This window comes from Eleutherodactylus coqui, chromosome 4 (genome assembly GCF_035609145.1).
Source record: "Eleutherodactylus coqui strain aEleCoq1 chromosome 4, aEleCoq1.hap1, whole genome shotgun sequence".
NCBI classification, from domain to species: Eukaryota; Metazoa; Chordata; class Amphibia; order Anura; family Eleutherodactylidae; genus Eleutherodactylus; species Eleutherodactylus coqui.
This window is the reverse complement of record NC_089840.1, coordinates 227,449,338-227,593,516: the sequence shown is the minus strand read 5'-3', so window position 1 is coordinate 227,593,516 and position 144,179 is coordinate 227,449,338. Positions and strand designations below refer to the sequence as shown.

The window sequence follows — 144,179 nt, the reverse complement described above, 5'->3', positions numbered from 1 at the left end:
CAGCAGGCTTGCGCCAAATTATTTCCTGGCTCTGTCTGGGCTCTGAAATCACCGCTGTGTTGCAGTTGACAGTGTAACACTCTGCAGTTCTGTGACATACTCCAGGGACAGAAGTGTGGAGGCAGGGACAGAAGACATATTAATATTATTGATTGAATATAGGCAGTGGGCCTTTGCTAAAAAAATTTGGGCAAAAAATCTATTTGGCCTGCCTGTCACTGTGCTCAGTGTTCTAGGTCCGTGTGTGCTGGGTGTAGTAGTTCTACAAAATCATACGCAGCCAGCTAAGTGTTACAGCAGGCTTGCGCCAAATTATTTCCTGGCGTTCCGTAAACGAAGTCAGCCTCCAACCACAGGCCAATAAGCGGCACATTTAATTACAGCGTTCTGTTTCTGCACTACTGGTAATACACCATGCTGAGGGGTAGGGGTAGGCCTATAGGACGTGGACGTGGGCGAGGACGCGGAGGCCCAAGTCAGGGTGTGGGCACAGGCCGAGCCAGTGCGGTGGCCAGGGGTAGAGGCAGGGCCAGACCGAATAATCCACCAACTGTTTCCCAAAGCGCCCCCTCGCGCCATGCCACCCTGCAGAGGTCAAGGTGCTCTACGCTGTGGCAGTTTTTCACAGAGACGCCTGACGACCGACAAACAGTGGTGTGCAACCTTTGTCGCGCCAAGATCAGCTGTGGAGGCACCACCATCAGCATGCGCAGGCATATGATGGCCAAGCACCCCACAAGGTGTGACGATACCCGTTCACCGCCTCCGGTTTGCACCACTGCCTCTCCCCCTGTGCCCCAACCTGCCACTGAGATCCAACCCCCCTCTGAGGACACAGGCACTACCGTCTCCTGGCCTGCACCCACACCCTCACCTCCGCTGTCCTCGGCCCCATCCAGCAATGTCTCTCAGCGCAGCGTCCAGACGTCGCTAGCGCCACTGTTTGAGCGCAAGCGCAAGTACGCCGCCACGCACCTGCACGCTCAAGCGTTAAACGTGCACATTGCCAAATTGATCAGCCTGGAGATGCTGCCGTATAGGCTTGTGGAAACGGAGGCTTTCAAAAGCATGATGGCGGCGGCGGCCCCGCGCTACTCGGTTCCCAGTCGCCACTACTTTTCCCGATGTGCCGTCCCAGGCCTGCACGACCACGTCTCCCGCAACATTGTACGCGCCCTCACCAACGCGGTTACTGCTAAGGTCCACTTAACAACAAACACGTGGACAAGCACAGGCGGGCAGCGGCACTATATCTCCCTGACGGCACATTGGGTGAATTTAGTGGAGGCTGGGACAGAGTCAGAGCCTGGGACCGCTCACGTCCTACCCACCCCCCGAATTGCGTGCCCCAGGTCGGTGGTGGTATCTGCGGCGGTGTATGCTTCCTCCACTAAACCACCCTCCTCCTCCTACGCAACCTCTGTCTCGCAATCAAGATGTGTCAGCAGCAGCAGCACGTCGCCAGCAGTCGGTGTCACGCGGCGTGGCAGCACAGCGGTGGGCAAGCGTCAGCAGGCCGTGCTGAAACTACTCAGCTTAGGAGAGAAGAGGCACATGGCCCACGAACTGCTGCAGGGTCTGACAGAGCAGACCGACCGCTGGCTTGCGCCGCTGAGCCTCCAACCGGGCATGGTCGTGTGTGACAACGGCCGTAACCTGGTGGCGGCTCTGCAGCTCGGCAGCCTCACACACGTGCCATGCCTGGCCCATGTCTTTAATTTGGTGGTTCAGCGCTTTCTGAAAAGCTACCCACACTTGTCATACCTGCTCGGAAAGGTGCGCCAGCTCTGCGCACATTTCCGCAAGTCCCACACACACGCTGCCACCCTGCGGACACTGCAACATCGGTTTCATCTGCCAGTGCACCGATTGCTGTGCGACGTGCCCACACAGTGGAACTCTACGCTCCACATGTTGGCCAGGCTCTATGAGCAGTGAGAGCTATTGTGGAATACCAACTCCAACATGGGCGGCGTAGTGGGAGTCAGCCTCCTCAATTATTTACAGAAGAGTGGGCCTGGCAGACATCTGCCAGGTCCTTGGAAACTTTGGGGAGTCTACCCAGATGCTGAGCGGGGATGCTGCAATCATTAGCGTCACCATTCCTCTGCTATGCCTCTTGAGAAGTTCCCTGCAAAGCATAAAGGCAGACGCTTTGGAATCAGAAACGGAGGCGGGGGAAGACAGTATGTCGCTGGATAGTCAGAGCAACCTCATGTCTATATCTCAGCGCGTTGAGGAGGAGGGGGAGGAGCATGAGGAGGAGGGGGAAGAGACAGCTTGGCCCACTGCTGAGGGGACAGAAGCTGCTTGCCTGTCATCCTTTCAGCGTGTATGGCCAGAGAAGGAGGAGGAGGAGGAGGAGGAGGAGGGGGAGGAGCATGAGGAGGAGGGGGAAGAGACAGCTTGGCCCACTGCTGAGGGTACAGATGCAGCTTGCCTGTCATCCTTTCAGTGTGTATGGCCAGAGGAGGAGGAGGAGGAGGAGGATCCTGAAAAGGATCTTCCTAGTGAGGACAGCCATGTGTTGCGTACAGGTACCCTGGCACACATGGCTGACTTCATGTTAGGATGCCTTTCTCGTGACCCTCGCGTTACACGCATTCTGGCCACTACGGATTACTGGGTGTACACACTGCTCGACCCACGGTATAAGGAGAGCCTTTCCACTCTCATTCCCGAAGAGGAAAGGGGTTCGAGAATGATGCTATACCACAGGGCGCTGGTGGACAAACTGATGGTAAACTTCCCATCTGACAGCGCTAGTGGCCGAAGGTGCATTTCCGCGGCCCAGGTAGCAGGGGAGGCGCAGAGATCAGGCAGCATGTACAGCGCAGGCAGGGGAACATTCTCTAAGGCCTTTGCCAGCTTTATGGCTCCCCAGCAAGACTGTGTCACCGGTCCCCAGTCAAGGCTGAGTTGGCGGGAGCACTGTAAAAGGATGGTGAGGGAGTACGTAGCCGATCGCACGACCATCCTCCGTGACGCCTCTGCCCCCTACAACTACTGGGTGTCGAAGCTGGACACGTGGCCTGAACTCGCGCTGTATGCCCTGGAGGTGCTTGCTTGTCCTGCGGCTAGCGTCTTGTCAGAGAGTGTGTTTAGTGTGGCTGGGGAAATCATCACGGATAAGCGTACCCACCTGTCAACCGACAGTGCTGACAGGCTTACACTCATCAAGATGAACAAAGCCTGGATTTCCCCAGACTTCTCTTCTCCACCAGCGGACAGCAGCGATACCTAAGCAATACGTAGGCTGCACCCGCGGATGGAAGCATCGTTCTCTATCACCATCCAAAACGGGGACCTTTTTGCTTCATCTATCTGTGTATAATATTCCTCCTCCTCCGCCTGCTCCTCCTCCTGAAACCTCACATAATCACGCCGAACGGGCAATTTTTCTTAGGCCCACAAGGCTCAGTCATATAATTTTTGTAAACAATTTTTATACGTTTCAATGCTCATTAAAGCGTTGAAACTTTCACCTCAACCAATTTTTTTTTTACTGGGCTGCCTCCAGGCCTAGTTACCAATTAAGCCACAGGTTTCACCTGCCCTCTTGGTTGGGCATGGGCAATTTTTCTCAGGTACATTAGTACTGTTAGTACACCAATTTTTGGGGGCCCTCGCCTACAGTGTAATCCAATTAATTTTTTGCCCACCTGCATTACAGCTGACGTAACATCAGCTATGTTGGGCACTGCAATGGGATATATTTATGTACCGCCGGTGGGTTCCAGGGAGCCACCCATGCTGTGGGTCCACAGGGAGTTGTAACTGCATGTGTCCACTTCTAAAGAACCCCGGTCTGACTGGGGCATGCAGTGTGGGCCGAAGCCCACCTGCATTAAACATGAATTTATTACCTCAGCTGTGATGGGCAATGCAATGGGATATATTTATCTATCGCCGGTGGCTTCCTGGCACCCACCCATGCTGTCGGTCCACACGCAGTTGTAACTACATGTGTCCACTTCTAAAGAACCCCAGTCTGACTGGGGCATGCAGTGTGGGCCGAAGCCCACCTGCATTAAACATGACATTATTACCTCAGCTGTGATGGGCAATGCAATGGGATATATTTATGTACAGCCGGTGGGTTCCAGGGAGCCACCCATGCTGTCGGTCCACAGGAAGTTGTAACTGCATGTGTCCACTTCTAAAGAACCCCAGTCTGACTGGGGCATGCAGTGTGGGCCGAAGCCCACCTGCATTAAACATGACATTATTACCTCAGCTGTGATGGGCAATGCAATGGGATATATTTATGTACAGCCGGTGGGTTCCAGGGAGCCACCCATGCTGTGGGTGCACACGGAATTCCCATTGCGGAGTTGTACCTGCCTGTGACTATTTATAAAAAACCGCGGTCTGACTGGGGCATGCAGACACCTTGACAGAATGAATAGTGTGTGGCACATAGGTTCCCCATTGCTATGCCCACGTGTGCAGCTCCAGATGGAGGTGGCACAAGATTGCATTTCTCATTGCTTCTGTACAGCATTGTGGACTATCGCCCCGCCCCTTTTAAAGAGGGTCGCTGCCTAGCCGTGCCAACCCTCTGCAGTGTGTGCCTGCTTTTCCTCTGGCAGACGCACTTATAAATAGACATGAGGGTGGCGTGGCATGAGGGCAGCTGAAGGCTGGGCAGGGACACTTTGGTGTGTGCTGTGGACACTGGGTCGTGGGGGGGGGGTGTTGGGCAGCATGTAACCCAGGAGAAGTGGCAGCGGAGTGTCATGCAGGCAGTGATTGTGCTTTGTTGGAGGTAGTGTGGTGCTTAGCTAAGGTATGCATTGCTAATGAGGGCTTTTCAGAAGTAAAAGTTGTTGGGGGGGGCACTCTTGCCGGTATTGTGGCTTAATAGTGGGACCTGGGAACTTGAGATGCAGCCCAACATGTAGCCCCTCGCCTGCCCTATCCGTTGCTGTGTCGTTTCCATCACTTTCTTGGGTTTTGCAGATTTTCACAAATGAAAACCTTAGCGGAGCATAGGTCCCATACAAAAATGCTCGGGTCGCCCATTGACTTCAATGGGGTTCGTTATTCGAAACGAACCCTCGAGCATCGTGAAAAGTTCGTCTCGAGTAACGAGCACCCGAGCATTTTGGTGCTCGCTCATCTCTACTCAAGATCTACAAAATAAAAGTGTATGTCAAAAAGGCTGCTTAATTTTTAAAATGTATTTGCATACAAAAATATTTACATTTGAGGCATATTAAAAGTGTGAGCGCATTTATCCCTGAAGGAATTTCACAATGAGATGTCATATCAGATGATAAGCACAGATGCATTTTTAGGAAGTTCCTTTTCCTGTGCCAACCACTGATTAACTGACATTTAGTGCCCCATCTCTGTTTAACCCCTTCCTGCGCCCTGATATAATAGTACTGTATGTTAAGGGACTCGGGTAGTTGTGGCACCTTGTGTAGTAACAGTACAGAGCCCATATGATTTCCAACAGGAGGATAGCTGTGGCACACAGAATCAGAGAAAACTCTGCTCCCAGTAGTTAACCCTTTCAGTTCCACAGTACGTATATCAACACCATGATTCGTGTCACTATGAAGACAGCCTGGGACCAGGCAAAAGTCCCAAGGGATGCCTGTGCGGTACGCCCAACAGGTGCCTTTGCATATTTATAATAATAATAATAATAATAAACTTTATTTATATAGCGCCAACATATTCCGCAGCGCTTACAAAACATGGGTGGGGGGGGGGGAACAGATACAAAAATACAAAAACCACAGTTACATGTAGTAATCAATTCATGGATACAGTAGGGGTGAGGGGCCTGCTCCAAATAACGGGGTGATACAGAAGGTAAAGGGGCTAGAGATGTGCAAGGTATGGCGAGGTGGACTGTGTGTGATGCTATACACATAGACAATGGTCAGACATAAGCCGTATAGTGGCAGAATCGGTATGACTGCAGGGGGCGGTTCATGGCAGCTAGCAGGGATTGCAGCCAGTAGGTAAGGGAGCAATGTTATCAGGCGGAGTACAGAGGGGTTTGGTTCGCCTCCCTGAAGAGGTGCATTTTTAGAGCATGCCTGAAGTTTTGTGTGTCAGGGATTCCCCGAATAGTTTGGGGTAGCGTGTTCCAGAGGACTGGTGGTGTTCTAGATAAGTCTTGGGGGCGGGAATGAGAGGTTCGAATTATAGGAGCACTTAATCTGATTTCATTAGCGGAGCAGAGGGCGCGGGCTGGGTGGTGGATTCAGATGAGGGAGGCAATGTAGGGTGGTGCAGTGCTATGGAGAGCTTTGTGGATGAAGGTAGTGGGTTTGAATTGATTTCTATTCATCAGTGTATTATTACAAATCTGCAATATGGACATGTTACAGATGATATTGCAACCTTATGTCATCAGTATTTATCTGTATTTGCCTCAATATTTGTTGACATTGGTTTTAGTTTCTATTGGGTAAATAAGGGTCAGTTTTTCCAATAGAATATTTTCCAATAGAAAACAATACCATTGAATGCAAATACGGAGGCAAAAATGGACAAAAGTAGTGCACATTGCATTTTTAAAACACAGTAATAAATTAAAATAGATTAAAATTTGAATGAAAAAAAATACCATCGGCCAGCAATGCAAAAAGTTGGATGATGAAAAACATGCTGGAACAGTGGTTACATACCCTAAGACCCCATATTGCAGAACTGATGCAAAGCTTTAAAAAAAGCTTTTAGTTTTGGACTGGCTAGATGAAAAAAAATATATTTTGAGTGGTTAATAATAGGTTGTAGTGCTTATTATATAGACCTGTGACCCTGCTGTTGCAAAACAACATAATGCATGCCTCAGACCAGGGGCATACCTAAAGGCTCAGGGGCCCGGATGCAAAAGTTGAGCTGCAATTTTTATCCTGGGACAAAGCAGCAAAGTGGACAAGATATGCAAAAATCTTGTTAACATGCTACGGCTAGTTTGTCGCGGACGAGCCAAGCTGAAATCAAAGCCGTGGCATGTCAATTGTATCGCCTCTCTCCTCTCTATGCGAAGAGATGGCTGCAGCAGAATACAGGCGGCGAAGCCGCTTCAAAACCCGTGCCGAATGGTGTAAGAAATGAAGCTGCATTTCTGCTGCAGAAATCTTGCAGTATTCCCATGTGGTCATTCCGCGAGAGTTCCGTGGGATTTCGGTCCCGTGTGACCGTGGCCTTAGGGTGTGTTCATGTTTTTGTTGTAATTTCGAACCAAAATTAAGAAAAACACATAAAAAGCCTGCATGCAGTATTTAAAGACCACAAACGTTATTAAGAAGCTGCAGACACTATTAATAACCACGCGTGTTTCTAATGCATTTTTTAATTGTGTGTAAAGAGTGAAAATATATACAGTAAATCCAGGGAGATGTATAACTTATACCAGCGTTAGATAGATAGATAGATAGATATGAGAAAGATATATATATACACGTCTAAACTTTATATACACGCACTATATATACACACACACACACTATATATACAGTATATACACACACTCTATATACACAGTATATACACACACTATATACACATACACACAATATACACAGTATATACACACACTATATGCACAGTATATACACACACTATATACACAGTATATATACACACTATATACACAGTATATATACACAGTATACACACACACACTATATACACAGTATATACACATACATTATATACACAGTATATACACATACACACTATATATACACACGTATACACATACCCTGGGGCCTGGACCAGTTCTTCCTTGATAGCAGCAGCACAAGCAGATGCAGTGGACTCCGTTCAGCAGGAGGCAGGGGCAGCACATTATGACATCATCACTGTGCCCTGCCGGCCCATGTGACTGCCTCCTTCCTCCCACTCCCGGCTCTTCTCTAGCTCTTCTCAGGTTGGCCGCACTGCCTGCCCCATGATAGCTGCGGTGCTGCAGGCAGAGCGGCCAACTGGTAATGCACTGAATGTGCATATCTGTATGGCGGAGGGCGGCCTCGGGGACCCCTGAGCACAGGGGCCGGGTTGCCACCACAACCCCGGCGACCCCTGACGGTACACCTATGTCTCAGACCCTGCAGTCCTTCTTTTTGAAAAGATGGCGGTTTCATTTTAATCCATCAACTAATCAATCAATCAATGTGGGACAGGGAAAAGGTATCCTTTATATAAATTATTAAACATATAAAGGCATTATGTCCTCCCCTGCTGATGATTCAGCTAATGTGTCCGAATGCCCAACTTATGAATCCAGAATTCTTTTGCACCATGTTGATGGGAGGGTAATAAATTAGTGCAAAGAATGTCAATGCCTTCATCCAATTTGCTTCAGCTCAACCTATCCTGTCCATATGGGCCAATATTCCCGTAGAACAATTTCAACACTTAGAGGAATCTATAACACCATGAATTGCTGCAGTTCCGAAATCCAAAGGAGGTCCACTATATTATTAGATGGGAGTTCCTAATAAGGTGGCCATTAGGTGTATATAGGTAATTATAAGCTTAGAAAGTATACATTTGAGTATGGCAGTATTATCAGATCTTTAGCTATGGTGATTCATCAAGTGCGAGATGAGGTCACATATTACTCTCCGGTATTTTGGAATTTTGTTTCCCAATGAATATTTTTCCAGTTTCATTAAGCAAATATTTCTTGAATGTTATACTACCTTGAACTGAGGACAATAGATCCAGTTACATCAGTTATGAGCATATATCTCTTGGGACGCTGCATGACTCAGGAATCCTTGGTGAGTGAGAAAAGAATCTACAAGTTATTATGTAAGATTCAACAATAAGCAAATTCCCAGGACTGCCTTTACGTTTAGGTTCGAGTTGCTAGTTTGATTCTTCAGAAAAATGTTGAGAACATCTTGTTTTGAGAGTTTTTTGCAGCATATCTGGAGAATGAAAGGCTTTAGTTGTTATGATTTTAATAGGAGTGAACTGAATGCTACTTGCAAAATAAGGCACAAATAAAAGTATAACACTATTGTGGAAAACGAACCTGCTAAACAAATAGAGTAATATATGGAATATTGTACCCACTGCTATAAACTTTTTTGAAAAGCCTCCAATTATATTAGAAATCACCAAGACATTCTGTGATCATATAAAAGTACGAGATCACTGATTAAGTGCGCTTAGACCGGTGGCGCCAAAATCTATGAGGCTTGGAATTTGGGTCAGAAGAGGAGTACTAGTTTCACGTGGCCCAAACTTATATGGCAGGCGTTAAGGTGATTTTGCAAGTGATGTCCATGTGCTTCTTTATGGGGCTCTAGATATGTTGTAAGTCTGGTTTTGCTTGACCCTGACGTTGTCTTAGGCTATGTTCACAGGGGGTGGATTTGCCACAGAATTTTTGTGTCGACCCTCCATATGGAAAATCCACAAGATTGGGGGCGTGGCTTGGAGAGGCACCGGAACGGCAGCAAATCTGTAGGCTCCGTTCGGATACAGGCACTTCTAGCCACAAAAAGCACTGTTGGAGGTGGAAAACCACTAAAACAGATAAGTCAACCTACCAGGACAGCATGTCAGCAAGAAGGAGAGGCTCGAAACCAGTGCCGACAAAGCTGGAGTCCTTCTTTGTGGCGCGCGGGTCTCCCTCTGCAATGGCCGCACAGGAGATCGTGCCGGCAGCTCGCACGGACTGGGAGCAAGTGACTGACGGCCGCTCTGCACAGGAAACAACAGCGGAGGAGATCGCATCTGACAGCTCTGCCGGAGCGTCCGGAGGCTCCCAGCACACCTCAGCCATACCGAAAGGCACAAGAGAAAGGTCAGTGAATGGGGGGAAAAACATTGCCAAGGGACCCCCTGCACCTAAAATGGCGCTGACCACGTTGCCACACATAATGAGAACCCCCACAAGCAGCCCAGAAAAGCAGAAGCTGAGAATGTCTCAGACTGCTGGGAGTGATCCGGAGGCTGAACATTTTCATGTGACAGCGGAGGAGAGAGAAATAGATAGTCCTGTCGGAGCGGCCGGAGGCTCTCAGTATAACACAGCCACAGCGAGGGGCTCAAAAGATAGAGCAGTGATTGGGGGGAAAAGCAATGCTAAGGGGACCCTTACATCTAAAATGGCGCTGACCGTGTCGCCACATACAATGAGATCCCCCACAAGCAGCCCAGAAAAGCAGAGGCAGAAGATATCTCAAACTGCTGAAAGCGATTCAGGAGCTGAACATCTCCATGAAAAAGGAGGCGACAAAGAATTAGATAATCTCACTGCATCAAACAAACCGGTGACTGAGCTGTATATAAAGGAAATAGTGTTGGCGCTGAGAAACACCATACAAGCAGACATTTCAATATTAACCTCGACAGTAAACTCCTCCATTCGGGACATTAACAACAAAATAGAAAAACATGATAAAAAACTGGAGGAAGTAGTGGGCTCGCACAACTCATTAATCGACTCCCACTACGATCTAGAAGAAAAAGTTAACAAACTGCAACTCAAACTATCCGATTTAGAGGATAGAAACCGACGCAACAACGTCAAAATAAGAGGGATACCCGAAAATGTCTCCAACGCAGAAATCGTAAACTATATTACACGATTTATGCAGACCATGCTTCCCAACATGCCAACGCAAGAATTCAAGATAGATAGAGCCCACAGACTACCGCGCCCAAAATTCCTTAAAGAGGAATACCCCAGAGACGTTATAGCTCGAATTCATTATTTCGGCGCAAAGGAAGCATTAATGAATGCAACAAGAAAGCTTCAACCCCTGCCAAATCCATACTCTGAACTGCGAATATTTGCTGACCTATCGCAATCCACCTTGGAAGCGAGGAGAAGCTTCGCAGCAATCACTGCCTCCTTAAGAAAAGTCAACATCCAGTACAAATGGGGATTTCCCACAAAAATTATAGTTATAAAAGAAGGAAAGACCCATATCCTCCAAGACCCTAAATCTGCAACAGACACCCTAAACTCTTGGGGAATTACACTGCAAAATTTATCCTATACAGACGCCAACACAGAAAAAAACAGACACCAGCAACACGCCAGCCGGGGCTCCCCACCCCCGGAGAGAACCAGAAGAACTCACCTCCAATAGATACAAAACAACGTCTCATGAAGTGCCTGCTCAAGATAGCTGGACTTTTCTCCCCCCACCGAAAAATGCAAGTTTTAACTTGCCCTGTATTTGTCAGTTTTATCCTCAGCATTCTGACTCTCACGCCAAATGCACTCGTGTGTTCTGGCTTTATACAAAATGAGGATACTGTTTGGTTCTCTTTTTTTTGTTATTTTGTTTCCTCAGGCATTCACGCATCACAGGAACTCCCAAGTCTCCAACCTTACCGCCACCCACCATCTACATGGCGGTGAAAATCCTATCGCTTAACGCCAACGGCTTGAACTCGCCATTCAAGAGAAGATCTGCATGGAAAGAGGCAATTATGCAAAATGTTGACATTATGTGTATTCAGGAGACCCATTTGTTAGAAGTAGATAAAAGCAGAATGTTCCATAGATTGTTTCCGCAGGTCATATTTGCTTGTGCCCCAAAAAAACAAGCGGGTGTGATGGTGGCATTCCGAGACAGAGCTCCGTTCACCATCGATAAACAGATTGGTGACCCGAAGGGTCGCTATTTAATCTTAGTAGGTTCCCTTAGGAATACAAAAATAACCTTAGTAAACACATATGTAACGAACTCAAAGCAAATTAATTTTCTTAACAAACTTAAAAAAAAAATTAACCAAGTAGCGGAGGGTCCAATAATGATAAATGGTGACTTCAACCTAGTTCCTGATAGAGAACTCGACACTACAAACCCAAAACTAAAAAGAAACGCCACCCTGGGGGATTGGCTACACAAACATGCGTTGTATGACGCATTTCGGTGCTCCAATGCCTCTGCAAAAGAATACTCACACTATTCAAATAGGCACAGATCTTTCTCACGCATAGACTTATGTCTAGTTGAGAGGAAACTTTTGGCATCAATACAAAAAGCGGAGATTGGGACGGTTACTTGGTCTGACCACGCACCAATCATAACAACATTGAATGTAAGGGGCCTTGGAGCACCGACTAAATCTTGGAGGAACAACACTTACTTAATGAGCATTCCCAAATACAGGGAAAAAATACAAGAAGCATTAACAGAATACTTTAAATTTAACGCCATCCCACAAACAGATCCAGCGATGGTGTGGACCGCCCATAAGGCATTTATGAGAGGAATTTTAATAAAATTAGGCTCCAAATACAAAAAAGACAAGACAAAAAAAACAGATGAAATCCTAGCCCAAATACAACTAAAGGAATCCCTTTTAAAAGTTTCCTCAGACCAAAACACACATACTGAATTACATAAATTGAGATTGGCCCTACGAAAAACATTACTAGGGGATTTTGACAGAGAAATTACTGCTCAACGAGCGGACAGCTATTCAGCAATTAATAGGCCATCCAAATGGATGGCAAATTTGATTAAAAGAAAAACAATAAAAGCAAATATTCCCTACATTTGGAATTTCCAAGACAAAAAACAAAAACTATCGAACCCCAAACATATCGCAGACAATTTTTGCTCATTCTACAGCAAACTATATAACTTAAAAAACGATCCCCAAACAAATCAACCAGACAAGGAATCAATCAATTCATTCCTGCAAAAGGTTAATCTACCGAAGCTATCATCCTTACAAACGGACCTCTTGGACGCCCCGTTCTCTGTCTCGGAAATAACCGACACCATAGCATCCCTAAAAAACCAGAAAGCCCCTGGGCCGGACGGATATTCAGCAGAATACTATAAAAAATTCTTACCTCAACTTTCAACACATATCACTAACACATTTAACAAGATCAAAGAAAGAGGCATTTTTCCACAAGAGATGCTGCAGGCCACAATCGTAGTCCTACCGAAACCTGGAAAGGATCCAAACACACCAACTAACTTCCGACCTATATCATTACTTAACACTGATACTAAGATCTACGCTAAAACGCTGGCCCGTAGAATGGTAGATATACTCCCAGACATAATACACTCCAATCAAATGGGGTTTGTAAAGGGGAGACAGGCCTCGGACGGCACATGGAAAATCCTAAATCTAATACATTCAATAGAAACATCTAAGGTACCGTCAATAATGCTGGCCCTGGACGCCGAAAAGGTATTTGATCGAGTCCATTGGGAGTACATCTTTGAGACTATGAAAAAATTTGGTTTTGGAGAAAATACGATAAGTGCCGTCCGGGCCCTGTATTCAGCCCCCACAGCCACTGTCTTGGTGGATGGTACCCTGTCGGTCCCCCTGTCAATTTCAAATGGAACAAGGCAGGGCTGCCCATTGTCTCCTATTTTGTACGTGCTGGCTATAGAGCCACTAGCAGAACTAATCCGCACCTCTTCTGAAATAAAGGGAATCCCAATAAATCACAGACAATACAAAATAGGATTATTTGCAGACGATGTCATCTTGACACTGACCCGTCCCCTAGAATCTTTAAGAATGGCATGTAAAATAATTAACCAATTTAGCAATGTATCTCTATACAAGTTGAATATAGACAAGTCCCTTGTTCTAGGTCTGGGGGTATCTACAAATCTAGAAAATGCAATACGGGCGGAATTTCCCTTTGAGTGGAAAAAAAAAGGCATACCCTATTTAGGAATAATATTGACACCATCCATTAAAAATATAGAACAAGAAAACTTCCCAAAACTACTTAACTCCACCCAGAAAGAAATTGACCATTTATCAGGCCTAAAATTGTCATGGATGGGCAAGATCACATCCTACAAAATGAAAATCCTCCCACTAATTCGGTACCATTTTAGAACCTAACCGCTTCTTATCTCCAAGATTACAATTACTAAATTCCAAAAACAACTAAACAACTTTTTATGGAGTGGAAAGAAACCACGTTTAGCTCTGTCAATATTGGCACTTCACCGGAAAAAGGGAGGAGCGGGAGTACCAAATCTAATGGCATACTACGAGGCCAACATACTAAACCAAACTAGACAATTAATCAGGACCAACAACGCAGTAGGCTGGCCCAATGTAGAAAAAAGCTATATAAATGATCTACCTGGTCAGGTACTAATGCTTGCTACTTCAATAGATGGTTTGATATTCCCAAAAAGCACAGACACCCAACTTAAAAACATTCCCCCTACATTACAAGCCGCGATCCAAACATGGAAAGAACTCACCAAAAAAACAAGCATATCCGATAAAGCGGAATTTCCTTGCATACCTATCGAGACACTCAATCTATTTTTACCAAACTGTGATATGAAACCGTGGAGCGTTAGAGGAGTCAGATACGTAGAGGACTTAACATCTAAGAGAGAAATTAAAAGCTTTGCAGAGATAAGTACTAACCATGGCCTCCCGCAGAGCGAAAAATTTACATATTTTAGAATCTGTTCTCTCTTAAAGGGGTTGTCCCGCGGCAGCAAGTGGGTCTATACACTTCTGTATGGCCATATTAATGCACTTTGTAATATACATTGTGCATTAATTATGAGCCATACAGAAGTTATAAAAAGTTTTTTACTTACCTGCTCCGTTGCTGGCGTCCTCGTCTCCATGGTGCCGACTAATTTTCGCCCTCCGATGGCCAAATTAGCCGCGCTTGCGCAGTCCTGGTCTTCTGCTCTCTTCAATGGAGCCCCTCGTGCAGAATGCAGGCTCCGTGTAGCTCCGCCCCGTCACGTGCCGATTCCAGCCAATCAGGAGGCTGGAATCGGCAATGGACCGCACAGAAGAGCTGCGGTCCACGGAGGAAGAGGATTCCGGCGGCCATCTTCACAGGTAAGTATAGAAGTCACCGGAGCGCGGGGATTAAGGTAAGCGCTCCGGTAAGCTTTCTGTACGTCCCTGCATCGGGGTTGTCTCGCGCCGAACGGGGGGGGGGGGGGTTGAAAAAAAAAAAACCGTTTCGGCGCGGGACAACCCCTTTAAGAGAGAAACCCATACATAAAGTAAAACTCCCGACCACAATCAAGAAAATTCTCACAAACCCTCCCGAGGGTAAATCGGAGACAAGAGACTACTATGACATACTAACCAACAATAAAACAATGACGAAAAAAACATACATGTCAAACTGGGAAATCGAACTCAAAGAAAAGATACCTCTGGATCAATGGTCCAGCTCGAACACATTAATGACAAAATCTACCATGGGACTTAACATACTAGAAGTCCAAACCAAAATCAACCTAAGATGGTACTACAACCCATCACTTTTATACAACAGATCGAACCTGGGAGACGGTTTGTGCTGGAGGGGATGTGGCCAAAAAGGCACATTATCACATATTTGTTGGTCCTGCCCAACTCTAAAAGTATACTGGGAAAACATAACCATGTTCTTACAAAGCACACTGAAGTGCTACATACCTAAAGATGCCAAAATGTATATGTTGCTGATGGGTTTGGAAACGTTTCCTAAACAGATAAGATATGTACTAGCTCATTCCCTAATGACCGCCAAATCCATAATAGCAAGACACTGCAAAAATCCATTACCCCCAGACATAGAAGAATTTAAGAGACGTATGGACGACCAATATATTTTTGAAAAATGGTTGGCGTTCCGGAATAAGAACACCAAAAAATTTAATGAGACTTGGGAGACTTGGAGAATATCCTTAAAAAAATAACAGTTGAATCATATAGATGCGTGTAGCCTTGTTATTGAGTTTGTTCATATGTTGTATGTTTCTTGCAAAATATGTGTGGAATACAGGTTGTCAAAGGAGCACAACAGTTACGCTAAGTGAAAGTTATAGAAAATAGTACATGACTATATCATAACTACAACATAATATTGTGCAATAAAATCTCAATAGATTAATATCCTATATAACACAGAGCGGTTACTATACCAGTTACATGTTTTGAGTGTATAGTTGTGGTATGTTACCAATTGTCGATGTAAAGTAACTTAATCAAAACACTAACACAAACAGCACAGTCTGAACTTGATACTAAATATTCGTTGATTATGTGCAAACCTCTTAAGCCAGTGTTTCTCAACTCCAGTCCTCAGGACCCCCAACAGGTCATGTTTTCAAGATGGCCTATAGTAAGATCACTGGTAGCAATGTCTGAGGCACTGACAATAATTACATCATCTGTGCAATACTAAGGAAATCCTGAAGACATGGCCTGTTTTGGGGTCCTGAGGACTGGAGTTGAGAAACACTGCGTCTTAAGCTGTTATGTACCAATGACTTGTATGCTTGATAAAATCAATAAAAAAATGTAATGTTTAAAAAAAAAAAAGAAAATCCACAAGATTTACAGTAGCAGCAAAGTAGAGGAGAATTTAAAAATCACATCCATGCACTGCAGAAAAAACCTTCTGTGGAAGTTGGCCTGTGAAGAGGATTTTGGATTTGCAGAATGTCAAATGAGGGGGGTTAATTCCGCACCAAATGGAGCAGTTTTTGATGTGGATTTTCTGCTGTGAATTTGCTGCGGAATGGCCACTATGGAAGTTCCACAGCAAGTCCATCCCATGTGGACAAAGCCTTGTCAAAATTGTTGGAGAGGCCCAGACAATTCTTTGCATAGGGAGCCTCTGCATGTTGTATTCACCCCTTATCACCAGCATTGAAGTCGGCTGCAGTTTGCTTGACTAGCTACCTCCTGTTCATCAGAACGATTCTTGGCATTCTCCTCTGGTTCCTTTTTTCAACCAGTCGCTTATGTCCACAAGATCCCTTTTCGATGGATGTTTTCCTCGATCACACCATTCTTGGTATACTCTTAACACTATTGTATGAGAAATTCCCACAATATGGCTGTTTTTGAATCCTGGCCTCAGCTAGCACTAATGATCAAGCCTCATCCAAAGTCACTCCAATTGCTTGATTTTCTGACTCCAATGTGGATTCACCCCAAAACTCGTTCATAGAAAACCTGCTCACTTTATACTGCACTCCATCACGTGTCTAATTTCCATGCAAAGAAGCTCCAATTGTGAAATGGCCTCTAATAAGGTGGCCATTCAGTGTAGGTACTATATATACTTACTAGAGATGAGCGAGAATACTCGCTAAGGGTAATTACTCGATCGAGCATTGTCTTTAGCGAGTACCTGCACGCTTGGAAGAAAAGGTTCGGCTGCCGGCGGTGGGCGGGGAGCGGCGGGGGAGCGTCGGGGAGGAACGGAGGGGAATTCTCTCTCTTCCTCTCCCCCCCCCCGCCGCTCCCTCCTGCTCACTGCCGCAACTCACCTCTCACCCCGCCGGCAGCCGAACCTTTTCTTCCGAGCGGGCAGGTACTCGCTGAGGACAATGCTCAATTGAGTAATTGTCCTTAGCGAGAATGCTCGCTCATCTCTAATACTTACCTTTATTGTCCAATGTGTCCTCTCCAGCACTGGAAATACATATCAGATGTTCTTTGCCACTTCATCAAACTCACTGAATCTGACCAAAGCCAACCAGTATATTCAGTGCCATGCATAAAAGAAAGTAGACCCCATCCAAAATGGATCCATATTACTGCCATCCAGTACAAAAGAGGTCATTATAAACTCCAATCTGTTACGTATGCCCATGGCTATATTTCTCTTCGAAAATTATTCTGCCCTCGACTTGCTCTCTGCTAACTTGGTTTTTGTCAGGATTTTTGGTGATTTTTGTTAGCAGTAATTTTTGGACCATTGATTATGGAGTTAAACCCCTTTTACTGTACATATTTAGAAAATGTGAGATTTATATTATATTGATTATCAAGGCAGCTGTATTTTCTTCTTTGGAAACACGTCAGGGTGTGGACTGATTTAGTGTAGTCTCTGGAGAAATCATTTATTACAGGGCAATCCAGAACTGAAATTTTTACAAGATGTTCTGATAGAAAACATACTATTTATGATGACCTTGCTTTTTTTTCAGATTTTCAAATGTTATGTTTCAAAGTTACTAGAGCGTTGACCTATACACATTGTTGATGTGCAGTATTTCTATCTCGCGTTATTGTTTTATAAGGTAGAGCTCATATACAGTACATAAAAAGTGAATCAGTACAGAGCACCGAGAAGTTGTAAAAGTTCCCTTATTATGGTGAATGTCAAACATCTGTGGCTGCACAACATTTCAACTGTCAGAAAAGTTAGAAATGTACTTTGTAGCTTATGTTGCATTACAAGGGAAACCGCTTACAACAAATCTGATTAAAACAAATTTAGTTTCCCATTGTTAGAGTTTCCCATTGTAATGATTAATCCTTTAAATTACCGGACAAATATTTTCTTAACTAGATATATCGCTAGGATATGTTATACCGTTATGATTGGTGGGGTTCCAACTTCTAGGACCACTGCCAATTCTGAGAATGAAGGGTCAGAAGTCATATCTCTTACCGCTACATGACTTTATTCAAGTCAAGTAGCTCCCTGCACAACATGAGGCCAGAAGCAATTTTATGAAGAGGAACCAGTGAAGGTGCCACATTGCTTCAAAGGGTATTTCCATCTCAACAATCATGGTTCAGAAGTTTGATAATGTAAATACTGTATATGAATTCCTTTTTGTATATGAATGCCTTTTTTATGGAGATCTCGAACCATGCGCATCTGTGTCCCCACTCATTGTATATCCAGCATCTCCCAAGCTCCAGTAGTGATGGCCGCATTTGCGCTGTTCTGTCTATGCCGTTTACTATGTGTATGGCCGGGATTTCTAAAGTGCACAATGATAGAACACAGCATGCATAGTACCACCCAGCCTCGCCAGCCCTCTCCATTTTTATAGAACTGAATAGCACAGGCATGCACGGAAGCCCGAAAGTCATCCTTACATAGGAATGAATAGGATAGCTCCCTGGCATGTGATGTAGCCTTGAAGCAGTCCTCTTCTCCTTTTCGGAAGGTGTAGGTGTCAATTGCAAGATCAATCTCAAAAGCCCTCAGGAAAAAAGATGAGCAATAGGAGGCAGGATCAATGGCAGCCCCCTCTTGCTTCCTCATTCTTCTTCCCCAGTTAACTGCAGTGCAGTGATCCTTTTTAAGAGCATATTAAGTCCCATAATGATGCTCACGCATGCTCATGGTAAAGCAATGCGGCTGTTACCACCATCTGACAACCTCTTAGCCCAGGTTTTATGTTCTATCTATAATGTGTGATCTCCAGTTGACACTCTCTAGACAGGCAGCAACTACTTCACACCCATCCCCCTCATTATTCTCCCCATCAGTCCTTCTTACTGCAAGGAAATGTCCAATGTTTGCAACTCTTGACGCTACTAGTAATAATGTATGGTAGCATCAGAAAAGTGCATGCATTGCCATGTGAGGAAAGGGCTTAAGGCCATTCACCTAGCTGGAAGAACCAGGAAATGAAGAGCAGAGCTAAAAGACATCAAATTTGTCAATGGCACAAAGCTAGGAGGTATGGCTAACACTAGAGAAAAGAAGGGGAGAGGTTTCAAAAAGATATAGACAAGCTTGAACAGTGGGCGGGTACTAACAGAATGGAATTTAACAGGGAGAAATACAACATCCTACATCTTGGCAAGAAAAATGAAGAAAGCACATACAGAATGGGAGGAATTGAGCTAAACAGCAGCATATGTGGTAAAGACTTGGGTATACTAATAGATCATAGACTGAACATGAGTCAACAGTGTGATGCAGCAGCAAAAAACGCAAACACAATTCTGGGATGTATTAAGAGAAGCATAGAATCTAAATCATGTGAGGCAATTATCCCCCTCTACTCTTCCTTAGTTATACCTATTCTAAAGTACTGTATCCAGTTCTGGGCACCCCAATTTAAAAAAGACATTGGAAAACAGGAGCAAGTTCAGAGAAGAGCTACCAGTGGTCCACAAATCATGTCCTATGAGGAACAGTTAAAGAATTTGTGAATGTTTAGCTTGCAAAAAAGAAGCTTAAAAGAAGACTTAATAGCGGTCTACAAATATCTGAAGGGCTGTCACACTGCAGAGGGATCAGCCCTATTCTCATTTGCACATGGAAAGATTTGAAGGAATCGGATGAAACTGAAAGGGAGTAGACTAGAGATGAGCGAACGTGTTCTTAACGAGCACTTACGCACCCGGACACCGGCTTTTCTGAGGACTTCAGTGTTCGCGCGTAAAGATTCGGGGGGCGCCGGCAGGCGGGGAGAGCTCCCCCCCCGCGCTGCCACGGCGACCCCCGAACTTTTTTCGCCCGAGCACGGAATTCCTCGCAAAGTTCGGTGTTCGGGCGAAAAGGGGCGGGGCCGAACACGTTCGCTCATCTCTAGAGTAGACACAAATTAGATATATGACAGTGAGGGTGACGAATGAGTGGAACAGGTTGCCACGGGAGGTGATGAGTTCTCCTTCAATGGAAGTCTTCAAACTGATGTAGGACAGACATCTGTCTAGGATGATTTAGTGATCCTGCATTGAGCAGGCGGTTGGACCTGATGACCCTGGAGGTCCCTTCCAAATCTACTAGTCTATAAAATGAAAATTTAGAGATATGAAAAAAAGCTTTGATTCTGCAGCAGGTTTTATTCTATATAAATAAGTGATCTATGGAAAAAAATGAAATTGAGGAGACTGAAATAACTAACTTTTCACAGATGCAAATTCCTTTTATGTCACATCTTTCTGTTATGAATGTTTTGCCCAGTCTCTGATCACACATTGTCATTCATCATGACCTCAACTCCTGTCTCTACAAACGTGTGATCAGCATTACCTGTTTTCCATCACTGCCATTCAGTATAGTGTGCTTTATTGAATAACTGTTCTGGGAATATTCAATGCTGATAACTATATGAAGGCTCTCGCCTTTTTGGAGCCTGTGAATAAATATATTATGTCATAACTGCCTGGAATCATCCAAACTAACTAGGTAACTTTGCATTGATTATTCCCTTGTATGAAGTCACTCATGGAAGAGCTTATCGAATCAACATTTATAACTACCAAATTTCTATATTTCTTGCTATATATTTTCAAAAACCATTGTCGAATCTCTATTTTTTTCTGAGTGAAGCTTGTGGGGCTTCTACACCAACTGATGATCGTAGTAATGTTCATCTATTCGATGATTAGGCCTCCCTCACACAGGGCGTTTTATACAGCGTTTAGCGCTGCCTTTTCAGCCCAGCGCTAAACGCTGTACAACACTCCCATTCATTTCAATGGGGCTACTCACACAGGGCTGAAAACGCAGCGCCTTCCAACGCTGCGCTTTGACAGCGATGCATGTTCTATTTTGGGGCATTTTCAGCTCTGCGTCGCCCATTGAAATGAATGGGCAGCGGTTTTGGCACTGCTGAAAACGCGTCAACACTTGGTGCCGCGTTTTTGGCAGCGTTAACTGCTCGCCGATTTTCGGGGTGAGGGCTTGCAATAGAACCCTACCCCGAAAATCAGTCCCAGCTAGGTAGAGAAAAAAAGGAAAGTAATACTCACCTAGCCGCTGCAGTCCGGGTCGCGGCCGCTGGTCTCTGCCGCTGATCAGGGCTTCCTCTGCACTAACAAGTCTATTGCCGGACAGGTTTGAGAGCCCCGCCTCCGGCAATAGAGTACTGTGATTGGTTGTCGGCATGCTCGATGACCAATCACAGCCCTTCATTGACTGTCTCAGCCAATCAGCGCCGCAAGCTCTGATTGGCTGAGACAGTCAATGAAGGGCTGTGATTGGTCATCGAGCAAGCACCGACAACCAATCACAGCACTCTATTGCCGGAGGTGGGGTTCTCAAACCTGGCCTCCGGCAATAGACTTGGGAGTGCCGAGGAAGCCCGGATCAGCGGCAGAGACCAGCGGCCGCGACCCGGATGGCAGGGGCTAGGTGAGTATTACTTTTTTTTTCTTTGCAGCATTCTTGGCTGCGTTTTCAGCCGAGCTGAAAACGCAGCCAAAACGCTGGCATAAAGTATGCCAGCGCTGCTGAAACGGGGCGGAATCTGCAGTAATGCAGCATTTCTGCAAACGCCCTGTGTGAGGGAGGCCTTAGACTGTACCAGCAAACAACCCTATCTTGTGTGCAGCCAGCAAAATCATCTTTGTTGGTGGTACATCTGCTCATGCAAATGAAGTATGTGCTACCAATGGTGATGAAACTGCATGGGGCAGAGGCGTAACTTGAAGCTCCTGGGACCTAGTGCAAACTCTACAACAGGGCTACCAACCATAATGCTTTATTCATAGTACTGGACTCCCTATATGGAGAAGAGAGGCCTTATGGGTCCCCTAAGGCTCCTGGGCCTGGGTGTAATCACATCCCCTGCATATCCTATAGTTACGTCCCTGGGGGATGAATGACTTTATGTACAGTCATTCCTCTTCTATACATTCTGAATGTGCTTGTGTAAAGGCCAGGCAAATTAATGTTGATCTCATTGATTGGTGATGGTCATGGAGATGACATGAGTTAGTGTAAAAGGACCCTTAGTCATAGATGCCTGTACTGGAAAGTCCCATTGGACTCCCAGAAGAATAGATGCAAAAATCACATTGCACTCATATGCCATGGGATTTGTATGCAAGTGCGATTGATTTTTTTCCCCTATTTTTGCTATTGGAATAACATGCGATTTTTTTTTTTTTCAGATGCACGATTTCACACTCGTCTGTGTAAATACCGTCTACTAATAACACATTTTCTAGACTATAGTCGGGTAAATAAATATAAATATATTCTTTGGCCAGCATGGTGACTCAATGGTTAGTATTGATGCCTTGCATTCTAGGCCTCAAGTAATCAGGGCAACATCAGGATGGATGTAATATAGTCTTTGCTTGTCTAGGATTCCTTTGGGTGCTCCAATTTCCTCCCACACCCTAAATAAATACTGATAGGTCAATTTATTTCTTCCAAAATTGTCCCGCTAGTGTATATATATATTTATACGTTATGTGTTTGTCCGAGATATGGAAATAAGACGATGAGCCCCGGTGGAGATATGAAATCACAGAGCTGAGGGGGAACACAAAAACATATTTCACTAGAAAAGAGCCAAAAATGCAATACCTGATGAGGTGAAGAGCAGGCACAATCGCTGCTAAGCAGGCACAATTGCCATAAGACTGGCACAATGGCCGTAGGGTCAGCACAATGGCTGTAGGGTCGGCACAATGCCCGTAGGGTCAGCACAATGGCCGTAAAACCTAACAATAGCCAGACTATAAACCAAAGGAGCTAAAATGTCCACTGCCGACTTATATGCAGCCACCCGCTCAACCAGCTCAGATTGGGGAGGAGCGACTGCATGCAACCAAATCTGCAATGTGAACGATACCACAGAAGCCAGCCAATAGATGGGTGCGTCCCACAATACAGGATTACAACTCACACTGACATGGCAGTTAGTTGCCCTGTATCTCAACATTGGGCCACACTGGCTGACATCTTGGTCTCCCCTAGAAGTCTATAGCAAACTGCATAAAGGCAATATTGATGCACACTAATAAAATGCGGGTGTTAGTTAATACATTCTGTGTACTGCACTACATAATATGTTGAATCCTTATAGTATCAATGCAATATTCTGTCTTCTTGATACAAATATCTTCATTGGTCCTTCTGAGTAAACTGTGGATTCGGTACAGCTAGGCAGACTTAACATTTTGGGGCAAATTGTGCTTCATATATCATACCTGTATATAACAATAGTTTAGAGCCACAATTAAACGTTTTCCCCTATGTATTGTGTAGTGCTGCCCTCGCTGAATAGGAACGTTACGAATTTTGCATTTTTCTCCTTTCAAGTGAGGAATGTAAATGACTATGTTCTTCAGCATACATTTCCATTGTGATTATGTAAATCATTTGGTACATTTCTGTGATATATGGATAGCATGCTGTTTGTATATAACATCTCCTGCTGATCTCTTCGAGTATAAAATAAATCCCGAACATTCTTTCTAGAAAATATTTATAATAATAAAACTTTGAGTATAAATATTATTTGCTGTATGTTCAGTTACTTCAGATGAGTCACGAGCAGCTGTTTAAAGAACCTATGTTTTTAACTTTTTTTAACTAAATAATACATATTCTGTCACAAATGCTGGGTCACCCGGGTCAGTGCGGTCTATTAGTGGCTAACAAAGGAAATGATGTATCCTCATGACCTGAGAGGAACAGCTCCTATTCCTGTAACACATTTCAGCAGTATGCATAATTGGTAACTTCCAGGCAGTAGCTCTCTATAGTCAGTAGCAGTACTTCTATTCTATTTGAACTTTTTCCTTATCTTTCATCAAGACATTAAACCATATTTGCCATGCTATATTATCTGCATGGTTACATTCTTAAAGCAGTTGTCTACTTTAGTGAACTGTCATGTATGATTTGATTATTCAGTGGAACTGAAAACAATTTATATGAGAATTGAGCACAAGGTCAAACTGGAAGATGGTCAAACATAGGTGACTGGAACAGACTAATACTTGGAAATATGATAATGGTGACAAGTTATAGCCTGAATCGCCCAAACTGGAACAGTGACTCAAGCAGAGCACCCGCCCCGAAAAGGGCAACCCCACTGCAGCAGACAATTGGAAACTAGTCTGAGATGAACAAGGGACACTACGACAGAGTGCCAAATCACAGAGTACTGAATGCTAAACTTCTTAACCCTTTCCAATCCACTGTCTGACCTCTGAGGACATTATGATTTAAGGCTGTACAGCTCTGATGTTGAAAGAGGTCAGTCGGGGTTCTCTTACTGTATATTGCCAGCCTCTCTGCTGTCGGAGCCTATCCAACATGTCACCTCATGCAGTACTGGCTTTAGCCAGCGGATAGTGCCATTGTATAACGGCAGAAAAACAGTAAGCCCCCTAGGAAAACCAGGATACAAATTGGATTGGAAAGGGTTAAAACTGAACTGCTCAGGACAAAACTTGTGAGTAGAGGACCACTGAACACAGAGCCACAGTACATTGGCCAGAACACAGGAAGTAAAACTGGGATCCTTTACACAAAGGATCTGGTTTAAATATCCTCATAAAGAAACTGATAGATTGACTGATAAAAAACAGCCGAGCCAGCCTATCAGTGCTGGAACAGAAGAGAAATGTTAATCCCTCAGTGTTTAGCACTAACTGAGACTTCACATGCGCGATCTGGCACCGTAACATCATCCCAAACTGGCACTGGTAATCAGAAAGTCACAGCACTGCCAACAACATGACATCAACTCTCTATCCAGAGAGAACTTCTCAGTCTAGAACTTACCTCCTTGTAGAAGCTGATCAGGTTGGTTTGAAGGGAGTGATCTCTTATAAACCCATGCTGATACAGAGTTATACAGCCACTTTCATTGAGGTACTCCAGGATAGCATCTGTTAGATTGGTGGGGGTTTCACCACTGAGCCCCCAGCTGATCTTGAGAATGGACCTCCTGTGTCCCACTAATTGCTTTCAATGCTCTATTCATTTCAGTGGGGCTGAAGGATATACCGGCAGTCCCATGGAATGTGAATAGAGCGTTGGTTCACTTGCAGGATCAGCTCTTCATTCAGTCTCCTCACTGCGGATGAGGGGGGAGAAATCCGCCATGAGGAGGATAGAGACACACGACCCCTGTTCTTGAAATGATCGGGGAACCCCCTCTGATCAGAAATTCTGGTACAACCACTTTAAGTAATGTTTAGATTCAGCAGGTTTGGCAGTAATCATTCCTGTGTTTGGCTACTGAAATTACACCTGATTATCAATTGAATTTGGTTAAATGATTGGTTTAATAGCTATGTAGCACCCTAATGAGACTAAGTACACAGACCCAACTGGCTGCCTGTTAGATAAGCATTTTAATGCCCTCATAATAGGACAACAACCTCCACTAATAAAGACATATAAAGACAGAGAACTAAGAGCCTGATAATGTCGGTGACACACAATTCCCTTTCATTCATAGTTGCCTCAACCAATTCCAAGCTTGCATGTAACTGCTATTGTCTAGGAAGGCAGCTATTGATATTAAAGAGGGTTCACCACCTTCTCAACCAAGCTGGCCTTATATTTTTTATGTAAGTATTGAGACTTACTCATGCAATGCGTCGTTGTCACGCGCCAGCTGCGCCATGACTGGCGTGTTGTGTGACAGGTCTAGGGTGACGTCAGCACAGCATCCAGGTCCATGTGATGTGAAGTGTCATTCAGGGCTGGACCCCAAGGAAGTATCATCTCCCTCTGATGCCAGTACCGATAGGCTCACCAGTATGTCTCGGACTGATTTCCAGTCTCTCTCCTATAGTTTGTGCATCTGATTTGCCTAGGCACTTGACAGTATTGCCACCTGTACTACCCTGATGTCCATCTGGTATTATGCATCGCATGCTTTGAATGAGGAGTCCTGGTTATAGTTTGCCAGGAATGACAAAATCAGAAATATTTGTTTTTTTCCTAACACTAAGAAATCTCAACATTTTATAGAACTTACTAGCAACTCTGTGTATCCATAGCATCTCGTCTGTCTAAAATACATCAACTCCACCACAAAGCAGGAGTGCCGCTGTGCTGCCAGCAGAGCAGGCGAAAATATACACTTGGTATACAGCAGCTATATTTATGTTCCAACTTTTCTATTACTATGGAAACATTACTGTTTTTGCAAAGTTGTATGGGTCAGAAAAATAAAGTTTGGGTTCACTCCTAAACTGGAATATAAGAGCTTATGTAACCAGCTTTCTTGTAGATTTTATAGCTCTATCCTTGAGAAGAGGTCATCTGTCAAAGGTGACTGTGACTGAAACCTGAGACTAACAAAGATCTTTCAGTAACACATTTTTCACATTATTATCAGAGATGAGCGAACATACTCATCCGAGCTTGATACTCGTTCGAGTATTAGCGTGTTCGAGATGCTCTTTACTCGTGACGAGTACCACGCGATGTTCGAGTTACTTTCACTTTCATCTCTGAGACGTTAGCGCGCTTTTCTGGCCAATAGAAAGACAGGGAAGGCATTACAACTTCCCCCTGCGACGTTCAAGCCCTATACCACCCCACTGAAGTGAGTGGCTGGCGAGATCAGGTGTCACCCGAGTATATAAATCGGCCCCTCCCGCGGCTCGCCACAGATGCATTCTGACAGAGATCAGGGACAGTACTGCTGATGCCGGAGCTGCTATAGGGAGAGCGTTAGGAGTTATTATAGGCTTCAAGAACCCCAACGGTCCTTCTTAGGGCCACATCTAACCGTGTGCAGTACTGTGGAGGCTGCTTTTTGCAGTGTTGCACATTTTTTTTTTTGTATATCGGCCGTGCAGAGCATTGCGCCCTGCAGTAATTAGACATAGTGCAGGGCCAGTAGTGGTGGTGAGGCAGGGACAGAAGACCTATATTGTGAGGCAGGGACAGAACACATATATTGTGAGGCAGGGACAGAAGACATTGATTGAATATAGGCAGTGGGCCTTTGCAAAAACATTTGGGGAACAAAATCTATTTGGGCTGCCTGTGACTGTCCTCAGTGTACTGGGTCTGTGCTGGGTGTAGTAGTCCTCCTAATTCATACGCAGCCAGCTAAGTGTTACAGCAGACTTGCACAAAATTATTTCCTGGCTCTGTGTTGGCTGTTAAATCACCGCTGTATTCCAGTCCACAGTGCAACAGTCTGCAGTTATTTGACATACTCCAGGGCCAGTAGCGGTGACGCAGAGAGAGAAGAGATATATTGATTGAATATAGGCAGTGGGCCTTTGCAAAAACATTTGGAGAAAAAAATCTATTTGGGCTGCCTGTGACTGTCCTTAGTGTACTGGGTCTGTGCTGGGTGTAGTTGTCCTCCTAATTCATACGCAGCCAGCTAAGTGTTACAGCAGGCTTGCGCAAAATTATTTCCTGGCGTTCCGTAAGCGAAGTCAGCCTCCAACCACAGGCCAATAAGCGGCACATTTAATTACAGCGTTCTGTTTCTGCACTACTGGTAATACACCATGCTGAGGGGTAGGGGTAGGCCTATAGGACGTGGACGTGGGCGAGGACGCGGAGGCCCAAGTCAGGGTGTGGGCACAGGACGAGCCAGTGCGGTGGCCAGGGGTAGAGGCAGGGCCAGACCGAATAATCCACCAACTGTTTCCCAAAGCGCCCCCTCGCACCATGCCACCCTGCAGAGGTCAAGGTGCTCTACGGTGTGGCAGTTTTTCACAGAGACGCCTGACGACCGACGAACAGTGGTGTGCAACCTTTGTCGCGCCAAGATCAGCTGGGGAGCCACCACCACCAGCATGCGCAGACATATGATGGCCAAGCACCCCACAAGGTGGGACGAAGGCCGTTCACCGCCTCCGGTTTGCACCACTGCCTCTCCCCCTGTGCCCCAACCTGCCACTGAGATCCAACCCCCCTCTGAGGACACAGGCACTACCGTCTCCTGGCCTGCACCCACACCCTCACCTCCGCTGTCCTCGGCCCCATCCAGCAATGTCTCTCAGCGCAGCGTCCAGACGTCGCTAGCGCCACTGTTTGAGCGCAAGCGCAAGTACACCGCTACACACACCCGCACGCTCAAGCGTTAAACGTGCACATTGCCAAATTGATCAGCCTGGAGATGCTGCCGTATAGGCTTGTGGAAACGGAGGCTTTCAAAAGCATGATGGCGGCGGCGGCCCCGCGCTACTGGGTTCCCAGTTGCCACTACTTTTCCCGATGTGCCGTCCCAGCCCTGCACAACCACGTCTCCCGCAACATTGTACGCGCCCTCACCAACGCGGTTACTGCTAAGGTCCACTTAACAACAAACACGTGGACAAGCACAGGCGGGCAGCGGCACTATATCTCCCTGACGGCACATTGGGTGAATTTAGTGGAGGCTGGGACAGAGTCAGAGCCTGGGACTTCTCACGTCCTACCCACCCCCAGAATTGCGTGTCCCAGCTCGGTGGTGGTATCTGCAGCGGTGTATGCTTCCTCCACTAAACCACCCTCCTCCTCCTCCTCCTACGCAACCTCTGTCTCGCAATCAAGATGTGTCAGCAGCAGCACGTCGCCAGCAGTCGGTGTCGCGTGGCGTGGCAGCACAGCGTTGGGCAAGCGTCAGTATGCCGTGCTGAAACTACTCAGCTTAGGAGAGAAGAGGCACACGGCCCACGAACTGCTGCAGGGTCTGACAGAGCAGACCGACCGCTGGCTTGCGCCGCTGAGCCTCCAACCGGGCATGGTCGTGTGTGACAACGGCCGTAACCTGATGGCGGCTCTGCAGCTCGGCAGCCTCACGCACGTGCCATGCCTGGCCCATGTCTTTAATTTGGTGGTTCAGCGCTTTCTGAAAAGCTACCCACACTTGTCGTACCTGCTCGGAAAGGTGCGCCGGGTCAGCGCACATTTCCGCAACTCCAAGACGGATGCTGCCACCCTGCGCACCCTGCAACATCGGTTTCATCTGCCAGTGCACCGATTGCTGTGCGACGTGCCCACACGGTGGAACTCTATGCTCCACATGTTGGCCAGGCTCTATGAGCAGCGTAGAGCTATTGCGGGATACCAACTCCAACATGGGCGGCGTAGTGGGAGTCAGCATCCTCAATTATTTACAGAAGAGTGGGCCTGGTTGGCAGACATCTGCCAGGTCCTTGGAAACTTTGAGGAGTCTACCCAGATGCTGAGCGGGGATGCTGCAATCATTAGCGTCACCATTCCTCTGCTATGCCTCTTGAGAAGTTCCCTGCAAAGCATAAAGGCAGACGCTTTGCACTCGGAAACGGAGGCGGGGGAAGACAGTATGTCGCTGGATAGTCAGAGCACCCTCATGTCTATATTTCAGCCCGTTGAGGAGGAGGAGGAGGAGCATGAGGAGGATGAGGAGGAGGGGGAAGAGACAGCTTGGCCCACTGCTGAGGGTACACATGCTGCTTGCCTGTCATCCTTTCAGCGTGTATGGCCAGAGGAGGAGGAGGAGGAGGAGGGGGAGGAGCATGAGGAGGAGGGGGAAGAGACAGCTTGGCCCACTGCTGAGGGTACACATGCTGCTTGCCTGTCATCCTTTCAGCGTGTATGGCCAGAGGAGGAGGAGGGGGAGGAGGAGGATCCTGAAAGTGATCTTCCTAGTGAGGACAGCCATGTGTTGCGTACAGGTACCCTGGCACACATGGCTGACTTCATGTTAGGATGCCTTTCTCGTGACCCTCGCGTTACACGCATTCTGGCCACTACGGATTACTGGGTGTGCACATTGCTCGACCCACGGTATAAGGAGAACCTTTCCACTCTCATTCCCGAACAGGAAAGGGGTTCGAGAATGATGCTATACCACAGGGCGCTGGTGGACAAACTGATGGTAAACTTCCCATCCGACAGCGCTAGTGGCAGAAGGCGCAGTTCCGAGGGCCAGGTAGAAGGGGAGGCGCAGAGATCAGGCAGCATGTACAGCGCAGGCAGGGGACCATTATCCAAGGCCTTTGCCAGCTTTCTGGCTCCCCAGCAAGACTGTGTCACCGGTCCCCAGTCAAGGCTGAGTTGGCGGGAGCACTGTAAAAGGATGGTGAGGGAGTACGTAGCCGATCCCACGACCGTCCTCGGTGACGCCTCTGCCCCCTACAACTACTGGGTGTCGAAGCTGGACACGTGGCCTGAACTCGCGCTGTATGCCCTGGAGGTGCTTGCTTGTCCTGCGGCTAGCGTCTTGTCAGAGAGTGTGTTTAGTGCGGCTGGGAGAATCATCACGGATAAGCGTACCCACCTGTCAACCGACAGTGGCGACAGGCTTACACTCATCAAGATGAACAAAGCCTGGATTTCCCCAGACTTCTCTTCTTCACCAGCGGACAGCAGCGATAGCTAAGCAATACGTAGGCTGCACCCGCGGATGGAAGCATCGTTCTCTATCACCATCAAAAACGGGGACCTTTTTGCTTCATCAATCTGTGTATAATATTCCTCCTCCTCCTCCTGCTCCTCCTCCTGAAACCTGACGTAATCACGCCGAACGGGCAATTTTTCTTAGGCCCACAAGGCTCAGTCATATAATTTTTGTAAACAATTTTTATACGTTTCAATGCTCATTAAAGCGTTGAAACTTTCACCTGAACCAATTTTTATTTTAACTGGGCTGCCTCCAGGCCTAGTTACCAATTAAGCCACATTAACCAAAGCGATTAATGGGTTTCACCTGCCCTCTTGGTTGGGCATGGGCAATTTTTCTGAGGTACATTAGTACTGTTGGTACACCAATTTTTGGGGGCCCTCGCCTACAGTGTAATCCAATTAATTTTTAGCCCACCTGCATTACAGCTGACGTTACCTCAGCTGTGTTGGGCACTGCAATGGGATATATTTATGTACCGCCGGTGGCTTCCTGGCACCCACCCATGCTGTTGGTCCACACGGAGTTGTAACTGCATGTGTCCACTTCTAAAGAACCCCAGTCTGACTGGGGCATGCAGTGTTGGCCGAAGCCCACCTGCATTAAGCACGACATTACCTCAGCTGTGATGGGCACTGCAATTGGATATATTTATGTACCGCCGGTGGGTTCCAGGGAGCCACCCATGCTGTCGGTCCACATGGAGTTGTAACTGCATGTGTTCACTTCTAAAGAACCCCAGTCTGACTGGGGCATGCAGTGTGGGCCGAAGCCCACCTGCATTAAGCACGACATTACCTCAGCTGTGATGGGCAATGCAATGGGATATATTTATGTACCGCCGGTGGGTTCCAGTTCATTGCTTCAGAGAGAGAGAGAGAGAGAGACCATGGGTTCCACATACAAAAATGCCCGAGTCTCCCATTGTAGTCAATGGGGTTCATTACTCGAGTAGAGCTCTCGAATTTTCCGAAAGGCTCGACTTGAATAACGTGGACTCGAGCATTTGGGTGCTTGCTCATCTCTACTAGCCATCTTATTCTTTGTCGTCCCGATCTTCTTTTTCCACTGACCTTGCTACCTCTAGTGATATTTTGGGTTTGACGCGATCTAACACTACTATCTTTTTTGTTGTCATGGCAGTCCAAGGCATTGCATAGAGAACAACTTTGATTTGCTCACCCCCGCCCTGATTTAAAAGCTATTTGGCCTAATGAGGTCCAGACGTGTTCTTTTCTCTGCAGTTTTGCGCAGTGTTTCACACATCTTCTTGCACACGCATTTACACACCTTCCATAGTGCGCAAATATGCAGGAAAATAGAGCAGATTCTATTTTTTGCGTGCGCACAAAATGCGTATGAAAAAACGCTAATGGGAACAAACCCATTGATATCATATTCTCTGCCTATTGTGCGGGTATATTTTACATGCGCAAAAATGCACTCAAATATGTCCATATGAACCCGCTTTCGGTCTGCAAAAAAGTTGCACTAAGGCACGCATAAATGTGCACACGCTCCTGCGAAGGGGGCCTATGAAAATACAAATATGGCCAGAATACACTTGCGTGTCCTCGGCCTAAGAGTGTTTGGGACCTTCCAAGCAGAATAGAATTGGACTAGAAAAAATGTTAAAAGCAAATAAAGTTTACAATCAAAGAAAAATTCAATTAAATATTCTAATAAATAATTTTTATTGAATAAAATACAAGTGCATGCTTCCATCATCTCCCATGTAGACTACTACAACGGTCTGCCATCCAACCTGTTTGTGTCTCTCCAACCCACCCTGAACTCTGTTGCCTGGCTAATCCACCTCTTCCTTTATTGCTCCTTGTCTCACCCCTCTGCCAATCCCTTCACTGGCTGCCCGTTGCCAAGAGAATTCAGTTCAAAATACAGCATTGAAGGTGTATTCCGGTGATGTGACATATATCCAGCACCACTCCATTCATTTCAATGGGGCAGACAGATAGGCAAGCCGAGCATAGCGCTAGGCTTGAGAGGAATGGAGCCACTTATGCGCATGTGGGACCAGCAGATCCATTCCCCACTACACTACAGATATTGGACTATGTACTTAAAATTGTAAAATAGGGGGGGCACGGGTCTCCCATTCTCAGAATCGGCGTGGGTCCTAGTGGTCGAACACCCACCCAGAAGAAAACCAATGGGAGTTGTGCCTGCAGTACCAACATAGGCTGCTGCAATGTTAACAACAATGTTAGCTTCCTGCGCTGTCTGAATTGCTGACAGCTGATGGGCATGGAATTGCGAGTGACAGACCCTTGCCGATCAGCTATTGGGGACCTCTTCTGAGGATAGATCATTAATAGTAAAAGTGCCAGACAACTTCTTTAATAATTTCCCTCCAAAGGGTCAACAGGTTCCTGCAGCACTCAGTAAAATCAGTAATTCAGGATAAGTCAATGAAGATAGGTGAAGCTAGTATATACAAATATGTACAAAATCAACTTCAACTTTAGATTATTTGAACTATAAAACCGTATTCGGAGGTAAACATACATTTTAAGAAATGACTCATATACTGTATATTTCCCTCGCTGTTCACTTTGTAGAATTTTTCATTACTAGATTTTAGTAAGTTATAGCTTCCATATAAACCACACTTTTACATTTATGCAACACCACATAAAGTTGTCTTCCAGTACTTAAAGACCACTGTTGTGCTTTCAGCACTTAGACCAATTAGTGCACATATTCCACGCCGTACAAACAGCCTTTAATGTACTCCTGGGTTTATTTTATTTGTACTGATGACTATTTTACTATTTGATACCATGAATTATTTACCAAACAGCTGGAGTGTGCTATACTCCCCCACCGCCCCCTAGATTGAGCCACAGTGCGGGAGTCTAATGTTTCTGCTAATGTTTTTTACTGCTAACTATGGGTTAACTTAAATGTTATAAATGATATGATATAAAAATCTTTCTATATCAATATTGCATACAAAAAGAGATTTAGACTTCGCCCAGCTACACAAAAAGTTTTACAAAAAGATATGCATGGATATGAGATGAGATAATATAACTATAAGGCAATTTATTAAGACTGCTGTCACATGTGCCAGTCTCAATCTGGTGTACGATGATGAGGGGGAACACTTTCTATTGAGTACCCCGGGATTCGGATAATAACCATTAGCCTGTAGTGTTGGAGACCTTTTTGTCTGAATTGAAGGCACATTGCAGGTTTTAAGTAATCGAGCATGCTGATTTCAAAAATCAAGACTAGAGATGAGCGAGCATACTCGGTAAGGCGATATACTCGAGAGAGCATCGCCTTTTTCGAGTACCTGCTGCCTCGTCCCTGAAGATTCGGGGGGGGGGGGGGGGGCAGCGGGGGTGAGCGGGGGGTTTCAGAGGGGATCGGGAGGGAGAGAGAGAGGGATCTCTCTCACTCTCCTCCCTGCTCCCCCTTGCTGCCTCGCGCCTCCCCCGACCCCCGTAGTTTTCTCTGAAAACCGGAACACCTCCCTATTTAGACTTGAAAAACCAAAAAAATTATATTTTTTAGTCAATAGTTTTCATATTTTATATATTTATTTATGTTTTTTTCTTTTATTTTGGGCATAAAATAAATAATAACTGGAGATGAGCAAGTATACTTGCTAAAGGCAATTGCTCGAGCGAGCCTTGCCTTTAGCAAGTACCTGCCCGCTCGAGACAAAAGGTTCTGGTGCCTGCGGCGGGCAGGGAGCTGCAGGGGAGAGTGGGGCAGAACAGAGGGGAGATCTCTCTCTCCCTCTCTCACCCCCTCTCCCTCCTGCTGACTGCCGCTACTCACTGCTCCCCCGCGCCGACACCCGAACCTTTCGTCTCGAGCGGGGAGATACTCGCTTAAGGCAATGCTCGCTCGAGCAATTGCCTTTAGCGAGTATACTCGCTCATCTCTAATAATAAATCATATTATTTGTTATTTATATTTCTGTACGTACAGTACGAAAAAAACATTCCAATCTTTCCAACAGTCATATACTCATTAGCCAACTCAATTTACTCATATACTAGTTAGGAGAAGGATAGTTAGTCTTTTTTTGTATCGAAACATGGCAGTGAATTTTTCAGTTTTTTCTGGTCATTTAGGGAGGTGTCCGGTTTCAGAGAATTTTTTCGTTTGGATTTTTGAAATCAGCATACTCAATTACATAAAACCTGAAATGTGCCTTCAATTCAAACAAAAAGGTCTTTGACGCTACAGGCTGATGGGCACTTGTGTACCAACTATCATGCTTTCACTGATCTTCCTTGTAGTTTCCAGACGTTGTCTGGGGCTCCAGTAGTGCGGAACTCACCTCACGATGCTCAGCTGCCTTATCTTTAAGACCAATAAGTCCTTTGACATTCGGCATGAGGGATTTTAGACTTTTTGTAATTCTCATGAGCTGCTCTAGCCTTTCGAATATGTTTTCAATCATTTTGAAGACATTTATTAGCCATAGGTCACAACATTTTGTGAAAGAAAGAAATGTTTGCACCACAATGTTCTCAATGTTCACTATTTGCTATTTTTCCATGGTATACTTGTAGAACTCACTAAGATGAATCAAACAAGACCTCACACAATGTGATAGCCCACCAGAGTCCAGAGCTACACTAATTTTTAGCCATGTGGGACAGCGATTTTAGTACCTCAAGATGGCAGCACTATTGCATCATCCGATAACATCATATTGAGGTCAGACTCTTGATTCTAGGTACGTTGGTCCTTTCTCTTTCCAATGAGATATTGAACACTGTTATCAAACGTGTTGTCTAGAAATTGGTTAAATTTGAAAACCTTCATGTTTTTGTAGCACCCACTGGCCCGAGTGCGGTTCCGAAACTATAGACTTCTTCTACATCATCACTGACAAAGACAAGCTTGCTGACATCACATACATGTAGAGTAGATGTTTGGTGCCACTGTATGGAGTGGGCTCAGAAACACGCACACATTTTTTGAAGCCTTTTTTTTGAAGCTTAAAAAAAATACCATAATACACCCACGATTTTATTTGTAAGCTTTTCAAGTGCCTTTTTTGTACACACATTTGACATGCATTTTTTTCCAAGCATTTTTTATGTCTATAGAGAAGCCTACAGGACAATGTTGGAAAAAATACCATTCCTAAAGCTCCTACATATTGGAAAAAAATATCAGGGACCCAAAAAATTTCACCAAAAGTGAAGATAAAGGACATATAAAAAAGCACTGTTTGTAGTATGTTGAATATTTTCCTATGGGCCAATATCCGGCTGCGGTAGTTTAAAAACAAAATGAAAAAAGGGTGAAAAAATACCAGAAAATACACTGCAAAAAGTATTCTCTTAAAGTGAAATCACTGTTATAATAGTATACGGGCGGCCTCACGTGTGTAAGTGTATATACGCTTGCTATTGTGAGACGTATATGCGCTATGCAGGGTGCAACCATAGGTGCTCTTGCTCTCGCATTGCTGCCTGTTACTGTACTTTATTGCGGCGCTGAGATCGCTCACTTTATCGCCGTCCCGGCAGCACAATTTTGTAGTAGGCCGGACTGCCGACTTAGTAGGTGGGGCAACCTACTTGTAAGCAGGTCAGCTGACTCGGGAGGCGAGTCAATTGACTTGCTAGGCCCAGGGGTTTTGGATTAAACCCATACCAATCCAATTTGCATCCTGGTTTTCCTAGAGAGCTTACGCTTTTTCTGCCATTGTACAACGGCGCTATATGCTGGCTAAAGCCAGTACTGCATGATGTGATACGTTGGATAGGCTCCTACAGCAGAGAGGCTGGCAATATACAGTAAGAGAACCCCGACAGACGTCTTCCAACATCGGAGCCGTACAGCCTTAAATCATAATGTCTTAAGACCAACAGACAGTGGATTGGAAAGGGTTAAAGTCGGGCACTTTTCTATATAATTTCGTGCACGCGGTGGCCTATCGTGTTTTTTTTTCCTGCGCATGGAATGTGTGTGTGTGTGTGTGTGTGGGGGGAGAAACATGTGAAGGCACCCATTGCAGTGAATGCGCTAGTGTGAGACCGGCCTTAGACATGACCTTATCTGATTGAGCAATAAGTCCTCTTTGCACTTCTGACTGCCAGGCAAAGGGCTCCTTAATGCGACATTCACACAGGCGAGAATCTTGCGCGAGGTGAAATATGAACTCCACTCTTTGGACTGGACTTATTCACATGGACTGCTTGTTCTATCTTTTCTGCGCTCACCCGTGTGAATTTAGCCTCAGAGGTAGCGAAAGACACTTGCATGGATTGTTTATTAGAGCCTTTTCTTTACCTTTGATGTTAAGTGTCCCTAAACCAAAAGGACTTTTCTGCATGTCATTGGTAATTATTCACATGAGGAAAGTAGATGCTGAAAGACAAACAAGTTTTATTACAACATAAAAGATACATATTTCAACATGACGATTTGTTTTGGTTCAGATACGACATCAAACACTTTATAGGGAGACTGAAACTATTTTGGTCTACCACAGCTAACAACAGCTGATATGTAACATTGTAATATATTATCTGCTGCCCCTTTATCCTTGGACCCGGTATGCAGCGGGGCTTTCATGTGTAGCAACTTTGATGATGAAAAGACGTTTTGTAACAAGTCGCACACTGTGCCCAGAACTCATGGAGACCGTCAGCACTCTGCTAGGATAAATGCGCGACAGACGGAGTTGCTGTAGAAACTTTCTGCAGCAATTCTACGAAACCTCACAGGGAAATTTATTAGTTACAAGTCCGCAGATTTTGGTGTGGATTCGTTGTGGATGCTGAAAAGAACTACAAAAAGCCAATGAGTCGTTGGCAATAAAATCTACAATAATATATTTACTTGCAGATTAGGGGTCTTTCATACGGCTGTATGCGTTTTTACGTTCGCATGGCTGAAGAATTGCCGCGATCAAGTCCCAAACTTTAGCTGCATATGTCATGCCATTCACATGGGCGGCTGCTGCATATCGGGAAAAAAATTACACTGCAACGCGGAAATTCATCGTTCAGTAGAAATCCTCAGAATGGCTGCTAATGCTTAAATAGAGCTGACTGTCTTCTTTTCCCCACGTTGGACGCCAAGTAACTCCCTCCCCCTCCCTTTTTTTTCTCCTTCCATAGACGTCTATGGGAGTTTCCTGCGTATCTCGGCAAAAGATAGGGCAAGACCTATCTTTTAATGCTGCGTATACAATCTGTGTATATATGGTCGTATGTATAAGGCCTCCCTCACACAGGCGCTTTTTACCGTGATTAGTGCAGCATTCTGAGTGCTGTGTTAATTGCTGCATAACGCTCCCATTGTTTTCAATGGAGCCTCTCAGATTCACTCGATTACGGCGCTTTCCACCGCCATCATTTTCGAGTGGAGTTTGTTCTATTTTTGACATTTAGTGCAACTCATCAATAAAAATGAAAATGGAAGTAAAATCGCGGTTTTGCAGCGCTGTTGAGTGAGGGAGGCCTAAGGCCTTATTGTGGATTTTGACTTCCCATTGATCTAAATAGGGAAAATCCTCAAAGAATCTTCAACATAAATTGACATGCTGCCAACTGTAAAATCCACATGGCCGGTCAATTTCCACACAAAAAGTAGATGAGATTTTAAAAAAACACTTAACACTTTGCTGGTACAGAAGTCCACTGACTGACAATTCTTTCTGTATTACTTTGCATTAAGAGAGACATGTCAGTCACTGCCTGGAGGGAGGGGGCGGACAGAGGCAGCATGAATATATGAATATTTATGAGCCGCACTGGATTCACCTTGGACTGCATGCTGCTAATTTAAAATGTAAGTTTTAACAAACTATGTCATGGATCAGTATAAGGGCTCATTCAGACGAGCGTGTTTATGTACAATCGGGCGCACATAACCACGCGTCTATTAGAACCATTGGTTCCCTATGCTGTTTTCACATGTCCGTGTTTTACAGGTGTGCATACGCGTGTACCTGCAAAACATAGGACATGCGTGCACCATAGGTCGGTGAGACGTGTCAATATTCCCAGCGGGGAGTCCCCTCATCACTGAACACTATGACAGCACTGTCACAGTGTTCAGTGACAAGAAACTCCCCGTGGGGAGTAAAGAATCCCCTGCCACAGCTGTCACAGCCATGGCAGAGGATCGCGATGTTCTCCTATTGCTTTCAATGGGGACGGTGCTGCTACCAGCAACCACTGCAGTGATTTTCAGGGAAGGGCTTTAAATATAAAATCATCCTTGGCTTGTTGGAAAAAATAAAAAATTTATATACTCACCTCTCCACCACTGTCGGGGCTCAGGTGTGTCTTCTTTACTTGGTCCCCGGAAGTGTAGTGAAGTTCTTTCAGCAGGCGGGGATTTTAAATCCCAGCCTGTTGAAAGGGCTTTATCTGATAACCTGAGCACTCAACCAATCACAGGCAGTGCTCAGCCATTCATTTAATGACAGCTGAGTGCTGCCTGTGATTGGTCACAGTGCTCAGCCAATCACAGGCAGCACTCGGCCCTTCTCTTCAATAAATATACCGCAAATCATTTTTGAAATTTAAACCCACTGGTAAGCAAGTTCCCCACTTCAATATCCAGAATGACTCTGCTGAGGACAAATTTTCTCCAATCCCCTCCTCTTAAAGGTTTTTTTTACAGCTTCAATACCCCAGAATCTGAATGACTCCAAAGAATTTTGGAATCATTGATATCAATGGGTTGGCTTCGCCACATTTTGTGGGCGTGAGTTTCACATGCGCAAAAGCGTGTGCAAACACATTCATCTGTTTAAGCCCTTACAACCAGAATACAGTGCAACAGTGATTTGCACTGTTGCCTTAGGGTGCGTTCACACGTATCTGATTTTCTGTGGATTTTGTAGCAGATTTTGGTGCCGTTATCATCATGTTTCACTCTTCCAAAATAAATCCTCGACAGACCGATGACCATTCCTGTGCTTTTACACAGCGATCATCTCCAGTGAATGGAGGCGAGCAGATTGCTCCCGTCCGCCTCCATCCACAGTAAACAGGCAGCTGTTCATAGATGAAGGACTGCCTGTTTACACAGGCCTATCCGTCATTCCATTTTTATGCACGCAGAAACTAAACAGCAAACAAATTTATTGTTCGTCCATCAGTCATGCATGCTATTAGACTAAATGATATCATGCAGATTCTCGCTGATTGCTGGAATCCAAACGATTTATCAGCCTGTGTAAGGGGGACCTAAAGGGAACAGCTGAATGGAGCTGGCATGTTCTCTCCATTGTTTTTTTTGCAATGCTCCAAACATATACTGATAGCTGAATTCAGATTAAGAGCCCCAATGACAATAGAAATCAATGTGAGTAATGACAATCTCTGTACAGCGCCTTGGAATACGGCAGTGCTATATAACTATTTCAGTTGTAGTTTAAATAAGGGAGATAGAACAATACCTCCACAGTGCCATCTATTGGAAGGCAGCATTCCTTCAAATCACTGTTAGACTCTTTATACAAGTTATGTAACAATGACTAGGAATTGAAAGCAAAGCCAGACTCCATGTACAGACAGCTGTTTCAGGGTGTTTGCCCCTCATCAGTGTACAGTAGCTTTGCTAGTGAGAGGCCTGGGACAGGGGTCGGAAACACTATCTTTTCTCCTTAGGGAGAGCACCTAGACAGTGACGGAGTGAGGAGATTTAAAAGGCCATTCATGCCTCTATGGGTAATATGCAAATAAGTTGGAGCGTATAAACGGTGATGTCACTAAGCTTTAATTTTGCTAAAATAAAAAAAAAAGGTTCCGACTAGAGATCAGCGAGCGTACTCGCTAAGGCAAACTACTCGAATGAGTAGTGCCTTATTCGAGTACCTGCCCGCTCGTCTCTAAAGATTCGTCTGCTGTCGTGGGTGAGCGGTGAGTTGCGGGAGTGAGCAGGGGGGGAGAGAGTGAGAGAGAGATCTCCCCTCCGTTCCTCCCCGCTCTCCCCCGCCGCTCCCCGCCCCTTTAAATTTAAATTCACTTGCTAGGGAGGCTAACAGTATTTTTAACACAGTTTGCTTGGCCGTGTTGTTAATATGTCCTTGTATAATGATTAGCCTTGATATTGAGGAGATAGTTTGAGTCTTCCTCTCGGTTTAGAGGGATTTTAGGGCAGTTTTTCACCTGCATTTGGGTATGCTATCTGATCATTTTTCCTAATTTTTTTCTTATATATGATCCTTTGCCCCTGATTGTGATCATATATTTCAAGCAGTTTCCTGTACTGAGGAGGGAGTTTGAGTCTTCCACTCATGTCACTGGGAAATAGGGCAATTCTGTACTCTCATACGGGGGATTTATCTAATGAGTGTCTATTTGTTTGAGGCAGCCTGCAATCTTGATTTTTAACCATTTTAGCAAGTGAATTTTAAATTTATATCTAATAGAAGTTATCATAGAATGGTAGAGTTGGAAGGGACCTCCATGGTCATCGGGTCCAACCCCCTGCTCAATACAGGATTCTCTAAATCATCCCAGACAGATATTTGTCCAACCTTTGTTTGAAGACTTCCATTGGAGGAGCACTCACCACCTCCCGTGGCAACCTGTTCCACTCATTGATCACCCTTGCTGTCAGAAAGTTTTTTCTAATATTTAATCAGTGTCTCCTACCTTTCAGTTTCATCCCATTGCTTCTAGTCTTTCCTTGTGCAAATGAGAATAGGGCTGATCCCTCTGCACTGTGACAGCCCTTCAGATATTTGTAGACAGCTATTAAGTCTCCTCCCAGCCTTCTTTTTTGCAAGCGAAACACTTCCAGATCCTTTAACCGTTCCTCATAGGACATGACTTGCAAACTGCTCACCATCTTGGTAACTCTTCTCTGAACTTGCTCCAGTTTGTCTATGTCTTTTTTAACCCCTTAAGGACCAGGTTGTTTTGTACCTTAAGGACCAGACACTTTTTAGGGATTTTACCCATGTGGCAGTTTTCCTGCTCTATTTTTTCCCTTTAGCTATCAAAATAATTTTTGCTGGGTTTTTTTTCCGTGACATATAGAACTATTTTTTTAATATCTTTTTCACTGTCTTTTGTTTTCTGTTTTTTAGTTTTAGTGGGGGTAAAAAGCTAAAAAAATGATTTTTTTTTTTAACATTTATAGTTTTTTTTTAAATTATTTTTATATTTACACTAAAATAAAGTATGGGAACGGGTTCCTCTATTTGTTTCAGACATTTTGATATATAATATGTATGGTTTTGGTTTACAGGGCGCTTATAGCAAAGTTTTTGGTTGGTGTCAGTTTTGGGTTATTTTCTTTCTTATGTATATATTATTGTTTTATTCTGGAATTTTATTTTACTTATTTATGTAATTGTGTTTTTTACTATCTATGTCCCCCATGATGTCATGTAAGACCTCTGGGGGACATTCACATTCTTTTTTTTTCTTTATTTGACACTTTCCCACTGTAGCTTGGCCATCCATAGGAGCCCCAGTTACAAGAGAAAGCAACCCCTGTAGTGACATTAGTCACTTGCAGAGCTGCCAGGGTCTAGTTTGACCCTCCAGCTCTGCAGTAGCAGGGAATCCTGGGAGGTCACATGACCCCCCCCCCCCCCGGGCTCCCATAGTGAAAATGCATTTTACTTTCACTTTCCCCACACAGTGCTCATTGAGCACTGTGTATCGGGGAAGCAGAAGGCCGAAAGGGTTAAAAACCCTTCCTGCCTTCTGCTCCGGGTTATCAGCTGTCACTAACAGCTGATAACCTGTTCCTTCCTCTGATTGATTGCAGAGCAGGAGACTTAAAGCACTGCCATAATTTTATATGCGGTGGTCTTTAAGCCCAGGACCAGCCACCGTAAATTTACTGTGGCTGGTTCTAAACGGTTTAAAGTGGGGTGCCCAAAACTGGACACAGTATTTCAGATGAGGTCAGGCTAAGAAAGAGTAGAGGGGAATAATTACCTCACGTAATTTAGACTCTATGCTTATCTTAATACATCCTAGAATTGTGTTTTCCTTTTTGGCTGCTGCATCACATTGTTGACTCATGTTCAGTCTATAATCTATTAGTATACCCAAGTCTTTTTCACATGTGCTGCTACTTAGCCCAATTCCTCCCATTCTGTATGTGCATTTTTCTTGACCAGATTTAGGACTTTGCATTTATGCTTGTTAAATACCATTCTGTTAGTCACCACCCACTGCTCAAGTTTTTCTAGATCTTTTTGAATATGCTCTTTCTCTTCCCTAGTGTTAGCTATCCCTCCTAGCTTTGTGTTGTCTCTGGTTAATTACTCAATTTTCATCCAAGTACTTGCATTTATGCTGTTTAATAATTTGTTCAAAGATCTTTCCCAGTATTGAAGTTAGGCTCACAGGCCTGTAGTTTCCTGGATCCACCTTCTTCCCTTTTTTGAGGATAGGGACAACATTTGCCCTTTTCCAATCTTCTGGGACTTCTCCTGTTCTCCAGGAATTTTCAAAGATTGTGGCGAGTGGCTCAGCAATTACCTCTGCTGCTTCCTTTAGTATCCTAGGGTGTAATTTGTCTGGATCTTGAGACTTGAATTAATTTAAGTTAGCTAAGTGTTCCCTCACCATCTCTCGGCTTATAGATAGCCTGCATTATTTTATTCCCCCAATAGCACAGGGAAGATCAGTTGATGTGTCATCTACTTTCTGAAAGAAAACAGATACAAAATAGGAATTTAAAAGCTCGGCCTTATCAACATCATTCTTAATCAATTCACCATTTCATCTTGTAAGCATCCAATAGCATCTTTGACTTTCTTTTGCTTTTGACATACCCCAAAATCCTTTTTTATTGCTTTTGGTCTCTGCTGCAAGCCTCAATTCATTATTAGCTTTAGCTTTTCTGCCACTTGCCCTACAGTTTATGCAGACCATATCATATTCTTCTTTAGATATTCCCCCCTCTTTCCATTTGATAACCATATTTTTCTTCCTTCTTAACATGTGCAAGTTCTGTGTTTATCCATCTTGTTCTCTTTAAATGCTTCCAAATCTTCCTTCTTTTAGGGATTGTTAACAATTGTGCTTTGAGAATCTCATTTTGCAACATTTTTCAACCTTCTTGGACATTTCTGACCTTAAGAACATCCAGCCATTGGATTTTTCCTACCCTCTTTCTGAGTTCATTGAAGTCTGCCTTTCTGAAATCCAACCTTGAGGTCTGAGTTTTCTCAGGTCTTCCTCCCATTTTTATTCAAAATTCAAGGATAGCATGATCACTGCCTCCTAAGGTCCCAGCCACCTTTACTCCCTCAACCATTCCTCTCCCTGTTGGTAAGAATTAGATCCAAGATAGCAGATCCCCTTGTTTTCTCTTCGACCTTTTGGAATATAAAGTTGTCAGCAAGAGCCGATAAGAATTTGTTGGATCCATTACTTTTACCTGAGAGATTCCAACAAATGTCTGGATAGTTAAAATCTCCCATGATCACTATGTCATGCTTTTTTGAGAACTTGGCCATCTGATGCAGAAAGAGTTCATCAATATATTCTGCTTGTCCAGGCGGCCTATAGTAAATGCCTACAATGGTGTCCTGTCTACTGTTCTCTCCTTGTATTCTTACCCAAGCAGTTCCTACAGAAGTACCATGCTCTGGAGCTTGAATCTCCGTGGAGATGAATGTTTTCCTAACGTACAACACAACACCTCCTCCCCTTTTCTTTTAGGTCTGTTTTTTATAAATAAGTTGTATCCTTCAAGCCTTGTATTCCAATCACGTGTATCATTCCACCAAGTTTCCGTGATGCCTATGACATTGTATATATTTTAGAGAATTTGATATAGGGGTTAATGCCTTTGGCATTTTTTCACTGTATTCCCCTACCTCCATAGGTGTGTGGATGCCCATAACTGAACTACGTTGTATGTCTGAATTCCCCCTCTGTCTGTAGATGTACAGATGCCTGGTGTCAACTATATCCTGTTTGTAGTTGCTGGGTTTATATTTGCTTTTACCCTCTCTGGTATTCCCTGCCTCTTTCTCTACTGCCATCTAGGGCAAGGCAGGTTTATCTTAGGTTCCTGTGCGAGGCCATCCTAGTCGGGAGAATCGCCACGCTTTTAGGCAGGAATCCCCAACTTCTGTGGTGTAGGATCAGACTTCCCCTTATGCTGTTTCAGACTTCCCTGTGTATGACCATGTATTTGTATCCCATGCTTGTCATATCTAATAAAACCATTATGTGTTTTCTAGAGATGAGCGAACACCAAAATGTTCGGGTGCTCGTTATTCGGAACGAACTTCCCGCGATGCTTGAGGGTTCGTTTCGAACAACGAACCCCATTGAAGTCAATGGGCGACCAGAGCATTTTTGTATTTCGCCGATGCTCGCTAAGGTTTTCATGTGTGAAAATCTGGGCAATTCAAGAAAGTGATGGGAATGACACAGAAACGGATAGGGCAGGCGAGGGGCTACATGTTGGGCTGCATCTCAAGTTCACAGGTCCCACTATTAAGCCACAATACCGGCAAGAGTGCCCCCCCCCCCTCCCAACAACTTTTACTTCTGAAAAGCCCTCATTAGCATGGCATACCTTTGCTAAGCACCACACTAGCTACAACAAAGCACAATCACTGCCTGGATGACACTCCGCTGCCACTTCTCCTGGGTTACATGCTGACCAACCGCCCCCCCCCCCTCCCCCCCACAGCGCACACCAAAGTGTCCCTGCGCAGCCTTCAGCTGCCCTCATGCCACGCCACACTCATGTCTATTTAGAAGTGCGTCTGCCATGAGGAGGAACCGCAGGCACGCACTGCAGAGGGTTGGCACGGCTAGGCAGCGACCCTCTTTAAAAGTGGCGGGGCGATAGCCCACAATGCTGTACAGAAGCAATGAGAAATAGAATCCTGTGCCACCGCCATCAGGAGCTGCACACGTAGGCATAGCAATGGGGAACCTATGTGCCACACACTATTCATTCTGTCAAGGTGTCTGCATGCCCCAGTTAGACCGGGCTTTTTAATTCATAGACACAGGCAGGTACAACTCCCTATTGTGAAGTCCCTGTGGACCGACAGCATGGGTGGGTGCCAGGAAGCCACCGGCGGTACATAGAAATATCCCATTGCATTGCCCAACACAGCTGAGGTAGTAATGTCGTGCTTAATGAAGGTGGGCTTCGGCCCACACTGCATGCCCCAGTCTGACCGGGGTTCTTTACAAGTGGACACATGTAGGTTACACTCCCTGTGGACCCACTGCCTGGGTGGGTGCCAGGAAGCCACCGGCGGTACATAGAAATATCCCATTGCATTGCCCAACACAGCTGAGGTAGTAATGTCGTGCGTAATACAGGTGGGCTTCGGCCCACACTGCATGCCCCAGTCAGACTGGGGTTCTTTAGAAGTGTACAGATGTATTAAAAACTCCGTGTGCACCTACAGCATGGGTGGCTCCCTGGAACCCACCGGCGGTACACAAAAATATCCCATTGCATTGCCCAACACAGCTGAGGTAGTAATGTCGTGCATAATGCAGGTGGGCTTCGGCCCACACTGCATGCCCCAGTCAGACTGGGGTTCTTTAGAAGTGGACACATGTAGGTTACACTCCCTGTGGACCCACTGCCTGGGTGGGTGCCAGGAAGCCACCGGCGGTACATAGAAATATCCCATTGCATTGCCCAACACAGCTGAGGTAGTAATGTCGTGCGTAATACAGGTGGGCTTCGGCCCACACTGCATGCCCCAGTCAGACTGGGGTTCTTTAGAAGTGGACACATGTATTAAAAACTCTGTGTGCACCTACAGCATGGGTGGCTCCCTGGAATCCACCGGCGGTACACAAAAATATCCCATTGCATTGCCCAACACAGCTGAGGTAACGTCAGCTGGAATGCAGGTGGGCTAAAAATTAATTTGATTACACTGTAGGCGAGGGCCCACAAAAATTGCTGTATCAACAGTACTAATGTACATCCCAAAAATTGGCCATGGCCAGCCAAGAGGGCAGGTGAAACCCATTAATCGCTTTGGTTAATGTGGCTTAAGTGGTAACTAGGCCTGGAGGCAGCCCAGTGTAACGAAAAATTGGTTCAAGTTAAAGTTCCAACGCTTTTAAGCGCATTGAAACTTATAAAAATTGTTCAGAAAAATTATTTGAGTGAGCCTTGTGGCCCTAAGAAAAATTGCCCGTTCAGCGTGATTACGTGAGGTTTCAGGAGGAGGAGCAGGAGGAGGAGGAGGAATATTAGACACAGATTGATGAAGCAGAAATGTCCCCGTTTTGGATGGTGAGAGAGAACGTAGCTTCCATCCGCGGGTGCAGCCTACGTATTGCTTACGTATCGCTGCTGTCCGCTGGTGGAGAACAGAAGTCTGGGGAAATCCAGCCTTTGTTCATCTTGATGAGTGTTAGCCTGTCGGCACTGTCGGTTGACAAGCGGCTACGCTTATCTGTGATGATTCCCCCAGCCGCACTAAACACCCTCTCCGACAAGACGCTAGCCGCAGGACAAGCAAGCACCTCCAGGGCATACAGCGCTAGTTCAGGCCACGTGTCCAGCTTCGACACCCAGTAGTTGTAGGGGGCAGAGGCGTCACCAAGGATGGTCGTGCGATCCGCTACGTACTCCCTCACCATCCTTTTACAGTGCTCCCGCCGACTCAGCCGTGACTGGGGAGCGGTGACACAGTCTTGGTGGGGAGCCATAAAGCTGGCCAGGCCCTTAAAGACTGTTGCACTGCCTGGGATGTACATGCTGCTCGATCTACGCACATCCCCTGCTACCTTGCCCTCGGTACTGCGCCTTCTGCCACTAGCGCTGTCGGATGGGAATTTTACCATCAGCTTGTCCGCAAGGGTCCTGTGGTATAGCAACACTCTCGAACCCCTTTCCTCTTCGGGAATCAGAGTGGGCAGGTTCTCCTTATACCGTGGATCGAGCAGTGTGTACACCCAGTAATCCGTCGTGGCCAGAATGCGTGCAACGCGAGGGTCACGAGAAAGGCATCCTAACATGAAGTCAGCCATGTGTGCCAGGGTACCTGTACGCAACACATGGCTGTCTTCACTAGGAAGATCACTTTCAGGATCCTCCTCCTCCTCCTCCTCCTCCTCAGGCCATACACGCTGAAAGGATGACAGGCAATCAGCCGGTGTGCCGTCAGCAGCGGCCCAAGCTGTCTCTTCCCCCTCCTCCTCATCCTCCTCATGCTCCTCCTCCTCCTCCTGTACGCGCTGAGAAATAGACAGGAGGGTGCCCTGACTATCCAGCGGCATACTGTCTTCCCCCGCCCCCGTTTCCGAGCGCAAAGCAGCTGCCTTTATGGTTTGCAGGGAATTTCTCAAGATGCATAGCAGAGGAATGGTGACGCTAATGATTGTAGCATCGCCGCTCACCACCTGGGTAGACTCCTCAAAATTACCAAGGACATGGCAGATGTCTGCCAACCAGGCCCACTCTTCTGAAAGGAATTGAGGAGGCTGACTCCCACTGCGCCGCCCATGTTGGAGTTGGTATTCGACTATAGCTCTACGTTGTTCATAGAGCCTGGCCAACATGTGGAGCGTAGAGTTCCACCGTGTGGGCACGTCGCACAGCAGTCGGTGCACTGGCAGCTTAAAGTGATGTTGCAGGGTGCGCAGGGTGGCAGCGTCCGTGTGGGACTTGCGGAAATGTGCGCAGAGCCGGCGCGCCTTTACGAGCAGGTCTGACAAGCGTGGGTAGCTTTTCAGAAAGCGCTGAACCACCAAATTAAAGACGTGGGCCAGGCATGGCACGTGCGTGAGGCTGCCGAGCTGCAGAGCCGCCACCAGGATACGGCCATTGTCACACACGACCATGCCCGGTTGGAGGCTCAGCGGCGCAAGCCAGCGGTCGGTCTGCTGTTTCAGACCCTGCAGCAGTTCGTGGGCCGTGTGCCTCTTATCGCCTAAGCTGAGTAGTTTCAGCTCGGCCTGCTGACGCTTGCCCACCGCTGTGCTGCCACACCGCGCGACACCGACTGCTGGCGACATGCTGCTGCTAACACATCTTGATTGCGAGACAGAGGAGGAGGAGGAGGGTGCTTTAGTGGAGGAAGCATACACCTCCGCAGATACCACCACCGAGCTGGGGCCCGCAATTCTGGGGGTGGGTAGGACATGAGCGGTCCCAGGCTCTGACTCTGTCCCAGCCTCCACTAAATTCACCCAATGTGCCGTCAGGGAGATGTAGTGGCCCTGCCCGCCTGTGCTTGTCCACGTGTCCGTAGTTAAGTGGACCGTGGCAGTAACCGCGTTGGTGAGGGCGCGTACAATGTTGCGGGAGACGTGGTCGTGCAGGGCTGGGACGGCACATCGGGAAAAGTAGTGGCGACTGGGAACTGAGTAGCGCGGGGCCGCCGCCTCCATGATACTTTTGAAGGACTCCGTTTCCACAACCCTATACGGCAGCATCTTAAGGCTGATGAATTTTGCTATGCGGACGGTTAACGTTTGAGCATGCGGGTGCGTGGCGGCGTACTTGCGCTTGCGCTCCAACAGTTGCGCAAGCGACGGCTGGACGGTGCGCTGAACTACACTGCTGGATGGGGCCGAGGACAGCGGAGGTGAGGGTGTGGGTGCAGGCCAGGAGACGGTAGTGCCTGTGTCCTGAGAGGGGGGTTGCATCTCAGTGGCAGGTTGGGGCACAGGGGGAGAGGCAGGGGTGCAAACCGGAGGCGCTGAACGGCCTTCGTCCCACCTTGCGGGGTGCTTGGCCATCATATGTCTGCGCATGGTGGTGGTGGTGAGGCTGTTGGTGTTGGCTCCCCGGCTGAGCTTTGCGCGACAAAGGTTGCACACCACTGTTCGTCGGTCGTCAGGCGTCTCTGTGAAAAACTGCCAGACCTTAGAGCACCTCGGCCTCTGCAGGGTGGCATGGCGCGAGGGGGCGCTTTGGGAAACACTTGGTGGATTATTCGGTCTGGCCCTGCCTCTACCCCTGGCCACCGCACTGCCTCTTGCAACCTGCCCTGCTGATGCCCTTGACTCCCCCTCTGAAGACCTGTCCTCCTGAGTAAGCGTTGCACACCAGGTGGGGTCAGTCACCTCATCGTCCTGCTGCTCTTCCTCCGAATCCTCTGTGCGCTGCTCCCTCGGACTTACTGCCCTTACTACTACCTCACTGCAAGACAACTGTGTCTGATCGTCATCGTCCTCCTCACCCACAGAAAGTTGTTGAGACAGTTGGCGGAAGTCCCCAGCCTCTTACCCCGGACCCCGGGAACTTTCGAATGGTTGGGCATCAGTGACGATAAACTCCTCTGGTGGGAGAGGAACCGCTGCTGCCCAATCTAAGCAGGGCCTGAGAACAGTTCCTGGGAGTGTTCCCGCTCCTGAGCAGGTGTCATTGTAGTGGAGTGAGGAGGCTGGGAGGAAGGAGGAGCAGCAGACAGAGGATTCGGATTGGCAGCAGTGGACGGCGCAGAACTGCGGGTAGACGATAGGTTGCTCGAAGCACTTTCTGCCATCCAGGACAGGACCTGCTCACACTGCTCATTTTCTAATAACCGTCTCCCGCGTGGACCCATTAATTGGGCGATGAATGTGGGGACACCAGAAACGTGCCTCTCTCCTAATCGCGCAGCAGTCGGCTGCGACACACCTGGATCAGGAGCTCGGCCTGTGCCCACACCCTGACTTGGCCCTCCGCGTCCTCGGCCGCGTCCACGTCCTCTAGGCCTACCCCTACCCCTCAGCATGCTGTATTACCAGTGATTTGATTTCACAGGCAGCTAATAAATTGGCGCAAGACTGCAGGCCAAATATAATTTTTTCCCTTTTTTGAAAACGAAAGGCCCCACTGCCTCTAGTGAATGAATAATCTAAGTTTAATAACTGTGCTGTTTTCCTGCTAATGTGTCACAGAACGTGAGGGTAGCAGAGTTATTAACTGTGGCAGAGCAGGTATTTTTTTTCCCAATTAAGGAAAGCAAATGGCGAAGCCAGGAGTAAAACGTAGCTGGGTACGTCTGATTTTTACAGGTTGCACACGCAGCCGACACGTGTCCACCGCCCTTAGGACGGACAGAGGCAGGACAAATAGAATTATTTTCCGTTTTTTTGCACCAAAAGGCAGCACTGCGTATATTCTATGAACATGAGAAGTTTAATAACTGTGCTGTTTTCCTGCTAATGTGTCACAGAACGTGAGGGTAGCAGAGTTATTAACTGTGGCAGAGCAGGTATTTTTTTTCCCAATTAAGGAAAGCAAATGGCGAAGCCAGGAGTAAAACGTAGCTGGGTGCGTCTGATTTTTACAGGTTGCACACGCAGCCGACACGTGTCCACCGCCCTTAGGACGGACAGAGGCGGGACAAATAGAATTATTTTCCGTTTTTTTGCACCAAAAGGCAGCACTGCGTATATTCTATGAATAATAACTGTGTTGTGGCCCTGCCTATACAATTCTTTCCCTGCAGTATCAATGGAGGGTGTAATGCTCTGCAGAGGCGATTTTGAGAAGCAAAAAAAAAAGGAAGCACAGCTAACAGCAGCCTGGACAGTACTGCACACGGTTAAATATGGCCCTAGAAAGGACCGTTGAGGTTCTTGAAGGCTACACTCACTCCTAACACTCTCCCTGCCTATGCAGCACTTCTGTCCCTAATGCCGGGTGCAACGCTCTGCAGAGCCGATTTTGAGAAGAAAAAAAATTTGCCACTGCTAACAGCAGCCAACACACAGCTATCAGTGGCCCTAATAAGGACCTTTGGGGGGTCTTGAAGCCTACACTAACTACCAATTCTTTCCCTACAGCAGCTCCGGTACAAACAGCACTGTCCCTCATCTAACTCACACGGCATCTGAGGCGAACCGCGGGAGGGGCCGACTTTTATGTTCGGGTGACACCTGATCTTCCCAGCCACTCACAGCAGGGGGGTGGTATAGGGCTTGAACGTCACAGGGGGAAGTTGTAATGCCTTCCCTGTCTTTCAATTGGCCAGAAAAGCGCGCTAACGTCTCAGGGAAGGAAGTGAAAGTAACCAGAACACCGCATGGTGTTCGTTACGAATAACGAACATCCCGAACACCCTAATATTCGCACGAATATCAAGCTCGGAAGAACACGTTCGCTCATCTCTAGTGTTTTCCATATCCAGTCTTGAGTGCATTTCCATCTCTTTTAGCCTTAAATATATTATGTTCATGTAGGTCACTGTTCACACACCCTGAACTGAACTAAACAAATTTTATGGAGCTAAACTGAATAATTAGGGGTCAATGTCCCTTAATACAGGGTGTTCTGTTCAAATCTCCCACATTTAATCTGTTCGCAGAGTAGAAAGTATGAATGGTAGAAAAATGAAACTACAGGAAAAGTAAGAACTCACTTTTTTACACACTAATAAACCTCTACATGTGCCCCATTGGTAGCATGGGCAATATCAAGTCTGTACTCAATTTCTTGCCATTCTCTCTCCAACATGTCCTCTGCGGCAATCGTATCACAGATGCAGGCTTGTAAATGTGGGAGATCATTCACTGTAGTTGTGAATACAGTGTCCTTCACGTAATGCCACAGAAAGAAATCCGGTAAGATCTGGTAAAAGGGGTGGTCGAAAAAAAATGGAGCTTGGGTCACCCGTTTCATGGTAGGTGCTCCCTAAAGCTTGGACAACTGTCAGGGATTTGCATACTCCCTTCACCCTTTCTGTTTTCTTGTGAATTTTGGTTTGTAAGTTGTATTTACATGGCTGATATTGTCTTGCACGCTTTGTGCGCTGCAAACATTTGCATGAAGATAGACCCCATTGTTTGCAATGGGTCTATTTACATGGTGAAATTGCAGCATGTCCTATTTTCATGTGAGTCTCGCATGAGAATAGAACATCTAGAACACAGAAGCAGTGTTCTGTGTGATGTGAGTCGCGCCTGACAGTCTTGATAAAGCAATCTATTTTAATTAATGTTAGCGATGGCATAAACAGGATAGTTTATCTTCCATGCCAGAAGACAAGGGGCAAAACTTTTGGACATGAGAAAAAAAGGGAGTCAAGAGGGAAGGTTCATGGGTGGATAGTGTCCAAGGAAGATAAATAACAGCAGATGACTCCAGCACACTTAGGTCTCCGACATAAAACATGATGTTTAGAGAGCCCCAACAAAGAAAACAGAGCTTGGAAATCATAACCGGAATAGAATTCCTAAGTGGAGAAGATTGAAACCACAGAAGACATATACAATGCTGTGAAGAAATACATGTTTCCTCTGCATATTTCTCACACTGAATGGTTCATGATCTTTATCTCCTCAAGACACGGCCTAGCTTGCTAGTTAATGACATGGCTATTTTCTTTTTTCTTTTCATTTTCTTCATCTTAAAAGCCATAATATTTTTTATTTTTCCATCAACATTGCTTTTTTTTTTGTAAAACTAGTAGTACCTTAAAGAATAGCCCTACACAGCGACTTTGAGCATGACAGGGGTCATGCAACCAAATATTGCTGCCATTGAAGTCAATTGGGTCAGCCATCTTGAACAGCCAAAAACACGACCTAGAACAGGTGGATTGGAGGGATGGCAGAGAGGAACAAGTGCAGATAATATACCCACCACCTCAAAACAGAATTTTGTTTGGATTTGGATTGGGCGCTTTAAGCACTTGTGACATACACCTCCTCTGAAATTATAACCTATCAGGAGAACAAGAGTCTGGTGACCCCAATTTGTTGAGTCACACCCATAAAGGTCGATGGAGAAGTGGCCATGTAGTTTCCATAACTCTTATAGAGGTAAACCCTGCTCAATAATTCACTGCTGCTGAGTTCTCCATAAAGTCAAATGGAGGGGTACAACATACTTTCTGTAACTTCCATTGACTTTTATAAAAAGGGCTGAGCACAAGTAAAGCGCTAAAGAAACTGCAAAAGCCACAAGTAGATGGATAAAGACGGGCTTGGATTGGCCCTGATCGGAACAGGTGAATGCCCGTGGGCTCTGAGCCACGGTGAGCCCCTAGCCCATAACCCCATCCCCACAGGAGCTGTGCACATAAAAAGGACATATTGGGTGAATCACAGCCTATCAATTCCTGCCAGCTGTGAGAGCAGGAAAGAAAAGAAGATGGGAAGTTTATATGAGATCATATTTCAGATTTTATATCACCCTCATATACCAGAGTGCAACATTTAATCTGAGCAGAGGAAACTTCTAAAGTCAGATTTACTTCTAGATCCATGTAATGCAGATGTAAGTTCAAAGCTAATATTCCACAAAAAGTTTTTAGAAATCCTCAAGTTTACATGTTTTAGGACTAGAAAAGTAGAAACTGTGCTGCTAATAAGCGTCTAGTGAATATTAAAAGAGGCGTAATTAATTACTAATGACTGTAGGAGACCTATTCTCACTTTCTTCTCCCTATAAACTGCTCAAAGGACCATTCAGCTCGGGACAAGTTCAGCAGACGCATGAGTTCAGGAAGTCTGGAGGAGGGGCGGTTTAAGAGCTGCTATAGGCTTCTTTGTTGTAGGAAAGGAAAAAGCATCTGTACAGATACACATCACATATCCCCGGAGCAACTTTCCTGTCCTCTCTGAAAACTTCATTGGAAAGGGAGAAAAAGGCGAAATTGCATAGGATTTACAAAGGGACAAGCTGTAAGATCATGGAACTTAAAGTCTTCCTCAGTGCAGTTCTGACTAGACTCCTATTCATGCTTCACTCTGTAGTTGGAGTTTGGAGAGTCACTGTGTTAAAAAAAGACAATATCTACTGGCTGTTGGCTCTCGTGAACATTTTACTATGCATTGAGATGGTGCTGACACTGAAACTTAAGAAAGGAAGAGGGCTGAAATGGTGAGAATGCTCTATATCTTCTATTATTTCCATTATAGTCTATACCTTCCATTGTTTCCATTCTATTCTATACCTTCTATTACTTCTATTATATCTAGTCTATTTTTTGTATCAACTTTTTACTGTTTTTGTATCGTGTTGTCATAACATGTATGTGCATCAGCAACACTGTCACAATGTAGTGATCAGTTGTTATATAGTTTATGTTCCAACTCAGGAGCACTGAGAATTTAAGGGAGCTGATTATATCAAAAAGTACCACTTTAACTCCGAAAGTTAACTTGTATTAATGCTAGTCATATGGTATGTCAATGTATGGAGTATGTGCATGCATAACAGCACAAGATAGAAGAAAGAACTGTACAATGCTACTGTTCATGCAGTGCTAAGTTTATCAGATAAAGGTAGAAGAGCTGAGTTTGTCATGCAGCACAACCCTTCATATCACAGTATGCATTGGACTGTAAACCTATTGGATCATGGGATTATGATGTAGAAGTGATGCTTTCTTAGGGTAGTTTGCATAAAGCGGAAGTGTTGTAGATTTTCTGCAACAGAATTGGCTGCAGGAAATCAACAGCATTTTTAAGCACCGGCAATGTAGATGAGATTTCTAGAAATCTCATAAAAACACTATGGAAAAAAAAAGCAGCAGCATAAATTGACCTGTGCTGTGCGTTTTCAATCCACAGCATTTCAATCTACGTAGTGGATTTTCTGTGCGGATTTCACCTCTTCAAATGTGCAGGTGAAATCCATGTCAAAATTTGTGCGCTGTAAGAAATTCACCCCAAGTCCAAACTGTGGTATTAGAAGCCAAAGTTCCACTAGAGCGCAGCAGGGACCGAAGAGATGGATATACTTCTTTAATGAACCTTCAAAACAAAGAGAAACTCCTTTGGATATGAAAGCAGACCATGACACGAAAAGTGGAGAAAAGTTCAAATCAATGTCAAGTTCCTATAAGACACTTATTTTTAGCCGGTTGTTCATCAGCCTTTGAATGACTCACATAGGTAATCTTCCACGTATTCTATTGTACCAGTAGAAATCCAAAGGCTCCAATAGCCCTGGAAGAAGCTCAATGGGAGGGAAACTTGAGTTGCGCAGTTGGACACTATAAACAAAGTACAGGAATGGGTTCATCATTTTGTTTCGGATGTATTGATATATAGTTTGTATAGTTTTGGATTATAGGGCACATATAGCGACGGTTTTGGTTGGCTTGGCGTTGGGTCATTTTCTGTTTTTAGATATATATTTTTATTTTATTCTGTAATTTATTTTAATTATTTTTGTAACTATTTTTTTTTAACATCTATGTCCCCCATGATGTCATTTAAGACCTCTGGGAGTCATTCACATTGAATTTTTTTATTTCACACTTTTGCACTGTAACTGGGGCATCCATAGGAGCCATATTTACTGGAGAAGACATCCCCAATTAGTGATTACAGTCACTGGCAGAGCTGATCTGGATCTGATAGAACCCCTTCAGCTCTGCCATGGCATGGGGCACCCGCACAGTCTCATGATCGCTGGGTCGAATAGCAGAAGTGCACTACCACTTACTCTATTTACTACATAGCGCTCGTTGAACACTATGTAGTCTGCAACAGGGATGGTAGAATGCAGCTAAAAAACACTTCCGCCTTCTCCTCCGGGTTCTCGGCTTTGATCAACCTGACCTACTCTTGCTATGTTGCAGGAGCTTTAATCCTGCGCCATACTTTTACCATCATCAGGGATTACTGCCTAGGACCTAGCATCGGGTTAAAGGACTACTCCAGTAATTATTTTTTCATTCATTATGCAAGTAGTCCCCAGTATTACCTTGGTTAGTTACTGCTTTCTATCTGAAATTCCCTGAAGTCATAGAATCATAGAATGGTAGAGTTGGAAGGGACCTTCAGGGTCATCGGGTCCAACCCGCTGCTCAACGCAGGATTCACTACATCATCCCAGACAGATGTCTGTCCAGGCTCTGTTTGAAGACTTCCATTGAAGGAGCTCTTCTCCTAAAGTGATCTCATTCTGACCACCTGAGAATTATGCAGCTTTATGTTCTCTCAAGAAGTCAGTTTTTCAGTCAGCATAATTCCTGTGTAATAATATTACATAGATTCTACCAGACAAGCTCTTCATGGGGGAGAGGGACAGAAACTCCTAACACAGTTACTGCGGATGGCTAGAGGCTCCTGTAACAGTTATAATGAAGGAGATGATAGTTCAGTGTAATCATGGTCTGTGGCCTATTTAGGTGAATATAGAATACAGAAGGTAATGACAGTGTCCTCCCAGCAGGCAGAGATGATGCTGGCTCTAGCTGGTCATGTGATGCTGTGTTGATGCACATGGAAGTATTTGCTGAGCATAGAGAAAGTGAGCAGGGAGAAATTTCATCATCAAGATGGTGCTTGATAAGTATAAGACAAGGAGCTGCATTGCATATAAATAGGAGACATCCAGAGAGTGACATACAATTAGATGAGGGAGGCTGGAGTTGCCCCTTAACATTACCAGTATTTCATTACTAGGGCTATTTGATTTCTGCTGGTAGAATTGAATACCTGGAAGATTAGTAACGCCAGTGATTCACCATGAGTTATTTCAAGGCTAAAGGATACAGTTAGTGTCTCATTGTCTTGAACTTTTGTCTACCTTTCTCATCATGGGCTGCTTTCATATATAAAGGAACTGCACAGTTCTGCGTGTTTTGAAAATTTGCGTGCTATTTACCGATTTTGGTTCAAATTGTGACACAGATTAGCATAAAAATCAACAGCTATCCCACTTCAGTGTGAAATGGAATATATTCACACATGTCACTGCACAGTATTACAACAGTATTGATAATGCAGTTACAAAAGCTTGGCACGTCTCTAGGAAAGGTCACTCATTTCTCTTTTCCTTGTAACTTCGGATGAAGTATTCTGGACTGGGCTCCATTGGTTTCTAGAGACAGTAGAAACTTTTTTCAAGTTTGATGTGTTTGGACAAGTGTATAAACAATTATGCTGCAGACTTCCTCATGGTTTATAATGGGCTAGGAGTAAATTTAAAGCAAAGTAAATAAAATCATGTTTTGTTTAAAGATCAGACACATTTAAAAAAGTAATTTCAATCATTTTGAAAGGACCATTAAAACATACATAAAAACGACAGCCACCCATACCATTAGTATCACCTTGGTTGTGTATTTTACATTTGGGACCACTCTTCCTTTCCTTATTGTGGATAGGGTTGCCACCAGGCAACCAAGTTACATATATTTAGGATAGCAATACAGGGGGACTATGTGCTGACATAGAGTCAAATCAGACTTTGTGTTAAGCCACACTCCAAAACCAAGCACCATTTTTTTTTTTGCCTTGGCCAATATTTTGGGGTAGGAAGCTGGCAACTAGAGATGAGAGAGCATACTCGCTAAGGCTAACTACTCGAGCAAGTAGTGCCTTAGTCGAGTACCTGCCCGCTCGTCTCTAAGGATTCGGCTGCCGGCGCAGCTGAGAGCTGCCCCTGATTGGTCCCTGCGCTGAACCAATCAGAGGCAGCACTCACTCACCCATTCATGAATTCATGAATGGGTGAGTGAGAGCTGCCTCTGATTGGTGAGGCTGTGACCAATCAGAAGCAGCTCATTCAGCAGGTGGGGATTTTAAATCCCTGGCTGCTGAATACTACTCACAGCAGTTCAGGAGAACTGCCGGCCGCGGCTGAACTCCGGACAAGGTGAGTATATTTTTTTTTACTTTTTACACATTTCTGGATTAATTTCAGGGAAGGGCTTATATTTTTAAGCCCTTCCCGAAAATTCATCATGAGATCGCCCGCAGCCCATTGCTTTCAATGGAGCCGGCTGCATTGCTCCGGCCCGTTTCTAATGAAACGCAGCTAGGAGCAGTTTTTTCGGGCGATTTTTCGGCCCCGGTCAAGCGATTTGCGGATGCGCATCCGTCATGCGATACGCAAATCGCGGGAAAAAACGCCCGTGTGACCGAGGCCTAAGTGTGTCTTAATGATATCATAATTCTGAGAAGTTGCTAGTTTTTCATACAGTTGGGGCTGCATCCTTAAAGAGAATGTCAGTTCCTATGGGTCCCACAAACTAAAGTTATGGGCTAACAAGAGCTGAAGGGCTGAATCCGAGGATGTGATTCCCATACTTACCTTCTTCACTGCTCCCAGTGACATTGCATGCATGCCCCTGAATACTTATGTATGCACACATAACTAGTCCTCTTATTATGTGCATGTGCCTATATATCTGGTGAGAAGCATGCAATGGATGTGGGTAAGGTGAAGAAGGTGAGTATGAGAGTCTCAGAGTTGGATTCAGTGCTTTAGCTGACAGATTCCCTTTAACACTCTACCCAAAATACTCTGCCCAAGGTTAGTGGGTCGTTGGCTCTCCCTGTTACCCAGGACTATTTCCTCACTTGCTTCTGCTGTTGCAGAATATTCTGTCTTGTGTGAAAGAACCCTAAGAGATGTCCACAGAACATTCTCCAGAACAGGGATCCACTGACACCTATCCAGCCTCTCTTGGCATCTTCTGACTGCCATATCCAGGAGGAGAATAAAGGAAAAGGTAGCCATGCATTTGCACCAGCTATGTCCATTTCCTTCTGTTTACTTCCATTTACCTCTTTATTCATCCTCCATACAGATGCAGCAGCCAGAGATAGATGCCAGTCCCAGAGGTAGGACCCACATCTAAAAGGCATTGTGGATATGCCATAAATGTCTAAGAGTAAAATACTGTGCCCTTTCAGGGACTTACGGAATAGTCTGCACAACTCACTGCAAGGCATATTAAATTTTCCACCAAAATCTGCAGGCTACCTGAAGACTTTGATGCAGAATTGAAAATTTGCAATTAGAGCTGTCGATCTTTGTGCGAAATTCCGCAGCGGCAGCATAATTCCGTCCTATGTGAAAGCTTTCTAAAGGCCCATTTACACGCAAAGATAAACTTCAAAGGTTGAATGATTTTGCGATCAACTTGCATAAAGTGCTTCTGGCCATTAACCCTTTATCATCTTCATTTGCATGTAAAAGGGCTTCCGGGAGTAGTTTGCAGAGCCCAGCCTGTGATTAATCACACGCCCAGCTGTGCACACAGCTACCCTGTTCTTCTTGTGGCTGGCGGCAGATTACAATGTTATGTGCCGCCTGCCATGGAGATAACAGTGTGAGGTCTAATGAGAGATACCTTATATCTCACTAGCTGAAGGAGGGATTTTAAGTTCAGCTTAAAATCATCGTTCAAACAAAAACTGCCTGATGCCCGCATTTACATGTAACGATTATCGCTCATTTTTGGTCAACGATGTTTGAGCAATAATCATTGGCTAAAGCCAGTGTGTGTGCAGTAGAGAGGCTTGGACAGCGGAGTTGCTGGCAATAGACGGTAAGAATGCCCTGTCGGATGTCTTCTGACATTGGAGCTGTACAAGCTTCAATCAGAATTTAGGAAGACATCAGACAGTGGATTGGAAAGGGTTAAGAGTTTGTGACATTGTAGAAACTTTTGAGTAGTCATTCATTGTAACTTATAGGGTCCTATGGAAGTGTATTCAGTGCAAGTGGCTCAAAGGATCATCGTTCTAATTTGATATTATGTCCTTACTGAACTCCCGGGTAGATGAATGGGCGGAGCTAGTTCGGCTATTACTGCACATTCATTTTAATTTGCAAAGTGCTGAATGCCATTGCTGGCAACAAATAGCAGCACAATCCATATCTTCGAAAGCAGCACATTCAGCATTTGTACTGACTACATGTACAGTAATTGTCAGAATTGCACCAGTGAATAATTTATTCTGCATTCAGCTCCATCGCTATGTGCTTTTTCACTAGCATTATAAATAACAATGCTTCTATTCATGCAGTCTTCCTTTCTGACAGTATTTTACATTGGCGGTATAATAAGCAGCTGCGCTGGCGTGTCGCCACTATGTCACATTATAGATGATAAATAGTTCAATTTTTGGACAGTTGTACTAATATGTGCAAATAAATAGAATGCATCCCCCTAATAGGGGGATGTTCAATGTGAAGTACACCATGTGGTAAGGAGGGCTATGCCGGTGGGACGGAGTCAGGGGATCCCTGTTCTCAACAGAAGGGCTTGAACACATAGGTGTGTTTTTGTCCAGCTTTGCGTCCGTGAAAATCATGGCTGCAAAAAATTTACGAAACGAAACCATTGATTTAAATGGTTCCGTTTTCACTAGCAGGATTCTCGCATATAGCAATATTGCCTTGCCCTATCTTTCTCACACGTAGTTTTTATAAATGCAAGAAAAGATAGGGCAGGACCTATATTTCAGCTTTTTTTCATGGAGTTTGAAATGTAAAAATAAAAAACTTTTCACTGGTTCATGCGGAAATATGCTCCATAGCGGTGAGCGTATTTGCGCATACACCAGTATGAAGATGCCCTCAGACAGGCACGCGATATGTAGAGAATAGACCCTATTGATTTTAAAGGGTTCATTCACATCTCACTTTTTTGCAACATGCTTTATTTTTGTGTATATTTGCCCACCCAGAGTCCCCATAGAAGTCTATGGGAGGTGCGCAAATGCAAGGTCAAGACGCGCACCAGTGCACAATGTGCTTCCCAATTCAGTAAAAAAAGGAACACATCTGAACCTAATTAGGCTAAATAGCCTTTTAAATCACTGCAATGGGGGTTAACTGTGTCCATGTGAACATGCCCTGCCAGCATAAAAAGTACAGTACAATAAGCCAAAGTGCACGCAAAAGCGCCTCATTGACGGGGCAAATGCATTGCACAGAAGCATACCCAACTGTGCATATGTCCTTGTGAAGGAGACCTGAGAGTACAGATCAAGCACTATTAAAATTGGATTTTGCAGTGCGTTACGCTATTAACATAGCACACCTACACAATCTGAGTGCAGACATACCAGGACCCGGAGACTCCATTATAATGGGGTATAACTGGGCATGTGTTACGTCCGCCAGGTGCACCATGCCTCAACACAGATGCAAGGATGGACTGTTACTGGGAACAAGACTCTTGGACAGACATAAATCATAAATGACAAATGATCGAAACACTCACCTGCATACCTTTACACATAGCCAGATGGAATAACTAGAATGCACAAGATATTAGTTCGTATTTTGTCCAAGATACTTAAGCCTGCAAACACGCTTCAAGGGTCCTCGTTGTCTCACAGGTTCCTACTCTAACAAAACAACTAACCCCAGGAAACCTGCCTGCAAGCGGGGTGATCGTCCTGATAGGAACGGTCTGACACTGGAACCTATGGACCTAACTAACCCAGAGATGGTAAACGATCCAAAGCAGGGCAGAACACAGTTCACACCCACACACCAGGGATTGCATACAACACAGAACAGATCTGTTCATACCACATGTTTGTCCACCAGCACAGACCCAGCAGAACAAATCACTGTTCACACACATGTCTGGCTACCTGCACAGAAACACCACACATCATGCATGAAAGCTAAACCCCAGGGTGATGGGAAACCCACTCCCGGGGAGCTGTGCTGCTGGAAATCCATATAGAACAACAGATCCCAGCAGCACAACCTGACATTATATCTAGTGCATTCCGATCCAGCATATGCCTGATCCAGCGCTTCTGGGTTTCCCCTTATTTCTAAGATGCACCAAGTAATGCGACCCACGAATGCAGCCTAAACTATAGATTTTTTCAAACAATTCCACATCTTCAAAGGAAGGAGTCAAATTTGTATCAGAATCCACACTATAATCCACATTAAAATCTGCATGCAATATATACAGATTTTGATGTGGTTCTGCACCAAAATCCACCTCAAATTTTCCATTGTGGAAAATCTGCAAGGTGTAAACATACCTCTATGGGGCAACTGAAATATTTACAGCATCTTCTGAGTATACGTCATAAATGTCTAATAGATGGTTATCCTACCTTTGGGACCTATTGGTAGAATGGAGATGCCAGGACCCCTATTTCATCCTTTGAGGGGCTCTATTCAGCTACAGACTTAAAAGAATTGTCCAAGTTGAATTTTTTGTAAAAATAGCTTTCCCATGCCCCAAAATAACAAACAAGCTGTTACTTCTCCCCACAAGTCCCCCGCCAGCAGCTCCTTGTCTCCTTGCTCGTCATTGGCTGTAGCAGGTTTATGGGACATCACCAGTTGACTGCAGACGGTACGTCAGCGAAGAGGCCCGGTGCTGCTGGTGGGGGACTTAACACGAAACAGGGGGAGGAAGCAGCTTCTTTATTATTTTGGGGCTTTTTAAAAAAAATTCAACTTAAACAATCCCTTTAATGGAGACGTGGTTGCAGATCTAGTAAATATTACCTCTTATCCGTTGCATAGATGCATGGAGCTGCCCACATTCTGGCACAGAGTTAACAAATGGACCATATAACATATCCTTCATTGCTCTAGCACTGTCTACCCAGACTTTGAATATATATATATATATATATATATATATATATATATATATATATATACACATACACATATATTGTGACAGTGCAGTAGCAAGAGTGGCCTGTAGAGGGCTTCTGAGCACAGTCATTGTCTTTGGTTTAGTTAACCTGCACCTGCAGGGGTGCGGCTGCACAGTTTAAATTTCCCCTCCCTCACAAACTCAGTGTCCTTGAAGCCTGTGGAGCTTAGGTCCATTGAGGCCTGTGGGGCCTAAGGTCTATGTAGACCTGGTGCTGGTCTGTGAGGGACCTGGAAGCACGGAGTGGACAGGGGGTAGTCGGCCCCTCGCTCAGCGCCTGTCGGGGCGAAGTCACCTTCCTGGAATGTTCGCTGGAAGAAGCAGTGTGCGTTGCTGTGAGCACTGTGGTGCACAACAGTGTGCAGTTGCACGTTGCATATGATATGCTAGACCTTTTGTAAACTGAATAGCTATGCTGAAATAAAGCTGGAGGAACCAGCATTTGGACTTTACCCTGTTTCTGGACATCATTGCAGTGCTGCCACCCCTGGGCAGGGGAAAATAAGCAGGAGATCCCCAGCCAATTACCCCAACTCGCCACTATATATATATATATATATATATATATATATATATATATATAATCCAGCTTACTGGATTTGCTTGTAGAGTTTGTCTTTAAGATATTTGTTCCCAATAAATTGTAATGCCAGAAAGCATACATATACATTCATGAATATTTCACAGTCTTTTAAAAGTCTAACAAGTTGGAACCAGATGCCTTAGCACATCTCCCCATCCATTATATGGCATTTAGCTCTGCTACTGTGCAGTAAGTGAGGCTGCATAAAACCTTGTGCATAAACATTTCCAGTACTCTTCACATTGTGCTCCGACTGTAAACAATATCACGTTGACTTCATCATATTTCTTCAGCTTCAGACAAGAGGAAAAAGAGATTTTCTTTCAATCTACAAGTCACAGAGAATTACCAAAGAAGGATAACATGTGCTATCACCTCCATCAGTTCTTCTCATCTCCACATTTGGTTAGACCTCCTGGCATGAAGAGGCTTGGAAAATTGACTCATTGCTTTTTATCATGTCGCCTGTATTTTTATGTATTTTTTTTTTTACCTGGTCATGTGGAAATTTTTTATGCGCATAATACACAGAATATTCTTTCTTCATTGAGTGGAAAAACAGCTGTGTGATGCAAGGGGAAGCTTAGCATTATTTTTCGTTTTATTGCTTCTCTAGCTATATAGAATTTTACGTGTAACTCTACTTTGTGCCAGTGGAGCTTTCAATATATTTTCCATGACAGGTTATTCATACACATTCATGCAGTTTTATGGAAGAGAAATTCATTACTGTTTTTGGATTGTGGAGAAAAGTCAGAATGTTTCAAAAAAAATCCATAAAAAAACTGAAAAAATTTTCATGGCATGCAGTGGGAAAACAGAACACAATCCACGACTATCCTACAAAATGTGTTCCCTAGCAAACTAATGAAGTTGGGATGACTGACCTCTAAAATATCCGTCTTAGGGCAGATTCAGATGAGAGTGGTTTTCTCCCCCTTATGTGCCCATGATAATACTTTATTCTGGACACGCATTTGGAAAACTTTAGGTTTTTCTACCATTTAGGAGACGTACAAATATAACATTGGTTATTAACCTTTTGAGGAACACTTTGTTTTCCTACACCGAGCCAAGATTGCAAAGTCTCATAGGTGTCAGAATGATAGATACCCCCACAAATGACCCCATTTTAAAAACAACACCCCTTGATAGGTGTCATGAGTATTTTGACGCCACATTTTTTACCAGTTAATGTAATTAAGAAGAAAAAAAATAAAATTTAATATTTTTGCAAATATGTCATTTTAAAGACAGTCTTTTAATGGTGCACATGAAAATGAGGATTTGCACCCCAGAATGGATACCCCTGTTCGTCCTGTGTTTAGAAACGTAGCCATTGTGGCCCTAATCTTATGTCTGGATGCACAACGGGGCCCAGACCAAAAATAGCAGCCAGTGGTTTTCAGAACAGACATTTTGCTTGAAGGCCTTTTAGGCCCCATATATTACATGTAGAGCCCTTGAGCGGCCAAAATGATGGAGAACAAAGGAGTTTTTGTATGAATCTAAGCAAAGCAGAAGGAAAAAATAACGATTTTTTTTTTTGGCAATTGTGTCATTTTTAAAACAGTTTTTTTTTGTACAGCATGCATGTAAATGAAGACTTTCACCCCAAAATGGATATCCTGTTTGTCCCGTGTTCAGAAACATACCCATTGTGGCCCTAATATTATGTCTGTATGCACAACGGGGCCCAAGCCGAAAGGAAAAGCTGGTGGTTTTCAGAACAGAAATTTTACTTGAAGGTGTTTTAGGCCCTATTGCCCACTTGTAGAGCCCTTGAGCGGCCAAAATGACCCCATTTTGAAAACTGGACCTCTTAATAAATTCATCTAGGGGTGTACTGTGTATTTTGACCCCACGGTTTTTGAATGAATCTAAGCAAAGCAGAAGGAAAACATTACGATTTTCATTTTTTTCTGGCAATTATGTCATTTTAAAAACAGGTTTTTTTTGTGCAGCACACATATGACTGAAGACTTTCACCCCAAAATAGATACCCCCGTTTGTCCTATGTTTAGAAACATACCCATTGTGGCCCTACTCTTATGTATGTATGCACAACGGGTCACAAACCAAAAGGACCATTAAAGTTTTACATTTTTTTTACTTTTACGTGATCGCCATTATCTGTTGGACTACGGCGATCATGTGACCGGGGACCGCTCACTGCGGCCCTCGGTCACTGCTCCAGGCTCTCAGCTACCTTTAGCAGCTAGGAGCAAGGGGATTTTAAATTTCCTGTGCCCTCCCCATCTTCTGCGTTTATGTCCGCCATTTTGACAACACGTGCGCCAAAGTTGGAGAAAGGTCTGCAGCTAAATATCCCATCAGTGGACACTTCCAAAGGCCTTAGGTAAGTAATTTCACCTCCCTCATGAATTGGATCCATGAGGGAGGTGAAATTTTAACTTTTTTACTTTTACGTGTTCGCCGTTATGCATTGGATAGCGGGGAACACGTGACCAGGAACGACGTACTGCGCCCCCCCCCCCCCCCCCGGAAAATCTTCAGCTCTCGGCTACCATATATACATGAGTAGTGGTTAAGCACTTCAAGGTTCAGCGTGGTAACTTTATTGCACTGCACATGCGCCTGTATACTGATGCTGACTGGCCGGTCTTTCACACATACATAGTAGATGCAGGTTAGTGTGCTATTTCGATTATTGTCATATGTCAATAAGCACATGCAATCTAGCGCACTACTCCCATCATTAATGTGTATGTTGGCAGTGGTTCACATGCATAAAATAATGTGAATTTGAGCCTAAGGTCTTTCTGGCAGGTGTTTTCCAACACTTACTCAAGTAATCTTATTATAATAGTCTGTCGAAAGTTCAACTATTCAGTTAGTGTGAAATATTTTTTTTCATGGTTTTTGTGTATACACACATATACATCTTTTTGGACGTCTGTTTTCTTGTTTGCTGGAGGTTGCAAATTAATTGGATAATTCGAACCTGTATGTACAGCTTTGGTCTCATGATCATATGTGAGCACAGGCACAGAGTGATCCAGAGAGAGCCCTGATGACTCAGCCAAAGATGTCCCACCACATGCAAGGAAACGGACTGTCCCTTGCCACACAGGACTCAGTTCCAGTAGTTGAGGATGGTGCCATGAACAGAGAAAAGAATGACCCAGTGTCAGGACACATGAGAACGGTCTCTAACATTTCAGTATACACACTGTAAGGACATTACACTAGAATGGGAAAATCAAACATTCTGAACGACTTCTAATGAGACCTGGTCATCCGTGCTAGACTAGTCCAAACCAGTATTTCATACACTGCCAACCTTGAGGGGGTTTTCTTTGCAACATTTTTGAGAATATACCAAGAATGGTGTCATCGAGAAATAGCATCCAGTGAAAGGGAATCCTGGAGATGTGAACAACTCATTAACAAAAAGGGTCACAGAACTATGACATCAGACTCCTAGTTAGGCACCTGCATTCCACATGTGAATCTCACAGCGGAATTCGGCTGTGACCCTGGCCGGCGACCACACGTACCTGCTAAATCAGTAATGCGGAGGTTTGCAGGTGGTCAGGCGCAGTACAGATTTTTAAGAAATATTTGGATTTCTCGCGCCGTCATTAGGCGATGATACGGGTACCTGCGGCCCATCTATAATGTTAATTGTGGATGGGCTATGGGTCGGACAGCCTCCATTGACTTCTTCGCGGTGTCTACAGCAAAATAGAGCATGGTGCAATTTTTTTGTCCGCTCGCGGAATATACCATTCATATAGTAGTGCCTTATTCGAGTACCTGCCTGCTCGTCTCTAAAGATTCGGGGGCCAGCAGGGGGCGGGGAGCGGCGGGGGAGAGCGGGGAGGAATGGAGGGGAGATCTCTCTCTCCCTCTCTACCCCCCGCTCCCCCCTGCTCACCTCTCACCCGCGCCGGCAGCCGAATCTTTAGAGACGAGAGGGCAGGTACTCGAATAAGACACTACTCGCTCGAGTAGTTTGCCTTATCGAGTATGCTCGCTCATCTCTATTTATAACCCTTAGGATGCATCCCATAGTACCAATTAAAGCCACAAGATCACCGTTGGACATACAGCCTAACCAATCTTTTCAGTGTCAGGCATAGACCACAAGTGTCTGTAGTGTAGGTTCTGATGATCTAAATAGAATACCTAATTATACTTGGAAAAAAGGCGTGAAGACAAAAGAGAAGCAATTATGTGTAACAATATGCAATCCCGGGTGTATCATTAACTAATGTTCTATCTAAAAGCCTATGGGAATTGCTTGCAATATCAAATGTTGATAAACCAATCTTAAAAACACAAGTAAAACAAAAGGTCTACCCTTACAACCATTTTGCTGTAATGTATCTAAAATAAAAAAAATGAAGCAACTTTGCAAACCGTATTAGTTGAAAGTGTCCTTCCTCTTTGTGTTTGCAGCTCCTATGCAGACCTATGTTTCTCAGTAGTAACAGACTGCAAACAGAGCCTGACTAATCTGATCCTGCAGTCATGCTCCCATCTGTCTTCTATTTCTCCATAACAACCATTTGCTAGGTTAGCATAAAGTAGGGTGTAGATACCCTGTTTCCCCAAAAATAAGACCCACCCTGAAAATAAGCCCTATCCTAATTTGGGGGGATTTCAGGCAGGCTTTAAATATAAGCCGTACCACAAAAATAAGCCCTAGCTGTATTACATTAAAAAAAGGAATACATTACCTAGCAGGCTTGGTGCAGGTCCCTCCCGCTGCACTTCTTGCAGTCCTTGGTTGCCCACATAACATCACTTCCTGGTTACGGGATTCATAAATCCAACCTCCAATACAAAAAATAAAATGGGTTGTTTTTTTGTGTAAACTGTGTGCGTCTCCCAACGTACAAAATGTCCACGGGAAACTCACCCATGTGAAAGCACCCTTACTGTGGATCACATAGATCTGCATAGGAGCTGTGGACACATAATTAATGTTGAGTGAATTAAAGCAGCTGAACCCTGTTTCTGGTCGAAATTTGCTAACCCTCTAAAACTCCTCCTCTTCCTCCTCTTTAAATGTATGAAAAGGAAGAAGAAGGAGCATGGTGACTAAGTGGTTAGCACCGTTGCCTTGTAGTGCTGGGGTCCTTGGTTCAAAGCTTACCTAGGATAATATCTGCATGTTATTTCTAGGTTCTCGCTTGTTTGGGTTTCTTCTACATAGTAATCACCTTTCTTGATATAGCACATACATTTATGGAGATGGAAGAAGCAGAGGCGTAACTTGAAGCTCCCGGGCCCTGATGCAAAACCTGTACCAGGGCCCCCAACTATAATGCTTTACTCATAGTACTGGGTTCCCTATATGGCGAAGAGAGGCCTTATGGGCCCCCTAAGGCTCCTGGGCCCGGGTGCAACCGCATCCCCTGCATCCTCTATAGTTACGCCACTGGGAAGAAGCTGTTTATGGCTCTTAAGACTTAAACACACGGACACATGCCCAAATACACTCACTGCAGCGGAGCGTATTTGCGCATGAACCACTGAAAAGTTCTTTTTTTTACCGTTTAAATTTGGCGCTATTGCGCATTGTAAAAAAGCTGGCAGATAGATCTCGCACATATAAAAACATATAAATGATAGGACAGGGCGTATATTTTGTTGCACATAGTAATATCACGCGAGAATGATGCTAATGAAAATAAAACCATTGTTTTTGCCTCATCATGTTTTGCGGGCATGATTCTCATGCCCACAAAATGTTAAGGAATCACGGCTATGTCTTTAAGGCCTTAGACAGTGTTATACACCACTTTTAGGGGTGTTGGTGAAGTTGTGGTTTGGTTTGAACCTAAAATTTTGGGCGAAGTTCAACAAATTGGCTGAACCAAGCTTTTCAAAAGTTTGCACAACACTACAAATAAAGGTCGGTCACTTTTACCCAAAGCTATTTGTAAACTTGCTTCATTTTGTGGTGCATTGGAATAAACCAAGCAGAATCTGCATCAGAATTGATGTGGTCTGCAGATTTTAAATCCACAGCTGTTATCTACAATCCACAATGTTATTCTATTGTCTGTATATGACTTTGGGGGCTGCCATCTTCCTTGCACTGCTGTTAACAGTTTTTAGAGATATACTTTGCAGCAGCCTCGTGGGCCACAAACCAAGTGGACAGGAGGGAACTCATTAATGACTTCTATAGGAGACATTTATATATAGAGACATGCTCTGTGAGATGTGTAGAGGTCATTGTGCAAGACCGGGGAGGAGGTACAAGAATAATTTTCAGATGACACACTCCCTTTAATTTCTGTTTGGCTTTAGACAAGAATTCCCAAAGCTGCTTTTGCATCAACGGTTCCGTTTTCCTGTTCCATTCAGGAAAGGGAGCAGGAAAGGGGAGTCCCGCGGCCCAATGCATACATCTTATGATGGAACCAAATGGTCTCCATTGACTATAATGGGGTCCGTTCGGTTTCCGCTCAGTTGCCTGGCATTTTACCAGAAGAAAAAGCGCTACATGCAACACGATTTCTTCCAGTGCCGGATCTGCGATGGGACCTCCGTTCCAGCACAGATGTGAACCCGGACTAAATGACTGTGAATGGTATAGTAAAGCTTTCATCAACTGGAGATCTTTATATCAAAAAACTGATATTAATACAACTTTGTGTAATATCAGAGGCGGAAGGTACTTGCTACATATTTAACTAATCACCAAAAAATGCAGTGGCGTCCAAGATTTTGGAAACGGAGACTAGTGAAATGAGGTTTGGCTCATAGCAGTAGAAGGCAGGACGCTTAGTGGGACTTAATGAAAAACAGAAGTAACCATGACTTGCCTGGAGGATAATGTTTCACATCTGAAAATCTGACACATGATAACTAAACTATGACATGTACTGAGCTCAATGTCTTAACACTGTGTGATACAGTACAATATCTTTGGGAGAATCATGTTACGTACCCATCAAGGCTCAAGTTACAAAAATAATAGGGCAGATTTACTACTGGTGCAAATTATGCCAGAAAACTGTCTTATATGCCATCCACCCCATTTAGAATGAGAGGCATTGATCGGCAGATGATTTTTTGATGCCAGCCTTCCTGCATGTTTTTTTTTCCTTCTCAAGTTTAAAATGTAACAAATGTATCAAATATCGCACAGTGTTAATTAATTTGTTTACAAGTATGGGGTCACTTTGTATGCCACCCAGCTACATCAGTGAGACTGCAACAAGTTTTGTGACTTTTTAAAGTCGCATGTATTAAGTTTCTAAATCCTACCCAAGCAGCATGCCAATTTTCTAGACAATTTTGAAAAGTGGAGTGAGAGGCGTAACATCTGTTCTTTTTGGCGCAAATCAATAGTAAATCTGTCTAAACTGATTTGTGTCAAAAAAGAGGTACAATTTACACCAGAGCTCTAGCTGATCACCAGTAATAAATGTGACCCAATGTGTTTTAGACACTTTCTGACTCTTAACTTTTGTTTCAACAAAAAGAGGCGTTGGTCATTGGAAAGGGGTTGTGACCGAAATGTAACATTGGGGGCCAACATTTTCAGCTTAAAATCTGACATGAACTAAGCATATAGGTGGTATAATGTTAGACAAGACAGTCTAAAAATGCACCAGATTTATAATCCAGCAGAGTCACTGTGATTATTCTGATGCACTGTCTAATCATAAAGGCCCATTTACATGTAACAGTTATCACTCAACCGACCGAAAATGAGTGATAATTGTTACATGTAAACGTGAGCATCGTGCACTTCTCATTTGAACGAGTATTTTAAGGTGAAATTAAAATCCATTATTCAGCTAGTGAGAGATGAAGTATCTCTCAATAGACCTCTGGCTGTTATCTTCACACGAGCGGCAGATAACATTGTAATCTGCTGTCAGCCTTGAGCGGAATAATGCATCTGTGTGCATAGCTGGTCTGTGATTAATCACACACTGAGCTCTGCAAACAGCTCCTGGAGGCCCTTTTACATGCAAATGAGGATGATAAAGTGTTAATGACTTTGATGTCCATTAACACTTCATGCAAATAGATCGCAAAATCTTTCAACCTTTCTGTCGTTTGAAAGATTATCGTTGCATGTAAATGGGCATTTAGACAGCATTGGGACTGCTTTCTATGACCTAGAACAGTGGTGCACAGTTTTTTTCAGGTCTGAGGGCCATATTGTCTTACTGAACCACTTCTAAGGACCACAAGGGTATTCCCATCTGAAACATTTATATCCCAAATATATGTCATAGTAAATCAAAGTAAATTCCACTTCTCACCTATTGAGAGAAAGGGGGTCAGCCCTTCCCCCTAATCTGCACTCCAGAGAGGAGGAGACAATATGACTCTCTCCATTGTAGATGATGGATGTTGAGTAGGGATGAGCGAGTATACTCGCTAAGGCACTACTCGCTCGAGTAATGTGCCTTAGCCGAGTATCTCCCCGCTCGTCCCGAAAGATTCGGGTGCCGCCGCGGGGCGGGGAGCTGCGGGGGAGAGCAGGGAGGAATGGAGGGGAGATCTCTCTCTCCCTCTCTCCCGCCCGCTCTGCCCCGCTCCCAGCCGCAACTCACCTGTCAGCTGCGGCGGCCCCCGAATCTTTAGGGACGAGCAGAGAGATACTCGGCTAAGGCACATTACTCGAGCGAGTAGTGCCTTAGCGAGTATACTCGCTCATCCCTAATGTTGAGGTAAAGGTCTGTCATTTGATAAATCATATAAACTACAATGTAGAGAGCTGCATGTATATACAATGCCTCTAACTCATTTACTTACTTCTGGAGTGCCAAATGGGTCAACAGATTTTATTCTCATCTATAGGAGACCCAGACATGGCTACACAGTGCACCCTTAGTACTTGTGCGTTCCTGTTGTTCTGCTATGTGCCACTTTTCTTCACGGAAACTACATGTGGGCAGCCACATGAATATGTCTGTGTTCAGATGATTGGGGCTGCAAAGAATGGCATTATGGGCCACATGTGGAGAATGTTGTGCACCTCTTAGCTAGAGTGAACAGCCGCCATACAAAACTGAGTCATTAAAGGGTTGTGTATAAGTGAGCCCTAATCTTCAGTATTTAGCTCAGATGAGTCTTATCTTCCATTTTCAAGATGACAGAAAAGGAAGTTGTTGTGATTCAGGCTGAATACCTGCTTAGGCCAGGAGATATTAGACTTTAGTGCTTTGCTGAGTAGTATTATGGTTCAAATATACAAGGTGGGTCACAGAAAAGTAGCCTACTTTCGATCCTGGCACTACACTGTTCGTCTGTTGTGTCTAGTTCCTCTGTAAACTAAAGAACTGCACACACAGAATACCAAAAGCAAGTGAACTGCGAACCAGACTCACGGGCAGACATGACACAAGGACTGACAAACAACACAAAACACTGACCTAGCATTCTTGCACGCATAAACAGATGAAATAGATTAGGTACGAGTTACTGGTTCGTGTCTTGGCCAAAACACTTAACCCCATGGCAAGAGTCCTCGTTGTCTCATGGGTCCCTACTCTAATGAGACAACTAACCACAGGAAATCTGCCTGCAAGTGGGGCAATCATCCCAATAGGGATGGCTCCATGCTTGAACCTAGGGCCCTACCTCACCCTAGATGGTAAACAGTCCAAGCAGCACAGGACACTGTTCACACTACACCAACACACCAGGGATTGTGTACCACATGGACTGTTCACCTCCCATGTCCGGTCACCTGCACAGAGACTCAGAACATGTCTCTGTACACACCTACACACGTACACAACTAAATCCTTTATTACAAACACCTGGGTATTGGGAAGCCAGCATCCTCAAGACAGAGAGGCTGGTATATATGTGCAGCAGACCAGTGAGGATTGGCAGGCTGGAGAGCACTACACCCAGCCAGCTCACATATCCCACACCTGTGGAAGGGTGCTCATGGAAACTCATAGAACTACAGGTCCCAGCAACACAATCTGACACACACTCTTATACAGAACACCTGTATTTGTTGTCTTTAGTAACCAATCACAGCACAGCATTCATTTATTATACTGCTGAGGTAAAATGAAATCTGTGCTGTGATTACTTTCTATTGGCAACAAAGATATATATATATATATATATACACATATATATATATATATATATATATATATATATATATATATTGGGAATTTTATTTTGCTTTTTAATGTTTCCCTGATGCAGTATGTATATCATGCTTGCATGTACTCAGTGAAGTTACTCTGAGCTGATGTGATTTTATTTGTAGTTTGTTAAGGGCCATTTACACATGAGATTCATTCATCCAGTCATCTGCCCATGCAAAGGTGCTGCTGATCACCCAACATTGATGTTGTGCCAAACATCATCATCAGTAGCTCATCTCCCGGGGTAAAACAGGAGATGCGCTGCCGACAGCACACAGATGATCATACGAATGATTGCTCATCCCACAGAGAATCTTGGCAATGTAAAGATTAGTCAAACGCCAATCTCTTTGATCGATTGTTGCGTCCAACTGGACATGCAATATCCAAAACAAACGAAAAGGCACACCTGTGCAAAAGAAACATAAAACTACGGGAAAACCTCTCCCTATAAACCCCTTACCCGGGAGGGGGCCCTGCCTACTCGGCGGGCTGATCGCTCCTATAGGTGCGGACCTGTACTCGTTCCTGGGCAACTGACAAAACCCTATCAGGGAGCCCTAGAACCAAAAGAAAGGGAAACAGAAAACCAAACAAAACAGATATAGGAACTTAGCTCGCACGGAGGAGCTTCAAGCAGGATGCGTTTCCTCAGCAGCTGTCCAGCGGCAACTGAAGCATTGACCAGCACAGGAGTCAATACTAGCACTGTTTAAATAGGAGCAGAGCTATTCAGCACCAGGTGAGGACTGACATTACTCTTGCAACCACCACACCCCTCAGCTCCAGGAGAGGTAGGAATACTGCTAAACCCTGGTCTGGCCTGAAAGCAAGGTGGGAACCTCCGAACGGCTGCAACATCGATGCTTGTTACTGACTCGTATCGAGCTATATAAAAGTCCCTTATCGTATAAACACATTATTAGCCTCTCTATTGGCTATCATTTCTTCCTTTATTAGAGTTACTATTATTTATATTTTCGCCTGGAAGTGAAATATCACAGAATGCCTTACAATTGAAGAATAAAACAGGCTTATGGTGCATTACACAAATATTGTACACCCGTCTCCGTAAATTCAGTATCCGAGATAAATTCTGGTTATGAAACTAAAGTGTTTTTAGACCGGTCAGATGTGACCCCTGCCATTGGGCATGCTGGCATATCAATGGGTAGCAAGTTTTCTACACAATCTAATAGTTTAGATTACATAGCCAACAAAGTAACCTGTACTTCTGTATATTACCATAACCACCTACAGGTGGGAAACTCAGCAGCAGAAATTATAGCAATACATGATGTACAATCATTTGTAATAGCGGAAGAAGTCAGACTAGTCACTCTTTGATATTCTATTGGAAAGTAACAATACTTAAGGATTTAGTTTTAAGAATCAAAATCACATACAGATATTTAAAGTAGATGTCCCTTTCTTTGAATTCCATTTCTTTGTACAGTATATGTAAACAAGTCCAAAATTCTGAACCCCTGAAAAGTCTAACCTGTTCCCCCATGGTCTCTCTTGACCTTCAACTATGACGCTTAAACCCTTGTGACCATGGCAGCCTGTGATTGGTTGCAGCAGTCAGGTTTCTATTCAACATATCATTACCGGAGGCCAGGAAACAGAGACCGGTGGGAAAGACTATTCAGGGAAGAGGAGTGATGATGGAACTGAAGCAAAGTTCTGGAACATATTGTGGCCATTTGGTTTTACTTTCTAAGTCAAGAGTTCTCAGCTTTTGTATTTTTCTACTTTACAAAATATCTCTGTCTGTGGGTTTTGCCTGCAGATCCATAGGTAATCCGTACCAGTTTGGATTTGTTGCAGATTTTGAGTTTCCCTTTAGGCTCAGTGGAGAAAATCTGCAACACATTGATCACCACTCTGCAGCATAAATCAACCAGATTTAAAATACGCATCATAGGTCAATTTTTACACTGTGTGTGGATGAGATTTCTGGAAATTTCATACACTTGGCTTGTACTGTAATATGCTTAAGATTTTTTACATTCAAATCCGTAGCAAAAAATATGCCCGATTTTCACCCTGTGAAACATACCCATAAGTCAGAATTGTTTCATTTAACTATATTGTGCAGAAACAAGCAGGTGTAGCATAATGACAGCAGGGTGAGGAATATTACACCGTGAGATGGTGAAACCAGAATTTCTAGCTTTTAATTTTTTAACAATATGTATGACTCTATCAGTGCAAATATTAAAGTAGGTAAATAACCTTAATAAATGCAAGTTGTACAATAGTATTCTTTGATGTGGAAATGGTTTATTCTTCTAACTTATTGTCTATTGTCAGGCTTTAGGTATTAATCATCAACAAAAATTAACCAGAGACTCAACCACGATGCTTAAATATATATTCTGTTATTGCAATTTTTAATTACTATTAAGTCTAACACACCAGTCACTCTAGTACTCCAACCCAAGGATTTATCCTTTTAGCAATTAAGCTTATAACCTCTATCTACCAGTACCCTCGGTCCCATATGTTTGAAATTCACCTTAGAGCAGTTATTTTTTCAGTGGTACTATAGTAAATCTAATATCTCAAGTGCGGATCTCACCAAGATTAGTTACCAAGAATCTTCCATTGTACAGTATCCTATTGTTTCGATACAAGATAAATGGGAGTTCTGTTCCATACAATGGTTTAACACTAGAGTGGAGCGAACGTACTCTGGCGAGCTTGATGCTCGTTCGAGTATTAGCGTACTCGATGGTGCTCGTTACTCGAACGAGCATCAAATCACGTTCAACCCCGCCCCAGCTTTTGGCTCCTCCCTGCAGTGACGTGCCTGTTTTGGCCCCTGCCCACCGCGACGCAGCGTGCGTCATTTGAAAATTTTTAGTCTGGTAGGAAGGGGAAGGGGGGGAGGGGGAGAGAGAGAGAGAAACACGAACCAAGTAAAAAACAAAAAAAAAGCTCGGGACCATGCGTTCCACATACAAAAATGCTCGAGTCTCCCATTGTAGTCAATGGGGTTCGTTCCTCGAGTAGAGCTCTCGAATTTTACGAAAAGCTTGACTCGAATAGCACGGACTCTAGCATTTGGGTGCTTGCTCATCTCTATTTAACACTAATCCCTGAGAGAACTCAGTACTGTAATCTGATGGCCAAAAATGTACCAACCAATGATGGTCTATGCACCAACAATAACCCAAGCACAGCTTTGTTGCTTTTGCCATTTGTTTCTGACTGACTCACAGGGTTAGGCTCTATTCACAATTACGTTAGAGACTCCGTTCAGAGCTGCCAGAGCATATTCAGTATGAAATGTAATGCAGGACTTTTTCATCCAGTAAAAATATCAGACAGGTGCATGGAAGATAGTCAAAAAGAAGCTCATGAGAATTGGGCTCAATTTGGACCAATGAGAATGTTTCAGTGGCTGTAGCGTATGATTTTCTGCCCACAACTGAAGACATTAGGTGTAAAACCTGTGATTTGACTAAAATTTCTGATCACAGAGCCCCTGTTCAGACTATTTAGACAAGTAGACCTCTAGAGATTGTTATGACTGATTACATTCTGATCAATACACTCTTGTAATGGCTGATCATTTCACTAAATTGCAGTCCTTACTACTGACTGTTTCACTCTAAAGAGTGTAGCATCTTTGTCTTAGAGGTAGACCTAATTACCATTCATCTTTCCTAGCAATACTGGAGTTTCAGTGGCCAAACCATTTGACCTCACCTGTACTAAGAGTAAAGGGATTCTTTTCAGGTCTGGTATTTTGAAATCCTCCAGTATTTTGGCTCTTTCTCAGTTGAGTTTTTCTAAAGTGACTTGGGTCAACGTATCAACGTTGCTGTTTTTTTCTTGGGGTGATAGCGTATATAAAAATTATACTTAGCTAGAAGTATATCCATCTCTGTTCCAGTGCTCCCAGCTTGGCATTTAAAAAAAAAAAACTAAAATGTTGTCATCTGTCATGATAACAATTCACTTCCCGCTAAGTATTCTAAAACATTTCCATTACTGTTCAGACAAGTGCCAACAGTTTAATTTGAAGGAACAATTGTCTGAGTTATGTTCTTACTCTTGTAATGCTCAGGTAGCTATAACTTTCTCAAGTCCTTCTTGCATTTGGGTTAGGGCAGCTCCTAACCCATATAAACTACCATTTGTTTACAATATGAACAGCTTATCAAAGTTGGCATATGCTAGGATTGGGGCCTCCGTCAGAGCTCTTTTGATACACAGTAGGGCACGCTCATGCTTTTCTTCCCATTGTATAGGTTGATTCGTTGGCCTGTCAACTGTATCTCAAAGTAATTCATGGAGAGGCGCTGCAAAGTCATTAATACAGTTTCTGTAATACCCAACCAAACGCAGCTCTCAATTCCCACAAAAGTTTCGGGGAAGGCCATTTCTGTACCCCCTCTATTATCATATAATCTACTGTATATAAAAAGTGCAACATGAGCACAGTGTGGGTACTCCCCAGAGACATGTCATAAATGATTATTTCCATTATATACATATCAACAGACATATATAATGTTTCCTACTAATGTTGAGCAAACTCTGAACCAGTATAATCCTGTTGAACTTTGCTAAAAGTTTGGTTCGGTACAAACCCAAGCAGAGCTTTTATCACAGTTTTACTCGAAACAGGGTTCTAGTGAACACTAGTCCTGAACACTGGTGTATAACACTGTCAAAGAGCCATAAAAGCTCTTTATAACACTCTAATAGTATTATACAAGGATTTTATGACTCTGAGAAGGTGTTATACACCAGTTATAGGGATTTTGGTGAACTTCCAGTTTGGTTTGAACTAACCAAACATGTTGCAAAACTTTGGTGAACCAGCCTAACTGAACTTTTAAAAGTTTGCTCCTAATATATTTGCTCATAATAATTTAAATTTTTGAAAGTAGTGACTACTTAGAAATAAGCCTGGAAATTGTGAAATTATTAGGAACTGGACAAGTCCTACACTTCCTGTTACTAAATCTATATTTGGCACATACTGTGTAATCTTCTGCTCTGGTAAAAGAAATTATTTTATGGAGCTTAAATGCCCTTATTAAATGTATTTGTCTTTCATTTATTACTATTGAACTGCAGGAATATTGACCATTGATTTATGTTAAACTTTTGATAATCTCAGTTGGTACAGATAACTACTTCTAAGTGATCCATACTGTGCTGTAGTTACAGATGCTCAGAAAGTCTACAGATTCAAGGAGGAGCAGCCAGCTAAAAGTTGGACGTGTTACATGGTGACTCACACAATATATAGGATGTGCGGGGATGCATTTTAATGACCAATATCAGATTTCAGCGCTGCACATGGTTTCCTGTAAAATCTGGCAGCTTCTGTTTTACTTCTTTTTCATTTCTTGATATACAGATGTGTCCACCCTTACATTGGCCTGAATTTCGATTACAATTCCAATTTCTCATGATAGAAAATTGATACATTCTCATGCCATTCAGTTTTAAAAAAAAAACCTATAAATCAAATGTGTACTTTTTTTTAATACAGGAGTTTTCCGTCTCACACAATATGTTGGGGATATGGATTGGTACTAATATACCTAATGACGGAAATCTGCCCCCTTCCTGATTAGAAGGTCTAAGGCCTGAGGCCTGTGCATGCACAGAAGAATCACACTGAAACCTGCTGTTGAGCTAAATGAAACTTCTTTTTTTCTAATCAAGCTGCATGGGGTTTTATAGATGGTATGCATAGTTAGTACGTCACGAAGTACGAATCTGTAGCTGATTGGTTATTGCCCTTATATGGGTCTCTTCCTCCTGGAGCTGTGGTCCTTATCTTGAAATTCCTGAACGAAGGAGTCGCCATATTGAGTAGACGATTGGAGGGGTGAAGAGGGGGTTAGTTAGCACTTTCAGACAGGCAGCTGTGTTAGTAGTGAGGAAAAGAAACACCTATTTGTAATAGACATTTTACTTAGTTTATTACCATCCATCACAATCCCCCCTTAAAATGAGTATTTTTCCTGTCCCTAATCCCGGGCCTATCTCATCTGTCTCAATGTGCCTTGGAACTCTTTTTGTGCCGCACATTAGACGAGGCATAAAATCCAACGTGGAAAAAGAGGATTCAGCGCTCACAGGTTCCGGGACAGACAATCAATATGTGTTGATAATGCCTCCAAGGGAAGGAAAAACGTGGCCGGCATCACCAAGCCTGCACCATGCACAAGAAATCAGATTACTTGTACGTGGTGCAGGCTAGGTGATGCCGGCTACGATTTTCCTTCCCTTGGACGGCAATATCAACACACTATTGAGCTTTGCCATGGTCTTCTGGATCGTAGTTTCTAAGGTAACGTTTAAATTTTCTGCTCTACCACTCCTTCGTGGATGGTACAGAGCATAAAAGGGCAGTTCTACCCCCAACACTTTCATTATTTTCCATATCACTTCTCCCATGGAGGGTGTACCTCAGTCACTCTCAGTTGTCTCCGGTGCTCTGTACCTGTATACCACCTCAGATATCACTTTTTGGTGGTGATGTTTGTGAGCGGGTAGGCCAGACTGGCTACCCTGAGAATGGGTCTAGGCAGACCAGACCAAACTCATACCTGCCCACCATTGGCAGTTGGAAGTAGTGTACATGAAGCTGATTGATATAATATTTTAATTAATATTTGTTCTTCTTAAAAGGTAAGACTGCGCGAAAGACATCATGCATCCCACTATTGCATTGAGGTATAAACTCATGTAAGGAGGTAATGGAATAGCAAAGAGCCGTGCACTCTGCCTAAAATGGTGACTCGTGCAGTAGGTAGAATTGCAATAGGACTCTGGTCAAGTGCACTTAGTAATTAGTATAAGTTTGGTGTTATGCCAGTGCCTTTGAATCCGTTGGGACTGTGAAATAAAAAGACAAGCCCAAAGAGCTTTAGTAAACTGAAGGCACACAGTTTACTTAACATTCGGACTGAGTGGGTACAAGGTTCACAGTTTCAAATAGCAGGCAGTAAATGCTCCAACAACTTCCTAAACATTTGCAATGTCGTACATTTACTCCTGGACTCTCTCCTGACAAATGAGGTTACCAGACTAAGTTGAGTTGGTGCTATACTTGGAGGTTATTTGTGGTGGAATGTCTACTGTGGACAGACTGGCTACTGACTGTGCAGGGACAAGTTGACTCCCTGTTGCGATGTCTGTTTTCTTGCCACCTCCACAGGGTCTGCCCTGTCTCAGATTCCTTCTAGCAAAGTTGAAAAAGACTCTAGCCTCCTGCACTCCCTTCCTGCTGACTCCACGACTAGGCTTCCTCCATGACTGGGCTCCTCTTCTCCAGACCTGGCCTAGATAACACTAGACTAGCCTGGCTAGGCTAGCCTAAGCTAGACTCTTCTGCTTCAATCAAACACACACACTCTCCTCCTAACAACGCCCTGTCTTTTCTACTCTTCCCATTAACCAATCTTGAGTTAAGGGGAATCCTTCTACCCAATCCCAGTACTAGCTAGGGGTGATTGACAGTTAACAGAGGGGATTAGGGTGAGTTCTGCTAGTCATGCAGTGTTAGTCAGAGAAGATACCAGACGTTAACCCTTTGTGACCTTTTACGGCCAACACACATAACTAAATGTTAGTACACATATGCATTTAACACAAGGTAGCTATAAAAGTTCTGTGGGACCCCTAACTTTGGGGTACTACACAAAAACAAACAGGATCTTTTGCTCGGGCACTTTCTACTGGGTGCATGCACTGGCCCTTCAAGAGATGGACCAGGCATGTGCATATCCTACAGGTGTCATTGGCAGCAAGGAAGATTGTGCAGTGTCTGCTGTGCAGGAGCGACTGAAGATGCCGCTAGCCGCAGCCAACATGAAGATAAGGTGGGAGGGATCATTGGCCATGACCAGTAGGCATTATGCTTATGGTCCAAGAACTTTGCCAATCAAGAATGCAAAAAAAATTACCCATGCCAGATTAGCTGGAAATTGCCAGATAGACCACAAAATCCTAAACCCTGGCCAGCATCCCATGATCACTATGAAATCCCGAATGCAAGCACCAAAATGAATGTGCTAAGACTAGATTGGCAGCAAATGTGAGTCGACACCCACTAATATTAAGGATCTTCTTTCTAATTTTCAGAAGCCATTAGGTCAAACCTAAAACAGATTCTTAAAGGGCCACATCTAACACATTTTTCCATCCCTGCTCTCTCACCTGATGGCTGTCATACTCTGGACATCTCCTATATATTGCAATTACTTCCGTGAAGTACAGCTTCCTGTCTGATGCTTATCAGGCGCCATCTTGATATTGAGATTTCTCTCTGCTTTCTCTTTCACTTCTCTCTGTTGTCAATGCCTTAATATATCAACTCAGCATTACATAAGCAGCTAGAACCTTTACCATGTCTGCCTGCTGGGAGGACAGTGTAATTATCATTACTCTCTCTATTCACCCAAATAAGCTACAGACCCTAATACCGTATACAGTCAGAAGGCTGAACTATCATCTCCTCTATTACAACTGTGTGACAGAAGCCTCTAATAATTAACGTTAACTGTGATAAGAGTTTCTGCACCTTCTCTAAAGAGCTTGTGTGGTAAGGTCCATCGCATAGGAATTATGCTGACTAAAAACGTAACTTTCTTTAGAGAACATAAACCCAAGAAAATCTCAGGTAGTCATAATGAGATCACATGACCAACCTAAGGAGAAGGACTCCAGGAAGTTTCATATAGAAAATCATAACTAGACAAGGTAATACTAGCTGACGTATATGTATTGTGGGGATAGTTACATAATGAATGGGGGAAAAAAATCTCCGGAGTAGCTCTTTAAGAGTCACCTATGTAAATATATATGAGTGACATTGCTGAATATGCAGTTATAATTTTGGACCTTGACATGAGATCCGTCAGATGGTATTATATAGTTTTCAAATGAAGACTGTTCTATATAAAAGTCTGAGATGTTTTACCAGATTGGAGGCACATCCTGATATCTGCTTTACACTGAACTACCACTTAAGTAAAAAGAACAGTTTTATAAGTGATGCCTGTCAAAATTTCCCAGCTGCCTCTTCAGACCTGGGAACAGAAGTTGTCAATTATGCGAAGAGTATTTTTCAATTATGATTTTTCTTCTCGGCTGTACCAATTTGCATTCTGCTCCGTGCTGATTGCTATAAAGTCAACAACTTAATCACAGGTCTATAGATTTACCATTACAATACTTTGTGATATTGTCAGTGTATAATAATCCCCACAGAGTAGCAGTAAAAGACTCGATCACTAGATTCTGCCATTATCGGTTAGATATTTATCTTAAAATTATGGTAGCAATTATGAATCCAAGGCATCGGAGTCTCCCAATAAAAAGTAGCATTTATTTCTTTATGATTAAAAATTACAAATTGCCAAATTGTATTTTTTTTTAGCATGAAGAAATAAATGCTACATTCTATTGGGAGAATCCTTGGATTTATACTTTTTCTCCTAAACTGGTGGTCTGGTGGATAATTCACACCACTGACAGCATGGAGGACTATAAATAGTGCATGAGATCCACACCACTATATCAATGGGTAATATCCGCCGATACAGGATGCTTTATAAGGGTCAGGGCAGAAGTTTCTTTATCTAGCATGTATGTGAATATTTTTGGCTGAAACTAGTAAAGATAATTTGACAAACTGCTTTTTACTTCTTGATATTCTTCTTGACATTTGACACACTGGAGCTATGTGGAATTGTATGGTTTCCCAAAAGAGACCATACAAAACAACTCTACCTGTTGGGACCAGCCCTACATTTTCATTTACAGTTAGGGCCAGAAATATTTGGACAGTAACACAATTTTCGCGAGTTGGGCTCTGCATGCCACCGCATTGGATTTGAAATGAAGCCTCTACAACAGAATTCAAGTGCAGATTGTAACGTTTAATTTAAAGGGTTGAACAAAAATATCTGATAGAAAATGTAGGAATTGTACACATTTCTTTACAAACACTCCACATTTTAGGAGCTCAAAAGTAATTGGACAAATAAACATAACCCAAACAAAAAAATTTTTTTTCAATATTTTGTTGCAAATCCTTTGGAGGCAATCACTGCCTTAAGTCTGGAACCCATGGACATCACCAAACGCTGGGTTTCCTCCTTCTTAATGCTTTGCCAGGCCTTTACAGCCGCAGCCTTCAGGTCTTGCTTGTTTGTGGGTCTTTCCGTCTGAAGTCTGGATTTGAGCAAGTGAAATGCATGCTCAATTGGGTTAAGATCTGGTGATTGACTTGGCCATTGCAGAATGTTCCACTTTTTTGCACTCATGAACTCCTGGGTAGCTTTGGCTGTATGCTTGGGGTCATTGTCCATCTGTACTGTGAAGCGCCGTCCTATCAACTTTGCAGCATTTGGCTGAATCTGGGCTGAAAGTATATCCCGGTACACTTCAGAATTCATCTGGCTACTCTTGTCTGCTGTTATGTCATCAATAAACACAAGTGACCCAGTGCTATTGAAAGCCATGCATGCCCATGCCATCACGTTGCCTCCACCATGTTTTACAGAGGATGTGGTGTGCCTTGGATCATGTGCCATTCCCTTTCTTCTCCAAACTTTTTTCTTCCCGTCATTCTGGTACAGGTTGATGTTTGTCTCATCTGTCCATAGAATACTTTTCCAGAACTGGGCTGGCTTCTTGAGGTGTTTTTCGGCAAATTTAACTCTGGCCTGTCTATTTTTGGAATTGATGAATGGTTTGCATCTAGATGTGAACCCTTTGTATTTACTTTCATGGAGTCTTCTCTTTACTGCTGACTTAGAGACAGATACACCTACTTCCCTGAGAGTGTTCTGGACATCAGTTGATGTTGTGAACGGGTTCTTCTTCACCAAAGAAAGTATGCGGCGATCATCCACCACCGTTGTCTTCCGTGGACGCCCAGGCCTTTTTGAGTTCCCAAGCTCACCAGTGAATTCCTTTTTTCTCAGAATGTACCCGACTGTTGATTTTGCTACTCCAAGCATGTCTGCTATCTCTCTGATGGATTTTTTCTTTTTTTTCAGCCTCAGGATGTTCTGCTTCACCTCAATTGAGAGTTCCTTTGACCGCATGTTGTCTGGTCACAGCAACAGCTTCCAAATCCAAAACCACACACCTGGAATCAACCCCAGACCTTTTAACTACTTAATTAATTACAGGTTAACGAGGGAGACGCCTTCTGAGTTAATTGCAGCCCTTAGAGTCCATTGTCCAATTACTTTTGGTCCCTTGAAAAAGAGGAGGCTATGCATTACAGAGCTATGATTCCTAAACCCTTTCTCCAATTTGGATGTGGAAACTCTCATATTGCAGCTGGGAGTGTGCACTTTCAGCCCATATTATATATATAATTGTATTTCTGAACATGTTTTTGTAAACAGCTAAAATAACAAAACTTGTGTCACTGTCCAAATATTTCTGGCCCTAACTGTATAAGTAGACTTGTCATGGGATAAAATTAGCATGACTGTCTGCATGGCTCTGCAACTGCGGCCCTGCTCACTTTATCCCTATTTTTTTCCATACCCAACCCCCTTTGTTCAGACAGGCTCTTATTAGGCACCAGCCCCTGATCCCGCCAATCAGTCAAGTGGGCGATCCCCACCGCTTGCTCTCAATAGTTAGCATCTGACTTGACTAACAGTTCAACATTACCCCATTGACAGTGAGTGGTAAGGATTGCCCACTTGACACATTGACAGCACCAACAGTGAGATCCAAGAAGACCATTCTGGTGGCACGGAGGTGGTTATGAAAAGAATTGGGATAGAGTTAGTAGTGCAGTAGCTACAGAGCTATGGAGATAGTCCTACTGATTTTATCCTGCGACAGGTCCTTTTTTAGGTGGTTTTCCATTAAACATGTTAGTAGCATATTCCTTATGTCAGGGTTGGTAGAGGACCACCATCAATTCTGGCATAACTGGTTGATGTATCATAGGAAAATCCCTTTTAGAGAATGTACAAGTTGATTACAATATTATCTTGAATGATCCACAGTGTATCTATATACATGCCGTTCTCACATTACTACAGTACAAGCTTTTTATATAGGTCTTTATTTGCATATATAGAGCATAAGTAACAACTAAAGTTAGTGCAAGTAGGTATACAGCTCGCTCACGCTTATAGACAGTATATCTTTTTAATGGCATTCTTGCTATGTATTTAAGTGATTTTGTACCTTGTTTTCACAGGGTTTCTCCTCCAATATTCTGTTACTTATTAGGCATAGTTCCATCTCTCTGGCTTCTGGAAATGAATGCTGATCTACGGGTAAGTGGGCTATATTGTGTAATTCTTTCAGACTTTATACAACAATATCTTTGGGGACATTTTTGGAAATCAGAGTCCAGAAAAGTGATGGTGTATTCATATCCACCACTCTGCTTCTAGATATCATAATGCAGTACACTATATGAGTAAAAGCAAATTAAAATAAAAAAAACACTTTCACACGTGCTGAAATTATTTATGGGTTAATTAATTTTGCTCATTTTCAAATACACTAATATCTAAAAGGAATCCCACTAAGGGTCCTCATCTACTGGCCAATGCAATGAGTGGTCAATCCCTCCAGAGGACACTAGAAGGACAGGCTTGTGTAATAGGCACTGGGCAATGTTTTATTTACACTGTGGTGGGTCTGCAGGCTAATTAAATACTTGTTGTCTGGGATATACATAGAACCCATGGGGCCACATAGCATAAATCAGAATTGCCCCCCCCCAGACCTATGTAACCCCTAAATCTGGGCCCTGACCACCATGAAGACTTCTGTCAGTCATGACTCTTTACACAATCTCCCCATCCTTTGCTACCCTCAGTGATCCTCTCAATACCTCCCACACTACTACGGTAGTACCGCCACTGTGTTCCCACAAAATAATAGTTCTCCCTCTGTGGCCTCACAAGTTAATAATGCCTCCTCTGTAGTCCCACAAAGTAAATTGTGTACTTTGTGCCTCTCAGAGTAATAGTGTACCCCTCTCTAGCCCTAAACAGTTATATTTCCCCCTCTGTGGACCAACAAAGTAATGGTGCCCTGATACCCCCTGAAGTCCACAGCTACAAGTCCAAAGACACGGATCAGTAGCAGAACAATCTTCATAACTAACATAACTGTCTGACTCCACACTCCTCCCACAGAGCACAATATGTCTAGCGGAAAGCAGGAGACAAAGGAAGGAGTTGGACTATGCTGCATGGTGTTAGGCAGTAGTGTGACGTCTGTGGATTGTCCCATTGGCTGCATTTTTGGATGGGGGCCTGGCAAATCTGTGATGCTGGTAAGGGGCCTTTGGACTCCCCTGGCAATTGCAACCACTGCTACCCCAATTGCTAAGCCACTGCTTGTTATCAGATTCCTCTACAGATTACAGATAATTTCTGCGTGTTTCAGTCGCGGGACACCCTTTTATCAGTTTACCATCGTAAGACCTATCTTACGGGGTTATAAAATGTCGACAACCCTTTTAAGGATGATAAATTGATATGCATGATGTATGGATCATGTTTTTATAGATTAATATATGTAAACCACTCACTCCCAACCTGTAACCATAATCTTCGTCCAGAAGGACCACTTTTAATATTTATTGCAAAGATAATACTTGAACAGGTCCTGATAACAAACAAGGATAGAACCCTGTGAAATAAATATATTTGGCTGGAAATTAACATTGTAACGCTAATGTGAATCTTACAAGTACTGTAAAATAAAAAATGTCCTTGTGCCTGTGTGAATCCTGCTCATAGCAGCAGAAGATGAACAACGGTTGACTATGAAGCGTTCAGTGATGTCACCAACACTCCTGGTGAGGCATATTTTTCCACTCTGAATTAGTTCTGAAAAAGCACTTTAAGGGATTTTTGTAACGGCTTTCTTATGTGCCCAAATATTTGCTTAGTGGTTACTATTCATGGAAAGGCAGTAGGTAAAATGAAAGTTAAAATGCAATATTTCTCAGATGTGACACTTAAAGAGGACCTGACACTAGATAGAATCAGCAAAGCTCCTGCAACCGAGGTTCCACAGACTCTATCACCTTTTGCTTATTTCAGTATTCTTCTTCCTTCACCTGGATAGGCTCTTCTTAGATTGGTCTCTCAATGGTTTCAAAGTGGGCGTCCCCACTGCTCACTCTCAATGGGTGGTGTCAGACTTGGTTGACAGTCCAATGCCACCCATTGTTAGTGAGCAGTGGGGATCACCCACTAGACAGATTGAGATCTCCAAGAGCTGGATCTAAGGAAAATCCATCTAGGTAAATGAGGATGAGCATGGAAAAAGAAAACAAAGGGGGGTAGCCTCAGCTGGCCGCGGCTTTAGAGACATGCTGCCAGTTCCACTGATTCTATCCAGTGACAGGCCCTCTTTAAGGCAACATAGTAGAACTTTGGTTTGTTACCAGGGTCTTTCCTCCTGAAATGTCTGATTTTTGTCTGTGTACAGTATTTCCCCTCTGAATTATAAAGTGCTGTGCAATTTGTTGGCCCCATATACTCTATACAGGCAAAATTATGTCAACACTTGACTATCACACTTACTATAAACACTCTATGACAAAAGAAATAATGCACCCAGATAGAAACGTTAGATTGCTGCAAATCTTGGCATGCAGTTATGTCTCAGGCAAATATGTAAATTATTATTATAATTGTGATCTAATTAGGCACTGAGTCTTACCACCAGTGGCCATACAAGTGCTTCCCCCGTTGCCCTATAAAATTGCTCTCAGAGGCTACTTTTGTGTAGTGTAACTCTTGTTGAGAGATCGTTGACCACTAGAGATGCTTTTATGATGCACTCAAATACATTTGAGTCTGCCCAGTTAACAGACTTTGAAAGGGGGCATATCATTGAAATGGGAGAAGCAGGATGGTTGTTTTGACAAATTGCCCACTATTTAGGCCATTCTGGCTAAGCTGTTAGAAGCTGTTGGAAGCAGTGGTTACGCGAGGGCAAACACCCATAGCAAACACATTCTAGATGACCTAGACTTATTACCAGTAGAGCGGATATTTTGATCCACCAACAAGCGTAAGCAGGTCCAACAGTTTAATTATCCACCATCCAGACACAGATGGCACCTTCATTACCAAACCCTTGTCTCTGGCGCACTGTTTACAGGTTCTTAGCAGAAGAAAATTTTGTGTCATGGCGCCCATTAAGCATTCCCCTATTAACATCCCAAAACCATCGCCTTCGTTTGCATTGATGATGTGACCGAGACATTTGGACTGCTACAGACTGGAACCATGTCATCTTTAGCATTAATTTCCAGTTCTGTTTGGGAGCTAACAATATTCGTGTTCGAGTATGAAGTCCTCTTGGTTTCACTCCTGCCTTTGCTGTGGAGTGATACACTACCCCAAATACAGGTGTGATCATCTAAGAAGCCATCAAATATGACAGTCAATCATACATAGTAACGATCAAGGGACGCTATCAGCTTAGCAATATGTGCTGCAAATGCTGCAGCCCCGTGTGGCCTCTTATAATACGGCTTCCAACAGCCATTTTTCAGCAAGATAATGCTGTCCCACATACAGCAAGAGTTTCCCAGGAATGCCTTCGTCAAATTGCCACACTTCCATGGCCTGTCCAGTCGACGGATTTATTGCATTTATGGAACTTGTTGGGATGCCAGCTTCGACAGCCTACAAGTGTACAGAATCTAGAAGTCCAGTCCAACATCATTGGGCAAATGTGCCACAGGTTATCCTGCATTCAAGCTAAAGTTGGCCCTACAGGGTACCAGAGCCATCTTTTAAATTGTACAGTTTTCTCCAATAAACGTATCCTTTCGCTCTAACATTGTAATTACTTACTTATATCATCATTATATTCGCACATATAAAGTTTCATTCAATCCAAACAACTCCTTCTTGGTGCATTACTTTTGTCAATGAGTGCGTGAGCTTGTTGTCCTCTCAATACAAAGCCATTGGTGTTAATAAGGAGTTGGGTCTCGTTTTGTGACTCATCTAGGGAGGCTTTCTGTAAGATTTTATAGTTTATTTTTATGTAAACATGTCAGGGGATCAAACGATAATTAATTTGTTTGTTGTTGATTGCGTCTTTTGGATAGATGTAAAAACTATTATTTGTTGGCAGCACATTGTGTCATGTAAACAGAGGGTGAGCTGCCAGCATTCAAAGACACGAATGGGCACACGAACGATCACAAGTCATGAACAATTATTCATGTGGCTATTTGTTTCAGACAATGGCCCGATGTAAAAGGTCCTGAAATGAGTGATGAGTGATTTACTATATCCTTGATCGGCACTCTTTATGGGCAACTTATCTGCCGGTGTAAAAGGACCCTTAGTCATGGCTGTGTAATATGTATTGTGTCAACATGAAATAATTAATAGTCTTAACATGTTTTTCTTATTTGACCCTAACATAATATATTATTTTCTACCCATTTTCTAGTCTTGTGAAAATAAAACCATTGTGGATATAGGGTTAAGCGTCAACCATACCAATATTCTCCAAGCGGTAAGTTACACAATGTTTTCTTCACTTACAAACATAACACTTCTAATGGGTTGTGTCAATTTTATCACTAGAAGATAACTTTGTAGAAGAGCTGCTGAGTTACCTGCTACTGTACAGTATAGGGATACATTTGTACAGTAAGGGTGGTTTCACATCTGCGGCAGGGATTCTGCTTTCCTTCTCCGTTCGAGGAGCAGGAAAGGCAAATCCCCGTGGCCAAATGTTTCCGACTCTGAACTAAACTGAGCAGCGCCGGACAGACACCATTGACTGTAATTGGGTCCACCCTCTTTTCGGCCAACTGCCCGGCTTTTGCACAGAAGAAAAAGCGCTACATGCAGTGCTTTTTCTTCCGGTATTTTCTGCTGGATCTGCAACAGAACATCCAGCCGGAGGTTCTGACGCAGATGTGAAACCGGCCTAATATACACTATTGCCATGATAGGCACAAAATGGCAATGGAAACAGGTTGTAATATACCCATAAACTGTTTCCGGCTCCCAAGTTCATGCTGTTTACCCGATACTTGTTATGTGCCACTTAGGGAAGGCTGAATAACCAGGGTTATCCTCAAAATATTTTATTGTAGGCTCTAGTTTATTGAAGTTCTAAACATTGGAAAAAACGGATATTTACGTTCATATTGATTTGTGAGCCTAGTATTTTTTCTGTATTTTTTGAGCCAATTTGAGTAGTCACTCTGGGAATGTCTGTACTTTGTTCTTGAATTCAACAAGTATAAGGGCTCCTGTGTAGATATGCTCTCGAGAAGATCACGTGACTGCACTCTAAATGGAGTGAGATCACGTGCTTTCACTGGTGTTTCTGCGCATTTTATTGTACATTTTTGTGCTGCCGGGCCCGTTTTCAACCGGCACAGCAAGCTAATTAGTCCCCAGTGTTAACAATTAACACAGTGAAATTGTGCAGTTATACTTGCAATTTTGTGCAGGTGGAGGAGGGGGCCGTTTGCGCACCCCCAAAGACTCCTATTGAACCTCGGGTGCATACAAAAATAGAGCATGTCACGTATTTTTTAACCCGGCGAAAATGGGAGTGCAAAAACACTCAATGTGAGGGAAACCATTGAAATCAATGGGCTTTATTGTCTGCAGTTTGTGCAAGCAATTTTGCATGCATGAAAAAGTGTGCAAAATCGCCCATGTACAGGAGCCTTCAGATTTTGCCATCAGATATTGCTGTGGATTTCATGTAAAGGGCTCCGGTACATGAGCATATGTGTAGATACACTCACGAGAGAATTACATTATTGCGCTCTGAATGAAGCATGATCATGCCCTTTCACGTACGTGTCCATTCACATCAGTGCGAGAGACACCCATGCCATTTTTGAACTGGCTTAGTGGCCTAATTAGTCCCCAGTGTTAGTAATTAACATCATAAAATCATGCAGCTACGTGCACAATTTCATGCAGATGGGTGGTTGCATTTGTGCACCACCATAGACTCCTATTGAGCTTCGGGTGTGCAAATGCGCACAAAAATAGAGCATGTTGCGTTTTTTTCACATGATGGAAATGCGGGTGCAAAAATGCTTCATGTGATGGAACACATTGAAACCAATGGGTTATTTTGGATGCAGTTTGCGCTCGTAAAAACACGCGCAAAATCCTCCATAAGAAGGAGCCCAATGGCTGATATATAAGGGCTCCTTCACACAAGCATATGCGCAATTGTGTGCGACCCAGTGTAAAATATTTGGGCTGTAAATGAAGTTTTTTTGTGTGCGAATCGGCATATCTCACTATACCCTTTGCGTCTGCAGGGCATGTTCATTTATGCACAGCAATACACATGCCCAGATTTAGTCTAATTAGTCTAATGAGTCTGTGACTGCTACACAGTCTGTTATAGCAGTGATCACGTTCCATACTTTTTGGCATCATGGCTCCCATTACTGAGTGGTGATACCATAAGTAGAGCACATAACCATTGCGACTCATGCTGCGGTCACATGCTTCCTGCTTCCAAACAAAGACCAGAACATCTGAGGGAGTTTTAGCAAGGCAGAGTACAGGTGAGAATAAGTCATCAATAATAAAGTTTCGGAAAACTCTTTTAAAGGGGTTGTCTAAGTTTAGAAAAACATGACCCTTGTCCATGGGTTGTGTCTGGTATTGCAGCTCAGCTCCCATTCACTTCAATGGAACTGAGCTGCAATACCACACACATACAACCCATGGACAAGGGTGGCCCTGTTTTTAGGAGAGATCACAGGATATACCATATGCCATAAAAGCTTTTTAAGTGTGGGGACCATCATCTATTGAGAGAACAAGGGTCTGTTGGCCTAGTTCAGTGTTTCCTAGCAAAATCTTCATACAGCTCAGTAGATAAGTTGGCCATGCATGAGTTAGAGAAAGAGCCAAGCGTTCGGTGGACATGCCATCGATGGTTAAGATGGCTATATACTTTTAGAAGCAAAGTTAAAAGCATCTACCTGGAAACTGGAGGATTTTGGACTTTACAGGTATTAGAGAATACGTTCATGACACAATGAGATTATCATTCAACTGCTTTGTATGTCTGCTGCTTACAACCTTGAACTGTCCAACGTTTGCTAATATTTTGTTTCTTGGATTCCCGCCAAGAAATGAGTTTCCTTAGCGTAAGATAAAATTAGAATCTTTCGGTCAATGGCAGAACTATTTACAATGTTGGAGCCAGACATAAACAGTTGTCCTGTATTGTAATATGTTCCTGAATAGGATGTGTCAGCACTCATGAAATGTCTGGTTTGGTATATAATTGGATTCTCCATCCTTTAACAGCTCTTCTCTTCATCTAACTCTGCATTCTGTCGTTCCTCTGCTTTCCTCCTAGAAATATATGAAGCAATTGGGTGCTAACCGATTGGGGCATCTCCCTGCACAGTGACCAATCAGTACAGACAGTACCAGACTGTGTATGGACAAACCCCATTAAAGGTGAAGGTCTTGATTGAGCAGATTATCTTTTGAATGGCCGAACAAGCGAGTGACATCACCGTTAGCTCACACGCTCTTGTGCAGCTTGTTTAGGTAGATGCATCATTGGCTTGCTCAAAGGAGAATCATTCAGTCTTTCATATTCGCTGTTTAAGTGACTGAGAAGTACTGAATGATAAGTGTTTAACCCGAACGATAAGTGATAGAGCTAATGATGGTTTTTATGCCTGCATAAAAAGAATGAGGAATGAAAAGTTATCATTCGTCGTTGGCTCATGTGTAGACCGATCAACTGTTGTTCACTTTTGCTTGTTTAAACAATTTTTTGAGCAATAGTTATTAGTTTCGTCTAAAAGCACCTTTACACCGAATTTTCAACATAAGGGCTCTTTCATATGAGTGTATATCTGCCACCATTTTCATAGCCATCTGATGCATTGGATTCCAATGCATCAGTTCAGATGGGCGTATTCCTGAAAAGCACCTGGCCAGCCAATATAGCGCTGGGCACTTTTACGCCGGGCAGGAGAGATAGTCCTGGAACTATTTTTCTGGCCAGAATATGTCGGCGGCTGCAAAGACTCCTATGGGAGCCTATGACAGCTGCCGGAGAAGGGAGGTGAGAGAGAGTTTAGCAGCGTGACTGCTAAACTCCCTTCCACTTCTCACCTCCTCTCCGCCCCTTGCCGGCTGTTTGCCATGAGAGGGCGTGGGATGGGGGCAGAGCTAGTTGCTAAGCTTCCGTTCCCTCTCATTTCTGGCTGTGACGAGAGGTGGAGAGGGGGCGAGAGCTTAGCACACTAGCTCCCGCCCCATCCCACCTTCTCCTCTTGCTGAGAGCCGGCGAGGGGAGGGACGGAGGAGACAGAGCTAAACTGTCTTCCCCCACCTGACAGCATTGCAGGCTTGGCATATGTGTACTGGACCAGGGCCATCTGAACGGGCACACAAATGTTAGATTTGTGCGCCCGTTCACGCATTTTTACGGCGCTGGCAAATGAACATAAAAATGCTGATGCCTGTGTGAAAAAGCCCTAAAACAGAGGAATAGCACAATGAAGTATTATTAAAAAAAGCTACAGAATTGTTAATTCATGGGTAATACAAGTATTTACTAAAACAGGTAAGTCAGGAGAGCTATCTAGTCTTCTTTAAATATGATGTCATAACTAATCTGTATGCACGGAAATGTCCCAATCTAATGTAAGTGTCTTATTTTAATGCAGGGCATGCATATTGTTCAGTCGTTAAATGAAATTTGCCAATCAGTATGGACACTAGGACTACACCAGACATTTCTTTTGCTTCTTATTGTGGGAAAATGGTTACTTCCAATTGGAGATGGAGTAACACGTGATCAGCTTTCGCAGCTTCTCCTTATGTTTGTGGGAACAGCAGCAGACATTTTGGAATTTACTAGTGAGACTTTGGAAGAAATCACCATAAGGTATATTTTATAAGTTATTAAATATATATCCGCAAATGTACTCTATTGCAGATATTTAGGCATTAAGGGTAAATTTGTTCTGCTGTTTCCATAATTCCCATAGTTTTCAATGGAAAGAGCTGAGCAATCAAGACCACCTACATTCTCAATCTGGATGCAGTGACCATCAGCCTCTTTGCCTGCTAGAATGGGGGGTGTCACGGATGGGAAAGGGGGGAGCCCGACTGATCCCAATTCTATCAACGATTTGTCACAGATCGACTGTTCCTAGCGCCTGGCCACTATGACCACGTGCCACAGCAGAGCCTCAATCGATCACTCTAGCGAGATTGCAAGTATGGAGTCGTTAGAATACAGGTGGATCTGTACTCAGCTTTTCCCAGGCTTCTGCATGCATGCAGATTGAAAGCTCACATCACCCCCTGCTCCGTACTAACGGCCCAGCGCCCTGTAATACCCCCCCACACACACATGCTGTCACCACCAGCTGTTAAGGGAAGCTGGGACCCAGACTATGAATTATGAACAAAATCTTTAGAGTTTATGGTTCGTGGATATGCCACTCAGGGTATTCTGGGCTTCGGACCTCAATGTGTCTAGATGTGTTTCATTCAGCTGGCCTGCCTGATGCCAAAAATATAACTCATATTGGGATAGGACCTTCACACGACTAATAACCCTTATTAAAAGATTCTCCATTAATCTGGCTTTCGGTGACATGGAGTCTGCGGGAACTACCCGATGTGTTAAGCCTCACTGGCAGGGGGATCAATTAACATCTACCTTTCACTGCCTTAACTTTATTGGCATCTTGATCAAAAGACATCCTGAGGAAGCTTGCATATCAGGAATGTGAGGGAGGAAGGGTAGATTAAAACATTGAATTCATCTGTCCCAGTATCCTGGGCGGCAAGTTGCAATGGATAGTTGGGGGACACTTTATCAATATCTTTATGTCACAGGGGGCAGTATACATGTGTATATTATGGACAGGGACACCCCTTCCATGAGGCGACTAGAGCAGGCTGAAGGACCTCAGAGGGGCAGCGGGTGCTACCAGGCCAGCATTTATCTCTTACCAGCTATATTAATGGCTAGTAAAAATTACTGCCAGCCTGTAACCCCACAAGCAGTGCACTCACTCTGTCCGTAACTCCAGTCAGGTGTTTCCACCAAACTGTCCTCCGAGACTGTGACCCCTGACATCTCGCCCGTCATCTACATTCCTGCACATAGAAGCTGGGCTGTACACAGCGCAGACTACTGCGGCCACTTTGGGGGTGGGAGGGGGGCAATATTACTACTGGGGCCACTATGGGCATCACTATGACTACTAAGGCCACTGTATGGATCACTATTTCTACAGGGGCCACTATAACAGTCACTAATATTACTGGGACCACTATGGGGGGTCAATATTGCTACTGGGGCCACTGTGGGCATCTCTATGACTACTGAGGCCCCTTTAGGGATCAATATTTCTACTGGGGCCACTATGGCAGTCACTAATATTACTGGAACCACTATGGGGGTCACTATGACTACTGGGGCTGCTATGGTGGTCACTAGAATAACTTGAGCCACTATGGAGGTCGCTATGAATAGTGGGGCCATTATGCGGAGCACTGTTAATAGTGGGGCAACTCACTGGGTCACTATTACTACTAGTGCTCCTACCAGGGTCAGTATTACTACTTCAACCACTAACAGGGTCACTGTGACTTCATTGCAGCATTAACATCATCACTATTACTACTAGGACCATTAAGGGGGTCACTATTACTCCACACTACTGGGGAAACTATTACTGTGTCACTTCAGACAAGTCTAAATGCTTCAAATATGTATTGGGTATCTCGTGTATTGGAGCTTCCAATGCCTGTAAAATGAATGCTTTTGCGAGTTAGTGTCCTTTCACACTTAGCCTCAGGCAGCATAGATACTTATGTCATCCCTGAGTATGGCATAAACTACTTAGTATATGGTAGCTGCATTTATTTGCTTTTCATTGAAAACACTGTTTGTGTTCAGGGAGTACATGTACCTCTTTTTATACATGTGTCCATGCCATACATGCTTAACCACACACGTGAACCCCTCTTGATGAAATTCTGCATACTGTACTTTTCTGTGCAGGCAGTAATTGAGAGTTCAGCTTGATATGGAGTTCTTCATGACCCCAATGCTTCTCTTACCTGCCCAGCACATTTCCACAGCTCTACTGCTGTCCTTTTTCTATGTTTCGACTAAAGCTTGTTCTGGCAAAGAATATAACCACCAAGCAATACTGAGAGTCTTGGAAATCAATATAGGAAATATTACAGTTAAAGTGGTTAACAGAGGGAATATTTCCTCATGGGTGACTTGTATTGTAAAAGTTTAATTACATGAATAGCCCATTGATTTCAATGGGCTGCTCAGTTTCTGCTGCAGTGTTGGTGATACAGAAATACTGACTGACTGTTCAGACATTTAGAGGAAATCACAGCACTTGGACCCCCTTAATCTATTCAGCATCAAGGAGCCTTTAATGTGAGAAGGGGTTTTCCAAAAAAAACACTTTCTTTAAATTAAATGAGAATACTTGGTCTGGGCGAGAATTTGGGTAAGTAACTGGCTCAGTGGTAGAAAGCAGAGGGTGGTTATAAATGGTACATACCCTGATTGGGTCACCGTTGTGAGTTGGGCATTACAGGGGTCGGCTTTAGGTCCTAATTCTTTTTAAAACATTTATTAATGACCTGATAGAGGGACTGCACAGCAAAATATCAATATTTGCAGATGATACAAAACTACGCAAAATAATTAACAGACACGAGGTGGTTGCAAGAGGATCTGGATAAGTTGGGAGTTTGAGCAGAAAAGTGTCAAATGAGGTTGAACACTGATTAATATAGGATTATGCAAATGTCGCCATTACATGCTGAATGGGAAACTACTGGGCAAAATTGACGGGAAACTACCCTGAAATCCCCAAGTACATTTCCATACCCGTGCTGGAACCTCTGTTCATGAATACCGAGCATTTTCTTTCGGTAAAATGCTGAGCAGCTGAGTGTAAACCCAACGGATCCCATTATAGTCAATAAGGTCCGTTTGCTGCTGTTTATTCCATCATAAGACTAACCCGTTCGGCCAAGGGATTCCCCTCCCTGCTCCCTGAACCCCCACCGCAGATGTGAAAGCACCCTTAGTTGACTGAAAACTTAATTTGGTAACCCATGTCAGGCAGCTACTGCTAAGGCAAATAGAATCATGGATGCATCAGAAGAGGTCTAGGGGCGGATGACAAGAACATTGTTCATCCTCTTTACAAGTCACTGATCAGACCACACATGGAATATTGTGGATAGTTTTGGACACCGGTACTCAAGAAGGACATATCAGAGCTTGAAAGGGTAAAAAGGCAGCAACTAATATAATAAATAGAATGCTGGGCTACAATACCCAGAAAGGTTATCAAAGTTAGGGTTATTTAGTATAGAAAAAAGACAGTGAAGGGGTGACCTAATAACGATGTATAAATATATCAGGGTCTATTCAGAGATCTCTCCAATCGTCTATTTATACCCAGGACTGTAGATGTAGAGGGCGCCCCCTTGTTACAGTCAGAGGAAAGAAGATTTCTACACCGACATGGAAGAGGGTTCTTTACTGTAAGAGCAGTCAGACTATGGAACTAAACGAGCTGAAGAGGGGCCCGGATGTCTTTCTTGAGTGTAACAATTTTACACGTTTTAATCACTAATTACTTCAGAAGGGTTTTGCATTGCTCTGGATCAACATTGCAGGATAATAGGCTGAACTGGATGAATATATGTCTTTTTTCAGCCTTACATACTATGCTGCTGAAAGCTGAATTTTTATTTTGGCCTGGAGTTATATGCTGTGGAAAGGAGATTGACAGAAATTAGTCGGTAGTCAAAAACTACATTCTAATTATCCAGAGAATTAAAGTATTAACATAATTCGTCCATTCATAGTTGCAGGTCTGGACTAACCTGCTGTACTAATGTCAATGATTAATTATTTAAAAAAATAGATTTTTGATTCCTCAGAACTGAGGTGAGCAGCTCTAAGATGTGACGACCCTGCCAAAAACCTCCTGATACAACCAGCTTATGGACCCTTGGAAGTGTGACATGGGTAGGATCTGACATCATACCAGTTTTTCAGTAAAGTTTAACTAGGTCTTGGCCTGATTTATGTTGTGCAAATTTTGATGCACCTTTCCAACCACATCCTAGAGTGGATAAAAAGATGAAAACTATGAGTCTTTTCTATATATTTTCATCCTTTTAGGATCTATCTGCCTAGTGTGAATCTGGCCTAATGCACACCATAGGTCTGTACCACCCTTTTACTAATAGTCCAACTGAATGCCAGGTTTAGACTTTTCATAAAACATCACTGACCGGGTAATTACTTTGTAACATAGTTAGATGGTCGCCACACATTGTAACAACTTGTTAATATGAAAAACTAGTCAATATATTTCACAAAGACAGAACAGTCTATAATGAATCTTTAAGCACTTACAGGATAGATGTCAAAAACTAAATTTTAATGATTTCTACTAAAACCAGGGCAACTAAGACACACACAGATCCCACGTGAGTCCACAATTGAACAAAAATGGACGCGTGGGTGATTGACATATACGGACGTCACAGAACAAATGATTTTGTGGCACCCTCAACCATTGGGGAGTCACATGTATACCTCTACTCAGAGATCTTGCAGAACCTGATTGTTGGCTGCAGAAGATCAGAGATCCTGATAGAGGGTTTTTTGATAGGCGTAATTAAGGGATATTGGCCTTCCTAAAATCCCCGGATGTTCGTGCGTATACCTGGATAGCCAACCCGATAGGGGGATTTTTTCTTCCCAAAGTGTAATACTGGTATTGTAGCCCCACTATTAGAAGATGACTATTGTGGAATTCTGGCAACTAGACTAATTTAGCTCTCAGAAATTGGCTCATTTTATACGCGTTTCCCTGCGGATTATGCAGTTCATCAGGAACCGTTTCTTATAGTCCTTGATTTACGGGCAAGTATTGTAGCTTGTATATCTACTGAGAATATACTAGAGGTGTATTCAAGAATCCAGAATTTCAGAGCAGGGAGAAAGCCGACCGAGACTGGTTCTTTCGCTCGATCAAGCTATCCCACTGCCCGTAAAGAACGGGGAAGAGGTTTTCATGTATGGGGAAAGGATTTTCATAGATAGACACAATGGATCAGTATGTCCAGAATTGGACTAAACTGTGCATATTTCAAAGGAAATATCTGATGTACACAGTGCCAGCGGGCCCAGATGTCTATCGCCATAGAGGATAATGACGTTTAGAAATATGCATTACCAACCACATACAGGCATATGAATATAATCCTGATTGGAGGTAACTAGTTCCCAGATAATGAGGGTATTTACTAGTTTTAGTGCTTGCCAACAATCCTCTATTAGCTTCAGTTAATGCAGCTACTGCAAGATGCTACCCTGTTTCCATGAAAATAAGACATACCTTGAAAATAAGACATAGCATGATTTTCCAGAATTTTTGAGGATGCAAAATGATTTTTCAGGCTTTTTGAGGATGCTTGAAATATAAGCCCTACTCCAAAATTAAACCCTGCTAACAGTTAATTTAAAAAAGTCAATTTAAATAGTGTCCAGGCAGCTATACATGTAAAAAAGTTAAGCCTTTTTGAACAAAAATTATTATAAGACACTGTCTTATTTTTGGGGAAACACAGTAGTTCAAGCTCAGACGCTCCATGCCCCAGAACACATTAAGCTCTAGCTTCACTGCATTAAAGGGGTTCTGACATGAAAAATGTTTTTATGCTTTAACAGCCATTGTTCCCTGGCCTGCCTAATGGACACAGGGAACCCACGATTTTTGGCTGTTAAAGCATAAAAAAATAATACTTACCTAATGCTTACCTTGTGTTCTGTTGTTGTTGTCATCAGGGAGGTCATCTCCCAGCAGGCTCTCTTCTTCCTGCACCAAGGTCCTGCAAAAACGCTGCCATGCTAGCACCGTAACATGGCAGATTACAATGTGATAGTGTAATGCAACAAAGTGATATAAGGCTTGCCGTAAGGTCCCCCGCTCACAGATGCCGCCCGAACTCTCAGCTCCCTGTTGACTGCTGCCCCGCTCAGAGCTGCCGTTCTCCGCGCTTCTGCTCTATTGCTGGTACTGACAGCTGCATGGATGGCGCTCTCCCGCTGCCAGCTACCGCCCTGAGCACTTGTGCTCCTCCGCCAGCACTGTCAGATTTCTGGTGGCCGGTCCTCCAGTGAGAGCTTGAGCCATCTGCGCTTCTGCTCCGCCGCCGGGAAAGTCTGCAGAGGTGGAGGGGGGAAGGCCGCGTCCTTCTGGACTCTGCGGCCGGCCCATAACAGTGTCTGTCACCCCCGCCTCTCTGTCACTAATACCAGGATTGCACGCATGCGCAGTGGAGAGGTGCCCTCTGACAGGAGTCAGGACGGTCCGCGTCTCCACTGCGCACGCGCAGAATCTCGAAGTTCAGCCAGGACAGACGGGCCGCCCACAGCAAGAATTGCTTGTGACGTGCTTGTTGTGGGCGGCCCGTCCGTTCACCTCGGAAGTGGCTTACGGACGGAGCAGAGCAGGAAGCGGTCATTTTGACCGCTCCTGCTCTGCTTCTACAAGCCGCAGATGAAGAAGCCGGATGGAGGGGACATGCCTGGCGATTGGTCCTCTCCATACAACATGAGTAAATTTTTTTTCATGTCAGAACCCCTTTTTAGAAAGTACTCTCCCTAAAGCGTTCTACAATTCAAGCACTGGCTCAATCACTCTGCCTATCCTCTATCTGTTCAGAGATGTCACATACAGAAAATAAACACGCTGGTGGTGGACTGCAGGCATATTTCATGTTTGTACGACACAAGGAAGTTACATTACATAGAGGTGCAGTAACTTTTGCAATTTTAGTAGAAATCATTAAAATGTAGTTCTAGATGTTTATCCTGTGAGGGCTTATGAAAAACTAGTCAAAGATCAAATCACTTACCTAAAATTAAATTTGTGTGCTTCAAAGTCACTTTAAAATGCTGGCCAATAGTTTCACTTCCTTTTAATTTGTTGTCCACTGCCTGTTGTCAAGTGAAGTCCATCTCTAATAACAGAGACACCTAGATAGATTACAGGAAGTGAGGAAGGCTACTGTCTAATGTTGCTCATTAAACCCTATGGAGATGAGAAAGGGGAAGAAGACTTAGCCGCAGTAGAGAGGCAACGTCACAGAGACTCACACATATGCTTCTGCAGCTAAGTGTTTACTGTCTCAAAACTACTGAAATCACATCTACACTTCTCAGTATAACTGTACACTGTCCTCCATGATGCTGTTACTTCTGTTATGTGTTACAGAGATTTAGGGAACATCATTTGTTGGTTTTCCATGTGCAATGTATAGGAGGTATCATAGCAGCTGCCTCCACTCACCAGCTCTGAGAAAACTGGAAATTAAAGATACAGACCGCAGATGGGGGGAGGGGGTAACTGGTAAAAATACAGTCATATAGTAGTCAGATGTAGTGTTATTCTTCATGTGTACATGCATGGCAGCTAATCTAAAGTAAGACTCAGGGTGGCCACATACATTAGATGTATATTGCCATATGCATTTGATCTCTATCTGCCAAACTCACCAATTTTGGTGGGTCTGGCCAACATATAATGTATATGGGGATCTCCCGACTCTTCCCTAATGGCAGATCCGTTTGTTCTCTGGGAAATAAACTAATGCCAGATACCTCCCCTTTCTGTATTCAGGACACATGAAGACTTGGTCAAGGGTGTTGGTCGAGATAGCTGTCGGACGAACTAGCATTCGTCAGACAGCAACCTAATGTGTTTGGCCTCACTAACATAGATTATATGAGTTTAAATTGTTTATCTATTCTTTGCTGTGAGACAAGGCCATTTAACAATAAAATGACTAATCTGTTCTTGCAGTTTGTCTTGGTCTGTACTTTGTAGTTGGTATTAAAGGGATGAGAAGTCAAATACAGAACATTCACATTGAGCAGATAGAGACGTTGCCACAGTTGATATCTCCCAACAACACACAATTACAGACAATAAGGAACATGATCCAGACAGTCGACCAGTAAGTCATTAATGTTGTAGCTAGAGATGAGCGAACGTACTCGTCCGAGCTTGATACTCGTTCGAGTATTAGCGTGTTCGAGATGCTCGTTACTCGTAACGAGTACCACGCAATGTTCGGGTTACTTTCACTTTCATCTCTGAGACGTTAGCGTGCTTTTCCGGCCAATTGAAAGACAGGGAAGGCATTACAACTTCCCCCTGCGACGTTTAAGCCCTATACCACCCCCCTGCAGTGAGTGGCTGGTGAGATCAGGTGTCACCCGAGTATAAAAATCGGCCCCACCCGCGGCTCGCCACAGATGCGTTCTGACATAGAGGAGGGAAAGTGCTATCTTGTTGGAGCTGCTATAGGGAGAGTGTTAGGGGTATTTTAGGCTTCAAGAACCCCAACGGTCCATCTTAGGGCCACATCTAACCGTGTGCAGTACTGTGGAGGCTGCTTTTTGCAGTGTTGCACTTTTTTTTTTTTGGTATATCGGCCGTGCAGAGCATTGCGCCCTGCAGTAATACTCCAGGGCCAGAAGCGCTTAGGCAGGGACAGAAGACATATTGATTGAATATAGGCAGTGGGCCTTTGCAAAAAAATTTGGGGAAAAAAATCTATCTGGGCTGCCTGTGACTGTCCTCAGTGTTCTGGGTCTGTGCTGGGTGTAGTAGTTCTCCAAATTCATACGCAGCCAGCTAAGTGTTACAGCAGGCTTGCGCAAAATTATTTCCTGGCTCTGTCTGGGCTGTGAAATCACCGCTGTATTGCAGTCCACAGTGCAACACTCTGCAGTTCTTTGACATACTCCAGGGCCAGAAGCGCCTAGGCAGGGACAGAAGACATATTGATTGAATATAGGCAGTGGGCCTTTGCAAAAAAATTTGGGGAAAAAAATCTATTTGGGCTGCCTGTGACTGTGCTCAGTGTTCTGGGTCTGTGCTGGGTGTAGTAGTTCTCCAAATTCATACGCAGCCAGCTAAGTGTTACAGCAGGCTTGCGCAAAATTATTTCCTGGCTCTGTCTGGGCTGTGAAATCACCGCTGTATTGCAGTCCACAGTGCAACACTCTGCAGTTCTTTGACATACTCCAGGGCCAGAAGCGCCTAGGCAGGGACAGAAGACATATTGATTGAATATAGGCAGTGGGCCTTTGCAAAAAAATTTGGGGAAAAAAATCTATTTGGGCTGCCTGTGACTGTGCTCAGTGTTCTGGGTCTGTGCTGGGTGTAGTAGTTCTCCAAATTCATACGCAGCCAGCTAAGTGTTACAGCAGGCTTGCGCAAAATTATTTCCTGGCTCTGTCTGGGCTGTGAAATCACTGCTGTATTGCAGTCCACAGTGCAACACTCTGCAGTTCTTTGACATACTCCAGGGCCAGAAGCGCCTAGGCAGGGACAGAAGCCATATTGATTGCATATAGGCAGTGGGCCTTTGCAAAAAAATTTGGGGAAAAAAATCTATTTGGGCTGCCTGTGACTGTGCTCAGTGTTCTGGGTCTGTGCTGGGTGTAGTAGTTCTCCAAATTCATACGCAGCCAGCTAAGTGTTACAGCAGGCTTGCGCAAAATTATTTCCTGGCTCTGTTTGGGCTGTGAAATCACCGCTGTATTGCAGTCCACAGTGCAACACACTGCAGTTCTTTGACATACTCCAGGGCCAGAAGCGCCTAGGCAGGGACAGAAGACATATTGATTGAATATAGGCAGTGGGCCTTTGCAAAAAAATTTGGGGAAAAAAATCTATCTGGGCTGCCTGTGACTGCCCTCAGTGTTCTGGGTCTGTGTTGGGTGTAGTAGTTCTCCAAATTCATACGCAGCCAGCTAAGTGTTACAGCAGGCTTGCGCAAAATTATTTCCTGGTGTTCCGTAAGCGAAGTCAGCCTCCAACCACAGGCCAATAAGCGGCACATTTAATTACAGCGTTCTGTTTCTGCATTACTGGTAATACAGCATGCTGAGGGGTAGGGGTAGGCCTAGAGGACGTGGACGCGACCGAGGACGCGGAGGCCCAAGTCAGGGTGTGGGCACAGGCCGAGCTCCTGATCCAGGTGTATCGCAGCCGACTGCTGCGGGATTAGGAGAGAGGCACGTTTCTGGCGTCCCCACATTCATCGCACAATTAATGGGTCCACGCGGGAGACCTTTATTAGAAAATGAGCAGTGTGAGCAGGTCCTGTCGTGGATGGCAGAAAGTGCTTCCAGCAATCTATCGTCCACCCACAGTTCTGCGCCGTCCACTGCTGCAACTCAGAATCCTCTGGCTGCTGCTCCTCCTTCCTCCCAGCCTCCTCACTCCATTACAATGAGACATTCTGAGGAGCGGGCAGACTCCCAGGAACTGTTCTCGGGCCCCTGCTCAGATTGGGCAGCAGTGGTTCCTCTCCCACCAGAGGAGTTTATCGTGACTGATGCCCAACCATTGGAAAGTTCCCGGGGTCCGGGGGATGAGGCTGGGGCCTTCCGGCAACTGTCTCAAGACCTTTCAGTGGGTGAGGAGGACGATGACAATGAGACACAGTTGTCTTGCAGTGAGGTAGTAGTAAGGGCAGTAAGTCCGAGGGAGGAGCGCACAGAGGATTCGGAGGAAGAGCAGCAGGACAATGAGGTGACTGACCCCACCTGGTTTGCTACGCCTACTGAGGACAGGTCTTCAGAGGGGGAGGCAAGGGCAGCAGCAGGGCAGGTTGCAAGAGGCAGTGCGGTGTCCAGGGGTAGAGGCAGGGCCAGACCGAATAATCCACCAACTGTTTCCCAAAGTGCCCCCTCGCGCGATGCCACCCTGCAGAGGCCGAGGTGCTCAAAGGTCTGGTAGTTTTTCAATGAGAGTGCAGACGACCGACGAACAGTGGTGTGCAACCTTTGTCGCGCCAAGATCAGCCGGGGAGCCACCACCACCAGCCTCACCACCACCAGCATGCGCAGACATAGCACCCCACAAGGTGGGACGAAGGCCGTTCACCGCCTCCGGTTTGCACCGCTGCCTCTCCCCCTGTGCCCCAACCTGCCACTGAGATCCAACCCCGCTCTGAGGACACAGGCACTACCGTCTCCTGGCCTGCACCCACACCCTCACCTCCGCTGTCCTCGGCCCCATCAAGCAATGTCTGTCAGCGCAGCGTCCAGCCATCGCTAGCGCAAGTGTTTGAGCGCAAGGGTATGTACGCCGCCACGCACCCGCAGTTAAACGTGCACATAGCCAATTTTATCAGCCTGGAGATGCTGCCGTATAGGGTTGTGGAAACGGAGTCCTTCAAAAGTATGATGGCGGCGGCGGGCCCGCGCTACTCAGTTCCCAGTCGCCACTACTTTTCCCGATGTGCCGTCCCAGCCCTGCACGACCACGTCTCCCGCAACATTGTACGCGCCCTCACCAACGCGGTTACTGCCAAGGTCCACTTAACAACGGACACGTGGACAAGCACAGGCGGGCAGGGCCACTATATCTCCCTGACGGCACATTGGGTGAATTTAGTGGAGGCTGGGACAGAGTCAGAGCCTGGGACCGCTCACGTCCTACCCACCCCCAGAATTGCGGGCCCCAGCTCGGTGCTGGTATCTGCGGCGGTGTATGCTTCCTCCACTAAAGCACCCTCCTCCTCCTCCTTCAACGCAACCTCTGTCTCGCAATCAAGATGTGTCAGCAGCAGCAGCACGTCGCCAGCAGTTGGTGTCGCGCGGCGTGGCAGCACAGCGGTGGGCAAGCGTCAGCAGGCCGTGCTGAAACTACTCAGCTTAGGAGATAAGAGGCACACGGCCCACGAACTGCTGCAGGGTCTGACAGAGCAGACCGACCGCTGGCTTGCGCCACTGAGCCTCCAACTGGGCATGGTCGTGTGTGACAACGGCCATAACCTGGTGGCGGCTCTGCAGCTCGGCAGCCTCACGCACGTGCCATGCCTGGCCCACGTCTTTAATTTGGTGGTTCAGCGCTTTCTGAAAAGCTACCCACGCTTCTCAGACCTGCTGGGAAAGGTGCGCCGGCTCTGCGCACATTTCCGCAAGTCCCACACGGACGCTGCCACCCTGCGCACCCTGCAACATCGGTTTAATCTGCCAGCGCACCGACTGCTGTGCGACGTGCCCACACGGTGGAACTCTACGCTCCACATGTTGGCCAGGCTCTATGAGCAGCGTAGAGCTATAGTGGAATACCAACTCCAACATGGGCGGCGCAGTGGGAGTCAGCCTTCTCAATTCATTTCAGAAGAGTGGGCCTGGTTGGCAGACATCTCCCAGGTCCTTGGAAAGTTTGAGGAGTCTACCCAGGTGGTGAGCGGCGATGCTGCAATCATTAGCATCACCATTCCTCTGCTATGCCTCTTGAGAAGTTCCCTGCAAGGCATAAAGGCAGACGCTTTGCGCTCGGAAACAGAGCCGGGGGAAGACAGTATGTCGCTGGATAGTCAGAGCACCCTCCTGTCTATATCTCAGCGCGGTGAGGAGGAGGAGGAGGAGGAAGATGAGGAGGAGGGGGAAGAGACAGCTTGGCCCACTGCTGAGGGTACCCATGCTGCTTGCCTGTCATCCTTTCAGCGTGTATGGCCTGAGGAGGAGGAAGAGGAGGAGGAGGATCCTGAAAGTGATCTTCCTAGTGAGGACAGCCATGTGTTGCGTACAGGTACCCTGGCACACATGGCTGACTTCATGTTAGGATGCCTTTCTCGTGACCCTTGCTTTACACGCATTCTGGCCACTACGGATTACTGGGTGTACACACTGCTTGACCCACGGTATAAGGAGAACCTTTGCACTCTCATACCCGAAGAGGAAAGGGGTTCGAGAGTGATGCTATACCACAGGACCCTGGCGGACAAACTGATGGTAAAATTCCCATCCGACAGCGCTAGTGGCCGAAGGCGCAGTTCCGAGGGCCAGGTAGCAGGGGAGGCGCGGAGATCAGGCAGCATGTACAGCACAGGCAGGGGAACACTCTCTAAGGCCCTTGACAGCTTTATGGTTCCCCAGGAAGACTGTGTCACCGCTCCCCAGTCAAGGCTGAGTCAGCGGGAGCACTGTAAAAGGATGGTGAGGGAGTACGTAGCCGATCGCACGACCGTCCTCCGTGACGCCTCTGCCCCCTACAACTACTGGGTGTCGAAGCTGGACACGTGGCCTGAACTCGCGCTGTATGTCCTGGAGGTGCTTGCTTGTCCTGCGGCTAGCGTCTTGTAAGAGAGGGTGTTTAGTGCGGCTGGGGGAATCATCACGGAAAAGCGTACCCGCCTGTCAACCGACAGTGCCGACAGGCTTACACTCATCAAGATGAAGAAAGCCTGGATTTCCCCAGACTTCTCTTCTCCACCAGCGGACAGCAGTGATACCTAAGCAATACGTAGGCTGCACCCGCGGATGGAAGCATCGTTCTCTATCCCCATCAAAAACGGGGACCTTTTTGCTTCATCAATCTGTGTATAATATTCCTCCTCCTCCTCCTGCTCCTCCTCCTGAAACCTCACATAATCACGCCGAACGGGCAATTTTTCTTAGGCCCACAAGGCTCAGTCATATAATTTTTCTAAACAATTTTTATACGTTTCAATGCTCATTAAAGCGTTGAAACTTTCACCTGAACCAATTTTTATTTCTTCTGGGCTGCCTCCAGGCCTAGTTACCAATTAAGCCACATTAGCCAAAGCGATTAATGGGTTTCACCTGCCCTCTTGGTTGAGCATGGGCAATTTTTCTCAGGTACATTAGTACTGTTGGTACACCAATTTTTGGGGGCCCTCGCCTACAGTGTAATCCAATTAATTTTTAGCCCACCTGCATTACAGCTGACATTACATCAGCTGTGTTGGGCACTGCAATGGGATATATTTATGTACCGCCGGTGGGTTCCAGGGAGCCATCCATGCTGTGGGTCCACAGGGAGTTGTAACTGCATGTGTCCACTTCTAAAGAACCCCAGTCTGACTGGGGCATGCAGTGTGGGCCGAAGCCCACCTGCATTAAACATGACATTATTACCTCAGCTGTGATGGGCAATGCAATGGGATATATTTATGTACCGCCGGTGGGTTCCAGGGAGCCACCCATGCTGTGGGTTCACAGGGAGTTGTAACTGCATCTGTCCACTTCTAAAGAACCCCAGTCTGACTGGGGCATGCAGTGTGGGCCGAAGCCCACCTGCATTAAACATGACATTACCTCAGCTGTGATGGGCAATGCAATGGGATATATTTATGTACCGCCGGTGGGTTCCAGGAAGCCACCCATGCTGTGGGTCCACAGGGAGTTATAACTGCATGTGTCCACTTCTAAAGAACCCCAGTCTGACTGGGGCATGCAGTGTGGGCCGAAGCCCACCTGCATTAAACATGACATTATTACCTCAGCTGTGATGGGCAATGCAATGGGATATATTTATGTACCGCCGGTGGCTTCCTGGCACCCACCCATGCTGTCGGTCCACAGGGACTTCACAATAGGGAGTTGTACCTGCCTGTGTCTATGAATTAAAAACCCTGGTCCAGTTGGGGCATGCAGTGTGGGCCAAAGCCCACCTGCATTTAATCAGACATTAGCTCTGCTGTCCAGGGCACTGCAATGGGATACATTTATGTACAGCCGGTGGGTTCCAGGGAGCCACCCATGCTGTGGGTGCACACGGAATTCCCATTGCGGAGTTGTACCTGCCTGTGACTATTTATAAAAAACCGCGGTCTGACTGGGGCATGCAGACACCTTGACAGAATGGATAGTGTGTGGCACATAGGTTCCCCATTGCTATGCCCACGTGTGCAGCTCCAGATGGAGGTGGCACAGGATTGGATTTCTCATTGCTTATGTACAGCATTGTGGACTATTGCCCCGCCCCTTTTAAAGAGAGTCGCTGCCTAGCCGTGCCAACCCTCTGCAGTGTGTGCCTGCGGTTCCTCTGGCAGACACACTTATAAATAGAGATGAGGGTGGCGTGGCATGAGGGCAGCTGAAGGCTGGGCAGGGACACTTTGGTGTGCGCTGTGGACACTGGGTCGTGGGGGGGGGGTTGGGCAGCATGTAACCCAGGAGAAGTGGCAGCGGAGTGTCATGCAGGCAGTGATTGTGCTTTGTTGGAGGTAGTGTGGTGCTTAGCTAAGGTATGCATTGCTAATGAGGGCTTTTCAGAAGTAAAAGTTGTTGGGAGGGGGGGGGAGGCCCACTCTTGCCGCTATTGTGGCTTAATAGTGGGACCTGGGAACTTGAGATGCAGCCCAACATGTAGCCCCTCGCCTGCCCTATCCGTTGCTGTGTCGTTCCCATCACTTTCTTGAATTGCCCAGATTTTCACAAACGAAAACCTTAGCGAGCATCGGCGATATACAAAAATGCTCGGGTCGCCCATTGACTTCAATGGGGTTCGTTATTCGAAACGAACCCTCGAGCATCGCGAAAAGTTCGTCTCGAGTAACGAGCACCCGAGCATTTTGGTGCTCGCTCATCTCTAGTTGTAGCTGATCAAAACCAACTAAAGATGGAGAACCCGTCATATTAATCACATCTACCAATGAAAAGTTATGGACAAATGATTTTTGTTTGAAAGGTTTGTTGGCCGCTGAAGTTTGATATGAAACAAACCTCCTGTTTTTCATCCTGTGATAAAGGCTTTATATACAAGTGTATTTTGTTCCTCAGACAGAATCAATACAGAAACCTGCAGAAAGAGAAAACTCGATCATTTTGAAATCTGGCAAAGTTCCCAACAGCACATTTCAGAAAAAGTCCCAAAAGCATTTTCTAACACCAGTTATCAAGTCATTGCTTTATTGTAGTTGGACATGAAAGCTTTACTTGCTAGTTAACCAGCTAGTTCATACCTCCTAAAAATATGTGATAACCAGGACTGGAGACAAAATTGCCAGGAGAGATTTATGGGAGGGGGCTGCTTAAAAGGAATGTACAAACTTTTATCAACTTCTTTCTTTCACTAGATCAAACTACTTATTGAAACATAGTACTTTTTTCTACAGTTTTCTGAATGTGTATTTTTTATTCTTTTTTTGCCTGCCTTGTTGCAGTTCCAGTAATTTGCTCTTTACCGGACATCTAAACATAAAACAATCTATTGCCTTCTATAGGATAGTGTTGGTAGCATGCTCTCAGACCTGTGCAGGGGTCAATATGCAGCGAGGGGAGGCAGAAGGAGAATGCGAACTGTTTCCATCAACTATTGCCTATAGTGTGATTCTGTGCCATATGCCTCTGGCTTTATAATACAGGTGCAAGGTTGGTTTCACATTACGTTTGTTGAATCCAGTGTCGGTTCCATCATGGTTTCCGTCTTCCATGCAAAAATGACAGATATTGCTTTTTGAATTTGAGATAGAAACAATGTGATATCATCTGTGTAGAGAGATAGTTTTCCTCCCGTTGGGTCGTTTTAGATCTTTCTATATCACTCGAGTCTATTATTATATTGCCAGTCGTTCTAGGATAATTGAGAAAAGAAAGGAAGATAGGGGGCAACCCTATCTAGTGCAAATCCTCAATGTAAATGACAGTTTACTATTTATTTTAAGTCTGGGCGAGGGATTGGAACATAAAATTTGAACCCATTTACTAAAACTTTCCCAAAAGACGAGATGCTGTATGGATTCCCAAATAAAGTTGCGTTCTATGGAAATCAAATGCTTTAAAAGCTTCAAGTGAAAGAATAGAACTATCTGAGTTATTAAGTGCCGGATGGGGCAAGTTGGACTATAATGTATGGATATTATAAGCAGTGAATTTGTTAAGCATACATCCAGTTTAATCTTTAGAAATTATATTAAAGATAACTTGGGATAAGCAATTAGCCAGAATTTAAGTCAACAATGTGGCAATGCAATTAATCAAAAATATGGGTATGTAGGACTTGGACAGATTGGGGTCCTTTTTAGGTTTGAGAACCAATGTCATTTTAATTGATCTATATGTTTTTTTTAAAAATCTTGAAATATTGCAGTTTTCACACTGAACCCTGAGCTCCACAATTGATTTGACACTTTCCTTTTTGTAAAATAGAAAATATTAGAAAAAATAATATGTGTCTACGTCTGGTTTTAATTAGTAAAAAATCTCGATGAGACTTTTTCCTTTTAAAAATCAACTGCACTTTCAACAAACTTTTTGATGTGTCAAAACTTTTGATTGCTGGAGGTCTGGGTGCTGAGAACCCTACCAATGGCTAGAATGAAGCAACAGAAGTACTTGTTTAAGTGTTGTCTAGCTGACAATGCACTCATGGACTTTATATAGAACCTGTACTCAGATAGCAAGCATTGACAACGCTTGGAGAAGCAGTGGGCATCTCAGCAACCCGGACCCGCACCAATCAAAACGTATGGTTCAGGTAGCTGGCTCAAGGTTGACTCAGCCTTCCATTCTTCCGAGGTCGGTAAAATGAGTACCCAGCTTGGTGGAGGGTAATAAACAAATTACCTGAAAGCGCTATGGGATAAGTTGGTGCTATACAAATAACAAGTCCCTCCCCCATGTCGGAAGTTTATTGAAAGTCCAGTTATACTTTAAATATAGCAAAGCAGAACATTGTGGCCTCTATTATTTATTTAATGTACGGCACAAAATGTGTCTATTTTATAAAATGTAAGAGCTTGGCTTAGTTCTGGGGTCTGCAAAGATTCGCATTCATTACTGGCAGAAAGTAATGTTAACCTTTCCTGCTGCTCTTATGCAGTCAATATGTCACATCTACTGTTGTCTGAAATAAATGATATATTTCTCATTTTTCAGACGTAACAATACTTTGGTGTATGTTATCCTAGGCGTATGGACGTGGAGTATGTTGCAGTTTCCGCTTGACCTGGCTGGTAGGTATTACTCCCAAACCAACTGAAATTTGTGCTAAAACTTTGAGCAGTAGTTTTAAAAAATGCAGCAAAGTAAGGCCTTAGTCAGATGGGCGATTTGTCGCGCGATTTGCGGATCGCATGACGGATGCGCATCCGCAAATCGCGTGACCGGTGCGCGCAAGTCGCCCGCAAATCACCCGAAAATCTGCTCCTAGCCGCGTTTCATTAGAAACGGGTCGGAGCTGTCCAGCGCATTGCATTCAATGGAGACGGCAATACAGCCGTTTCCATTGAAAGCAATGCGCTGCGGGCGAGCCCGGGATGAATTGTCGGGAAGGGCTTAAATATATAAGCCCTTCCCTGCAATCCATCCTAAAATGTGTTAAAATAAAAAAAAATTGTATACTCACCGTCTCCCGGCAGCCGGAGCTCCGCGTGGCCGTCCTGCAGTGGGTGTGAAGGGGGTGTGAGTCAGACCTGCCCCCTGATTGGCTCAGCGCTGAGCCAATCAGAGGCATGCTTCACTCACACCCATTCATGAATTCATGAATGGATGTGAGTCAGACCTGCCCCTGATTGGCTCAGCGCTGAGAGGCAGCAGTCACTCACCCATTCATGAATTCATGAATGGGTGTGTGAGTGTTTTCAGCCTCTGATTGGTCAGGGCTGTGACCAATCAGGGGCAGATCATTCAGCAGGCGGGGATTTTAAAGCCCCGCCGGCTGAATAGTGCCGAGAAGCAGTTCAGGAGAACTGACAGCGGCCGCGGCTGGACTCCGGCTGCAGCGGAAAGGTGAGTATACAATTTTTTTTTATTTTAACACATTTTAGAATGAATTGCAGGGAAGGGTTTATATATTTAAGCCCTTCCCGACAATTCATCCCGCGCTCGCCAGCAGCCCATTGCTTTCAGTGGAACTTGCTGTATTGCCGGCTCCATTGAATTCAATGGGCAAACATCGTTCTTCTCTGTCACAGCTGTTACAGCTGTGGCAGAGAAGAATGATTTGTCTTCTATATGTTCTCAATGGGGTCGGCGCTGCTGCCGCCGGCCCCATTGAGCTCATATAGAGAAGAGAACAGGAATCGCAGATCGCAGATAGGTGCGATCTGCGATTTTTTGTTCTATAATTTATCGGCCGAGCGCATAAAAAGCGCTCATGTGTTCGATACCATTGCAAAGCAATGGTTCTATAAAATCGCCGGACGCATGCGCATGCGCAAATCGCGCGAAAAATCGCCCGTCTGACTAAGGCCTAAGAATGCTTTTAAAAACAGAAGTGTTAATAATTTATTTTTGTTAATTAACAAAATGCAAAGTGAATAAACAAAAGAGAAATCTACATCAAATCAATACTTGGTGTGACCGCCCTTTGTCTTCAAAACACCATCAGTTTTTCTAGGTTCACTTGCACACAGTTTTTGAAGGAACTCTGCAGGGAGGTTGTTCCAAGCATCTTGGAGATCTAACCACAGATCTTCTGTGGATGTTGGCTTGTTCAAGACCTTCTGTCTCTTCGTGTAATCTCAGGCAGGCTCAATGATGTTGAGATCAGGGCTCTGTGTAAAAATAATGCTTAATTGTAATAAGGAGAAAATTATGGACAATGGGCACAACCCTTGTAATGTAAGTCGCATAAAAGCAAAGCGATTAACCCAATTTCTTCTTTATTAGTTAACTGATTCCCTCCCCATGACGTTAGGGTACGTCATGGGAGCGGGGTACTACCCACAAAATGACGTACCCTTACATCATAGGGACCACAGCGGGAGCCGGCTGTCACTAGTAGCAGGCCCCCCGCTGCGACAGCAGGGGGCATCGGAGATGCGCCCACCCGCTGTTAACCCCTTCCCTGCCGCGATCTAAGTAGATCTAAGTAGAGACAAAAATAAAATCAATAATTAAGAAGAATAATAAACTAAATAGATTTTACCCCTTGAATAATGTAATTGTACCTATTTGCATTATTGAAGTAAAATCTATTTAGTATTCTTTCCGGCCTTCTCTGTAGAAGGGGCTACATCCCTGAAACGCATTATTTGTGCTTGCTATTAATTAATTAATAAAGAGGAAATTGGGTTAATCCAATACAATTATATAACAGTTATAGCATTCTGACTGCATTCTGTTAATGCTATACAAGGTAAACTATGTATACAGCTAGTATTTCAACCAATGAGAGCTGTATTAATCTGTACACAGTGAGTTTCCCCTAGATTATTTAGTTTTAGGATAATTACGATCAGTGATACGACCCTTCTATTATGGACCCCATAGTAGTTCCCTTTTGTCAAATGTGCATAGGTGTGTCTGGAGGTTGCAAATAGCTCAACAAGTAAGACATTCTCGGACTATGGGCACCTTGATGGGTTACCATAAGCTATTTGTTATTACTGAAAATGAGATAGTAAAACTACCAAGCCCCGTCTAACAATTATTGAAAAGTCTTAGGCCTTAGTCAGACGGGCGTTTTTAGCCGCGATTTGCGCATGTGCATGCGTCCGGCGATTTTTTAAAACCATTGCTTTGCAATGGTATCGGACACATGAGCGCTTTTTATGCACTCGTCCGATAAATTATAGAACAAAAAATCGCAGATCGCACCTATCTGCGATCTGCGATTCCTGTTCTCTTCTGTATATGCGCTCAATGGGGCCGGCGGCAGCAGCGCCGACCCCATTGAGAACATATAGAAGACAAATCATTCTTCTCTGCCACAGCTGTAACAGCTGTGGCAGAGAAGAACGATGTTTGCCCATTGAATTCAATGGAGCGGCAATACAGCAGCTCCATTGAAAGCAATGGGCTGCCGGCGTGCGCGGGGTGAATTGTCGGGAAGGGGTTAAATATATAAGCCCTTCCCTGCAATTCATCCTAAAATGTGTTAAAATAAAAAAAAATTGTATACTCACCTTTCCGCTGCAGCCGGAGTCCAGCCGCAGCCGCTGTCAGTTCTCCTGAACTGCTTCTTGGCACTATTCAGCCGGCGGGGCTTTAAAATCCCCGCCTGCTGAATGATCTGCCTCTGATTGGTCACAGCCCTGACCAATCAGAGGCTGAAAACACTCACACACCCATTCATGAATTCATGAATGGGTGAGTGACTGCTGCCTCTCAGCGCTGAGCCAATCAGGGGCAGGTCTGACTCACATACATTCATGAATTCATGAATGGGTGTGAGTGAGGCATGCCTCTGATTGGCTCAGCGCTGAGCCAATCAGGGGGCAAGTCTGACTCACACCCCCTTCACACCCACTGCAGGACGGCCGCGCGGAACTCCGTCTGACGGCAGAAGGTGAGTATACAATTTTTTTTTATTTTAACACATTTTAGGATGGATTGCAGGGAAGGGCTTATATATTTAAGCCCTTCCCGACAATTTATCCCGGGCTCGCCCGCAGCGCATTGCTTTCAATGGAGACGGCTGTATTGCCGTCTCCATTGAATGCAATGCGCTGGACAGCTCCGGCCTGTTTCTAATGAAACGCGGCTAGGAGCAGATTTTCGGGCGATTTGCGGGCGACTTGCGCGCACCGGTCACGCGATTTGCGGATGCGCATCCGTCATGCGATCCGCAAATCGCGCGAAAAATCGCCCGTCTGACTAAGGCCTTACAATGAATTGTCCACACCTTGGACATAGTATGTGAAAATTTGAGAAACTCATCAAGCATAAGAATTCAGTTAGGATATTTTTTTATGTCACACCTTGGTGACAAAATCAAAGAAAATTCTGAAGTTGCATATGTTTTTGTTTGTTGTAACTGTTATATTTGTTTCATAGTGCAAAATATTGGATGTCAGCAAGGATCACCAAGCAAAAGGAACTTTTGTCTGCTGCTCTGTAGGTACAGCGCAGATCTTTGGAACATTGGAATAAGTCTATTCATTCAAGATGGCCCATTCCTCATAAGTCGGATTATTCTTATGGCGTACTTCAATATTATTAACCAGATGTTGGTATTCTTCGCTGCAAAGAACAGTCTGATAGTTTTATTACAGCTGTATCGATTTGTGGTGATAGTGGTAGACTTTCATGCCGAAACCCGGCAAGCAGAAGGGAAAATGGTAGAAGGATGTTGCCCATGCGAGTCAACTGATGATCCGGAACTTACAGCCACAAGTCTTGTTTCTGAAAGAAAGAGTGTTGAGTCTCTGTCGGAAGGTCTTTGAATGATGTATTATAAATCAATCTGTTCTTTTGTTTCGTGCCTTTTAAGCTCCTGGAAGAGTCTAGTGATGCTAGTGGAGATCTGGAGCATGTTTGTACATTCCCACATGTGCTTTATCCAAGTGACATTTAATAGAGCACTGAAGTATGGGAAGATAGTTAATGGTAAGCAGAAGTAAAACCAAACCATCTTACAGTTTTATTATGAGGACATTCTTGTGCTTATTCGAAAACGAGGAGAAACCTGAAGTTTTATCTGGTCGTGAATCTGAAAAATAAAAACATACAGATTAAAGTTGAGTGTTTGTGTTACTGGGATTACTGCATCAAGTCCACATCATCAAGTTATTAATGCATATATATATATACATATATATACAGTATAAACTATTTTCAGAAAAAAATTCTAACCTCCAATTAAAATACTGTAGATTAGATTTCCTATAGCCCTGGTTCCCCCTGAGGACCCCCCAAGGCGAAACATGTCGGGGTGGCTATAGATTAGGTTTTGGTGGTGCTGATTAACTAGTCCCTACATAGGCTTTTGGAAGTTGGCCATCTAGGACTATTTTTTAGTGTTCATATGCACAATTACACACATGATACTAAGTGATGACTACTAGTCACGTCTTATTTGCTACCATCATTTGCCTCTTTATTTTAAATATTATTTGATGTTGTCTTTTTGAATAATAAAGTATTTAGATTATATTTTAGGGGATATTACCTAGGGGTATTTTTTGCCTTTGGCAATAAGAATTGTGTTTGTATGACCCGGAGTATTCCTGGGGCAATTTCATAATTTATTCCTGACTTCAATTAAAAGCAATAGAAGCAAAAATCAGGTTCCCTAATTTGGCCTCCGAAGTGTTCCTTGAACAACACTGGAGGTTGTGGCACTGCTGAACCACAATGGTGGGGTCCCAGGTAGAAATCCCAAACAAGGTCAGAGTCAAACCTAGAACTCAAGCACTACAAAGTAGCAATGCTAAGCCAACCCATTTGTCCTTTTTGCTCCAAACAGAAAACTGATATTTTTTGTCAATTTTTGCTAAAAATCAAAATGAGATGATTAGATCCGATTTAGTAAAATTTGTCCTGATTCTATTGCCTGGCTAATCACAACAGGCAACACTAATTGGGAATTGATTGGTTCAGGTCTGGAAGACGTCATCACTGACAGCCAATCACAGTGCTGGCCAGGAAAGTTTGTATGCATCAGCAATCTCTCTATTGTCTCTCGTCCACTCTCCTGTCAGTGTGAGATCCGGGGAGACATAAGCAGAACACAGTGTAAAACACCATACATTAACCCCTTCCACACAATAACCCTAAATTAACCCATTCAATTACAATCACTTATTACAATCCCCGTTTAGTTAGTATAGGTGATTGTATAGTATAATTTATCTAGAAATTAATTAAATCGATACAGGTAAGTTCACGTGCAGCAGAATTCAGTGCAGATCACGCGCCATAACCTACAACAAAATCCACACCATTTGCTGTGGATTTTGACGCAGCTGATTTCACCCTTTAAGGGCAGTTTCAGACGAACGTGGTTTTCTTTCCTTATGCGGCCATGATAATCACAGCCACATAACGAGACAAAACCAAAACCAGTGATTTCAATGGATTTCAGTGGTTTGCTCTTAACTATCGGGATTCCCACCCATTAATTGTACGGGTGAGAGAAGATAGGACTTGCCCTATCTTTCCTGCACATTGTATTAACTACATGTGGAAAAGTTCGGGCAACACCTATCTTGCCACTATTATTTTCTGAAATACTGCCTGTACCACGTGCCAAATCAGAAATGCAGGGGGAGATTAGGGAGGTAAATAAGTGGCTCAAAGGTTGATGTAAGAAGGAGGGGTTTCAGTTCCTGGAGAATTAGGAGGACTTTGCTGTTGGCTACAGGTTCTACCATAGGAGGGTGAGGCTGTGCTGGGTTAAAGATGACTAGAAGGTTGAAAGAGTGTTTAAACTAGGGATTGGGGGGAGGGGTAGGGTAACCAGAGAGCTAGAGGGGAAGACAGTGTGGACTATGACCTGGAACTAAGTAATGAAAATGGGGGTGGAGCAGTGGGAAAGGTTAGTACAGCTAGAACTGGCAAAACAGTTAATAGGGATACACTTAAAATAAAAAATAACCAAAGCCTTCTAAACTTTATGGTGACTAATGCTAAAAGTCTGACCAAAGGGTGACGAACGGGAAGTAATAATGTCTGAGGAAAACTATACAGGAATAACGGAGACCTGGATGAAAGCTGTGACTGGGTAGTTAACTTACAAAGTTACAGTCTGTTCAGAAGGGATTTAAAAAAAATGGCAAGGGGGAGGGGTTTGGGAATTTTTTCCCCCTTAAGCCTTTAAGGACCAAGCCTAATTTTTCAGATCTGACATCTGTCACTTTATGTGGTAATACGTTTTTAATGCTTTTACTTATCCACACAACGCTGTGATGTTTTATTGCGATATATTGTTGTTTATGTTTTTGGTAAATTTTCTTTATTAAGCAAAGAAATCAAAATTCACCGTTTTTAAACTTGGAGTTTTTAATAATGTTAATAATTAACATTTACCACAGGCCTACTTTATGTTGCAGTCATTTGTTTTAAGTATCATTTTTTTAGGACTCCACAAAGTATTTAGGTTTAGCAGTATTTTTTCACATTTCCTAGCAAATTTCAAAAGCTGACTTTTTTGTAAGGAACAATTCAGTTCTGACGTGGATGTAAGAGCCTATATATCAGAAAACCCATATGAATCACCCCATTGTAAAATCTACACCCCTCAAAGTATTCAAAATTGCATTTAGGAAGTTTATTAACCCTTTAGGTTGGGCCCACACGAGCGTATTTGAATTGTGTATAATACATGGCAAATTGTGGCACTTCAAAAACATAGATATTTGTTGTTTCACTCAGACTTGTGTACATTCATTGCGTATATTCATTCATTCACCGCCAATTTATAAACTCAGAATTAATTATCTGGACTAATTCCCCAGTTTGAAATGCCCCATATGTGGATGTAAACCACTGTTTGGGCACATGGCCGGGCTCAGAAGAGAAGGGGCGCTATTTGGCTTTTGGAATGCAGAATACTCTTCGAATGCCAAGTTGTGTTTGCAGCCCCTGAATAGTACCAGAACGTTTGAAACCCCCAAGAAGAGACCTCACTTTGGAAACAAGACCCCTCAGGGAATTCATCAAGTGTTGAAGTGTTGATTTTGATTTGAAAATGAAAAATTCTAATTTTTTCCAGTAATATGTTGGTTTAGCCCCATATTGTTAAATTTTGCCAGGGGCAAAAGGAGAAAATGCATCCCATGATGTGTAACCCAATTTCTCCCAAGCATGAAAATGCTCAATATGTGGATGAAATTTTGGGCACATAAATTAGCCCAGCCTCTAACTCATTGTTTTTTGGCCTTTTTCTGGATCAACTTGGGTGGGGGTATAATAGGCTGAACTGGATAGACATATGTCTTTTTTGGCCTTACATACACCCAAAATTGGCATAAATTGCAGCTGAAATCTACACCATGGACAACCAATGATGCACCACATTTATTATAAGGCATGCACCTCTTAAAAAATTTGATGTATCTTATCTCAGTGTGCTTCCTCCCTTGTATAGAAATCTGATATAATGAGAAAACATCTATTGTTTTCCTCTTGTAGCCACTTAAATTTTGAACTGTATTTAAAATCCTCTTTTTCCTCCTTCACTTCTTTGCACTTACTAGGCACTTTCAGAACAACTTCCTGCTCTAGTGATCTTAAGAGTTCCTGTCTCAGTAGTCTTAATGAAATGAATAAAAAGCAAGACACATTTCACTTGAATATACAAGATTTAAAGGGGTTGTGCCACAATTACAACACAGGAAGGGGGATAACTTGCAGATTGGTGGGAGTCTCATGGCTGAGACCACTGCCAATCTCAAGAATGGTCCTGTGCCCACCATCCTCCTTACTGGGGAGTTACTTAGACCTCATTTACACTGACAGATGATCGCTCAAAAGTTGCTTAAATGATAGTTTGAGTGACAGTTTTGAGCGATCATCTTTGCATAGTCTATATTAGTAGCTACTTATGAGCTATGCAGGCGGAGTGGGACACTGCCGCTATCACTCGGTGAATGATACAGCTGTTCTGCATAAGCAAACAGCTGTATTGTTCTCCGTGACTACAGCTCACGTTCCTACTGTGAATTACCAGCGGGACACTAGCTGAAAGAATCTTATCAGCGCTGACGACTGTGATAACAGCCTGCACTGCTGATAAGACTTCATAGCTCAAAACTAGAAATGAGCAAGGAACGAAAACTGCACCATGTCCGTGCATTTAGACTCAACGATTCTAGCTCAAAAGACGGCTTTGAGAAAATTTTGAGTGAGAATCGTTGGTTCTAAATAGGCCTTTAGGAAGAAACTGAATGGAGCGCTGGTCATGCAATCACATCACTGCAGGGAGAGAAGTGACCTCGATAGTGATGGGTAGAGTGGGACACCGGAGTCCCATTCTCAAGATCGGTGAGACCCTCACTGAACAGCATATTATCCCTTATCCTGTGGATAGGGAATATTTTGTAATTGTGGTACAACCCCTTTAAATCTATATGTAAAAAAGGGAAAATATGTTTGTATATTTGTTTGTTCTTCATGGGCTCCTGCATACCTTGAATCTTACCAAAACTTGGTATACATACTTATCATGACCAACTTTAAATAACAGGGGGTTCAACTGTTTGTTGCTCATAACAGCCAATCACAGCACAGCTTTCACATTCATATTGAAACATGTATATCTGGGAATATAAGCTAGTATCTAAAGATGTAAAGTATGACACATAGCGCCTACAGTCATGTTTCACTACTGTGTTCTTGCAGTTTACAATAGACACATATTGTCAAACTGTAGTCGCTGAATATTCAACATGGGAGGTAGAAAAAAAATTGGCAAGAAAGTTAGATGTTAACATAAGCCAGAGAATAATTGTCTTCTATTGTTCTTAATGGAGCTCTTAATTTTCAGACGCTGTTTCTTTATAAAACTGTTTTACAAAAGAGGAGAAAATCAGCGATGCAAAATACAAGAATAAGCTAATTTACTGAAATTATCCATTTAATTAATGCACTTTAACAATTGTCACATTTGAATTGTTTAGGTCACTACACAGCCTGGGCATGTTCTTCGTGATTAACACTGTTCTATTGTGTGTTTATTCTGGTCTGTGGACTTGAGAATTACCTTTCCATTTATATAGCTAATAATAAGTCATCTGCTGGCAGTAATTCAAATGAAGGTTAACCCATGTGCAACCTAGATTGGTTCTCCTATTGATACTGTACGGAATCTAAAAAGGATAATATCCAGGTTCATAGAATGATAAAGGGGATGTCAACCTCAGGTTTTGTCTACAAAGGCAGATTTCCTACCCGTACACTTGTGCCGATCAATGATACAGCTTGTCAATAGGTATCCGATTACCGCATTTAAATGGAATAATCATTTGTGAGTACGCTAAATTGTATGTATTCTCTCAAGCACTAAGGTTGGCTTCACACAGGCATACCGTGTTTCCCCGAAAATAAGACAGTGCCTTATATTAATTTTTGTTCAAAAAGGTTTAACTTTTTTACATGTATAGCTGCCTGGACACTATTTAAATTGATTTTTTCATTAACTGTTAGCAGGGCTTAATTTTGGAGTAGAGCTTATACTTCAAGCATCCTCAAAAAGCCTGAAAAATCATTTTGCATCCTCAAAAATTCTGGAAAATCATGATATGTCTTATTTTTAGGGTATGTCTTATTTTCAGGGAAACAGGGTATTTTCACACATATATGTGCATGCAAAATCTCTGTGAAACAATGTGTATCCTGGTTCTTTTTTTTGCTGTGGTACAAAATAATGGGCATTTCTTGAATAAGAATCGCCCGAAAATAGGACATGCAGTGATTTTTGTCACTCAAACTATCGGTCTAAGAGAAATATCACTCATGTAAATTAACCCATTCAAATAAATGGGTTCTTTTGCTGTGTGAGTTCTGTCCATTTCAGAATTAAATCACAAGTCAGGCAAGAGTCCAAATAAGGCGTCCAACCTCTTGAAGTACCTTAGAAGATGGAAATACAAGAAGTTTGGTCTTAGAAAAATTTTGCTTCATATAGGAAGAGCACATGATGTTAGAGACAGCAGACAGACAATCATAGTAACATGGTATGTTAGGCTGAAAGAAGACCATGTCCATCTAGTTCAGCCTGTTTCCACTCATGTTTTGTAGTAGTGTAAGAAGAGGTAGAGCCAGAGAATGATTTGCTGAAAGAGTGGTCAGAGAGGTAGGAGGAAAACCAGGAGAGCACAGTATCCTTTAGGCCTATCAAGTGGTGGATACCGAGGAGGAGTTGGTGATCTACGGTGTCAAACGCTACAGAGATCCAGCAGGATCAGAAAAGAGTAATTTCCATTAGATTTAGCTGGCAGGAGGTCATTGGACACTTTTGTAAGGGCAGTTTCTGAAGAATGTAGAGTATGAAAACCTGATTACAAGGGGTCAAGAAGAGAGTTTTCAGAGAGGTAAGTGATTAGACGAAAGCAGAGCATGTGTTTCAGGAGTTTAGAGAAGGGTGTAAATATAGGAGATGCAGGGGATGCAGTTGCACCCGGGCCCAGGAGCCTTAGGGGGCCCATAAGGCCTCTTCTCCATATAGGGAGCCCAGTACTATGAATAAAGCATTATAGTTGGGGACCCTGTTACAGATATTGCACTGGGATCTGGGATCTTCAAGTTACGCCTCTGAGTTTAGAGATTAAGGAAAGATTGTAGATGGGTTAGTAGTTGGCAGCACAGGGTGGGTCAAGTGTTGGCCTATTTAGTAATGGGAAATGATTGCATGTTTAAGGAGGAGGGAAAAATATCAGAAGAAAGAGGGAGGTTAAATATTATAGTGATGTGACAGATGACAGCAGAGAAGAGAGAGACTGGAAGAGGTCAGAGGGAATAGGGTCACTCATACAGGTAAAAGGGCAAGAAGAAGGGAGGAGCCTGGTGACATCTTCATCTGTTATTGGGTCAAATGTTGAGAGTAAACCACATGAAAAGCTGCTGCTTTTATTGGAACCAATTTGGAGCACATGCTGTTCGATCACTTTTATTGCATTTTTGGGGGGTAATGGGAAAAAAACAAAAACAACATTTTGACTTTTTTTTGCAGGTTTCACCATGAGTGATAAATAATGTGTTCATTTGATTTTATGGATGCAGCAGTACCAAATTCACACCGATAGTACATAGAAAATTTGTTGTGCCTTTTAAAGAAAGCCATCTGCAATGTATAACCAATCTGTCAGTTTTTTGGACTAGAAAATGTCACATATGCTTTATAAATGCTGTAAGACTCCGGGGACAAATTAAGCTAAATAGAAAACTGATGTCCACATGAAGAACATGTAAAGAAATGTCTGCTAGATGCTATGTAAATTTTGAGTAAACATATAGGCTTTATTCTAATCTGAATCCTCTATTTAAAAAAGGGCCAAATTTTAGAATTCTCCATCGCAAAGAATTCCGCTTTTTCAGAGAAATTCTAAAATAACTTTTAATTATATATGGCAGCGTTCTCCGATATATGATTATTTAGCTGTGGCTAATAAAGATTACTCCCAGATCTGACACTCTTGAGCTATTAGGCATGCTGTAGTTTAGCAACCGCTGAGAAGCAGCTGATTAGAGATCACTATTACTGTATACAGGATGCAAAGCTTTCTGTAGAGTAATGCCTTCCATAGATACACATAAGCTGTAAAAACAATTCTGAATAATAATAGTAGAGACAGACGAGAAGTCATTTTATTCTTAAATGGATTTCTAATCAGATGTTCTTCTGCTCTACTAACAAAAGCCAATATTAAAATCAATGGTTCCATTCGGGTTCTGTCTAAATGCTGTTTTAGCAATTTGGACATAACCCTTGGACGGTAAGCCACAGCATAGGCAATAATGTTGTGTGAGAATGGATCTTCAGAGGTATAGGGGTAGGGAAGTCACCATGGACTAAAAGGAAGTGTTTAGATGAGACGTCCATTATTCGAGACTATAGTGTGATTATGAATAGATTGCGCTAGAGGAGATGTCCATCATGTAGACTGGACAGGGCTCGATGTACAAGAAAATTATCGAATGATCTGTGTTTTTTTCAAGATTCTGTTTATCTAAGGATCCCCATGCCACATATCCAACCTGTCACATCTGGATCGACTAGTTTTCACGACCAGAGATGGCAAGTTTTGGATACAAAGACAGAGTAAAATCAGTGACTGGTAGAATGGGTCTTTTCGGATTTACTAAAGATAACAGGACTGAATGTAGCCAGATACAGAGGATTTCACAGATAAAATAACCAGGACCAGCTGAACTGGACCAATCCCTCAGAGTACTTTCTCCGAAAAGGGCGACCCCATTGTGGGACAGAGACTGATGACAAATACAGTAAACACTAATCTTTTGATACTAAGTAGACCCAAAGTACTGAGCCAACTAAATCTCTAATACTGAACCCTTGGATAGCTAAGGACTTCACCAAAGATTCCTCCGGCACAGCGTGGCCAATGCATACATAGTATAACCAGCAACCTGTGTTCAGAGGAGCTGGACTAAATAACACAAAAAGAACCTAATTAACTGACTGAGCTGACCATCCTAGCTAGCCCAATAGAAAAGCTAAACTAGTAAGGTTACTTATTGGCTGGCTGAGCTATCCATCATCTCATCCATCCCAGCAGCTAAACAACAGAAATAATGATTAACCCACAACTGCCAAGACCAATTGAAATGCACATGTGCTCCAAAGCTAATGTTATGACGTCTTCTCCGACTAAGTCGGTTATCATGGCGCAGTAGATGCTGTGAACTTTTTTTCCCTTCGAAGTTGCCGTGCAACGCCAGTAGTAAACTGATTTTTTTCCTTATATTCCAACTGATCTGTAAACACGCCATACATGACTTTCTCATATCATCCAGGTGAGCTGAGCTGAGCAAAACCAGTTAATATACGGAATAACTGTACTAATATAGCAAAGGTTACCAGTGGTGAACTGTATTCTGAAAATCACCAAAATGATTGACCGGAACTTACTCAGAATGAGCACATGACAGCCAGCTTGGGAAAAGGAAGTATATGAGACTAATATAGAAGCACTCACTACAAATATCCACATGAACTGAGAATGTGAGTCATATATTCTGCTGATGGATGAAAAACAGGGTAGACCAAGTGCACGTCTAGCTTTAGATCCCAAATGCAGACATAACATATGTGCAATCTATGCAGTTGCATTGCAGCCCAGTAGATAAGAAGCCCAGTGTGTAAGGGCTTAGACACACTGCCGTAGGCACAACTACGCTTGCCGCTACAGAGCGTAGTTGCACCTGAAGAGGGAAATTTCTTCCCCTTCCCCGGCCTTTCAAAATCCATGGCAGAGCGCTGGAGTTTGAAAATAACTGTAGGAAGATAGGTGCTGCCTGATCTTCCCCGCTTAACGTATTCACTACATGCTGGGAAAATGGGACATGTCTAGAGATGAACGAGCATACTCGTCCGAGCTTGATGCTCGTTCGAGTATTAGGGTGCTCAAGATGCTCGTTACTTAAGACGAGCACCACGCGGTACTCGTCTCTATTAAACGAGCACTGACCATTGAATTCAATGGAGTCGGCAATACAGCCGGCTCCATTGAAAGCAATGGGCTGCCGGCGATCATGGAATGAATTGTTGGGAAGGGCTTAAATATATAAGCCCTTCCCTGCAATTCATCCAGAAATGTGTAAAAATTAAAAAAAATATATACTCACCTTGTCCCGGCAGAACGATGTTAGCCCATTGAATTCAATGGAGCCGGCAATACAGCCGGCTCCATTGAAAGCAATGGGCTGCCGGCGATCGCGGGATGAATTGTCGGGAAGGGCTTAAATATATATTCTTCTCTGCCACAGCTGTTACAGCTGTGGCAGAGGAGAACGATCTTTATGCTGACAGTGCGGGGGGGGGGGGGGCACTCTTGCCACTATTGTGGCTTAATAGTGGGACCTGGGAACTTGAGATGCAGCCCAACATGTAGCCCCTCGCCTGCCCTATCCGTTTCTGTGTCGTTCCCATCACTTTCTTGAATTTCCCAGGTTTTCACAAATGAAAACCTTAGCGAGCATCGGCGATATACATTGACTTCAATAGGGTTCGTTACTCGAAACGAACTCTCGAGCATCACTGAAAGTTTGACTCGAGTAACGAGCACCCGAGCATTTTGGTGCTCGCTCATCTCTAGACATGTCCTATCTTTTCTCTCCCGTAATATTCACGGTTGAGAAATCCCGATAGTGAAAACAAAACCACTGAACTCCTATTGAAATCAATGGTTTGGTTTTGTCCCGTTATACGGCCATGATTATCACGGCCGTATAAGGGGAGGGAAACATACACGTGTGTTTTTGCCCTAAGGGTGCTTTTAGTGTTTGTTCAGACGAGCATATTTGCACGTGCTTTGGTGCACATAAAATATACACGCACAATGTGCAGAGAAAAGAACTCATTGATGTCAATAGGTTCGTTCTCATGAGTGAGTTTTGCGTACACATTTAGTGTGAGCACAAAAAATAGGACCTGCGTATGTGGACACCAATGGCCCCATAGAAGTCTGGTATGAAGCCACCCTTACCGAACGTTTAGTAAAAGAGCAAACGAATTATCATTCATCGCTCAATCGTTGGCCATGTTTACAATGAAGGATTATCATTCAAACTTGAAAGATCCAGCGTGTTTTTTGATCAATAGTCGTTTTGTGCAAACTCACCTTTAGGCCTCAGTCACACGGGTGCATCGGCGCCCGTGTTACTGCAAGAAGGAGACGGACGTACCTGAAGACGGCCATCTCTCTACAGCGCCGGAGGAAAGAACATGTGACCAGCTTCATTGCCGGTCATGTGTTCTTTCATCAGAGCTGGAGAGAGACGGCCGTCTTTAGGTACGGCCGTCTTCTAACTGTCAGTCACACAGGTGCATCGGCGCCGGTGTACTGATGCCGATGCGCCCGTGTGACTGAGCCCTTAACCTAAAGCAAGCTGACAGCTGCCTAATGAGTACTAGATTGCATATAAGACTCAGCCAATACATTTCTTGGCTTGCATATATTTGTTACGTATCTAATACTAATCTTGAGCCTACATTATGGTCCAGACGTGCATTCCATATTCTGCAGGATTAGGAGGTGAAATCTTGAGCATTCCTTGCTGGCTCAATGGTTGCACTGCTCTGGAGACGACATTTTTTGAAGGATCAGTTTTTCTCCTGCTCAGTATAGTAATGATGGGGGGGGGGGGGGGGGGGGAAACTAACTTTGCCTCTAAAATATAGGAACTCAGCCAACCTGTTAGAAGTATCTGACAAAAGCTTTTTTGCTGTTTCCAATGATGTACAGCGGGGCCTTGGGTTAAGAGTTTAATTTGTTCAATGACGAAGCCCTTAACCCAAAACACTCGTAAGTAAAATCAATTTTCCCCATTGAAATGAACTCAAACACCATTAATGCGTTCCAGTTCAATTCAATAGGGAAAATACACTACCCGTCAACAAAGCCAAACATCAATACTCACCTACCATCAGCGTTCTGGTCCACACTCGGGTTTCTGTCGCTGCTGCAGCCTGCCGCGTCCCTCCTTCACATTGACAGAGCATTTCTTCCTGGAAGTGGGGCTTGAATACCCCGCCTCCAGCAAGCTAATGCTCCGATTGGTTAGACCATCACGAGGACCAGAACGCCGGTGACAGGTGATTATTAGACACACACCCCCGTGCCAGCTTGTGAGCTTCTTGACTTGCAAGCAGGCTCATAATCCAATTTTCTGCTCTTAAATGAAAGCAAAAATTCGGGAGAGAGCCTTCTCGCAAGTCAAGAAGGTCGCAAGCTGAGTCACTCGTAAACCGAGGTATCGCCGTATATCAAACAAAGGTTGGGCTACCATTGAGCACACCAGTCACGGGGTTCATACATCCAGTATCTTACCTTCCTCGCTGGGGTCGGCTGTCAACTGTGCTGGACTGGATCATCACCAACCGGTAGGTTGACACACTTGTTCCACATCCACAGTCGTTATATGGAGCTCTCTTCCCAAGTCAAGCCAAAAAGTACATATTTTCTAAAATGTTTCAGAATAAGACATACATGGGGGGCAATAGCTATCACTGACCTGGGTTCATGCTGACAGTGGTTTGGACAACAAGACCCTGATGACAGAATCCCTTTAAGAGCCACATTGAGCTTAATTTACAGGAAACAATGAGAAAAGTTTTTCCAACACTGCTGGAGTTTTACAGTTTAGTGTTATTTGAATTAGTTGCCAGATTATACAACAATGTTTCTAAGATGAATTTACCCTTCGATACTTTTTGATACATGGATGCATTTTACTATGTAATACAATTTTGAGGAAATCGAAGAAACTGCATAAAGTAAATACTGTAAGACAAAAATTTCAATGCTATTGCCTTAAATTCCCTTTATAGCCCTGATGTCGCATCTGATTTCATGTTCTAATATCCCAATTTTAACAAAGGCAATTAAATCTACAAATTGCTGTTTCACATAAAAATAAAGCAATAAAGTATAGTTTATGCAAATTACTTTGGTTTCATAAAAAGTCAACATTTTATAATCAAGTACAACTGGAGAGAATCTGCAGAGTCCAAGATGTTGTAATTAAAAGAGAAAAAAAAGGGAAACAATACACATATGGACATCAGATGGCGAACAGGACTATCAGAGGAATAACTGGGGTCTGTTGGGGGGCAAAGAAATGTATGGAGACATAGGACCAGGTGCTTTTATATATGGTACCTGAGGTAGGTAGATCATAGTCATAGAGAAAGAGTGGCAAATCTGGCACGGTATATTACAGATTGGAAAGCCTTATAATGAAGTCACCACATTACTGCTTCTCATTAAAAATGAACTTGACATCACATCATAATAATCATCATCATCATCACCATAAAATTTTAAACAGAGAAATATGAGAACACAAAAAGGAAACAGAACGGTTTATTTTGATCAGAAGAGCCATACTAATGTTCCTTTCTGACCTTAAAACCCCATGGTGTCATCCCATAAAAATGGGAGTTCATAATTGAATTAATTGAGATATGCATTACATAGTATGTTAGGCTGAATGAAGACAATGTCCATCTAGTTCAGCCTGGTTCAACCCCCTAGTTGACCAAGAGGAAGGCAAAAACCCCAATGAGGCAGAAGCCAATTAGCTTATTTGGGGGAAAATTCCTTCCTGACTCCTTAATGGCAATCAGAATAATCCCTGGATAAACTTTTGGTAGTTGCTACCTGACTGTAAGACCCAGAACTACAAACCCGTTGATCACCTAATGTCTATATCCTGTAATAACCTTCCACTCGAGAAAGACGTCTATGACAAAAACATTAAAAAGTTGCAGATTAAAGGAAATGGATGATGCTCATCATCAAATAAAGTTAAGGTATAACATTTTATTGGGTATGCATTAATATAGCCTATCCAGTGTGCAATATAGTGGTGACAAACACATGGCAGTAAAAGAAAATGCTTCTGGTTGACGCGTTTCAGATGATAAATAGGCATTTGCTTATTATTCACTAAAAGGTTGCGTCCTGAGAGTGGGTGGTTTGCCATTGACTTCTCCAGTCATCTTTTAACCCCAAGCAAGCTGGGTATTCATTTTACCGACCTCAGAAGGATGGAAAGCTGAGTCAACCTTGAGCGACTACCTGAACCACATGAGGATTGAGCCTGGAATCTTCAGGTCATGAGCAAGAGCTTAGGACTGCATTTCTGCTGCTTTAACACTCTGCGCCACAAGAGGCCCTTAACATCATCATCAAGTTATATTGTCACAGGAAGGCTAACTTTACACGGGAGAGCACTGCATGGAGCTGTGATTCCTGTCCCTAAATCGCTCTCGCCATCCATGTGAAGTCCCAGAGGATGCAAGGCATTTCCATGTAAAAACAGTCTCACATCACTTCAGGGATGCAGGGAATCTCCACCGCGGATGTCAGCCACAGCAGAGGTTCGCAGAGTTTCTCCCATTGATTTCAATGGGAGACCTTGCATCCTGTGCACTTTGCACATGGTGTGATGCTGTCGCCTGCTCCATTGAAAGCAATGGCCAGTGCAATGCGAGAGAACGCACAAGACAAAACAATGCTGCAATTTGTTTACCACATAGCATTGCATCACAGTGTTCTGCGGGAAAACATCGCTCATGTGTATGACCCCATTCAAAAGAATGGGGTTCATATTTGTGCATCTTGCAATGCACAAAACCTGTGCAATTTTGACGCCAGTGTGAAGGCGGCCTACGGTGTTGAATTTGTATCATAAGAATTTTGCAGAAAGTTAGGAGCATTTCTTGATGCGTACACTAACTATACACACAGAACGCCTAGGCTCTGTTTAGATCTACATTGGCATTTCCATTTAATGGAGTGTCAAATCTGTCATGTTGAAAACACCAATGATACCCTTTAGACCCATTGAGTTATAATGGGATCCGCCAGGTTCCATCATCTTGTCCATTATTTTACTGGAAAAATAGCGCTGTATGTGCGGCACTACTTTTTTCCAGCAAATTTGATGGAATCTGTGATGAAGGCTCGTAATGGGAAATCTACTGCAAATGTGGACATAGTCTTGAGGCCCAGACTAACAAATAGTACTTGAGAGTACTTGAGAGTACGAGTCTAATAAGTCTTTATATGATTTGCTCTTGAACATTTCATAGAAATGGGTGATCACACTGAATCAGGAATCAATAAGTTGATATTTTTATTGCTTCTCTGTTGAAGCCAGTAAGGGAACGTCTGGTGACCTGTTGATCTCCACTCTGAAGTCTACCAGTAGATCTAAATCTACTATTTGACATCCACTAATCTGCATTATTAATCCATCCTAAAAGGTAATTTTTGTCTTACTTGTATGTGTGTGAGCGTAGATAAATTTGAAACAACCAAGCACCATATTCTTGGTCTGATGTTAGTAGCCTAATAGAAAGGCATATAGTGTTTAACCCCTTCCGATTACTTGCACTATCCTACCAAAAGTAAAGGGCCATTTAGACACAACGATTATCGCTCAAAATTCGCTCAAAAGCCGTCTTTTGAGCGATAATCATTGCGTGTAAATGTTCGCCCATCGTGAAGATTTCATTAAGCCGTCGCTCATAGTTGTCTTTCAGCGTGCTGAAAGACAACGATGAGCCTTATCAGGGATTCACAGCGGGATACAGCTGATACTATTGTTTCAGCTGTATCCCATCCCTGATGGCTCAGTATGAAGAACAGAGTGGTCCAGCTCTGTTCTCCATACCTGGCACGGAGCGCTCGGCTGTATAACAGCTGGGAGCTCCGTGCAGAAAACATCTGGATGCAGAAGACAAGTGGGGACACCCCGCTTGTCTTCTGGATCCTCCGCTCTGAGTGCTCGGCTGTATAAAAGCCAGGCGCTGGAGCGGGGGAACAGCTAGATGCAGAAGACTAGCGGGGACACCCCGCTGGTCTTCTGCATCCTCCGCTGGCAGCACAAGGTGATCGCTCATCTTAAGCGATCATCTTGCGCTGTAAATGACACAACGATGATCGCTCAAAAGTCGCTTGAGCTACATCTTTTGAGCGATTATCGTTGTGTTTAAAGGGCCTTAACTGGACATCTCGACAAAAATCAAAAGTAGTATTTATTTACATATGTTAACACTTATTGGGGCTCCTTTGAGCCTAATGAGATCAGATACTATCCATGGAATACTTTCTACTAATGTCTGGTACACTTCAGCTGGTATTTCCCTCTATTCATTCTACCAACATCTGGCAAGTTCCCTCAAAGAAGATGGACATGTCCATATTTCCTGACCCGGCATCCCAGATGTTCAGTAAAAGTCCGGGTCTGGACTCTATGCAGGGCAGTCCAATCAAGGAACACAGATAATCTCAAACCAACATAAAAAAGCCTTGGATTTGTGACTAGGCATTGTGTCTTGTTGGAAATATTGCTGAGTATTGACACTTTCTAAGTAGCACATTTATAGAATATCGAGCTACAGCTCCATGTTCATGGTTCTTGCCACTACAACCAACAGGCCACATCCGTAACAAAACCTCCACCATACTTAATTGTGGCACAGTACACTTAGGCAAAAGATGTTCCCGGCATCCTCTACACTCAGGTACTGATCTGAAGATGGAGTAGTGTGATTCATCACTTCATAGTATGATCTTCTATTGCTCAACTGTCCAATGACGACACTCCTTGTACTTTTGTAGATGGGCCAATGCATTGCGCTTTATGCTCGTGTGCAACAGCATAACCTGTATATCCAATAGAGTGCAGTTCCCGTCACAAACTATGGCTGACACCTCCGAGGGTCTACATCCTATGTAGTATGGTTTAGAATACGTGACATGCTAATAAGAGACAATCCATTCTACTGATAGGGGTGTCCACATACCTTTAGTAGAATAGTGTATACATCAGAATGGTCTGGGTTTTTTTTTTACTCCCAGCTGATACTTCTTTTTCTCGTGGGAAACTAGAAGAAAACCATGTAAATCCCCTATTCTGTTAACTGTGACTCACCTCTGACTCTTCCAGATGTTATCACTTAGTGTTGTCTGATGCTTGTTAAGCATTGTATAGATTCAGAGACATGTCTTGGTTAAGATATGCAGCCAGTTCAATGCCAACATATACAACTTGTGCCCATTTTTTTTATTTTGCATGTAGCATGGAGATATGATGAAATTTTACTGCCGTGCTTGGATACCAATTGTGAGTCAGTTTCTACTTTCGACCTTCAAACAGAACTTCATGTAGACATCAGCAAAGTTTGGTACTTCTCAAATACTCTTCAAGCCAAATTTACATAGCCCATGCATGGATTTGAACCCTAAATTGAGTTTAATTTTCTTGGTCTCTATATTAGCCTAAAGTACCACTAGAACACCAAAGTTAATGATGGTAGCCCCTCCAAAGATGTATATCCCTGATGTGAGCCAAAAAGTCATCAGAACAATATCTAATATCTTCATTGAGGTTAAAAAAAAAACAATGATATGCTGACACTTTACATCTAAGCTAACACTTAAAAGGCTTGTCCCACTTCTATTTGTTTTGCTGCAGGAAGCAAACAGCTCTGTACATTGCACAGTGGCCAGGGTTGGTACTGCAGGCTGAGCACTATCAAAGTGAATGGGACTCAGCCTGCAGTACTAACCTTGGCCACTGTGCAATGTATAGAGCTGTTTGCTTCCTACAGCAAAACAAACAGAAGTGGGACAACCTTTTAAGCTGGCCATGCACATTCGATAAAGTCGTCCAAACCTGCCATTTGTGTTTCTTTCAATGGAAAGAGGTCATTAAGCTGCTGCTATCCAACATTCAACGTACTAAATCTATCTTTTCTCCGACATCTGCTTTTGAGGAGAGGTTGGGGAGTCTTCATATACAATACATTATCAACCGATGTTTATGATGGAGTCAAGTGAAACAGCTGTCTGAACCATGACCGTCTGAGTTTCTGCCACATAATTGGTAGAAGGTTTAGAGATGTACAATATAGCATTTCTCTGCCATTGTTACAATCACGCAGGCATGTCTACGGAAAACTATTAATTTTGTTCAATAATGAAGAACAGTTGTGGTTGGATCATTTTGGATGTCAATGTTATGTATACATCCAAAAATGAGTTAATGTATTAAATAAATCATTCCTCTAAGAACTTCATACTTCAAAGACATCTAACAAAGTGAATCTTGTATAAAATCACAACTGAAATTGGAACAAAAAGATATTATTTGGTTCTACTGAAAAACATATTAGCATAGACTGTCATATAAATACACTCAAGCTGAAGAAGTGGCCCAAATGTAGGTTTTGCCAGAATGGTAGGTTATTTGAGGACATGTTTTGCAGCAGTGGAGCAAACATATTATTTAAAAATATGTGCTTTATATGTATAATGCATTTATATGAATTTGGATGTCTACTCTAGATCATTTTATAGCATAGCATCATGATGGTCTTAATTTTTGTAAACCCCATGTAATACTGCATTTGAAATGATTTTGTCTCTCTTTTATGTGCTTTTAATATTTATTGGATACTGTAATAAATATTATTGATATGTAATTTGGTCCTGTGTTATATTGGCCAACAAGAAGGTGTTTCCCTTATGTGGCCAATCAGCCATAACAGAAGTATATTTATTTCAATCCCACCCCTACATGGGCGCCAGTTATTCTCCTCTGTGCATGCATTCTGTGCAGACCTTTATCTGTTTGTCTTTATGCTTGAGTCATGTCTGATGGGTGTCTACTTTGTGTTGTGTCTGCATACAGTCAGAGGTGAGATGCCTTACTGCTTGTATCTGTATCCAGTCAGATAGGTGAAGTCTGACTGCTTGCTTCTGAGTCTATTCTCTGAATTTAGTCGGATGGGTGATCTCTGAGTTTAGTCTCTGAATCCAGTCATAGGAGTGATGCCTGACTGTTTGTCTCTGTATTCAGTCAGAGGAGTTCGCTTCATCTGGTGGGTTGTTGGACACTTCAACCATGTCCTGTTTATTCCCCTTCCATCTGAAGGATTGTTGGACGCCTGAGTCAGGTACAGTCTGTTCCCTCTCCATCAGCGGTTGGTCTTCTGCAGTTGAGTACCAGTGGTGATGCTGTTTGTGTGGGCTTTATACACCTTTGCCTAGCTCTGTTAGTTTTTCCCACCTGCTATATATTCTTCACTATTCTTCATCTAGGGACAGACAAGCCCTCTTAGATTTGAGATTCAGGACGGGCCCTATTGGGGCAATCGCCCTGCTGTTAGGTAGGGAACGCCATGCCGAAAGTTGTCTAATGATACCGTTCCCATTCTTATACCTGTGTTGGTCCTTTAAGGACATTTATTACGTCTTTGTCTGAAATGTTGGTGACGTCCTTGATGGGCACCGCACTCTGACCTTGCATGAACATAGTAATGGGATTCTAAGGACTCTCTCTAAGACCAGTTTCTAACAAGCGTATTGTATCACAAATACGTATCTGTATTTGCCCAATAGAAAATAATAGTAATACGAAGGCAAAAACAATAAACAGGACATGCTGTTTTTTAAAAATACGGCCATGAAAAATACGTCCTTTTGAATAGATTCATAGATGAACAATCGCTCCGTGTTGAGGCCCACAAGACATGAACCAAATACGGAGCTAAAATACGTTCATCAGGAAGCAGCCTAAAGCTCATTCACCTCTCCCACTGAAAAAATATGCAGGCTCGATCATACCAAACATGCACGTTTATGGTGAAGTTGATAGGAATACCTGTTAGTCGAATGCGATCTAAAGTGTATCACCAGTTTACCCCAGCTCCTTCTGCCACCTGTGTTGGAGGTAATCCAAAAAATATTCACTGTTTTCTGGTCTTTTGGTGCAGTCCCCGACAATCTTGTAACTAAATCACTTTTTATATTGAACTCTCTTAGTACATTCCAGTGTGGTTTCCAAGGGTAAAACAAGGTTGGGGAGCCATGCTGTAGACAGAGAATAATTTACATTCTAAGCTGCTGATTGTCAAGTTTTATTCAATTGCCAATAATATGATTTGGCTATTATGTTTGCAGTTAAAACGACACCATGAAGGAGAGTCCTGCTATAAAGTATAAAGCAGGGCAGTGATGTAATGCAGTTAAGGTTACAGCATTGTGATTTTTAATTAATGTTTAGCACTAAGAAAAGCCGCCAGTTATAAGGACTTAGCACCTATAGTACTGTACACTCTTAGGCACGGCGAAAAAGCATGGATTGTGAAATTGCTCAACGTGTTTCTGCCAAGTGTATAAAACAGCTGCAGGGTCTCTGCTTGCAAACTTGGATGGTGTTGGAAAAATAGCATTTCACATTTACGTTCACACTATTATGTGATATAGAAAGAAATGTATATGAAATGCGTCTTATGGGAATGTCAGATCGTAACCCTAATAACCGGCATAATTCCAACCAATGAATGCAGAGCTCATATATCAAACACTTGTGTCTGGCGAAGATGATGAATTTTTTTGTTTAAATGCATCCATATGTGAAAGTTATAGTCACCCATATATGATACCAAAGTGTTTTTACTCTGCAAAATATTAATTGTGCTGTGAGTACAGGATCATTAATTGTTAATAATGATTGATATCATGTAATTAATTTAAAGGCTATGACCATCTTCACAATCTTTTTTTTTATTGCTATGATGCATCTGTGCCTAAATCTGTAGAGAGCAGATGGATGACAATTTTGCAGAAGTAATAGACTACAAAGGGTTTGTTGTCTGTTGCCATGGAAACATACAGGTCTATATAGGCTCTGTGAACACAAAACAGTAACATCATTTGCAAAGTCGTTTTTTTTAACATTTTAGATTTCTTGGAACAATTTAATATCATTTATATATATATATATATAAGAGCGAGCAAAAATTGCTCACACTCTGGCTGTAGAATTTATTTTAATTAACTTTCACAAAAGAGAAATGTATTATTTTTTTTACATAAGCTGCCCATTTTTCAATGTACTTGTAGCAGCCAAGAGTTGGGGTTCCACAGCATCACTGCTACCAACTAATGTTATGCATATGTTCATCTATGTGTGTAATTATGTGTAAATGCCTTTAGATGGGCCTGAAAGTGTTAATGTCTAGTGTTCTAACTACCTAGCACTGTATGACTGTGCAGAATGTAACCTTACCTGCTCTAGCTAATGTCAGTCACCCCTAGCTAGCCTTGGATTGGGTAGAGAGATTTCCCTTCTCTCAGGATTGGTTAGTGGGGAGAGTATAAAAGACAAAGAGTGGGCAGGGTTAGCCAGTCTAGTCCAGGGGAGCCTGTGATAGAGACTGGGGAGGAAGAAAGTGACCATCTACTCGAGCCAGTGGGATGGGAGGAATAACATGATATGTGAGTACTAGTATCCAAAGATTGGTGTCACAACAAAGTAACACCTTACCCTACCCGACTTCATGGACAGCAGGCTACAACACTGCCTATATTATTTATTGTTTAATTTTGTTTTGCTTACTATTTTTACAACTGGTGTAGTCAGACCCTAGACTGGCATTTTTCTACTCTGCCAGGAGGAGTAGCAGAGTCACCATGACTACCATCTCAATTTCTCCTCGCTACTTAATGCCTCCTATGTCTGGATCGCTACACACTTTGTTTATCTGTCAGCAAGCGTTCGTATTCCCTCATTAAAAAAAATGTTTCAGGCTGAACTGCGAGCCACGACTGCACCAATATCTTTACCTCTTCATCAGACATAAATCGTTGTCCTCTTAGAGCTTCTTTCAGCGCACCAAACAGGTGATAGTCCGATGGGACAAGATAAGGACTAAAGGGGCTTTTACACAAAACAATTATCATTCAAAAGCCTGATGGATCATTCGAATGTGAACAATAATCGTTCAGTATGAACATGGCCAACAATTGAACAGGGAATGATAATTCATTCATGTAAGTATGAAAATCACTGCTTGATTGTTCGCTAATCGTTCAGTTTAAACACTGATCGTTCAGTCTTTCTTTTTCACTGGTACAGAGAACTGAATGACTGAACAGTCCTTTAAAAAAAAAAATATTTATCTTTGTGTAGTCACTGCACCCTAGTCATCTTTCCGGCAAATCACAAGTGGATCAGCTAGTTTTTCTTGCACTGCAGAAACAAATTACTTACGTAAAACATTCAAACCTGCACAGCAGTGACTGGGGAGACAGATAAGACAGTGCGGCCAACAGAAGTTTTAATATAACTGGAGTGCGGATAATTTTTGACTCGCCCTCGTAGTAAAATACCTATAGATAATAGCAAAAACAAGTTCACAGTTGGTTGTCTCGAGAACCATTAAACCTCTTTGAGACAAATACACAAAACTGAAGTGCAAAATGGTTTTCTGGAGTGGTGGTCTTCTCCTATCATAGAGCTGATATATGGCAGTTAAAAATCACCATGTCCGAATTATTAAGCTGACTAAGCAGTAGTTGAATAAATTAATAAATTGGCTTCTCCATATGATTTCCTACTATTGCTCCCTTCTAAGGACATTTTCTCTATATAAAGTTGTCTCAAGTTTCTCCCAGAAGACCAAAACTAATAAACATTCTCATTTGTGCCAGAGTAACATTAACATCCATACACACAATGTAATAAAATCTGCATATTGTTTAAATTTTCCACATTTGTCTAAAGTCCCATTTTATTACAACTTGGACATGAAACAAGACATTATATTTAATCCTCTACATGTACAAATGAACAGACAGAAAATCTACACCAAGCCACCCTGCAAGTAATAAAGCTGAGTAACACTTACTGTATGTATGTGGAAATAATAATGAAAATCTAACACTGTAAGGAATAGTTACAGCCACCAATGTGTGTGTCCTTTAATGGTTTCTGCTTAGTGTCATGTTGTCACATTCTAGGTGATTCACTTCTTCGCTTCCATCTGTGCTTATAGGGAGATTTTAAACATCTGGACCTACTTATCATTAGTACAAATGTTACTTAATTTAGGACATGACTACACTATCGTTTCACAATAGAGTAACTATTCTGTATAATTTCTATCTCATTCTTAGTGAGAAAAAAAAGTTCATATGAAGACTCGAATGCTTTTTGTATAAAGTAGTAAAACCGTCCTTGATCTTTCCCAGTTAGTCTGTCAAAGTTGTTGTATGAGATGAGAAAGCTGTAAGTTAGGACTATAAATTACCGATAACTAGGAAATCAATCTTTATCTTGCTTTGAGTCCTGCGCGGGTCAAAAGGAGTCATAACTCAATAGACCTAAGCATGCCCTATGGTGCATATAGGTTGCTTGTCATGAAGAACTTTACAAGTATGCTAATGGAAGAGATCTTACTTCTCTTCTTGGGTAGTGCACCCCAATATATACCGTGTTTCCCAGAAAATAAGACAGTGTCTTATATTAATTTTTGTGCAAAAAGGTTTAACTTTTTTACATGTATAGCTGCCTGGACACTATTTAAATTGACTTTTTTAAATTAACTGTTAGTAGGCCTTAATTTTGGAGTAGGGCTTATATTTCAAGCATCCTCAAAAAGCCTGAAAAATTATTTTGCATCCTCAAAAATTCTGGAAAATCATGCTAGGTCTTATATTCAGGATATGTCTTATTTTCAGGGAAACAGGATAGTAGCACCGCAAATTTTGCTACATGCAACCATTTGTTGGAAGACCAAGTTCACATAAGTCTGGCCCTGAGGCTTTCTCCTTCCGGCATTGTAGTGTAATTGTAGTGCATAGCTTTCTATTGGACCGATCATGGCATCCGGCACATCAGTTTTGATGCCCGTTGCCTTCCTGAGCTGGACAGAAAAACAATGCATGCAGTGTTTTTTTTTGTATGCTATGAATGCCATAGCAGGGCACAAAATGCAGCAAAATGTCATCACTTGTCTGGCGTAGGTTGAATACCACTGGCTGGATACAATAGATATATGGGAATCCAGTCTAAAAGATCGAAAGATTCTTCATATAAGCTCTGTCCACATTTGTGCCATAACTACTGAACATAACAGAGCTATACGGACTCTGATAAATGGTTTTTGAAGGCATACCATTGAATCCTGATTGACTCAACTGACATGTAAAGGGCTCCAACATGTTCCTATCAGCTGAACATTATTCTTGCCATCAAACATGCCTGAAACCCTGGCGAAAAGAGAAAAAAACGTTAATGTGATTAGAGCCCTGAAGGAACACTCTAGGCAAAACTGGTACATTGTGTTACTCCTTGTATAAGGCTTGAGGGAGTGGAGCAGGATTCAAAGAACATAGCACAAATTAGTGATGCTCTTCCCTCTCAGGCACGGTACTAGGCATTACATAGTGTATCCATTTGTAACACACAGAAGCAGTATGGGTGATATTAAAGTGGCGGAGTTACAGAGTCTAATCCCATCTGTGACACTTCTTGTTTTCTTGCCAAGTGTTACATGAAATGGGGGTACATCCAGCAGTACTGTCCCTAGCAGTGATGTGTAGTGCACCCCTATGAAAGGCAAGGAGAACAGATCAAATTCTCATTTACTTGCAGCTATCTTGTCGGCTTCACATCTGCATAATGGGCAACATACTTGAATATCACTGATGGTGGCTGTGGTGCTCTCTCAATTTTTTTTCTGAGAGTTTATGGACCCTGTTCTATTCATGGATATTGTTTCTTCACATCACAGACATATTCTCTTTACAGAGCTCCATGTGGCGCATAGTGCTAAGGCAGTAAAAATGCAGTCCTAAGCTCTTGCTCATGACCTGAAGGTTGCAACTTCAATCCCCGCGTAGTTCAGGTAGCTGGCTCAAGGTTGACCCAGGCTTCCATCTTTCCAAGGTCGGTAAAATGAGTACCCAGGTTGGTGTGTGGGTGTGTGTGTGTGTGGGGGGGGGGGGGGGATACAAAAATTACCTGAAAGCGCTGCAGAATAAGTTGGCACCATACAAATTACAAGATTTATTTTATTTTATTTACACTTCATTGGGGTATTTTCCCCTTGTAAGCCACCCTGAGTGAAGGTGGCATACCGGCACACCTCTCTGCCCCTGTTCTCACTCTTCTTGCCAAACAAATGCAAAATAAATATTTGATTATCAAGTTATAACAATACCACTTGGCTGAATATGAAATAGACTGCCTGGAAGGAAAGATGTTTTCTGTACATTGTATTCCATAGTTGACATTAAACATGCTGAGCATTGTACACATGGTTTGTGTCTGGTATTGCAACTCAGCCCCATTCACGTAAAGGGGTCGTCCATGACTTCAACAAAATGGCAACAATTTATGCAGCATGTGGAAGCCTGTCCTGGGATGAGAGAATGTATCTCTAGACTAGAGATACTAGAAGCCTAAAGTCACACTGTGCATTTCTATCAAGTTTACCACTCAGCCTAACAGGACTGAAGAGTATGGTGTTAGGCTCCTTCCCCGGTGGCACAGCCCCTGGCCCCAACCCCTTCCCCCTTCGTCTAGAGACCCATTCTTTCATCCTAGGATGGTTGTCTACAGGCCGTATAGAAGCTGGCTGTTTCTTCAATTCTTTGACAACCCCCTTAAACAGGGCTGAGTTGCAACACCAGACACATTCCATGGAGTGGTGGTGTTTTTAGGAGAAATAAGCCCTATTTATCTAATTTTACACAACACCTTTAAGTTCTTTCCCAAAGGAGGTGTATTGCTCTAGGTGTATTCATATTATAACTAACTTTTCTATACTTTTATTATTTGGGTCTTGCTAATCCAAATAATAGGATTTTTATTTAAAACTCATTAATGTGTACAATGCTCAGGATGTTTAATGTCAACTATGGAATACAATGTACAGAAAACATCTTTCCTTTCAGGCAGTCTATTTCATATTCAGCCCTGTGGTATTGTTATAACTTGATAATCAAATATTTATATTGCATTTCCTACATATAGTACATTCGCTAGTTATGAAGCCTCAGTAAAATACATCAAAGGAAAGGTACAATGTGCAGAAAATACTGATAGAAGGCCTTTAAAAATGCTTTTTTTCTATATGTGAAAAAGATACGGTAATAGCAAAGTCTATAAAATATTATATATGCCCCTTAATGTATGGAAAGAACATGGAATAAAGAATATAGGGAAGTGGAAGACATTAAAGGTGTTTCCCAGAATTAACAAATATCAGCTATCCACAAGAGAGGAGATAAGCGTCTGATAAAAGGGCTCTACTGCAAGGAACCCACCAATGATGAAAATAAGGGTCCTGTATCCTCCTTTTAAATGGAGCATGAGTTCATCCCCCTTAACTAGTCACTTTTCATCTATCCTATGGATAGGTCTTAAAGGGGTTGTCCCGCGCCGAAACGTTTTTTTTTTTTTTTTTAACCCCCCCCCCGTTCGGCGCGAGACAACCCCGATGCAGGGGTTAAAAAAACAACCCGCAAAGCGCTTACCTGAATCCCGGCGGTCCGGCGTCTTCATACTTACCTGCTGAAGATGGCCGCCGGGATCCTCTGTCTCCGTGGACCGCAGGGCTTCTGTGCGGTCCATTGCCGATTCCAGCCTCCTGATTGGCTGGAATCGGCACGTGACGGGGCGGAGCTACACGGAGCCAGCATTCTACACGAGCGGCCCCATAGAAGACTGCAGAAGACCCGGACTGCGCAAGCGCGGCTAATTTGGCCATCGGAGGGCGAAAATTAGTCGGCTCCATGGGAACGAGGACGCCAGCAACGGAGCAGGTAAGTATAAAACTTTTTATAACTTCTGTATGGCTCATAATTAATGCACAATGTACATTACAAAGTGCATTATTATGGCCATACAGAAGTGTATAGACCCACTTGCTGCCGCGGGACAACCCCTTTAAGTATTGATTCTTCTGGATACTTTATAACTTGGCACAACCCCTTTAAGGAACCTGGTATCAAGTGTTCAGTTCCGTTGTGGAAATTAAGGGGTTTTCCAGTGATATACTATTAATGACCTATCATTAGGATAGGTCATCAATAGTTGATCAGTCGGGGTCTATCGCTCAGTATCCCAACTGGTCAGCTGAGCGGGTGTATGCTGTGAGCACTGCAATAACACAGAGGTCGGAGCAAAAGCCTCTGTGCTGACCTCTGTGTAGTGACTGGCACTTGTAACTGCAGGCACAGCTCTCATTGAAATCAATAGAAGCCATGCCTGCAGTTACAAGTATCGGCCACTATAAAGAGGTCAGCGCGGAGGCTTCTGCTCCTTCCTCTGTGCATTTCATACAGTGGCCGGTACTTGCAACTGAAGTCTCTGCGCCAACCTCCCTTGTAACTGCAGGTACGGCTCTCATTGAACTCAATGAGAGCTTCCGCTCCGACCTCTGCGTATTTGCGGTGCTGAGAGCATGCGCCCGCTCAGCTGAATGTTAGGGGTCCCGAGCGACGGACTCCAGACAATCAACTATTGATGACCTATCTTGATAACAGGTCATCAATAGTATTTTCCTGGAAAACCCCCAAGTATTACACAATTTTCATTCTAATTAATAGGCTGGTCTTGGAATTGATGTTGAGCGAAGTGAACCAGTAGAACCTTGTTTCGGGTCAATTTTTGATAAACGTTTGGTACAAATCTGAACTGAGCATTTTGCAAAGTTCTACCTGAAACACGGTTCTACTGGTCCAATTCACTCAACACTAATCTTAAACACTGGTGTATAACACTTTCTAAGGACCATAAAAGCCCTGTATAATACTCTCAGAGTGTTACATATAGGGCTTTTATGGCTTTTAGACAGTGTTATACACCAGTTTTAGGGGTTTGGGAGAACTATGAAC

General features: G+C 43.7%; 1 protein-coding gene across 1 annotated transcript; it reads left to right on the top strand.

Moving 5' to 3' along the window:
• Positions 1-54,143: 54,143 nt before the first annotated feature.
• On the top strand, positions 54,144-117,036 carry TMEM26 (transmembrane protein 26). Its single transcript, XM_066600810.1, has 6 exons — positions 54,144-54,521; positions 85,952-86,030; positions 90,199-90,264; positions 94,439-94,659; positions 112,507-112,583; positions 116,350-117,036. Exons 1-6 carry the CDS (start codon positions 54,331-54,333, stop codon positions 116,736-116,738), a joined length of 1,023 nt encoding a protein of 340 aa, XP_066456907.1. The 5' UTR covers positions 54,144-54,330; the 3' UTR covers positions 116,739-117,036.
• Positions 117,037-144,179: the final 27,143 nt, after the last annotated feature.

Excerpts from the sequence above, each read along its gene's own strand:
- TMEM26 (XM_066600810.1), top strand. The coding sequence starts at position 54,331 with ATGGAACTTAAAGTCTTCCTCAGTGCAGTTCTGACTAGACTCCTATTC. Across the intron at positions 94,660-112,506 it reads TTGGAAGAAATCACCATAAG|ACGTAACAATACTTTGGTGT; the intron begins GTATATTTTATA and ends CTCATTTTTCAG. Across the intron at positions 112,584-116,349 it reads GTTTCCGCTTGACCTGGCTG|TGCAAAATATTGGATGTCAG; the intron begins GTAGGTATTACT and ends TTTGTTTCATAG.